The following is a 144,179-nucleotide window of genomic DNA, read 5'->3' as shown; positions in this document are numbered from 1 at the left end:
GAGGCTGTGCACTGAGGATTCTGGAAGTTTTGGAGTTTGGAAGTTATGCACGGAGCGGGGCGGCGGCGGGCAGCAGCAGCCAGCGGCGGGCAGCAGGAGCCAGCAGCGGTGGCCTGGGAGAGCTGCGCAAGGGCTTGGTACCCCCTAGGTCAGTGAATGGCGCTTTTCCCGGCTGGAGAGGGGATTTGCCGGGCGGCTGCTGAGGTCAGTGAATGGCGCTTTTCCCGGCTGGAGAGGGGATTTGCCGGGCGGCTGCTGAGGTCAGTGAATGGCGCTTTTCCTAGCTGGAGAGGGGATTTGCCGGGCGGCTGCTGCTGTGCCCGGCTCTTCGGGAGCCAGTTCACAAGAGAGCAGCCGCCCGTCAACTCTCCCCTCTGGCCGGACAGAACGCCACTCCCCAACCTAGCGGTATACCGAAGGCGGCAAGCAACGTGAGCGCTCCCCCCACCCCCGGCTCCTGTAACTTGGCGCTTTCGGGATAACGCTAGGTCAGTGAGCGCGGGACAGGTTGTATTTTCGGGGAAACACGGTACCTAAGCATTTTTTGCATCAGGCGAGCCCGGGATCCTTGCAAGGGGAATGGGACCACGTGTGCAGGCGGCTCCTCAGCGCACAGCCTCAGATTAGCAGAGCCGCGATCCCCTTCCCCTGCACACATGGTCCCATTCCCCTCCTTCCTGAGGCAAGATGAAGGGGACCGTGGCTGCGCTGATTGAGGCTGGAGCTGAGGAGCCTCCTGCACACGTCCCATTCCCCTTGCAAGGATCCTGGGCTCGCCCGATGTAAAAAATGGCGAGATCGGCACACTTGGGACTGCTGCTGAGATGTCCAGGGAGGCTAAAGCAAGCCGTGCGCCTCTCCCAGCCACTTTCACGGCTTCCTGTAGTAATTTTTTTTATATTTTCATGATGAGAGCGGTGAGGCTCTGCCTCCCCTGCCTCCCCTGACTGCACGTCACTGACTCAGACATAGTGTACAACATTTGAATATTTTACTCTTAAAAATCATTGTCTAGATATGTATATTTGCCTTGCTGCATAATGTATATGGAATTCATTCTAAGTTAAATTTTATTAGATTTTTGATGTGAATTTGTTAGATTTTCCATTATTGCATATTCTCCAAGTTTTAAGTTTCCAATCTTTCCCATGTCTTTTCCAAAGGAAATTTATTCTTGCTGCCATAAATAACTATCTTTGTAAACTGTGATTTTTTTTTTGTTATTGTTGTTGATGTCGCACTCGATTTATGCCTAGAAAGAAAAAATCATGGCTTCATTTCAAATTTGATTTCTAAAATTCTCTGAATAGTACGGTATATTTCTTTTCAAGAGTTTAGAGGTTTTTTTTTAATATGTCCACATATGTGGTAAAATGCTCCTTCTGTCTCATGGAATTTCCAACATCTATTACTATATTATTTGTCATCGTGCAATTATTGATGTAGTTAGGGCTCCATCTATAAAATACTTTTATCAGTTCTCTCTTAAGGGATAATTCTGCCCATTGTTGTGATCTGGCTGTTACTTGAATGTGCTGCATCCATTTTATCATGCAATTTTTTATTTGTTCTACCTTAATATTTTATCTCAACAAAAGTCTATATACAGGTGAAACTCAAAAATTAGAATATCGTGCAAAAGTTCATTTATTTCAATAATGCAACTTAAAAGGTGAAACTAATATATGAGATAGACTCGTTACATAAAAAGCAAGATAGTTCAAGCCATGATTTGTCGTAATTGTGATGATTATGGCGTACAGCTCATGAAAACCCCAAATCCACAATCTCAGAAAATTAGAATATTACATACAATCAATAAAACAAGGATTGTACATAGAACAATATCAGACCTCTGAAAAGTATAAGCATGCATATGTACTCAGTTCTTGGTTTGGGCCCCTTTTGCCACAATTACTGCCTCAATGTGGCGTGGCATGGAAGCTATCAGTCTGTGGCACTGCTGAGGAGTTATGGAAGACCAGGATGCTTCAATAGTGGCCTTCAGCTCTTCTGCATTGTTCGGTCTCATGTCTCTCATCTTTCTCTTGCCAATGCCCGATAGATTCTCTATGGGGTTCAGGTCAGGCGAGTTTGCTGGCCAATCAAGCACAGTAATCCCATGATCATTGAACCAGGTTTTGGTGCTTTTCGCAGTGTGGGCAGGTGCCAAGTCCTGCTGGAAAATGAAGTCAGCATCCCCATAAAACTCGTCTGTGGAAGGAAGCATGAAGTGCTCCAAAATCTCCTGGTAGACGGCTGTATTGACCCTGGACTTAATGAAGCACAGTGGACCAACACCAGCAGATGACATGGCTCCCCAAATCAACACAGACTGTGGAAACTTCACACTGGACTTCAAGTATCTTGCAGTGTGTGCCTCTCCATTCTTCTTCCATTCTCTGGGTCCTTGGTTTCCGAATGAGATGCAAAAGTTGCTCTCATCAGAAAAGAGGACTTTGGACCACTGAGCAACAGACCAGGTCTGTTTTTCTTTAGCCCAGGTAAGACACTTCTGACATTGTTGTTCAGAAGTGGCCTGACAAGAGGAATATGACATTTGAAGCCCATGTCCAGGATCCGTCTGTGTGTGGTGGCTCTTGATGCACTGACTCCACCCTCAGTCCACTCCTTGTGAAAGTCCCCGACACTTTTGAATGGCCTTTTTCTGACAATCCTCTCCAGGCTGTGGTCATCCCTGCTGCTTGTGCACCTTTTTATTCCACACTTTTCCCTTCCACATAACTTTCTATTAATGTGCTTTGATGCAGCACTTTGGGAACATCCAACTTCTTTTGCAATTACTTTTTGAGGCTTTCCCCCCTTATGGAGAGTGTCAATGATTGTTTTCTGCACAACTGTCAGGTCAGCAGTCTTTCCCATGTTTATGATTCCTGCTGAACCAGACTGAGAGGCCATTTAAAGCCCCAGGAACCCTTTGCAGGTATTATGGCTTAATTAGCTGATTAGCACTTTGAGCCTAGAGTTGGACACAACTGGATGGGAAAAACTTTACCTTTTTAGCAATGACATTGTTGAATTTATTATTTTTCACATAATGTTCCCTAATTTTATAAAGCTTCTCCTCTTTTACCTGGTACCGATAGGGATGTGTTTCATTCACTCTTTATCTCATTGGTATAGCCAAGGCCAGCAAATGGTGGTCAGGCACCATTGATTTGCCCATCTCCATTAAGGAAGAAAGATGCTATGCTTGCAAAGTTGGTAGACCATGGTTACCCTGATACTTTGGCACTCATTATGCCACAAGGTGCTTCCTTCATATTTTTCTAATGCCATCAACATCATACTTTTTCTGCCCTTTAGCAAACTCCAGTGGGAAAAGTCAATCTCTTATAATACCTACATTTCCTATCCCAAAAATTAGTTTGGTGACGCTTATAGAAAAGCCCCTGTGCTTATCTCTTCTGTTGGTGCTTATCTTTCCATTATTTGTCAGTTTCTTCACAAAGGAAAGGCTTTACAGACACTTGGTAGAAATGATCTTCCAAACAATAGCAGGATATAGTTTTTATCTTTTTAATCATTTCAATATTCTATAGGTCTCCCCAAACATAATACGTTTTTCCATTCACATAAAGATGAAACTGTCTATTTCTATCAAATAATTAACAAGGGATAGGCTTGTTCATCAAGTGATCAGAATGTACAAATTTGAATCCCTAATTGCTATACTAGTTTCTCTGAAATTTGTCTGTCTGTCCTTTAGTATAAACTACCAGCACTGTTACTTCCATTATGTTAAAACTTGAAAATAGTTTATAGATTTCCCAAGATAACTCACAAGAGCCCCAAAATGTCCAAATCTCAAATTTGGCTATTAGATAAACAGGGGACATTGTAAAATCTATGAGTGGTAGACGCAGAATGGCATTTCAAAGCAATGTCCACCCCATTGGTTTTTAAGGTAGATAGAATTGCGATGTAAATGGTTTTTTCCTGAATTTTTTTTAAAAAATTAATCTCATACATACATTCACAAATATACATTCTCATAGTTATTATTAACATTGTGTGTTATCCTTTAACATTTATAAAAAATCATTTCTGCATCTAAAGATTTAAATATGTAATTGGGATTGCTTTTTCTATCATCCCATACCCCTATCTTGTTTTACCACAACCCTGCTTTATCTTCCTTTTCTCCCTCCCTCCCTTCTCTACTTTCTTCTTTCCTCCTCTTCTTTCCCTTTTCTTCTTCCCCTTCCTACCCTCTCTCCTACTCTTACTTCCCCATATCTTCCTCTCCTTTCCCCTTAATTCCTTCCCTCTCCTTTACTCTCTTCTCCTCTCCTCCTCCTACCTTTCCTCTCTTCCTTTCCTCTTTCCATTGTTGTGATTAAATATTTTCCTCTTCCATCTGGCGTATTTTTGGGATGATGTTTCAGCAAACCCAGTTCTGTCTTTACATTTACATTCCCTCTTCCTCATTTTATTTTCTGTTCTATTAGTTACACGTATCTCATCCTTTGAACATATAACTGTATATTAATACTTTTCCATTTCCCCCTCTTTCCTCCTTGTTCATTTAATAGTGTGTTGTCTGAGTTTCTATTTCCCTCTTTTTTTTGTCTCTGTTCTTATTCATATTCTTTTACTAACCAATCATAAAATCTTTTCCCCAATTACTATGTAAATGGTGAACAGATACGTATTTCTCAAGGCTGAGAAGAGAATGGCTGATTTTCTGGTAACTAAAAAAAATGTTAGGAGAAAAAGGTATTACAATTAATACCTTGGAGAAGACATATAGGATTTGATCTCAATGTTCTCCAATAGGCTGCTCTGCCTAGGTACAGCTTATTAGCATCTCAGTCAAGCAATTTATCTATGTATAACCAAGTTACAATAGATCTATTTACATCTCCAGCTTGAAATTCTGATGTTTGCACTCTCCCATGCAGTTACATTTTGGGCACTGAGCAACTAGTCCTCCCTTACACCCATTTAGTCATGTCACCACAATTTACATTTATTTATTTTTACTGTAAATGTGCATTTAATTCCAGTTTCCAGCAAAAAAAAACACCCATTGCACAAAATGGATTCACTTATCAACCATTGCCAAAAAGGGTGTAAAATCATACACTGTCTCATGGTGGTCTGCTTAACAACCGTCATGACTTATGATCATAATTCCAGGTTCAATTATGGTTGCAAGTGGAGGCCTACCCGTAGGGCTCTGAAGTAAAGCAGCTTATCTATCAACTATATCAATGGTGGGTTTCAATTTTTTTTAGAACCTCTTATGTAGGTGTGGCCTGCTTTGTGGGAGTGGCTTGCCGGCCATGTGATTGGGTGGGCATGGCCAACTTGTAAAATGTGGTGAAACTCACTTAACAACGCTCTTGCTTAGCAACCAAAATGTTGGCTCAGAAATTCTGTCATTTGAAGCACGCAAGTCTTAAAGCTGTCAAGTTACAAGACCCTTGCACCCCTAACCCTTTAGAAAAAAAAAACCAGGGGTGTTCAAACATGACAGCTTTAAGACTTGTGGACTTCAACTCCCAGAATTCATCCTCTCGCTCTTCATCTTGATGATGTACAGACGGGCGGGGGGAGGGAGCTGGAACAGGTTCTAAACAACACTGTAGATTTGTGGAACCTCTTCTATAGAAGAGGTTAGAACTGGCAGGAACCCACCCCTGAACTATATCAACTGTTGTTTGTGAAGCTTCTGACATAGACAGGTTCCTGAAAATGTATCTAAGTTTCAGGAGAATAACTTTGATTGGTGCACTTAGAGTGATCTGAAAATGAGAATGTTGGCACCATCTTGTTCTTTGAACCATCTGTACTTACATTATGTGGATAGGATTAGCAGATGCATTACAAATTTTTCCTTCTTTACTATTACAGCTGTTTTCCTGTGCATAACACTTTTTGTCACAGCTTGATGGAAACAAAGAGTGCTGTAGTAACACCCGTGGCATTACACGTTCAAACCTGACTATTGATCAATATTTAACTTATCATCAAAAGCTCAAGGTCATACACTGAGAGAAACTAGTTTTCATTCCCTCTGTAAAATGAATGCATAAGACTTTTCTGTAACTGTAATGTACTTTTGCTCCTGCTGAAATAAGTCAATCTATTGTTGATCTCCCTCTAATCTGACACATATATTTCTCAGCAGTATTCAGAAAATAGCTGATTAAGTTTTGTATTTGCTTACTACATAATTAAAGTTGATTTTTCAACACTTCAGCTATTAAATTGTGTATATCCATAGTGTCAAGTATTCAGTCTTATCTCTTTGATAGTAGCATTTCTCCTCTAATCTCTGTAACTATTATTTTCTGCTACGAAAGTTGTTGTTTTTTTTCATTCAGTTTTTATGTTGATTTTTTTTCATGTTTTATCCACTGGGATATCTTCCATTATATGGGTTTTTTTTTTCTATAATCTTTCTTGACAATTCAGATTCTCCTGCTATTTCTGCCTTTCTTATCATTAAAAAAGTGATTATGTTTTTTTTCCCTACTAACGATGCATTCCAACAAACTTTCCAATTATTTATATATATATATATATATATATATATATATATATATATATATATATATATATATATATATATATATATATATATATATATATACATACATACATATACACATATACACATATACACATACATACACACACACACACACACACACACACACACACACACACACACACATACATACATATATATATATATATATATATAATGTAGCCATTTATTTCTCTGGTAATATACAGTATATCAGGGCTCCAGAATGGTAAGTCTGTTTTATTTTCAGCATTGTATGTTTAGTGCACTAGTGAAGCATGGCCGTTTTGCTTCTGTTCTCAATCTATAGAATCAGAGAATATGGCAGATGGTATATCCCACAGCATGGTATCATCACAGTTAGATTAATACTGGAAAGAGCTCACTTCAAATTTATACTCTCAGACCTGAAAACCACTGGGAGATTGATGCCCCAGAAAGTCAATTCTGCCCATTGTGCAACACACACACTGAGGGGGAGATTACAAAAGACTTTACAGGTAGTGCTCGCCTTACTTCTGTTGCTGAGTAAGATAGTTATTAAGTGAATTTTATCCCATTGTTTATGAACTTTCTTTCCACAGTTATTAGGAGAATCATTGCAGTTGTTAATAACATGATTGCAGAGTGAATCTGACTTCCCCATTGACTTTGCTTGTCAAAAAGGGATCACATGACCCTGGGATGCTGCAGTCGTCATAAATATGAGTTAGTGGCCAAGCATCTGAATTGTGATCATGTGACCATGGACATGTTGCAATGGTCCTGAGTGTGAAAAAATGGTCATAAGTCACTTTTTTCAGTGTCGTTGTGATTTCAAGTGGTCACTAAATGAACTGTTGTAAGTCAAGGACTACCTGTACTCTACAGGGATCATTCCAAGTGGGCCTGTCTAAAGGCCATTCCTTCAATAGTATAATTTCGATAGTTGCTTTTCCATAAGCCCACCTTAAGCCAACCCTCTTTACGTCATCCCATAACCTTTTCTATGTTTAACCAATATTTCATAGCTAACATCAGCATTATGTAGCAGCAATCAGCACATTTGTTCCTAATTTCAGTAAGAAGCAACATCCAGGGGGACCCTGTCTATCACCCTGCCCACCATGCAATGCTGCCACGTTGATGTTGCCTCTCTGATGTCGATTGAGCCTGTAGATGCATGTGGCTCTTCCACCCGGGCGCAACTGCCTCCTCTATGTAACTCTTCTACTCGGGTGCAACTGCCTACTCTGATGTAACTCTTTGCTCGGATGCGGCTAACCGGGAAAGAGGCTATAATGACACTGAGTGGGGGTGTGGCTGGAGGTGTGGGTCATGGTGATTGGTGATGCTGGGTGGGTGTCATCTGGGTGGAGTTGTTGGTGGAGCTGAGTGGGGTAATGGTGTATATATGGGTGATGGTGTTAACTTGGTTAGAACTGACTTGGATTTGATTACCTTTGTATCATTGTCATTTAGTGCTGGTTATCATGTAGTTTGTTAGATAGAGATAAAAGTTTTTCACCAAACAAACTGAATCTCTGTTTGCATGCAACGTGAATGCTGGACAATATGGTCATCAGCACATTGTTCCCAAGTTAACCATGACATGTATGGGGTTCTGGTATTTCACCTGAGCAAACATTCTTGATTATTCTGCTCAATAATCATTATCTATCTATCTATCTATCTATCTATCTATCTATCATCTATCTATCTATCTATCTATCTATCTATCTATCTATCTATCATCTATCTATCTATCTATCTATCTATCTATCTATCTATCTATCTATCTATCCACCCACCCACCCACCCACCCACCCACCCACTACCTACCTACCTACCTACCTACCTACCTATCTCTATCATATCTATCTCTATCTCTGTATTAAAAGGGGGCTCAGTGTTTATTAAAGATGCTGAGCTTGTCAGCTGGAGAGCTGGTAGCCCAGGTTTGAGACCGATATCCAGGCAACAGGGTGAGCTCCTGTTATTTGCCCACCCAACAGTTCAAAAGCAGGCAAATGTGAGTAGATTAATAGGTACCATTTCAGTGGGAAGATAACAGCTTTCCCTATGCCTTTGGTGTATAGCTATGCTGGCCACATGAACATGGAAAATTGTATTAGAACAATGCTGTCTCCCTTAGCCAAAAAATGGCTACCATGCCCTAGAGTCGGACGCAACTGAGAGGGTAACCTTTACTTACACACAGAGAGAGGGTGGAGGTTTAATAGAGAGTTTATGACAATAGATAAGATCTATCTTGGGACAAATGATAAATTGGTAAAGAAGATTTACAATTTTTTATTGGACTGTAAGATGGAAGAAGAGCAGGTTAAGGAAACAATGGTAGCATGGGCGATAAACTTCGGTTACAATATACAACTGGAAAAATGCAAAAATTATGGGAAAGAAATAGAAAAATAACATTGGCAATACCATATAAAGAAAATTTATCTAAAATGTTTTATAGGTGACATCTTCTGCCAGCGAGATTAGCAAAAATGTTTAGAAATTTATCACCAAAATGTTGGAAATGCGATCACAAATCAGGCACCATATGTGGTGGTGATGTAAAAAAACAAAAGAATATTGGCAGAAAATTCAAATGTGGTGATAGAGCTAACTGAAGAGGAAATAGAATTTAAACCAGAAATATTTGTTTTGGGAATTATGAACAACAAATATAACAAAGGGGTAAGCTATTTAACAATACATATTATAACAGCAGCAGAATACTACCAGATCTCGAATAAATTTTATTTATGGTTGGAATAGAAAAGAGACCCAAAATTAAAAATGACTAGGATTTACAGAATGGAAAATTAGAATTTGGTATGTGACTATAACAGAGTGAAAATGTATAAGACAAGATCAAAGTAAGATGGATGGAAGTAAGATGTCTCTGTATTTGTAAATACTGAATAGACCAAATGTAAATAAACAAGGTGGTTATGATACTTAACTTTATATTTTAGTATATATGGCAAAGATATTGCCAGGACGGTTACACTGTGTCCAATGTTTTATTGTATGTTTAATAAAAAAAACTTTTTTAAAAAAAAAGATAAAGGTTCCCTTTTCATAAATACCAAGTTCAGCTTGGAGACAAGTAGTGCGGCACATGTGGAGGGGGGAGAATGTGGGGTTGTGCGCGCATGCTCATGTGAGGATGCACTTTGCATTATGGGAGCCAGCACATGTGTGCTCTATTGCCCGTGCGCCCAAACATTTTTGGCACCCAACAACAAAAAGGTTAGCCATCACTGGACTAAGCTCTTTACTCCTTATGCACTAGCAACTGATTGCAAATAAATAATATCTGCAAAGAAGAAATGAGAGGTTTTAGGGGAAGGGGTCTTTTGACCTTTTCTTCGGCCCAGTTGCTATCACTCCATCAAGCCTACTAAACCAATTTTCCATGACTGGTAGAAATGGGGACAGTAAAAACCATTCTGACTCCTTTGAGCGAAAGGTATGATATAGAAATGTCTTACTTTATTTCAGTGGGGGACCAATACCCTGAGCTTCTAGAAGTGACAAGATCAGATCCATGAATACAAAAACCAGGAGTTGTCCTCTAAGTATTGGAAAACTTTGATCACGCTGGCTTAGGCTGCTATGAAATGTAGTAATACCTGCAGGGCTAGAGATTCCTCAGCCATGTAACATAAAGCCACTTCATGTGTCCATTTAGCCTAGGGAGAGCTCCTAACATTTCAAGATCACACTGCTGAAAATCAATCCCACCACATGCCACACAGATCCTTTTTGTTCAAAATTTGGAGAGGCAATGAGAGCGGAATGCCCTGGGAGGCTTTCATTTATCATCATTAAAGCAGTTCTCCAAGGCTGCTTAGACATCTTTTTCTTCCCATCTTTTTCATCCTTTAAAAATAAGAAGGGGCATAGAAGGCTTCTAAGAAAGTTACAAAGTTCTTACAAAGTTCTCCCATCCTGATAGTTAACCTCCCCAATGTTGAAAGAATGCCCCCAATGAGTCCTGAGTTTGTAATTTAGGTTGCTTGGGGGAGACCTTAAAAGTTTTAAGAAGAATTGGTGCACCTTTCTGGGAATCCAGCCAACTATTTATGTGCTCTTCTGAAAGATCAGGAAATGGAACTGTAGCTCCCAGTCCCCCAAACATTCGATCCAAATACAGCTGAAAGGGACCTTGGAGGTCTTCTAATCCAATTCCCTGCTCCAGAAGGAGAGACAGGTCAGGAGAGACCATTGCAGACAGGTGGCTGTTGAGTTTCTTCTTAAAAACCTCCAGCAATGAAACACCCACGGTTTCTGAAGGTGAGCTGTTCCATTGATTAATTGTTCTGAGTGTTTGAATTTATTTGGATTTGGATTTATTGGATTTATATGCCGCCCTTCTCCCAAAGGACTCAGGGTAGCATACAACATTAAAAAAAACACATATCACAAAAATTAAAAGGAAATTAGATAAGTATCCAAAAAAACCAAATCTAATTAATATAACAATAACATTGTTGGGCCTGCTGATAGTATACCTGGCTCCTCGCTATACACCAGCGGCCCTGCCTGAACTCCTCGAGCTGATCTCATCGGTGGCGGTTGAGACCCCCAAACTTTTAGTGATGGGGGATTTTAATCTGCCGTCGATGGGAGAAGCGTCTGAGGGGGTTCGGGAGTTCATGGCTTCCATGACAGCCATGGACCTGACCCAGTTAATTCAGGGCCCTACTCACGAGGGAGGCCACACGTTGGACCTTGTCTTTGTCTCTGGCCAGTGGACGAGTGATCTGGGAATAGGGGATCCAATTATTACTCCCCTGTCATGGTCAGATCACTCACTTCTCCGGCTTGACTTCCCCGGTGCTACACCCCGCTGCGGGGAGGCGGAACCGGAAGGTATTAGATGGTTCCACCCCAAGCGCCTGATAGAACCAGATAGGTTCCAGACGGAGCTTGGGCCACCTCCTGTGGACCTGACCCGCCCCCGAGTGGAGGACCTGGTAGACGCATGGAATAGTGCGACTACCGGGGCCCTAGACCGGGTGGCGCCTTTGCGGCCTCTCCTGCGGCGACGAACCACCCTGGCCCCTTGGTTCACCGAGGAGCTAAGGGTGATGAAACGCCACAAGAGACGCCTAGAGAGTCGTTGGAGATCCTCCCGTTCCGAATTTGACTGAGCACAGGCACAAGCCTATTTGAGGACGTACCTTGTGGCATTAAGAGCGGCCAAACGTCAATATTGTGCCGCTCTTATTGCGTCCGCAGATAACCGCCCTGCCGCCCTGTTTCGGGTGACTCGCTCTCTCTTGTTTGAGAGATCGCGGGAAGCCCCTTTACAGGGCAGAGCAGAGGAGTTTGGGAAAAATCTACAGGACAAAGTCGCTCAAATCCGGAAGGGATGGGCCCCTTTCAGTAGTCCAGCTGAGACGCCCGCGGCAAGTCTTGAGGGACCGCTTTGGGAGGAGTTTGACTCGGTTGCCATCGAGGATTTGGACAGGTTGCGTGGACGTCTGCGACCTACCACATGTTTATTGGACCCGTGTCCCTCCTGGCTTGTACTGGCATCCTGGGAGGTTACACGCGACTGGCTCCTGGGCCTAGTGAACGCTTCATTGGGCGAGGGGCTTCTACCGACCGCCTTGAAAGAGGCGGTGGTGAGGCCCCTGCTCAAGAAGCCTTCCCTGGACCCAATGGACCTAGTCAATTATCGTCCAGTCTCCAACCTTCCTTTTTTAGCGAAGGTTGTAGAGAGTGTGGTAGCACAACAGTTCCCACGTCACCTGGAGGAGAATGATTATCTAGACCCGCGCCAGTCCGGCTTCCGACCTGGGCACAGCACGGAGACGGCCTTGGTCGCATTGGTTGATGATCTCTGGAGGGCCAGAGATAGGGGCTGTTCCTCTATCCTGGTCCTATTAGATCTCTCGGCGGCGTTCGATATCATCGACCATGGTATCCTGTTGCACCGGCTAGAGGGGCTGGGAGTCAGGGGCACCGTTCTACGGTGGTTTGGCTCCTACCTCTCTGACCGGACGCAACGTGTGTTGGCAGGGGAGCAGAGATCGACCCGGAGGCCACTCACATGTGGGGTGCCTCAGGGGTCGGTGCTCTCGCCTCTCCTGTTCAACACTTACATGAAACCGCTGGGCGAGATCATCCGTGGTTTTGGGGTGGGATATCATCTGTATGCTGATGATACTCAGCTATACATTTCCACCCCGAACCACCCCAATGAGGCCGTCAAAATGATGTCCCGGTGTTTGGAGGCCGTACGGGTCTGGATGGATGACAACCGACTAAAACTCAACCCTTCCAAGACGGAGTGGTTGTGGCTTCCGGCCTCCCGGTTCAACCAGTTGCTTCCATCTCTGGCCATTGGGGGCGTGCAACTGGCCCCCATGGAACAGGTGCGCAATTTGGGCGTCCTCCTAGATGCCCGGCTGTCCATGGATGACCATGTAACAGCCGTGGCAAGGGGGGCGTTCCATCAGGTTCGCCTGATGCGCCAATTGCGCCCCTTATTGGACCGGGATGCCCTACGCACAGTCACCCATGCGCTAGTGACGTCTCGCCTGGACTACTGCAATGCTCTCTACATGGGGCTTCCCTTGAGATGCACTCGGAGACTGCAGTTGGTCCAGAACGCGGCCGCGCGGGTGATTATGGGGAGGACTAGATACTCCCCTGTAACACCTCTCCTGCGCGAGCTGCACTGGCTTCCTGTAGTCTTCCGAGTGCGTTTCAAGGTTTTGATTATGATCTTTAAAGCGCTTCATGGCACAGGACCTAGTTACATGCAGGATCGCATCCTGCCCCATACATCCCTACGACCAATCCGCTCACACAGAGAGGGACTTCTTCGGGTGCCGTCCGCCAAACAGTGTCGGGGGGCGACACCCAGGAGCAGAGCCTTCTCTGTGATGGGCCCAGCCCTATGGAATGACCTCCCCCATGACATCAGGACTACTTCCGATCTCCGCTCCTTCCGTGTACAGTTGAAGACCCACCTCTTTCAATTATCTGGCCTGGCTCAACCGTAAATTTTTCTTACTCCTCCTGACAGTTCTTTTAAATTTTTAAATTTAAATTGTGTTTTTACAATTGGGGTATTTTAATGGTGACTTTTAATTGTCCAATGTGATGTAATTTGTTACCTCCTCCGTGCATGTATGTCCTGTATATATGTATGTTTATGTGTTTGTATACATGTTTTATGTTTTATACACTCCATTGTACGCTGCCCCGAGTCCTGTCTGGAAAGGGAGTGGCTAATAAATTTAAATTTATTATTATTATTATTATTATTATTTTAAAAATTAGAAGTTTATCCTTAAGTCCAGGTTGCTTCTCTCCTTGGTTAGTTTCCACCCATTGTTTCTTGTCTTGCTTTCTAGTGCTTTGGAAAATAAGTTACTCCTAGTCCTTCTTTTCTCTAGACTACTCAGTTCCTGCAACCATTCTTCATATGTTTTAGTCACCAGGTCATCTTAGTTGCTCTTCTCTGCACTTTTTCCAAAGTCTCAACATCTTTTTAATAACATGGTGACTAAAATAGGATGCAGAATTGCCCACCTAGATATAGCTTAGTAGTGTTTATTTCAATGTAGATTCTCCCCAAGGTTTTAGGAAGCCATTGGTCTTAATTCTACCATTGGGAGATTCAGTATAAATGATTGCATCTATGTTTTTCTGTGGGCAAAAGGGCAAGCTAGATATTTATGAAAATCTCTTTACTTACTTTCTAAGAGCATTTTATCATACGAGTGGAAGCTATATTATTTTATGTGATAGGATTCATATCTTCATGACTGCAGCCCAACTAATGTAACAGTTTACATTAGTCTGGATCAATTATAAGCCAATGAATTAGAAGACCATGATTTTATTTATGTATTACATTTCAATAGCAGCCCATCTCAGTCCAATGGACTGTAACAATGAGTTGATAATAATGGTGATTATAAATTGTTGGTGAAACAGTTACTCAGCTGTTCACTTGAGAAAATATCAAGGGGGAGGAGGGCAGAGTCATAGGTAGGCTAGAAGCTGTATTGGCTAGCTGAGGAGAAGTAGCATTAAGCAAAGAGACACACAATTTGCATTTTAAATTGCTGGGGCAAACCTAAAATAAAATAAAATTCCTTCCAGAAGGGATAATAGTTTGTATTAAAGCTATTAGGCTAATCTGTAGCAAGAGTAGTGACCTTGTCTTATTCTTGTTATGCACAAGATAACTTTCCTTTTTATAATCCAGTTAAATCTTCATTTCATTTTACTTTTATTGTATGCACAGGATTTGGGGAACAAATAGCTGCAGAATCACAATGGCATGGAAAAACTATTCCTTCCAGTTTGTCATTCTGTTTTCTGGAGCAACAAGTCAAAGGTTTCAAAGATGCCTACAAAAGGGATATAGACAAATTCCACTAAAATTGTAAAGGAAAGTATGGATAGACTTCCAGACGCTTTATGATGCTACAATTCCCCAATTTGAAATGCTTTGCAAAGAATTAAAGCTATTGATTATATGCATTATCTTTTGTTCTTAAGAGGACATACTTTCAGTGCATCTTTCAGCTATGTATTATATTCTGGAAATACAACTGAAGCTAATTGGCAAATACCTATAGGATATGAGCAGGCTGAGCTAGAAGGTGGAATTAAACATCTCATTAGTTTAGACTCATGGTGTTGCCCACAAATCCAGCCTCCCCTTGATTTCTGTTGACCCTTATCTAGTGCCAATTAACTTTTACAATTAATTGACAAGATTCTTATGTATAATTAGCAGTAATAAACTCTTCCGTGTTTTGAACTCCGTGAATGCTCCTGGTAATTTACATCTGACAGTACCTGTGATTCTCAATTGGATTGATGCCAAATCAGTAATCAGAGGGTGACGAGCTTAAAGTCCAACAGACTTTCAAGATTCATCTTCAGAATTTCTTGTAGGATTTCCTACCAGGCCATAATATTATTTTCCTATCATTTATTAACTAGATTGATATTTTACATTTCTTCCATGAGCTCAAAGCAGCATATATAATGTACATTTATCTATTTTTTCCTGAACAACAATCCTATGGGGAAGGCTGAGAAAAAATGAATGGGCCAGAGTCACCTGGTTAGCTTCCACAGCAAACAGTGGACTTCCACCTAATTTTATTTTCCCAATGCAAGTCCAACATTATGACTGCAAGAGCTAATGCTCTTTACAAATTTCTGCTTGTTCAGAAAATCTATAAGGTTTGGCAACCAGTCAAATAGCTGAAGTTGGTTTGAAATGACTCGACCCTAGACTGGGGGAAAAAAGATCAGCTAAAATTGTTTTGTTTTGACCATTATGGAATGAATTTTCAGTGTGCTTGATTTTTATAAATATATATCTGAGATACATGAATTTTTTTTTTTAAAAAAACACATCCATATAACTTTGGTTTGCAACCTAACAAAGTACCATTTTCAGTGCTAGCCTATTATTAGAAGGGTTTGATGAAAATGCTACCACATTTCACAAAATATGGTAGCAGAAGCATAGTCACTTTCCTCAAAGTGTGGAGGACAGGGATTTTCCCAGTTCAAAAGGGATCTGTACACAGTCACATTTTTCCATTCCAATCCATTGGAAGTGATTGCTGTGCATTCAAGAGCCATGATGATGCAGTGGTTAGAATGCAGTATTGCAGGCTGGTTCTGTCAACTGCCAGAAGTCTGATTCTGACCAGTTCAGGGTTGAGTCAGCTTTCCATTCCTTCTGAGGTCAATAAAATGAGGACCCAGATTGTTGGGGGCAATATACTGACTCTATAAAACCGCTTAGAAAGGGCTGTAAAACACTATGAAGTGGTGTATAAGTCTAAGTGTTATTGCTTTGTGAAGACAATGTGCAGAACTAAGTCTTCCAGAAGAACCAGCTGCCCAGATGTCTTGCACAGCCCTAGATATTAGCCAGGTTGGCTAATTGTCTCCTTCAATTTCCTAAAATGCTGGCCCTATTTAAAAGGTTACTCTGGTTTGAATGAAGAACTGTAAGCTACCAAATGTGATATTTTTCCTTCTACCTTTTGTCGCTTGACATTTTACTTAAGAATGAAAACTTTTCCTTTGTTTCTTTGCTATTTGCTGCATTGCTATCCTCTCTAACCTTCAAAATGTGTCATAATTGAAAAATGGGCAACTAGATAAATCTATATAATGAATAAATAATTAAGGAAAGTTATTGGGACTGAAGCTTAGTAGAGTGTTTAGAGCCATGCGTTTCACTCCAGGGAAATGAAAACCGGCTCCAAATTTCTCTAATCAAGGCTAGGATCTGAGTTTTGATAGATTAAGGGAAGTCAAATTGTTGTACTTTTAATTTAAAATTTGAAATTTTAACAAAAGTTTCTAAGGAGTTTGTTTTTATGAATCCAGAATCCACTCATATCTTTCTCAGGGAATTGGATTAGAAGACCTCCAAGGTCCTTTCAACTCTATTATTCTGTTATTCTGTTATTATTATGTCTCATGCCTTAGTCTTTCCTCCATAACAACTTTGGCATGCCTCCAGAAGTTGGGAATGCTCCAACACTGGAAGTTTTTAAGAAGAGATTGAATAATCATTTCTCTGAAATGGTAAAGGATTTCCTGCCTAAGCAGGAGCTTGGACTAGAAGACCTCCAAGGTCCCTTCCAACTCTGTTTTTCTATTCTATTCTATTCTATTCTATTCTATTCTATTCTATTCTATTCTATTCATCAATGGACCATCTATCTCTCTTAAAAAGACCCTGTTACATCTTTTTCTTTTCTCTCAATCTGCTCTCCTTTTCTTGATTGTTTGTCTCACTCATTTTTCCAGATCATTTCCATTCCTCCTTCTCTCTCTCTCTCTCTCTCTCTCTCTCTCTCCTTCTCCCCCTGTCACTCCTTTCTTTCCTATTTTATAGACAGCTATGATATAACCTTGCATGGTTGATATATTAAACCAACCTTGTTTAGCTGCAAATGCAATTGCCTACATTTTCTTTGTAAAGTGTACAACCTGATGTGTTGAGGAAGAGTAGCAAAAGGCTGTCAGTATCTCTTCTTGACTTGTACATGTTGTTTCTCTTTCTTAAACAAAACTTGAAAGTATTTATTTTTAATCTACTGAAGCGTATAGTACAAACTCTATTCTGAGACATTGCTTACCTCTTTTGAGAATTGTCCAAAGGTAGACCAGCTCTAAATATAAAACCATCCTTTACTGTATGTCTTTCTGGAAAGAAAATAATTTGTCTATTTTATTACACCCCCTCTTTTTGTGGCAGCCACTAAGATATTGGAACACTGCTATCAGATTCTCAGAAGTGAAGCTGAAAAATAAGAAAAGCTGGAATTATTCCTGATCCAAAAGAGAAAAATTCCTAAATGAATATCAACCATGGGAGCAATGATTTATCCCAACATAATAGATCTGAACAGGATAGTGACTTACAAAGTGTTATTGGATGGGCAAGAGAAACTAAAATAAAATCAAGAGTTAAAATTGCAGGGAATTGAAATAAACTGGTGACCATACATACAGATTCAAACAAGATACAAAAAGGATTTAGAACAATACTGGTTCCAAAATGATCAACAAGAATTGGTAAAATTCTGACAGGGACGGAAGAAAAAATGATTACTAAAACGTATAACTGCCTTTTAAAATTCAAAATGGAGGAGGAAACTGTGAAGGAAACAATGGTAATTTGGGCTAAATTTTTTGGGTACAACATTGAATTGGAACATTGAGAAAAATTATGGGGGAAAATTTATAAATTGAGCATTTTAGCCACATACAAGGAGAATATCTACAAAATGTTTTATAGGTAGCATTTGCCCCTGGAGAAATTGGCCAAAATGTTCCGCAACAGACCCCCAAATTGCAACCATCAACAAGGGACCTTCTAAACACATGTGGTGGACATATCCCAAAGCTAAGGAGTACTAGATAAGAATCCAAAAATTGTTGGAGGAAATAACGGAACAATAAAATGATATGAAGCCAGACCTGTTCCTTCTGGGAATAATAAAAGGAGTGTGATGAAACAATAATTTTGAGATCAGATAACAGGAGAGATAAAAGCCTTATTGACTGATTCACATGAAAAAAAGAATTTTGAGCTTGAAAATTCTGACAACGTTCCACAGATTTTGAAACAGTGCTGGAAATAAACAGAGATGTGCAGGCTGAAGTGATTGGTCCACAGGGCCTGTTTCCTATAAATAATTTATGATTTTTAAATATTCCATGTAATATTGAGAAAGGTCTGTCAATAGCGGGGAAATTTATATGTGAGGGTTTTTTTTTTCACTGCAGCTACAATGCATACTGAGGTTAATCTACTTAATATAAGTTTCTGTTCCCATTCAGTAAAGAAATTGAGTGTTATTGAACTGACCCTTTTAGGATATAGGTTACAGGATCATATCTTGCATTTCATTGAGCAGATAAGATCATTAAAATGGAATGTAAAAGATATGGCACAAATGGAAACTTATAATGTGTTTTTCTGTGACATTATGTTAGGGTCCTGGTTCCTTTTTAAAAAGTTACAATAATAATACAGGTGAAACTCAAAAAATTAGAATATCGTGCAAAAGTTCATTTATTTCAGTAATGCAACTTAAAAAGTGAAACTAATATATGAGATAAGACTCATTGCATGCAAAGCAAGATAGTTCAAGCCGTGATTTGTCATAATTGTGATGATTATGGCGTACAGCTCATGAAAACCCCAAATCCACCATCTCATTAACTTTTGCACGATAAATGAACTTTGGCACAATATTCTAATTTTTCGAGTTTCACTTGTATATTTTTAGCCTTAAAGGCTACAGAGGATATTTTGAAGATGTGAGATGAAACATAACTTTGAACCTTATACTCATAACAAAGTTTTATTTTGGAATGATCATGGGCTAGCAGGGCGAATAATACATTAGATAAATTAATTGGCAATCAAATATTTAAATTGTTTAACGATTGCAAGAAGAATTTGGATTGCTTGAAACCGCAGAATGGAAATATGTTCAGTTTAATCATCTTGTGCTTTAGCAGTTTGATTCAGGCACACTAGCAGTACCTAAAACTCCTGAATTACTATCAGCGCTAAAATGCATTTTAGTTACTTCTTAACCTACAGTAAATCTTATAGCAATTAATATATATTTTAAAGATGGACATTATTTATGAGAACTTTATAATATATACAGTTTCAATAGTCCATACAGGTAGTCTTCAACTTACAACAATAATTGAGCACAATATTTATGTAGCAAAGCAAGGCAGTGGTTATGTGAGTTTTGCCCTATTTTACGACCATTTTGGCCACAATTGTTAAGCAAATCACTGCAGCTTTTAAGTTAACCAAGTAGCTGTTAAATGAATCTGGCTTCCCCTATTGACTTGCTTGTCGGAAGCCAGTTGGGAAGGTTACAAATGGTGATCACATGACCCTGGGACAATTATAAATACATGCCAGTTGCCAAGCTCCTGGGTTTTGATTGAATGCTGCACTTTTGTCAGTGTGAAAACTGGTCAAAAGATACTTTTTTCAGTACCATTGTAACTTCAAAATGAATGTTTAGTAACACTAAATGAATGGTTGTAAGTCAAGGACCACCTGATTAACAAATCAATAGTTAAATGCAGGGGTGAAATGCTATTGGTTTGGGCCAGTTTTCCCGAATTGATAGTAAAAAAAAAAATGCTACTGGTTCATCCAAACCAGTAGTAAAAAAAAAAATGCTACTGGTTCAAGTGAACCGGTAGTCAGCTGTGTGACAATCGGCTGTGCTGTGCGATTTATATTCGCTCGAAATTGGGCGACACAGCTGATCGTCGAAACTTTTAAAAAACTTTTTAAAGCATTTTTTTTACTACCTATTAGCCTGAACTGATATTAAAAAATGCATTTTTAAAAAAGTTCTGATAATCAGCTGTAAAACAATCAGCTGTGCCGCGCAATTTATATTCGCTAAAAAGCAGGAAATCCTGTTTTATAGCGAATGTAAACCACAAGGCAGCTACTTACCTTTGCAGACTCAGAAAATGCTTTTTAAGCACCTGTGATGTGCATGCCCACAAAGCAAATTGTTAGCAGACTGCAGAGCATTTCCCCCCTGGTTAAATGTTACTAGATATGTTACTGTTTTTTTAATTGGTTATGTGCCACCAAGCTGGAGTCACCTGTTAGCAACACATAGGTATGAGGGGCAGATCATAAGGATGATCTGCCCCCAACTTGGTCCTTCAGGTGTTCCAACAGTATATGCATCAACAATGTGATCAGGTCTATCTGCCATGTTCTTAATTGTCCTCTTCTTTTTTTCTTTCTTTCACCTTTCTTGGCATTATGAACTTCAAAAGAGCTAAGTCTTCATTTGATGTGTCCAAAATACAATCATTTCAGCTTGGCCATTTGTGCCTCAAGTGAGAATTCTGGGACTGATTTGTTCTATGTTCCATTCGACTACCCTTGGCAATCATAGGTGCCTTATCCAACAGCAAAGTTCAAATATGTCAACACTCTTTCCCTACTGCAGGGATGTCAAACTCACAGCATAGGGACCACATCTGGCCCACAGGGTGCTTAGATCTGGCCCACAGGGCTGCTCTGAAAACAGTGAAGGACTGGCTCTTGGTGCCTCTGCCAGTGAAAACGGAGCTTGGGAGGGACGTACGCCCCCTACACAAGTGACGTTGAGTGGGCCACACCCACCCTGGCCGTGCCTACTCCGACCCTCTGAGGTCAAACATAAACCTGATGCGGCCCTCAATGAAATCGAGTTTGACACCCTTGCCCTACTGCTTCTTCAAAGCCCAACTTTCCCCACAGTTTTGATCTGTGTAAGTGCAGACACGTCACAACTTTTGAATATCTTTTTCCAAAGCTTTCAATAGGTATCCTATTGGTTTGTGGCATACCTCTTGATTGCTGGCTCTTTGCCTGTTGATAATTGAGTCTAAAAGGCAGCTGCTAACCACAACTTCAATATCTTCATTATAAATTCTAAGGCTGGTAGTTGGTGTTGTCATTACTTTGGTCTTCTTTATATTTAATGACATTTTCCCTGTGCTCTTTGACTTTCATTACTAGAGCTTTCATATTATTTGCATTTTAAGCTATTAGAGTGGTGTCATCAGCATAACCCAAATGATTGATGCTTCTCCCTTCAGTTTTAAAACCATGCTCATGTTCTAAACTAATGTCCACCAATATGTATGCAAGATATAGGTTGAATTAATAAGGGAGAATACGTAGCCTTAACTCGTTACTTTGCTCCCCTAGAACCAGTCTGCTTTGCTATGGTGTATCCAGACTGTATTTAAAAGCCAAAGAATACCAAAGCAAAAGCAGTATAATAATAATAATAATAATAATAATAATAATAATAATAATAATAATAATAATAATAATAACAACAACAACAATAACAACAACAACAACAACAACAACTTTTATTTCTAGACCGCACCCTTTCCTAGGCAGGACTCGGGGCGGTGTACAGTCATGTTAAAACCATATACAAATACATAGACATGAACATAGACATAGACATAGACATAGACGTGGACGCAGACGGAGGAGGTAAAAAATATACTGTACAATTCTTAGTTAAAATACAAATATTAAAATTCCCTTAAAAATTCCCCAATAAAATGTTTGCCAGGAGGTGGAAGATGGAACTGTCAATCAGCTAAGCCAGCTAGTCGGAACAGGTGAGTCTTGAGCTTCTGTCGGAAGGAGCGGAGGTCATTGATAATTCTAATATCGGGAGGGAGGTCATTCCAGAGGGTTGGGCCCATCACAGAGAAGGCTCTACTCCTAGGCGTCACCCGCTGGCACTGCTTAGCGGATGGCACCTGGAGGAGTCCCTCCCTGTGAGAGCGGATAGGTCGTAGGGATGTATGAGGTGAGATTCGGTCCCGCAGGTAACTAGGTCCCATGCCATGGAGCGCTTTGAAGATAGTAACCAACACCTTGAAACGCACCCGAAAAACCACAGGCAGCCAGTGCAGCTCGCGCAGGAATGGTGTTATGTGGGAGTATCTTGATCCTCCCATGATAACCTGCGCGGCCGCATTCTGAACTAGCTGCAGTCTTCGGGTGCATCTCAAGGGGAGCCCCATGTAGAGAGCATTGCAGTAGTCCAGGCGAGACGTCACCAGCGCATGAGTGACTGTGCGTAGGGTGTCCCGATCCAATAGGGGGCGCAATTGACGCACCAGGCAAACCTGGTGGAACGCCCCCCTCGCCACGGCTGTCAGATGGTCATCCATCGACAGCCGGGTGTCAAGGAGGACCAGATTGCACGCCCGTTCCACGGGGGGCAATAATTCGCCCCCTATGGCCAGTGATGGCGTCAACTGGTTAAATCGGGGCGCCGGTAGCCACAGCCACTCAGTCTTGGAAGGGTTGAGTTTAAGTCTGTTGTCCCCCATCCAAGGCCCGCATGGCTTCCAAACACCGGGACAACATTTCGACGGCCTCGTTGGGGTGGTTTGGGGTGGAAATGTGCAGCTGTGTATCATCAGCGTACAGATGGTATCCAACCCCAAAACCACAGATGATCTCACCCAGCGGCTTCATGTATGTGTTGAACAGGAGGGGCGAGAGGACCGAACCCTGAGGCACCCCACAAGTGAGTGGCCTCAGGGTCGACCTCTGCTCCCCTGTATGAGGTTAACTGATGATAGAAAAGCCTTTTTATCAATCAAGGCAAACTATAAGTACTAAAAAAAATGGAAATCCCAGATCATCTCATTCTCCTCAGGAGAAACTTGTGTATAAGTCAGGAAACTATAGCCATAGTTCAGACAGAACATGATAAAATAGAGTGACTCCAAATTAGCAAAGGATAAGACCAGAGGTGGGTTTCACAGAATTTTACCAACGTTTTGCTGCACACCGAAAATGTCTTCTGTGCATATTCACTGGTAGTGATATATTATAAGGTTAGATATAAGGTTAGAAATATTTTCTGACCGTAACTTCGCAACCCAATTGTACATAATTTCAGTACACTCTTTCCATCTTAATTTGACCATGACCTTCTCTTTCACCTGGAGACATTTTGATAGACTTTCTTTGTTTTTCTGTGTTTATTTCTATCTTTCATGTCTTCAAAGATGCTGTTGAAATATTTGTTTATGTTTATTGGACACTTCAGATCCCCCCCCCTTCAAAAGGTAGACCAGCAATGTATTGTTTTGCCATTTTCCTAGTAATTTGTGATAGAAGGTTTCCTCTCCAGTTCCCAAATACTCCTTTGGTTAGTGACTGGAAGGGTGATGGATAGGATTTATTGCTTTGGATCTATTAAATGAAAAGCAAGGAAAAGGTTCAAAACCCAGGGAAAGAAAAAAAAAAGAAAGGTATCTCTCAAGTTTCAAATCAGCAGCCATATGTTTACAAAACAAATAAAACCATTCTACTATTACAGCTTCCATCATGATGATAGCTCTGAAAGACATATTTGAAAGCAAGAGGGCAGGCTTATTTTTTTAAGGAATTGTTAAAATATGTTGATTTAAGGCATGTTGGTGTTTTATATATACATTTAGTTTAAGCAGACTGAACTTAGGCTGGGAACAGCTTTAATAATAAGACTTGACATGCCCTAAGTTATCTGAATCAATGCAGAAAATCCTCCGCTGTTAGACAAATATCCCAGTTGTTCAAATTCATTTTTATCTACATAAAATACTGTCTAAGCCTGTCTCAACCTGTGCGTCGGGACCCTTTTGGGGGTCGAATGACCCTTTCACAGGGGTCGCCTAAGACCATCAGAAAACACATATTTTCGATGGTCTTAGGAACTGAGACACTAATGTTATGGTTGGGGGTTACCGCAACATGAGGAACTGTATTAAAGGGTCGCGGCATTGGGAAGGTTGAGAACCACTGGTCTAAGCCAGTGGTGGGCAACCTTTTTTTTCAACTGAGCCAAATCTCGCCAAAACCACGATTGAAATTTATTTTGAGAGCCGCATTTTTAAAACCGAAAATACATAGGATGGTACACTGTTTTTAGTTTCAATAAACTCTGGCATTTGAAGCACACAAGTCTTAAAGCTGTCAAGTTACAAGATCCTTGCATCCCTAACCCTTTAGGAAAAAAACCCCAAGGGGTCTTCAAACCTGACAGCTTGAAGACTTGTGGACTTCAACTCCCAGAATTCTGAGAATTGAAGTCCACCAGTCTTAAAACAGCCAACTTTGCAGACCTCTGTGTTAGCCCAAAGCCTGGCGCTGGGCGGGCCTTGCTCCCCCATTGGTGGAGCCCCAAGAAGAGAGGAGCAAGCACAGTAGTCACAAAATAAATGTGTCCTAATCCACAAATAATTCCACGCACTTTGCAGACTCCTTTGACAGAGCTCTATAGAATTATCCCAGATCTTTATTAGCACCAAAATTAATTACTACTTTCTTAAGACCACCTACTGAGTCCCGGAGCTGATAGCAGATAAGAGGAAGAATAATAGAAGAAACTAGAAGAAATCTGGTTTAGCCACAGAGCTTGATGGATCACAAGGATGCTTCTTCGTCCTTCTTGAGAGGTTCCCAAAGGAAAATAGAAATGAGCAAAGGCTATTAGCTATAAACCTGTCACGGTTGGGCTTATTTTTCCTCTCCTGATGGAGCTTCGGCTAACCTTCTCACCTCCAAACTGGCAAGCTGATACCAGGATCCCCAGCCTTGTCTCTGTTGGTAGGAAAGATGCAACTGACCGTCCCATTTGGATGGGTGTAACATAGGTCGGGGCAGCCCGGCTATAGTGATGGGTAGTGGGACTCGGCACATCTATAGCAAAGCTTTCATCTGCTCCAGTTCAGGGTACTTTCTCTCTCCTTCACCCACCTTGCAAGGTTGTGGTAAAGATGAAATGTGGTGGGAGCGGGAGGGCAACTGTGCACTCTAAGCTAAAATGTCTATGGAGAGTCAGTCATCCAGGTCAGAGATGGAGCTCTAAAGAAGCTTCTAGCACCAGAAGCAAAACGTCTTTTAAAAAATCCAGAAAGTCCAGTTGCCTCTTGAAAAAGCACCATGAGCTGGATGACTGAGAATCTCCATAGGCACCCGGTGTAAAGTTTGGAGAAGGAAAGGCAGCTTTGCCGCAGACTCCCAAGCCACATCTGCCTGCGGCTAAAACTTTCCCACGTGGAAAGGCGGGAAGCTGACGGAAGGCCGAAGCAGTCCCCTGCTTCCTCGGGGGGCAACTTACCATCCAGTCTAAAAACATCTCCGGGTAGCCATTGGGTTCTTCGGCCAAGAGTTCTTGGGAGCCGAGCGCCTCCTCGAGACTCCGGACCGACCTCAGGCTGCCCGAGAGAAGCAAGGCCAGTGCTAGCAAAAGGCGGGAAGCGTCCATGGTGGAGGCCCTGCTCCTCTCGCCTCTCTGCTCCCCACCCGACCTGCTTCCCCTTCTCCTGGCAGCGCCTTTATATCTCCTGCCATCCCAGATGCGGGGCGGGATTGATGATGGGGGTGGCAGCAGCCCATGCGGTGCGGGGCCCTGCGGCAGCTTCCCCGTGATGAGCGGAGTGGGACCGCGATGGTCCCTGACAAGAGGCGAGCACCGGTTGCCGTCTGGGGGCCGCTTGCGCATTTATTGCGAGGATAAATCCAGCAGAATGGCTCTTTTCGGCCCTGGTGGGACGCCTCAGCTAATTGCTTGTTTACCACGCTGTGTGGTTTGCGCCGGGGAAATCGAGGCCAGCAATTGGGAAGCTGATACACACACACACACACACACACACATCGTCTCCTGCAGCAGGCTTGGATTCCGTTTCTTTTTCTGCCTCCTCGCTTCTCGTCCCCGCCTGATTTCAGGATCCTCCCTAATCATTGTGGATCGAAAAGAAAAAAGGGAAAGGGGCGCTTGTTTTGAAGTGCCCGAGAGAAGGGAGGAGAGCGGGCGCCCGGCACACATAAGAGCCGCATTAAAATGTGTAAAGAGCCACATGTGGCTTGCGCTGGTGACGTCTCGCCTCGACTACTGCAATGCTCTCTACATGGGGCTTCCCTTGAGATGCACTCGGAGACTTCAGTTGGTCCAGAATGCGGCCGCGCGGGTGATTATGGGGAGTAGTAGGTACTCCCATGTAACACCTCTCCTGCGCGAGCTGCACTGGCTTCCTGTGGTCTACCGGGTGCGTTTCAAGGTTTTGATTATGATCTTCAAAGCGCTCCATGGCTCAGGACCTAGTTACCTGCGGGATCGTATCTTGCCCCATACATCCCTACGACCAATTCGCTCACACAGAGAGGGACTTCTCCAGGTGCCGTCCACCAGACAATGTCGGGGGGCGACGCCTAGGAGCAGAGCCTTCTCTGTGATGGGCCCAGCCCTGTGGAATGACCTCCCCCCTGATATCAGGACCACCTCTGACCTCCGCTCCTTCCGCGTAAAGCTTAAGACCCACCTCTTCCAAGTAGCTGGCCTGGCTCAACCATAGTTTTATCATATCGCTCCTGACGGGTTTTTTAATTGTGTATTTTGTATTGTATTTGAGGGATTTTAAATTGGAATTTTAATGCTATTTTATTCATTTGTTTACCTCCTCCTTGCACATGCATATTTATATGTTTATGTATTGTTATATTTGTATATTTTTATGTGTTTTAATTGTACGCCGCCCCAAGTCCTTCTGGAGAGGGTGCGGCTAATCAAATAAAATTTGATTTGATTTGATTTGATTTTGGTCTAAGCAATCTGATTCTGTCTAAGGAATCCATTGCTAAACATTGCTTTTTTTACCTGTAGCATTTGCTTTAATATATCAATAAGCAGCCATATATAGGTTTCAAAGGTTTGTACAATATTATTTGTTTTCACTACTCACTATTGGGAATTCCATTTTTTTTTTTTTGAATTTATTTTGAGTGGACCTATAATTGTAATTCAATAAACTGCCCTGCAGAACAGATTCTAATCTACCTTAAAAAGAACAGTCCAAAGCCTCTGTAAAAATAAGTTTGTTTGTATGTTTTCCTGAAGTGCCAAGCTTGGCAGGAGACAAAATAAGCATTGATGTGGTCCCATGGTATGGAATGCTTTGCTGCCTCTGATCACTGTGCTTCTGACATGTCATGATGACTATAACTGACTGTTAAACGTGGGAGACCATCTGGAACAGCCCTCATCTCTAGCTTCATTGAGTTCTACGCTGGCCTAATTATATTGGCAGACTTTTGGGTTTTGGGGGCAAGACTTGGAAGAATTATTATAGGCTTGTCTCTCTGGAGTATAGCTTTCCTACCATGGATTATTGGGTTATCACTAGTTGGCAAGATTGTTATCTTCCATGGACACCGTCAACTTTGATAGGCCTTGGCTGTGCCAGGTTTGTGGCATGCTGGAAATACTCTCTTAATTAATTTAGTTCATGAGATGATGTGCAATGAAGATAGGCAGGCCTCAGAATATGAGACTGGCACAGGAGAACTGACATTTATATGCTTAGGAACGGGAAATGTGTAGGTCAATGCCTGGCAAGCATTAGCCTATACCAGCAGTGTAACCCTCTGAAGTCTGCTACCGGTGAGTCTGCTACCAAGCGCGTGCTTTGCACAGGCATGGGCATTTCACCCATGGCCTATGCCCATTCGCTGAATGCTTTAAATCTGTCCCAATCAAGAGTTGACCCAAGAGTACATACTAAACTGATCAGTCTTGATCCCATTTCAGAATGCTGAAACCTATTGAATTCCTAGATTCATTGATAAGACCAGGACAAAGGTCTTCCAATCAATTAGCATAAGAGAGAGTAAAATTAAGGGCTCTGGTTGGCCACATTAAAGAAAATGAAAACAGTGGTGTCCTTAGTGGTCTCTAATCTTGGTTGTTTGCTTGCAGATGTTTCTTTGCTCAACTAAGTAACATCATCAATGCAAGTCATCACCATCATCATCATCATCATCATCATCATCATCATCATCATCATCATCATCATCATCATCATCTTGATGTTACCGAGTTGGATAATGAAACATCTGCAAGCAAACAAATAAACTCAGAGAACACTAAGGACTTCATTGTAAATCCTGGACTTCATATATTCTATTTGAAGTTGAGTGCTGAAAAAGTGAACAAACCTAAAGTAATGTTAGCTTGGTTACTTCAAAAGTGCTCAGTAGGCAGAGTGTTTAATGAGGTGATAAATCTCATTGGCTGACTGCTCTTGTCAATGACTGAGAGCCGGTCATGCTACTCTACCCCTCTCAGCATTCCCTGGATATGAGAGTGAAATTGCAATACAACACAGTATCTGTAACAGTCCTATGAGCAGCAGGGGGGGAAAAAACCACACAACCCACACTGAATCTATTAAGTGTTTCACAAGTCTGCAAAGAGCTTCATCATCACCTGCTTCAAATTGTGGCTTTGAACTTATTTTGATTCACAGAATTGCTTCCGTGGGATGTTTTGACTAATGTTTCTTCAAATTCAAGTATCTTTCTGAAGCTTTGCACAAGCCTTCGAATTTGTCTTGTTCCTGCTCCCTAATTTGTCTGATCCCACTGGTTTTCTTTTTTTCAAATGCAAACACTAGCATGCTACTCAAAAGAAAAAGAAATACAGTAGTTCCCAAAGCTGAACAACACTGCCTTAAGGTTATCTGGCTTTCATTTCTGTTCAATATTCCTAGGATGAAAGAAAATAGTTCATAGAATTCATAGAATAACAGATTTGGAAGTTCATCAAATCCAACTCCCTTCAGTCCAATTCCCAATTCAGACAAGTGCTGTCCAATCTCTTCTTGAAAGCTTCTGGTGATGAAACACCCACAACTTCTGAAGGCAAGCTGTTCCACTGGTTAATTGTTCTCACTGTTAGGAAATTTCCCCTTAGGCCTAGGTTGCTTCACTCCTTGATTAGTTTCCATCCATTTGTTCTTGTTTTGCCTTCTGGGGCCTCTTTTTTGTGACAGCTCCTCAAATATTAGAACACTGCTATCATGTCACCCCTAGTCCTTCTTGTCACTAGACTAGGCATATCCAATTCCTGCAACTGTTTTTCATATGTTTTAGTCTTCATATGTTTAGTCTTCATATATTTTAGTCTTCAAATTGTTCAAAGCTATTGTATCAATTTTCCATGGAGCATTTTCAATGAAAAAAGGCTTCCAATCTAGTATCCTCTTCTCCTTCGACTCATACAATATTATTCTGTATTTCTTTTCTATATGGATGTTATGAGCAAGAGCTTTGAGCTTAGCTGTGTTTCTGTGAAAGCTTTATTTGCATTTCATCCTATATGCCACACCTACTCAGCCCATCCTTATGGAGATTAATTTTCCATCTGCAATGTAGAATTCACAAATCCACCTTGCTAGATAGTAAGGTGAAGGTAAAGGTTCCCCTCGCACATATGTGCTAGTCGTTCCTGACTTTAGGGGGCAGTGCTCATCTCCGTTTCAAAGCTGTAGAGACAGCGCTGTCTGAAGATGTCTCCATGGTCATTTGGAGGGCATGAGTAAATGCCGAAGACGCATGGAACGCTGTTACCTTCCCACCAAAGGTGGCCCCTATTTTTCTATTTGCATTTTTTCATGCTTTTGAACTGCTAGGTTGGCAGAAGCTGGGAGTTACGCGGTGCTAGGGATTCAAACCACCAAACTTCTGACCTTTCTGATCAACAAGCTCAGTGTCTTAGTCACTGAGCCACCACATCCCTCTTGCTAGATAGTACTTAATATCTAATTTTCCACTTAAGTCCAAATATAGAATTCTATCCTTTTTTAAATTCACTTCTGTTACTTCTCACCATGCCAGATCGTTGAAACAGACTAAAAATGAAGTTGTTGGTGAAAGAGCTCTGACATTCGAGCGTATACTTGCTCTCTTTTGAAACTTACAAAAAGATTAGGCAGCAACTTTCTATGATAGGATCTATAAAAGGAAAGAATCAATCTGTTTTGTAATGAGAACATGTACTGACTTGATCAATAGCTCTATCTTGGCCACTTATCAACCATGCTGCATTTTGAACAATAAGGGGAAGGCAGATTCTCAGGAAATCATCATTCTACCAGAGAAAATGTGTTTTTTTTTTAAAAAAAATTGTCTGTGCTGTGTAGTGCAGAATTAAGTGCTCAGCTGAAAAACATTAAGCTGGAATTTTGGTGTTTATGATATCGGCTAAAACAGGGCTTAAGCCTTGCAATTATTATTACTATTTTAAGAGGAGAAAGAAAAGTCAGGGCAGTCTTTCATAAGCTTTGAAGGACAACTCTTCTAACTCTTATGTAAACTTTAATGGATGGTTTAAGGAGATCAGTCACTTCTGATCTGGGGGTGATGATTGTGGCTGTTCCAGAATGCAGTTCTTGTAAATGGAACAAGAGAATTGTGTAGCATAATAATTTAAATCTCATTTGAGCCATGAATTCATATGTGGCCTTAGGCAAATCATTATTCTCCCATCCTTGCATCAATTAGGAGATTTCTTTTCCACCTTTCTGTCCTGTAATGAATTCCAAGGCAATTAACAATATCAGTAATAACAAATTAAAGCTATTACAAGTTCAAACTGCAAATAGCATGTCGTACAATTAAATAAGGCGAAACATAAAAGGGAAAAGTGCCACAAAGATCTCCTTACTAGAAAAAAATGAAAAAAGACGAAGGCAGCATTCTTTTAGTATTGCTAAATTAAGTCAGTTGTAGGAAAGGCACTCGAACCGAACCCCCAAAATTCATCAACGGAGTTATTGATTGTCAAAGCACACATTCCTATTCTAAGAAAAGGTTTGGAAAGGTCCCAAATGGATTTTAATACAAATTAATAAAAACATCACCAAAAGTGTTATTTACGCAAAGAAACAGATTTTTTTTAAAAAAATAAATAGGTAAAACCCCATTCCAAATGATTGACAAAACCACACCAATTTACGTCATGGCTTCATCAATGCAGCCCAGTGCATCAAAAGGTTGCCCGTCCTGATTTAAAGCTTTTTGATTGATTCAATGAGATCAGGTGTATCCACAAAGGGGGGTAGGGCTAAAAAAAATCAAGATGGCGATCCAAACTGCGATCAAACTCCTGTTCCTTGTTTTTAGGTGAGTGAGATCAAGATTCTTCTGTACTTCCTTTGCCATGTAATCAAAGGTTCTTTGAATGTATCATATGCTTTCTTTACCATAGCCTTCCTGTTTCATATGTTACCAAATAGGTATGCCCTAATTTCTATTCTTTGGCAAACTATAGTCATCCCTGCACTATAGTTAGTATAGACAGTGATGGCGAACCTTTTCAGCACCGAGTGCCAAAAAGGGAGCGTGGGCTGCAAAATGAACTTCCAGTTTCCGGCATGCACATGACCATTGGCCAGCTAGTTTTCCGGTTACTGGCGCACAGGCAGTGCATCAATCAGCTGGCTGGCTTGCATGCTCCTGCCGGAAAACAGAAGGCCAGCTCTTCCAGTTTCTGGCACTTCTGCATGCACAAAGGCCAGCTGCTCATCGCACACACAGGCATGCCAGAAACCTGGAAGAGGAATGGTTGATGCTGCGTGTGCCAGGCAACATGGCTCCATGTGCCACTTTGTGCACATGTGCCATACATTCACGGTCACAGGTATACACTATAGATATCAGCTGAAACCTGGACAATGTTTGATAGATATTTACTTTCTAGGATTTTAATCCAATGGCATTCAAGAAGAGTACACCCTATCTTTGGAATGAAAACAGATATCACACTTCAATTGCCCTTTTTCTCCTTGCAAAAAAAAAAAATCGCAAGAGGTCTTACTGATGTTTCCTGGGGGAGATAGGCAAATTGTGTTCTTCATGATGGACAACTCTCTAGGTTTGTAATATCTACAGTCTTCACCCTCCTTGTTATCTGCCCCTTGAAAAGAAAAAGAGGAAAAAACATTATGAAATCATCTGAGAGCTCTCTGCTCCATTTTCTTTCTGGGAAAAAAAAATGCCAAGGACAACTACAATAAAACGAAACAAACCCCCACTCCCCACTCTCTGCTTTTCCCTCATGTCCATCTTGCTGGCATGAACCCTGCAGAGCACTGAATTCTTCAGTAGCTTCCATGTAAGAATTCGCTGCCCCAGACAGTAAAATTTCTGTGGAGGTTAGATAACCAACCTTTACCAAAGCTTATCTTTAGCACCAGAGGCCAACATTGTGCATGTTTAAGCAAAATTAAACCCATCAAAGTAATTATGGGAACATTATCAGGACATCAGTTAGGCAATCAAGCTCTGCAGTGCTTGCAAATTCTGTAATGTAATTGGAGCCTTCATCATTTATTCCAAGCAGCCATGCTACAGTCATTTTCCATATTAATTGGGTCTGATTTTCAGATGGAGGCGATGGAAACTGGCATGTGCCTATAAAATACCACAAAATATCACAGATGGTGTGAATTAGTATTTAGAATCTTAATCACAGATTTATATATATGGCTAGCTGATGAGAGCTAAATAGCTTGAAATAGATCTATACTAGTCTCCCTTTATTTATTTATCAGCACAAATACAACACAAATATAAAAAGGCAACATTAAAAATAAAAATATGGTTTTCTGCCTGGATGGTCCTCTGTAATGAGCAGAAGGACAGAAAGGGGAAGTAGTGAGCTCCCTCCCATATTTGGGCATACCAGGGGTTGTAACACAAATACAACACACACGTATATATGTATGTATGTGTGTATGTATGTATGTTTGTATGTATTATGTATGTATGTATTATGTATATATGTATGCATGTGTATAAGTGTGTGTGCATGCGTGTGTTCATTTCATTTTAAAAAGATAACTAACAGTGTGAGCCTCCATCATTACTTTCTTTCAAGCTGGCTGCCAGCTGCCATGGAAACGGTGGGAGAGGGAAGCACTGGGTATTGGGGGGGGGGGAGCATGCAGGAGGTGTAAATGAAATTTCTGAGAAGTGGTGAGGAGATCTGATCTCAGTGAGGCCAGTTTGGGCTATTTAAAATGTTCAAGGCCAAGCGTTGAAGGTACACCTGGACTGAGAATTTCTCAAACTGTACTTCTGGCTGATGATTGGTTGCCTAGCTACTGGGTGGGGTGGGGTAAGTGGGCTCTGGGGTTTGCTTCAGCTTGTTTCTTTGCACACATTTTCTTCAGATCTTGCCTGACCTTTGTTGCATTCAGTTCGTTCCTAGTAAAAGTACCTTTTCTCTAATCTATGGAGTCAAGTAGTTTTATTTCCCAAGGCTTCAGCAGAGGCAGCCCTGACAAACTGAAAATAACAAGCTGTAGGAGCATTTTAATCAATAATAGCTTTATGAAAGATTACCCATTCACGTTTTACAAAAGGATCACTCTATTGAACTCAATGAGACTCACTTCTGTAGAAGACACATGCAGTGATTTCTCTAAACCTCAGAAATAAGAAAGTGCTTTGTTATTGATTAGTACAATCCTGATTAGAATGGATTTTGACATCTTCTAGGTGCTAAACATCATTTGTTCAAGCTTCAATTTCTCCCCCTCTGTTTTTAGGATGGGCAAGGGCATTATTTTTAATGGTTGACTGGTGTAAGAGAGTTAAAAGTAATTGTTGGGCACTTCATTAGTTGTAGTATAAAAGCATCACTTGGGACATTCCAGTCGTGTTGAGAGATTTTTAGTCCTTCTCTAGCAGAAGTTATAAAAATATATTAACTGTGCTTAACTAGCTCATTTGTAGTAGTTTTTCCTAATCTCTATTATTCTTATTCTTTTTTTTATCATGCCTTTATTTTCTACCTCTGGAAAATATGTGTGAGGCTTTTAAAATGTTAGTAAAATTAAATCAAATTTGCTGAGAACATTTTTTTTTTTGCGGGAAATTGCAGGGATCAAATCTGCTTCTGGTCCCATTTCAGTTCTCCAGAAGACAAGTTGGCTTAGATCTGAATCAAAACCCCATTACATAAATCTTTGTTTTTGAATGTCTCTCCATTAGCTTAACGTGGAAAATGAACCAATGAAAAATAATAAACATCTACAACTTTACATTTAGAACTAGATGAAAAGTGCAGATACTAATTTCAGAGTCCATGAAGATTGATCATGGTTTGCTGTTCACAGAAACTGTTCTAGACATATCCTATTCTCTGTTGTGATGGTATGGATGAAGTTGGTAATAGTTTAGTTGGTCAATTGGAGAATAATTGAGACCAAGATGGTTATTTCTTATTTCTCCTTTTCCATCAAATTCCATCTCTGCTGATGTAATATTCTTCATACAGTGAAGAACATCCTTAAGTTGTGAAGGAGAACAACTATGTTTACTTAATTCTCTTTATTATCCATAGCATAAGCATCTGCAGAGTTGGGCAAGTGACAAAATATATTTCATCACAACATAATTTCCACCCATTGCGTATAGGTTGTCCTCATCTTACAACAGTTCATTTAGTTCTAAGTTACAAAGGCACTGGAAAAAGTGAGCTATGACCATTTTTCACACTTACGACTATTGCAGCATCCCTATAATCACGTGAGCAAAATTAAGACACTTAGGAACTGACTCATATTTAGGGCGGTTGCAGTGACCCGGGGTCATGTGATCCTCTTTTGAGAACACAGGATGAGCAAAGTCAATGGGAAAGCCAGATTCGTGTAACAACTGTGTTGATAAGTGAACCGTGATTCACTTAACAATGGTGACAAGAAAGGTCATAGAATGGGGCAAAATTCATTTAACAAATGTCTCAATTATCAACAGAAATTTTCCGCTTGCACATGTTAGCTGGATGGGAATAGAAAAGGGTGAAACTTTTAATGAACCTACACTAGATCACTCCTCATTTCAGCATCATTGTAGATAGGAAGGAATTCCTGGGATCCACAGGCCATAGTAATTCTGCACCAGCTTTACTACAGTAGTGTACCGGAGGAATAGTATATCTGTTTTGGTGAAGATGAAATGTGTACAGGAGGGCTTATCCCAAATCCACTTTTGTAGTTCAGTTGGTCAATTAGAGCAGAAGATAGCTTTGGTACTTACACAATTTCTCTTCTTTTTTTCATTAAAACGTCTGCACATAGATTATACCTTCTCTAGCTAGAAGGCAATAAGCTTTTTTTGGGGGGGGGGAATCAAATAACAATATAACGATGTTCCTTTTCCTATTTTCTAAGAGTGGAAAATATTGGATGACAGACTAAGTGGAAAGTAAACATAATACAGAGGGATTGCTATTTAACAGAATTGATTTTACCCTGTGGTTTTAAATTGCTATTTATAACCTAAGCTAATCAAATTCTACTTTTCTCTTTCAGATCATAATTGCATTCCCCTCCTCTTTGCTCATGTTTGTCTACTGGGAGTTGTATAAAATATGTCACTTTTGTTCCCTCGTCATGTTCCATGGGGAGGCTAGTGGTTCGTCTCTTTCAAAGGCAGTTCTCAGCTGTAGGAGATAGAAACAAGGTTTTTTCCCCAAAGGAGTCAATGACTGTTCTTCACTTCTGAGAAAACACTCTCTCTCTCTCTCTCTCTCTCTCTCTCTCTCTCTCTCTCTCTCTCTCTCTCTCTCTCTCTCTCTCTCTCTCTCTCTCTCTCTCTCTCTGTGTGTGTTTCTGTGTCTGTATGTCTGTGTCTGTCTTTGTGTCTGTCTGTGTGTGTGTGTGTGTTTATGAGTGTGTCTCTTTCTCTTTCTCACTGTGTGTGTGTGTGTGTGTCTGTCTGTCTCCCCCCCTCTTTCTCTGTCTGTCTGTCTCTGTGTGTCGATCTCTCTCCCTCCCTCTCTCCCTCCCTCTCTCCCTCCCTCTCTCCTTCTCTGTCTGTCTCTGTCCCTCTCTCCCTCCCTCTGCTCTGTATCAGTGGTGGGATTCAACCAGTTCACACCTATTCGGGAGAACTGGTTGTTAACTTTCTAAGCAGTTCGGAGAACCTGTTGTTGGAAGAAATCTCCTTTTAGTTTTTTCCCCACTTTACAGGGGTAATCCTGTAAGGAAGGCAGGAAGGAAACCTTCTGGTGTTGTTTCTAGCCTAATGTTTATTGCCCTGCTTAGAGAAACTGCCTCTCCAGTTAACCTTTATTATATTGTAGCAGTTAAAATGGAGCGCTCATTAACGTGAATGGCATTGAGCTTGCCACGCCCACCCAGTCACATGACCACTGAGCCATGCCTACCCAGCTGACAATTAGGGGAGAGAACTGGTTGTTAAATTATTTGACCACTACTCTGTATCTGCCTGCCTGCCTGCCTGCCTGCCTGCCTGCCTGCCTGCCTGCCTGCCTGCCTGCCTGCCTGTGTTTTAGAGATTTTGCCAAAAATCTCAATTTTCTCCAGCGGTTCTCCTTAAGTATTTTCAGGATGGGGAAGTTTCATTTCTTTTTCAAGCTACAAGGAAGTTGAGCTTGGGGCGAATGTACTATTTTTCATAGGACAATAATCTCTCTAGTGATCCTTCCACAAAGGATAATTGTAGAGATGTAACAGGAAGAAAAGAAGGGAGGGAGGGAGGGCTTTAGATTGCTTTTGCAAAAGTAAGTTATAAATATACAAGTCAGCTACAGATAAAAAGTGAAAATTGACAGGAATATTACTTTGATTCAGGAATACCATTTATCCCCCGGCGAAATCCCTCAGCAAATTGAAATATAAATATTCATTTCTTTATTTTATTCCTTCATTAGATTTACATGCCGGTTTACATAACATTCCAGATTTTCCCTAAAGTTCTGTAGGATAGAGTGGATTGAAAGCCTGGCCCAAAATCACTTGTGAACCTCCATGGCTGAAATCTCTCTTATCCTAGTCCAACACCTTGTTTAAATGGCTCATTTCCAGATGTGAAACTCTCACATTAATTCACTATATGAATTAAATTCATATAAATTACATTATTTTTGAGGCCAGTTTTGTATTTCCTCAGAGTACAGCAGGCATAGAAGCCTTAAATATAAATTTAATAATAGTAATAATAGTAAATATTATACTGTAAATAATAGTATAATCATCATCATCATCATCATAACAAGTCAAAAAGTCAACGCAAAAGGAATACATCAGGAGGGTCCCCAAAATATTAAAAGCAATGCTGAATGCTGGAAACATAATTAAAACTTATACCTGGGCAGTTCCAATGATACGCTACTCAGCTGGAATCATCAACTGGACTCTGGCTGAACTGGAAAACCTGGACCAGAAAACACGCAAACTTTTGAATATGTACGACACTTTACATCTACGAAGTGACAACCGCCAGGTTGCACCTGCCAAGAAAAATAGGGGGCAGGGGGCTATTGCAAATCCATCAAACTATAGAAGAAGAAAAATGAAGTTTGAGTGATTATGTAACCAAAGTACAGAAAAATTGCTGCAGGCTGTGAAAATGGAGAACAGCAAAAAAACAACAGAAACAAAGGCAGAATATAAGGAAAAACAGCTGGATGACAGATTAAATAGATGGAAAACCAAAGCTTTGCATGGACAGCACTTGAAAAACATTGAAGGAAAATGTGATGACAACTTGACATGGACATGGCTTAAGATGGGAACTATCAAGAAAGAAACAGAAGGTTTAATACTGGCTGCTCAAGAACAAGCACTACAAACTAATGCCACGAAAGCGAAGATACAAAAATCCACTGACAACACAAACTGCCGACTTTGCAATAACAAAGTCGAAACTGTTTCACGTTTAATATGTGAATGTAGCAAAATTGCACAAACTGATTACAAAGCTAGACATGACTGAATTGCTAAATTAATCCACTGGTCATTATGTAAAAAATATGATTTACCTATATCCAGAAAGTCATGGGAACATAAAGTGGAAAAAGTTATTGAAAATAAGAAGGTGAAGATCTTGTGGGACTTTCGAATACAAACGGATCGGCATTTGGAGCACAACATGCCAGATATCACGGTTGTAGGGGCTGAAGTGTACAGTTTATTGATATCGCTGTTCCTGGAGATATCATATGTTTTAAGAAGATACTTGTTTGATACCTAGGATGTATCAACTATTAGCACCAGTCAATGGTATTTGTGACACATCATTAAAGGTTCAATTGACTGAGTTTCATGTTTAATAAATAAAAGAAACAACAATAATAATAAAGCAGTAGAATGTGGCAAAAGAAAGCAAGGGGTTTAATTCAAAAAATCTTTGGAAAACCATTTGAGTAGTGTCAGCATTGAAAAAAAATCAACAACAGTCAATTGCAAAAGGCAGCTTTACATCTTGCAATAATATGTATAACACCATCAAACAATAAATTCTGCCTATTGCAGGTCCTTGGAAAGGACTCAATAAGCAAATGAAAAAAATCACAAAACTGTATCTCACTTATTTTGACCATGCCATATAGGGAAATTCACTGGAGAAAACAATTGTATTAGGAACAGTTACCAGTAAAAGTAAACCAGGCCATCAAAGAACAAGATGACTGGACTCCATCAAAGTTGATAGAAATCCGAGCATAAAAAAAACTCAAAGAAGATCGGAAAATGTGGAGAGACCTGGCCGATAGAATCGCCAAGAGTCGGACATGACTGAATAGATAACATCATCATCATCTTCTTCTTCAGCAAAGTCATCGTCATCACACCATCATCATCAAGTGAATAAAAATGCCAAATCCAGTCAAAACATCTGGATAACTGTGTGATTAGTGGTGGAGCCTTCCCTACAGGTTTGCAAATGTGAGCGTATGCGCCACCTTCTGCATATGTGCATCACCTAGTTTGCATGCACAGAAGGTCGCACATTACGTTGGGGCGAGTGGGTGGAGCTTCCCGCAGCTGCCGCTACCAGTTCACCCAAACCAGAGAGAACCAGCTGAATATTACCTCTGTGTGTGATCAATCATAATAATAAGCTGTAATCTCATGAATTAGCCACATTTCATTTTTTGTTTTCCCATAGCAACTCAAAATTTTTTGGACATTTTTCTATTTTTTAAGCAGAAATATTGTTCTTCTTTGCTTTTATTTGGTGACCTACAACATCATTTGAAATTGTAAGTAGTATCCATCTTTGGCAATAATTGTTGAAACCTTACTGAGAACTCAAACAAGATAGAACATCTACAAAGCCACATGTCTTACTCTTTCCCCTTTCAATCAAGTGTATCGAAATCAAATCTGAAGTGTCTCCTTGGCTTTTCCTGTAAAAACCAACAGGCAATATCCTCACCAATTTTTAAACAGCAGTGAACTTATTTGTTCACCTCCAGAATAATTTATAGCACAATGTTAGTTATCCATGAAAGGATGGAATTGTTCAGAGAGAGGCTGATCCATTCGACAGAATAACTCCCCCCTCCCAATTTCTTAATTTCCACTATTGACATTAACAATAAGAAAAAACCATTTGAGCTCAGCTATTACAGATCTCCCAATTTATGAGGGCAATAGAAAATAAATGAACAAAGCTTAAAATTGGAGTATTCCAGGCAAGGTATATAAGCCCTCTGCAAAATAATGTCAAGTTTTAACATACAAAGAACTGAAATAACTTTTCTATAATGGCTCTTCTAAACAGTTTCCAGATTGCTTTTTGAATTTGCAATTCTTACAATTATGGCCCCTAAAGAAGGTAGATAGGATTGTTGCCCTGTGATACTCAAGCCACTTTCCTAATGCAAGTACCTATTATAAGTGAATTTCTTCATCTTATAGATTAGTGCAATTGTTCGGTAATATCACCAAACAGCAGGAAGTAATAGCTATGGGCAAGATGACTAAATAGAAATGGTGAAACTCACATATTCTTCTTCTGACTTTATTTTTTCTTTCCCTAAACAGGGAGAAATGTCTTTTTGTGGGATCTTAAAAGGCTTAGATCTAGTGGTGGGATTCAAATAATTTAACAACTGGTTTTCAGCCCTAATGATTTATTCCAACAACTAGTTCACCAAACTGCTCAGAAAGTTAACAACCAGTTCTCCCAAAGTGGTACAAATTGGCTGAATCCCACCACTGCGTAGATCAGGGATCCCCAACCCCTGATCCGTGGGCTGACACCAGTCCATGGCATGCCATAAACTAGGCCACGCGAACAAGCAAAACCCCATCTCCGAGATGCAGGCAATATGTGAAACCAGATCCCTTCTGGTCCACGGAAAAACATCTCTCCACAGAACTGGCCCCTGAAGACCAAAAGGTTGGGGGCCACAGGCTTAGATAGTCTGGGCAGATAGTCTGCTCTGCCCCGCTATTATTTTCTGAGAGAATTTAAACAAAATATTTTTTTTAGTTTATTCTGGCTAGCATCTGACTTGTCCAAAATGTTAGCCACTAAATACCCAACTACAGTCCTGCTCAGATTCCAGATTGAATTCATTTGATTCTGGGTGGCGGAACAGGACAATACAGGAACTCTTCAATTTGCAACCTTTTGTTCAGCAACTCTTCAAAGTTACAACAGCATGGAAAAAAAGTGACGTGTCTGTTTTTCACCCTTATGACTGTTGCAGCATCCCCGTGATCACATCATCAAAATTCAGGTGCTTGGCAACTGGTTCATATTTATGACCGTTGCAGGCTCCCAGGGTCACGTGATTTCCCTTTTGTGACCTTCCTGCAAGCAAAGTCATTGGGAAAGCCAGCTTTACTTAGCAACCATGTTACTAACTTCAGAACTGCAGTGATTCACTTGACAAAGAAGGTCCGTAAATGGGCCAAGACTAATTTAACAGCTGTCTCGCTTAGCAATGGAAATTTTGGACTCAGTTGTGGTCATAAGTTAAGGACTACCTGTATTGTGTTGCAACCACTGAGCAGAACAAGACAGGGAGGTTTCAAAATCTAAGGGATGTAGAGGTATGGAAAAGTTTTGAATGAATTGTGTAATGCCTGAAACCACTCCCTGCCCTTTTCCTTCTTCACTTAACATTGCCTTCAACCTAGTTTCTGCCTCTTTTTCTCTCTATAATCATTAAGGATTATAGCAGCAATTGCAATAGCACTTAGACATATACCACTTCACAGTGCTTTTACAGCCCTCTCTAAGCGCTTTACAGACTCTGCATATTCCCCCAACAATCAGGGTCCTCATTTTACCCACCTCGGAAGGATGGAAGGCTGAGTCAACCTTGAGCTGGTCAAGATCGAACTGCCAAATTGCAGTCAGCAGAAGTAGCCTGCAGTACTACATTCTAACCACTGCACCACCAAGGCTGATTATGAAGGACAATGCCAGCAGGCTACCACAAGGAAATAACCTCACTCTACAATAATTGCATCCAATTCTGTACAGATAGTCTTTGACTTATGATCACAACTGAGCCCCAAATTTCCATTGCTAAGCAAGATGGCTGTTAAGTGAGTTTAGCCCCATTTTGCGACCTTTCTTGCCACAGTTTTAAGCAAATCTCTGCAGTTCTTAGTAACACTGTTGTTAAGTGAATCTTGCTTCCCCATTGACTTTGCTGGCCAGATGGTCTCAAATGGTGATCACATGACCCTGGGACAGTGCAACCGGCATCATGCTAGTGCCAAATGTCCAAATTTTGATTATGTGACCATGAAGGATGCTGCAATGGTCTCATGAAAAACTGTCATAAGTCACTTTTTTCAGTGCTGTTGTAACTTCAAACAGTCACTAAACCAATGGCTGTAAGTCAAGGACTAGCAGTATCTTCTATGTAGGAAACAGTATGTAGACATACATACATACATACATACATACATACATACATACATACATCTATTTGTGTTACAACCCCTGGTATGCCCAAATATGGGAGGGAGCTCACTACTCCCCCTTTCTGTCCTTCGGCTCATTACAGAAAACCATCCAGGCAGAAAACCATATTTTTATTTTTAATGTTGCCTTTTTATATTTGTGTTGTATTTGTACTGATAAATCTGATAAATCTAAATCTGAACTGATAAATTCAAATCCCAGTAAGGGTATGGCTAGCTGATGAGAGCTAATTAGCTCAAAATAGATCTATACTAGTCTCCCTTTGTTTATTTATCAGTACAAATACAACATATGTGTGTGTGTGTGTTGTATTTGTACTGATAAATAAATAAAGGGAGACTAGTATAGATCTATTTCGAGCTAATTAGCTCTCATCAGCTAGCCATACCCTTACTGGGATTTGAACCTGGGCTGTATTATATCTTAGGCAGGAGTCTTAGCCACTAAGCCACAGGCTCGCCTCCTTATCAGTTGAGCCAGGGAAATAGGTATGTATTTGTGTGTGTATATATATATATATATATATATATATATATATATATATATATATATATATATATATATATATTCCTGCAAACATGGTCCCAAAGCTGCATTTATGTAATAGCATAAAAATACAGTGAGAATGTTGAACATCTCATCAACATGAGACATAGGCTGATTGATATATGAATTGTGCATTGATACTATCCGTCCACTATAAATGGAATATTTCAGGGGGAGGAATGGTTCAAAAACTTAACTTGATTTACTCCTCAATATACCAATACTCCCAACATTTTTAAAAGAATTTTATGGATCTCTGTGTGTGATTCAGTAAACATTTTAAAGAAAATGCATAGGCAATGAACATTTCAAAAACAGGTAAAGAGAATAAACAATAAATAAACCAGGGAACTAAACATATATGGATTATAATTTTCCAGTGTATCTTTTATTAATTATGAATAATTAAATATAATATATAGATTTAAGAAACTGGAAATCAAAATTCTAAGCAAGGATAAATAGCAAAACTATGGACATCACTGCATGAATCATAAAAGGAAGTCGCAAACTGTAATACATTGAGTCAAAATGGAAAAATCTGTTCTGATTGAAATATCCAAGGAAACTGAAATACAGATGCCATACACTGAAATACCCAAATTTTAAATAAGGCACATATCCAAACATTGAAATGTAGTCTAGAAATGGTTTCTAGTTTAAATTAAATTCTGCATCTCATTTAATGAATGACGTTATTTCTGACATTGAAGCAAAGTGCCAGAATTGGACTAAACTGCTTCATTATACTATGAAATATTTTCCACCAATGTTAAGCTTCACAACGTTGCCTACCAGTCAAAGAATTTCCTAGAAAATCTACTTGTTTTTTTGAGGGGGGGGAATGGAACAGGGGAAAAAATAAACGGTGAAAGTCAGATGTGTCAAGGCCTTAGCCTTGAACAGGAAAGTAAAAAACAAAAACCTCACAATATTTTTTATGATGAAATACTGCCGTCTTTGTGGCAACCCCTAAGGGGTATTCTCAAAAGCTCCTGAAGACAGGACAAGAAGCAATGGATGCAAACTAATCAATAAAAAGCAACCTGGAACTAAGAAGAAATTTCCCGATAGCAAGAACAATAAATGAGTGGAGTGGCTTGCCTTCAGAAGCTGTAGATGCTCCATCATTGGGGGTTTTAAAGAAGAGATTGGAAAACCATTTGTCTGAAATGGTATAGGGTTTCCTGCTTGAGCAGGAGGAGGGGGGGTAGAAGACCTCCGAGGTCCCTTCCAACTCTGTTATTTTGTTATTCAGTCCATTGTTATACAAAAAACAGTGAAATGCCATCTATTGTGTTTAAGTAAGATTTTTGTGAAGTATGGCAGCACAGGGCCTGGAGGGTGGAATTTTGGACATGTAGAGAAGCAATTGCAGCCAAATTATTCAAGGAAGAGTAAAGAAATGCTATAGAGACCATTCCCGGACTGTTATGATTTTGCTTTTGCTTTTTTTAACCTTTGGTGTGATGCTGTAAGGCATAAATCTTATTAATGCTGTAAAGGTTAAAGAGAAAATCTCAAATCATCCTAAACTCTTGTCAAATTCTAAAAGATCCTTCTGCCCAGAACTTCCAATTAGATGATGAATCTTACTATGAAAAACACTATATGTAAAATGAATTTTAACCAGCCCAATTCAAAAACCTGGAAATTCAGAGCTGTTTATATAGAGCTGCGATGGTGCAGTGGTTAGAGTGTAGTACTGCAGGCTACTTCTGCTGATCATCGGCTGTGTTAGATCGGGTAATGAAAGGCACAAAAGGCTAACGATACAACAGCTCTTTATTGGTATAAGGACAGGCATCCACTGAATGCCTGGTCGGGCAGCTCCCTTTTTAAAGGGGAGCTGTCCAGCGCTCCAGCCAATCTGGAGCCTCTCTGTTCCCATACAAAAGAGAGGACCTGAGTGGAAGCTACTATTGTCTTGCTGCAACACCAGGGGGGGGGGGAGGGAGTATCTAACAGGCTGCCAGCAGTTTGGCAGATTAAATCTCACTAGGCTCAAGATTGGCTCAGCCTTCCATCCTTCTGAGGTGGGTAAAATGAGGACCCAGATTGTTGGGGGCAATAGGCTGACTCTATAAACCACTTAGAGAGGATTATAAAGCACTGTGAAGCAATATTTGTCTAAGGCTAAGTGATAAGACAGGAGGAAACACACGGCTCCTATAGCATAGATTACACATTTGAACCCTGCAATCAGGGGTGGGTTTCAGGTGGTACACATCGGTACAGCCCTACCAGTTGGTGAAATTTAGTGTGCCTTCCCCTACCTGATCTTCCGGAGGCCCTGTACTGGAAGTTCCCTCTCCTGGCCTGCCCTCACCCGTTTGCTCCCCCGCCCTCCCTCTCGCCACTCGCTTGCTCGCCCTGCCTGTCCACACCATGCTTGCCCCACCCACCCACTTCCTTTGCCTGCCCAGCCGAGGCTCCGAGGCTGCAGGCGGCCCTGGAGGTGGGGGCGAAATGCTGCCTGTCTGCTTGCCTGCCTCCTCCAGAAGCAACTGGTGGGCCCTGGGATAGTCAGCAGCCCACACACCACTGCCATGTGACCGCTCTGGAGGTGCAGCACCTGCCCAGAAGCGGCTGCAGCTGAAAACAAGTCATGAAGGAGAGGCCGTCTAGCAGAGTGTTCCGAGGTCAGAGGGTTGGCAGGGAGTTTACATGGGGCTCGAGGTGGCAGGGAGGTGGGACATCGAGGCCATCCTGGGCGCCTGCAATGGGATGTAGCAGTTGCTGGGCGGCTGCTCCTTTGTACCCTGTTGCCTGAAGCAGTTGGCTTTCTTCTGCCAACCCTTCCTCTCCAGGCATACAGGCAAGCCCTGGGTTGGTCAGAAGCCAACGTGCCACCGCCATGTTACTGCTCTGGGGGCGCAGCCAGGAAGGATTGCTAGGAGAATGCCAACTGAAGCTGGGAGTGTCCCCAGGTCAGTCGGGTGGCAGGGAGATTGCGCAGGGCTGGACTGGAGGCAGCAGGAAGACAGGGGTTGAGGCTACACCCCCGTACTGGTGAAAAAAAAAAGAATATCCCGCCATCCCGGAACTGCGCTGCAAGGTAAGGGAAGCAGGTCTTGGGAGAGACCTTCCTTCCCCCTTCAGAGAGCCCATGTGGGGAGAGAGGAGGTGGCCTGGTTTGAACATGGGCGGGTGGCAGTGCCTCCTTCACGCATTCAGGCAGTGAGGGTGCTTTCTCGCATGCCTTCTTTCTTTCTCCGCTTGCCTCCTTCACTCGTTTGGCCAGGTGCAGAAAGAAAGAAGGCATGTGATAGCCGAGGGCTAAGGAGCCTTCGTGTGTTCGGGCAGTGGGGGTGCTTTCTCGCATGCCTTCTTTCTTTCTCCACCTGGCCAAACGAGTGAAGGAGGCAGGCAGCAGGCAGCAGGCTCCTTCGGCCTTGGCTATCGAGCACCTTCTTTCTTTCTTTCTCTGCCTAACCTAACGAGTGAAGGGGACAGGCGGAGAAAGAAAGAAAGCATGCAAGAAAGCACCCCACTGCCAAAACGCGTGAAGGAGTCAGGCGGCAGGGTCCTTCGCCTTTGGCTATTGTGTGCCTTCTTTCTTTCTCCGCCTGCCCAAATGAGTGAAGGAGGCACTCACTAGCCACTAAACCTCCCGCTTGCCAGCATTCAAACCAGCCTGTTTCCTCTCTCCCGGCATGGGCTCTCTGGAGGGGGAGGGAAGGTCCCTTCCAAAACCTTGCTTGTCCTGGTGGTACCCTGGCAATAGCAACTGAGTGAGGGAAGGAGGAATTCTGGAAGTTGAAGTCCACAAGTCTTAAAGCTGTCAAGTTTGAGCACCCCTGGGGTTTTTTTCTAAGGAGTTAGGGGTGCAAGGGTCTTATAACTTGACAGCTTTAAGACTTGCATGCTTCAAATCCCAGAGTTTCTGAGCCAACATTTTGGTTGCTAAGCAAAAGCATTGTTAAGTGAGTTTCACCACATTTTACAAGTTGGCCACTCCCACCTGGTCACATGACTGCCAAGCCACTCCCACCTGGTCACATGACCACCATGCCACACCCACAAAACAGGCCACACATACAGAATAGGTTCTAAAAACTTTTGAAACCCATCACTGCCTGCAAGATTATTTGTGGTCATAGCACCCATTTTAAAATCCCTTTTTAAACTTTATTATTGGAATTTCCACATGGTATGCCTATTAAGGCTATTCTTATGGTTTTGACATTGGTTATTGCAAGATCAGTGTGAAAAGGAAGCATTCTGGTTAAGGTGGCCACATTACTGTTTAAAAATATGTGAACATTTGCCTAGCCATTGTGTGAGAAAATATCTGCTGCAAACTCCGTATAGGCGTCAGAAAGGGCATCCAGCCAATAAATGTTCAGGTCCACTCAGTCGCTCCAACTCCACCCGAAACAAGGGATTAAAGGATTGTAAAAAGAAAAATAAATGAATGTCACTTTGAGAAATGCGGTAGCAATGCAAGCATTCTTTAAAGCTCTTTACTCATACAGCCTCCGTCTGCACTCGGAGACTACCAGAAGCTTCAGCTGTTCAGAATGCATATTCTGGCTGTATATGCTACCTATACAGCCCAATGTAGCATAAGGTCTGGTACTTGAGGGACCACTGTCTCCATAGTATCCATATACACATCTCTCTCTCTCTGTCTGTCTGTCTCTCTGTCTGTCTGTCTGTCTGTCTGTCTGTCTGTCTGTCTATCCATCTATCTATCTATCTATCTATCTATCTATCTATCTATCTATCCACATACACACACACACACACACACACACACACACACACACACACACATCCAGGAGTGGCGAACAAGTTCGACAAAAAGAGCCAAAATTTTAAACTGTGAGAGTCAGAGAGCCACACCACGCAGTGACCTGCCAAAACAGACCCGGAAGCAATGTTCCCTCTAATTTTTTTTCGATGTGAGCAGAAAAGTATAGTGTTTGAGCGGCACATTTTCATGCCTGAGCACCCGAATTTTTTTCACAGATGTCACCTAAGACAACAACGAAATCAGTATTATTTGAAACTCAAAGTTATGTTTCTTCAAGGTACCCGCTTAATTCAAAGTGTTATATAATATCAGTATCACTTAACAACGCTCCTGCTTAGCAACCAAAATGTTGGCTCATAAACTCTGGCATTTGAAGCACGCAACTCTTAAAGCTGTCAAGTTACAAGACCCTTGCACCCCTAACCCTTTAGGGAAAAAAACCCCCAGGGGTCTTCAAACCTGACAGCTTTAACACTTGTGGACTTCAACTCCCAGAATTCCTCCTCCAGTCATGTTGCAGTGACGTCATCTGCGTGGATCTGCTCCATCTTTGCTTTCTTCATTGTGGGCAGGGCTTCTGCTGAAGATGCCGACGAGTACGAGTTGCCACCAGAATAACTGCTGCTACCTCCTCCTCCTCCAACAGCACCACCAGATTTGCTCCTGAGCTCAGCGCTGGGTAACCCGTGCCCGCTCCTCCTCCTCCGTGCCTTTGAGGAGCCATGAGGCTTTTCCCCCCCTGCTCCCCCCCCTCATGGCTCTTCAAAAGCACGGCGGAGGAGGAGGAGGGGGCAGGCAGGGGTAACCCAGCGCTGAGCTCAGGTGCTCCGAGCAGAGGGGAGGCGCCGCTGCCACGCGCGGAGATGCCGGCTGGAGCTTTGGCGGGTTTAACTCAGCCGCAGCGCCGGGCGGCAAATCCGGCAGTGCTGCCTGTTAGAGGAGGAGGAGGAGGAGGAGGCAGCAGTTCTTCCGGTGGCGGTGGGGGCTTTGGGGCTTCACAACTAGCCTCAGTCGCCCCGTGCTCCTCAAAGCAAGTCTGGGGAAGTCCTTTGCAGGCGGCCCGTTCTAGCTGCCTGCAAAGGACCTCCCCAGCTTCCGAAAGGGAGCGCGCGATCCGAGCCACAGTATACTAAATAATGATAAGAGGCAATTATTTATTTTGGCCGGGAGCCGCATGCGGCTCGCGAGCCGCGTGTTCGCCACCCCTGCACATATCTATATCTATCTCGTGCTTGGAACTGACTATATTCTTCAATAATTTAATAATTCTTAATAATTTTTAAGGCCTTGATTAAGACTTGAACTACTAAGTTTCTAGCAGTCTTAGACTGTGCATCTTTATTGAAGATCACCTACACACAATAATAATAGTAGTATGAAGAATATTACTGTATTATCTTTTCACGGCCTTCGTGGTTTTTTTTTACCAAGTGCCAATTTGTGGCATATTCCTTGACTTTCACTACTAGAACTTGCAGATCAAGATTACACACACACACACACACACACACACACACACACACACACTCTATATGTATGAATATATGTATGTATGTTTGAGTCAATGTAAATTCCTGGATTAATATTCTTGGCAAGATTTCAGAAGAGACATGCCATTGCCTGCTAGGCTAGGGCTTAGAGAAAGTGACTGGTCCAAGATCATACAGTTGTTTTAGTTGTGCCTAAAATGGAGTTAGAATTCATGGGTCTCTTGGTTCCTAGCTTTAACCACCATATCAAACTTATTCTTATATTCTGTGTAGTATACTGTCTATTCTGTCTCCATATCAATTTGTATATCTTTATCTACCAGCATCTATATGGTCTATAACTTAATACAAGGACAAAATACATTGTATAGTGCCTCCTATTAGTCAGTAGCTGATATAACCATTTGCAAATTGCTTCACTCAGTTTATTTAGCATAGTCTAAGAGGTTGCCTGAACTAGAGGCATCCAACAGGGAGTTTAAAAAATTGTAATTTCAGAAGTACAAAGGAATCTTTGACCCATTTGCACATAGGTCAGTTTCAGAGATAGGTACAAAAGAAGCAGCTTTATTGCGCTGCTATGACCATAAGCTTAACATTTTCACTCCCTCCTGTGGATGCTGCTGATGGGAATCTAAGCAGTTATGGACCATCAAGTAGGAAGGTCATGATAGAAAGGCTGATACTATCTTGGAAAGCCAAAACAAAATGAACCCAGTAGAAAGAGATGGGGGGAGGAGAGAGAGCAAGACGAAGAAAGGATTCTCATTCCCAAAATGGTACAGGTAGCCCTTAACCATTCATTTAGTGACTGTTTGAAGATATAAAGGCACAAAAGTGACTTATGACAATTTTTTCACACTTATGGCCATTTTAGCATCCCCATGGTCACATGATTAAAATTTGTATGCTTGGCAATGGGCACGTGATGATCTTTTGTGATTTTCTGACTAACAAAGTCAATAGGAAAGCCAGATTCACTTAACCATGTTAGTAACAACGGCAGTGATTCACGGGGGCAAGAAAAGTCAAAAAATGGGGCAAAATTCACGTAGCAACTGTCTTGCTTAGCAATTTGGGGCTCAGTTGTGGTCATAAGTGGAAGACAACCTGTCCTATGTTGCAATCTTGAATGCAATTGCCTTTGTTCAAAAACTTTGGAGAGGTATCCTGATAGCATTTCCAAAATTCTCAATGGGGACTAAATGGAATATGGAAGTTTCCTTATATTATTAGGGAATGTTTCCAACAGTAGAGGACTGAATTTACATTGCAATACTCCTTAATGGACACAGACAGAATTGTCTACCCAAACCATCAAGCCATCTTCCATCTTAGCTGGTAAATGTTTATGGTGTTCCAAAAAGGCTACCACCACCAGCTTTTGGAATGTTAGCATGTTCAATTTGTGTGTTCTAAAACAGTGGCCTCCAACATTTTGGGCACCAGGAACCTGTTCCAGGGAGACAGGTTTTTCCATGGACTGGAAGGGGTGTGGTTTTGCATGCTGCCAGCATTCCGTGAATGGGGCATCGCTTGTTTGCATGGCCCAGTTTCTGGCATGCTGTGGACCAGTGCTGCTCCATTGGGACCTCTGCTCTAGAACCTTTCCAATAGAAAGACTATCCTGATTCCACCTTAGTGGTAAAACAGAAAATTTGGAGGATGAAGGAAGACATGTGGTGGGAGTAGTGAGGAAGGGAAAAAAATGTCTTGTAGTAGGGGCATCATATGTATGCTTTCCTTAACAATGTCACTCATGTAAGAAAGAATATAGGTGTCCTCAACAATCAGGTTCTGCTTATCATCCACATTTCTATTATCTGGACATTGATAAGTGACACCAAAGACCCACACTGATGCTGAAATGCTAAATGCTAAAGACAAGCCAGTAAAATATAAATGAACAATGATAAAAAAGCTCACAATAAAAGCAGATATGCAAAGGTTTTCACCTAGATGAAAAGATAATAAATAATAATAATATAGGACATTGATGATGTAATCTAATCAAAATGCTTGTGTTCCCTCAAAATTCTGCAGGTTTTTGTTTTGGCATTCTGTAGAGATCTTCCACATTTTTGCAGTTGGTATTGCAGGTCTGCAAGGAGTTCTTCCCCTGAAACATTTTTCCCTGTCAGAAGTCCATAGATATTTTATCTAAGCAGAAACTTTCACTTGCATCTCAAGCTTTGATGTTACAATAGCATCTGGGAGAAGAAAGGCATGTACAAATCCATAGGTATCCATTGTTCTCTCATACATATATATAAGAGAGACAGAGAGAGACAGAGAGAAGATAGATATATAGATAGATAGATAGATAGATAGATAGATAGATAGATAGATAGATAGATAGATAGACAGACAGACAGACAGACAGACAGACAGACAGACAGACAGACAGACAGAAAGACAGACAGACAGAAAGACAGACAGACACAGGGTTGCTCTTTGGGGATTGGGAGAGCTTGGAATTATGTAATTATATTCTTGCCCATTTGTGTGAACTAATGATGCTTAATGAAGGTGGGAAGCACTTCGAGACTTCTACTGCTCAACAATAAGTCATCTTTTGGTCATCCTGCCTCAGGAAAAAAGTCTCTCCAATTTAAGGTGAATCAATCAGTTACTCTCCCACTTCCTCATGCTCATCTTCTTCCAGACAAATCCCAACTATTAAAAACAAAATAAATTTCAATGAAAAATCCTTGTCTAGCTGGGAGGATCCCATGAGCAAATCTTCTTCCCATCGTTGTGTCCTTCCAATTACCGAACAGTGCATTCTTATCACATCTAAAGATGCTAAGGGAGGGCAGATTGCATGAGAGATGGCAATGCATGAATGATGTCATTAGCTTATCTAATTGAAATAGGCCCAGAATAGGTGTATATCAATTCACCAAAGATTGTCGTTATGTTTTTTGTACACCATCACAATTAATGTGTGATGGAACTGCTGGAAGCTTTGATGCATACAGGATGCACTGTTCTGCCATACAATGGGCCCCGTTTTCACTTCCCATGGATCAGCCTGACTGCAAGAGCAGAATATCTGTGCAAACCATACAAGAGATACAAATTGGACCTTCCTCACGTGCCTCAGCATATATCATCCCTAGTTAAATTGTGCATCAATTAATTAGCACAGATTATATTCCATTAACTATCAGCATATGGCTTTGTTTTATTGTTCTTTGTGTGTAGAATGTTTGGGATGCAAGCATGAAACCAGTATGTTAGTAATTGTTTATTAATTAAGATGGGATGACTCCCAACTGTTTGTACAAATGTCATGGAAAAGTTCGTATGGCCTCATTTGTGCAGATGGTGAAAAATCCTCTCGGGAATCTTGCATTAACTGAAACCCTTCAGAGGATATTATCTGATTTGTTTTGGTTGATAAGGCATTGAAACTCAATAGCTTGTATAGATAGTCCTCCATTTCACATCCTGATGAGAAACTGCTTAGAGGCAAGACTGATCTCCAACACATTTATTCTTCCTCTCTCCCTTTCTCTTTTCCGTCTATTTTCGTGGACCACAAGTACTGTATGTCTTCTGGGCCAACAGTTGCATTTTTCATCAACATATGAAAAACATATGGGTCCCATATTTACTCTGTCTTTATTATTTTCATGTCAATGTACAGTGCATCATTATAATTTGAGACTATTTTAGGTTAGAATGGTAGCAATGGTAGCCAGCTACCAAGTGCATAAATATCACTTTTGTCATATAATTTGTTTGCCAATAGATCAATTTGCCTTGAGAATAAGGAGAGATTAGTGGAGGCAGAAAAGGCAGGGAGTGCATTTTGTTTATTTAGTAGCCTAATATGTTTGCACATGTCTTGAAGCAACTTCAGTAGAATCAATGGGAACGAGTCAATAACAATAATCAATGCTGCTGTAGCTACTGCACACATGAGTGGCGAACTTTTTATAGAGGATTGGGAAACTTTGTAGCAATTAAAGATTGGGTATTTCAGAGAACACACACCACACTCTTCCACTTCAAAGAAGTACATACTTCGTTTTTCATATCTGTTTGTTGGTGGCTCATCTAAGCAATTTTGATTGACCCCAGGAAACTAAGTGCAGTAAGATGTGATTAATGCATTCCAGGACAACATAGTTTTTCCAAAAGTTTTGCTTCTTGAAAATCTTTTAGTGATTATGATAGAAACATTCAAACTGAGCAATAATATAATTTCAGAATGACTGTATCATGTAGGAATATGAAATTAATTTTAATGACTATAATGAATTTAATTGGATAATGCTTCCAACACACTGCATGAATTCAACAGGGCTAAAAGTATTTTGCTGCTGATTTTCATTTGCATTTGATGTCCATTGCATCTTTCTGCGGTGTCCAACAAATAGCCAATCAGCTTTAATGATTCCAATTGCCCTGATACTGTTTTTCCATTAGGGCAATAATGTCCTGGTGAAATCTTTGTCCATCATTGACTGTCCCTAGGCTTTCAAGAAAGAAGTCCAAGGGTGAATGCAGACAATGAATCCTCAGTGACTTCATTGCACTTCATGGTCTTGTATGCTGTTAGAAGTTTATCAACCAGTTGAGTATAGTTTCTTAAAGACATCCTTGAATGCTTTCCAGGCAATTTTCTCTGGCCCCACTAACAGATTTTCAAACTGCTGTCATTGATGATGTATCTGATCTGTAGATCAATTAAAAATGCCTTTCTTAATCTTGGCATCAGTTATACTTGGAAACATTTGCCTCAAATAACAAAAACCTTCACCTTCCTTGTTCATTGCTTTAACTTTCCCCAGGGACATGCGGTCATTGGAGGCAGGGGAGGCAGAGCCTCCCCTCTCATCATGAAATAATAATATATAAAATAATAATATCCACGAGGGAGTTTCATATATATAAGAGGAAGAGGAGCTCAGGCGGGCGAAAGGAAGCGCTTTAGTCAGTGGGGTGTCGGGGGAGAGGAGAGAATGCTCAGGCATTCTCCCCTCCTCTCCCCCGACACCCCGCTGACTAAAGCGCTTCCTTTCGCCCGCCTGAGCTCTTCCGCGGGCAAAAGAAAATGCTTTAGTCAGTGGGGTGTCGGGGGAGAGGAGGAGAGATTCTATCCTCTCCCCTGACATCTCACTGACTAAAGCACTTTCTTTCGCCCACAGCACAGCTCAGGTGGGCGAAAGAAAGCGCTTTAGTCAGTGGGGTGTCTGGGGAGAGGAGGAGAGATTCTATCCTCTCCCCGACACCCCACTGACTAAAGCGCTTTCTTTCGCCCGTGGCACAGCTCAGGCAGGTGGATGCTCAGAGCCCCTGGAGCCCGTGCTCCCTCACAGCTCCTGTCGTCCCGTCTGGCAGGCGCCACCCGCCCGGGAAGCAGCTGAGCTGGGAAGTCCCAGCCGGCAGTTTGGCTTCCAGAGTGGGCGGTGCGGGCGCCGGTGGGCTCCTCTGGGCTCCCGCCTTCCCAAAGCGCGTCCCTGTTTTTGCGGAAAGCAAAAGAATGGAGAAGAAACGGGGAAGCTTCGGGTGGGAAATGAGGCCATGGAAGAGAGTTTTGCCCTTTGCTGGTGAACATGGATCGGTCTTGCGCCCATCCTGGAGAGATCCCACCCTGGGCTGGCTTTCAGAGACGTGAAAGGCTCTTTCCTCAGGCGGGCATCTTTTCCAATGAAATAGATCGAGACAGGAAGATCATTTTATTACATTTGAACGTTTTGACTAAAACAGATTCTCTCATTCAAGGAGGGAACCCAAAGACCATCTTTCCGTCCCTTTTGTCAAAGAAAATGCCATTGGACAGGGCAAAAATAACTCCTCCTTTGCCCTGGAAATCAGCTACATGGAATTAAACACTATAATCCAACTTCTCTCTCTATGTGTGTGTGTGTTTGTGTGTTTGAGAGGGGGGAGGGGGAGAGAGGGAGGAAGGAGGGGAAGGTAAAAGAAAAAGAAGGAAGAAAACTTATTTAAATAAGTTTAAAGCTGTTGCTTTAAATCGGAACTGAGCATGCCTGACTGTGGAATTCTGGGAGTTGAAGTCCACAAGTCTAAAAAAATTGCTGCCTCACTAGCCATAAACCTCACCCCACGTCACTGACTTTCCCCCCCAACCAGTCTGAGTTTTATGTGAAGCAAAGGCAAAAATATCTTTGTTGAGTCAATATGTGGTCCATGTGCCATGTTTTTCTGTCATGGGACCAAATTCTTTTGACATGACTATTTCTTTTTAAATAACGTGTCTCTCTTGCATTGCTGTCGTATTTGCATATGTAACAACAGTACTTGGTAAATCTGAACTGCATTCCAAGCAGCAGAGCCATTAGATTAGAGTCATTAGATCTCCTCAGGTATTCCAATTGTACTTCAATGTTTTTGTATGTTTCTTGCATGCGTAAAGCATATCAACAGATACTGAAGAATGTACATTGCCGTACATTGTGTAGAAACAGAAAAATCCTATAAAATGGTACATGATCAGTTAAATTGTAAGTTATTTTTGTGACTAGCAACCAAAAAAATCTATAAGATACACTTACAATTGTTCAGGAAGCAAAATTTGTTGTTGCCCATTGGGAGACAATCAGAAAATCCCAGAAATTTAGACTTGAAGGAGAAGTCCAAAATAGGCTAAATCTTCATCTGAGTAATCATTACAGATATGTATTTTATTTCCTTTACATTCAGATTTCATAAACTTTACTTTTTAAAAGAAAACGAGGTGAAATGAATGCAAAATATATCTCTTTGGGATTAAAAATATTATATGAATAGGTTTTGGTGGATATTGTTTTAATTAGCTTCTTAAGTGATAGATCCAGACTATCATTAAGTGTTGTACCTTATGATTTTTGACGAATGTATCTTGTCTTTTTATGTACACTGAGAGCATGTGCACCAAAGACAAATTCCTTGTGTGTCCAATCACACTTGACCAATAAAGTATTCTATTCTATTCTATTCTATTCTATTCTATTCTATTCTATTCTATTCTATTCTATTCTATTCTATTCTATTCTATTCTATTCTACTCTATTCTATTCTACTCTATTCTATTCTATTCTAGACTTTAAATGGAAATGAGCATCTCCTTCTTTTTTAATGTTTTATTGTATTATTATAATACACTAATTATTGACTGATTCTAAATTGTACCATGCCATAACATGTCTCTTGCATTTTTAAAAAATCCTTCTTTCTCATTCAACTCAGCTTAAAGGCAATTACTTTTGTTTGCTAAGGAGAAAAACAATTCCTAATATGTAATGTACAGGTCTTCCATTACTTAGTATTGAGATAATTATGCCTTGATTATCTCCAAGAATATATTAGGAAGGTTTTTTTCTTCTTCTTCTCAGACTGGGAAACAAGAGCAGCTGTGAAGACTGTAGAATATTGTGGATAATTAGGAAAAACAAATCCACATGCCATCTTCTGTTTAACAAAAATAAGATCAAACCACTAGCAAAGTGGCAGCCCCTTAGATATTGCAATGCTGTTATCATATCACCCTTAGTCCTTCTTTTCATTAAACTAGACATACCCAATTCCTGCAACCATTCTTCATTTGTTTTAGCCTTCAGGCTCCTGATCATCTTTGTTGCTCCCAATCCTATTGTAATGAATGAGAGATTCATTCCCAATTGTAATGAATTAGAGATTCCAATCTCTAATTCATTACAATTAGAGATCTGCACATGAACTTAATATTCCAACTCTTACTAGTTTCTAGTGCTCTTTGAAATCATTAAGTTCCAATTCTTGAAACAGAGCAGAGGAAAGCTAGGTATAAGATTCAGCAGTAAATGCCTGTGATGTTCCTTTATACAAGAGCCAAATAAGATGCAATACAATCTGCATGGTTTTGAACATGTAGATAGAAGTAAAAGAATAAGGGGGCTATGATTAATGTATAACATTATTGCAATTTTTATTGTTCTATATGCCTTCATATTGGATATTCAGTGATGGGATTCAGCCAGTTTGCACCTATTCGGGAGAACCAGTTGTTAACTTTCTAAGCAGTTCAGAGAACTGGTTATTGAAAGAAATCTCATTCTGTTTTTTTTTCCCCACTTTACAGGCTAATCCTGTAAGGAAGGCAGGAAGGAAACATTCTGGTGTTGATTCTAGCCTAATCTTTATTGCCCTGCTTACAGAAACTGCTTCTCCGGTTAACCCTTATTACATTGTAACAGCTAAGGCGAAGCGTGAGTGTCATTGAGTTGGCCATGCCCACCCAGTCACGTGACCACCGAGCCACGCCTACCCAGCTGGTCATTAGGGCAGAGAACTGGTTGTTAAATTATTTGAATCCCACCACTGGATATATTGCTCAAGCTTATATCACTGGTGGTGCCTGCATACTCCTGTTCTTTTTCTTTTGCCTGCTTAACATAAAGGCCAATGTATCTAGACATCTAGTCTTAAATTATTAGCTATCTTTATTGTACCCATACAACTATTCCCCTTTGTCATATATCTTTCCAGAGTTCTAATCTTTTATTCACGAATGACCTTTGATTTATGGAAACTGTGTGCTTCTATAAACTGCAACATTCTCAAAGATGTTGATAATGGATGAATGGAAGTGGTTGATAGATTAAAAACAGATTCCCACCTCGTCCAATCCTACTCCCACCCTCCTCCATCTTTTAATTTAGTTACAGTGTTTGGATCTTTACTGTATTATATTTATGGAATTTAGATTTTCTATGATTTTTTTAAATGGTAAGCCATCCAGAGTTACCCTAGTATATTGTATGGAATACTGCTACTCATGACCATGTATACCAAATTATAAAGACAAAAAAATATGGAACACTCCAGGAATCTAGGAAAAGAACATAGAAGCATTATATTCAATCAGAATAGAGCTGAAAGGGACCTTGGAGGTCTTCTAGTCCAACCCCCTGCTGAAGCAGAAGATCCTATACCATTTCAGACAAGTGGCTGTCCAGTCTCTTCTTAAAAACCTTCAGTGATGAAGCACCCACAACTTCGTTCCACTGGTTAATTGTTCTGACTGATAGAAAGTTTCTCCATAATTCCAGGTTGCTTCTCTCCTGGGTTAGTTTCCATCCATTGTTTCTTATCTTGTCTTCTGGTGCTTTTGGAAAATAAGTTGACCCCCTCTTCTTTATGACAACCCAGGGGTGGGTTCCTGCCAGTTCTAACCTCTTCTATAGAAGAGGTTCCACAAATCTACAGTGCTGCTTAGAACCAGTTCCAGCTCCCTTCCCCCGCCCGTCCAGACATTATCAAGATGAAGAGCGAGAGGAGGAATTCTGGGAGTTGAAGTCCACAAGTCTTAAAGCTGTCAAGTTTCAGCACCCTGGGGTGTTTTTTTTTTTCTAAAGGGTCCCAGCCCTGTGGAATGACCTCCCCCGTGACATCAGGATTACTTCCGATCTCCGCTCCTTCCGTGTACAGCTGAAGACCCACCTCTTTCAATTATCTGGCCTGGCTCAATCGTAATTATTCTTATTCCTCCTAACTGGTTTTAAATTGTATTTTAAACGTTAAATTTTAATTCTATATGGGGTTTTTATAATTGGGGTATCTTAATGCGGGTTTTTTAACTGTCTATATGATGTAAATTGTTTACCTCCTCCGAGTTCGAGTCCGTGTTTGTGTATCTGTATGTATGTTCTGTATGTACGCTTATGTGTTTTTATATATTTTCTGTGTTTTATATGCCCCATTGTACGCCGCCCCGAGTCCTACTTGGAAAGGGAGCGGCTAATAAATTCAAACTTATTATTATTATTATTACTGGTGCAAGGGTCTTGTAACTTGACAGCTTTAAGACTTGCACACTTCAATGCCAGAGTTCCTGAGCCAACATGACTGGAGGAGGAATTCTGGGAGTTGAAGTCCACAAGTCTTAAAGCGGTCAAGTTTGAACACCCCTGGGGTTTTTTTCTAAAGGGTTAGGGGTGCAAGGGTCTTGTAACTTGACAGCTTTAAGACTTGCATGTTTCAAATGCCAGAGTTTCTGAGCCAACATTTTGGTTGCTAACCAAGAGCGTTGTTAAGTGAGTTTCACCACATTTTACAAGTTGACCACACCCACCCAGACACATGATTGCCAAACCACTCCCACCCGGTCACATGGCCAGCAAGCCACTCCCACAAAGCAGGCCACACCTACAGAAGAGATTCTAAAAAAATTTGAAACCCACCACTGTGGCAGCTCCTCAAATACTGGAATACTGCTATCATGCCTCCCCCCTCCAGTCCTTCTTTTCTCTAGATTGCCCATACCCAATTCCTGTTTTTCATATATTTTCGTCTCCAGGCCTTTAATCATCTTAATTGCACTTCTTTGCATTTTTTCTCCAAAGTCTCGACATCTTTTTTGTAATGTGGTGACCCAAACTGGATCCAGTATTCCAAGTGTGGTCTTACTAAGCATCTATAAACAGTACTAATACGTTATAAATTAGTAAGACCACATATTCATGGATATGTTTTTGTGAGTGAATGTGCAAAGTAAGGATTTCAGCAAATGGTAGCCATATTTCACCATAATCACCCATAGATAATCTATTTGTCTGTCTGTCTGTCTGTCTGTCTGTCTGTCTGTGTTGCATTTTTGCTGATAAATAAATGAAGGGAGACTAGTATAGATCTGTTTCAAACTATTTAGCTCTCATCAGCTAGCCATACCCTTACTGGGATTTGAACTTGGACTATTTTTACATCTTACACAGTTATATTAACCTCTAAGCCACAAGCTCTCCTTCCTTATCAGCTGAGCTAGAGGGATGATTAAGTGTTTTGTCAAAGCATCTAGTATGCCCAAATATGGGAGGGCTTTTCTGCCTGAAGGCTCCTGGAGTGGAGCTGAAAGGCAAAAGGCCAAACTTGCTACACAGATGACTTAGTCTCTAGAAACAAATATTGTGGGGGTAAGATACCCCTAAGACCCCTCAGTGTGTGTGTGTTCTGTAAGATACAGATTGTTGTGCCTTAAGATTCTACTGTCCTGCATAAAATGGATTCTACTGCACAGTGCAGTGGAGTTGCCATGGTAATGGCTTCAAGGGTGCTCCCTCTGGTAAAGGAGAAAATCCAACATTAGAAATTACATTTGGCCCAGACATTTTCCCCCTATAAATAAATACCCGGACAACGCCAGGTTACCGACTAGTTTATGATAAATAATTTGTTAGTTCCTTGCTAATAGGTCAACTCAGTTACAGATCATCCTATAACTCTTGCAAATTTTCATCCTTCCAATATTGAAGATAAAGCTTATTAGTTATGAGAAGGACCCATGGAATCCATGTTCTTTGTCTGATGTCTATTCAGTAAGAATGTAACTACAAATACTATGAACATCTGTGAATATTATAGTTTGTCTCATAATTATGACATAACTTCTTTCTCAAAAGTCACAGTTTTAGGACACTGCGTAGACATTTATTTAAATAAACATTTAATATCTTTGTAATGCCAACATCATGACAATTTATTCAAACAGTTTTAGTGAGGTTTCTGGCATGCATCCCACCACCTTCATCATTTTATTGAAGCAATAATTTTGAGTGGTAAGGATTGCAACCATTTTCCTCCTTATTCTTCAGTTGCCTTCTCAGATTCTTGAGTATTTTATCTGCCTTAGAATTGGGCTCCTTTATATGTGAAAAATAAAGTGGGACGTTATTCTCTGATCAGCTACTTGACCTGTGTAAGGATATCTCATTTGCATGGTTGGTCCCAGTTGTGTCACTGTTCTCTGCTCAAGGAATATGAAAGCACAATTTTAGAGGAATGACCCGCGTGCAATTTAACCAGACCTTGAAAGAAACAAATAGAATGATCTTATTATTTATCTCCTTTAATATAGGGGAAAGCTTCAAAGCAGCTTGTCAATATTATTGGACTGAATAAGACCACCAGATAAGTTGCTGGAAAATTGTCCTGCCCTGCCTGGTGGTTTTGGCCTCTATGATATGTTTCATTTTGTTCACATTCAGACACAAGATGATGTGCAGTCATCCATCAAAGTCACCCAAGCAAAACAATCCTGAGGCTTATCTAATGAATGTAAACGATTGTCTCACTGAAAGAGCAGAGAAACCATATGTCATTGTCATTTTAGTGGCGGCAACTCAATCCATGTTTAATTTAATTAACTCTGGCAATTAACACAAAGTTGAAAATCATATACATTAAAAGAAAAAAAATCTAATGGACTAAGGAGTGTGCCAGCAATATAATGAGCAATACTGTTGGAAAGCATTTGATTAAGATGATTAAAATCAATGGCTATAGAATGAAAATGTAAATGAAGGACAAAGCTAGAGTCAAGCAGTAAAAGGCAATTAGAATAGTTGCCAATGATATCCATTAGCAGCATGATTCTGCTTCATATGGAACCAGATACAGGTAATCCTCAACTTACAACCATCCGTTTAAAGACTATTCATAGTTACAAGGCCTCTGAAAAAAGTGACATGTCCATTTTTCACACTTACAATCGTTGTAGCATCCCCATGGCCACTTGATCATTGAAAAAAAAAATTCTATAAATTTGCAGCATCTCCCACAACTGTTTGGTAAGCTTTTTCAGAATACAAGGTTTAATAATATTTCATTAAAAATAAAAAGTTGAAAAGGAAATTCATCTTTTAGAGTTTGTTTTATTTTGGTATAAATCATTTTCCAAAACTGTTGAGTTAAAAAAAAATCAACCTGGTGATTACATTTCCATCAATTTTTAGAGGATGATCTCTCTATGTTAGAAATCGGAAATAGAATTCTGATATCAGCAGTAAAATATCTTATGTCATTTGTAAGTATAATGTTTGGGGTAGATTTAATGCTTTTCTTCCATTGTTGCACATCATTCATGTCCTTTAGCCATTTAATCATACAATCTTTAACTTGTTCAGTTTATCAGTCGTATTTCACTGACAATTTGTAAACACCTCCCAGTAAATGCTCTGAACACTGTAATCTGTTTTGCAAATTCAATCAAATCTCTAAATATTCCCTTTTGTTTTTGCCAGTCTCCACATTACTTATCTGAAGATTTTGAAACTTGTCAAGTGCTTCTGGCCATTCTGAAGAAGTAGTCTCAAAATATTTTATCTTTGATGTACTGATAATCAAATCTTGCAGCCTAGATGATGTATTCTCTGTCCACTGAACACATTGCTTTGTGCTTTCCTTTTCATGAAAATAAAGATTTAGTAATGAGGGGAGAGGGAATAGGTCCTGACTTATTGTTTTCCTAGGCCCAATTAAAAAAGAAAAGGAATTCTGAATTTATAAAGCAAATTAGAAAAGTTTGGAAATCAAAGCTGAACAATGGTAGTACAATCAAAGTCATTCATACTTGGACTTTCTCTGTAATTCACTAATGTTGACTGGACACCAGTTGAACTAGAAGCTTTGGATTAGTCTAGTGAAGAGAAGGGCCAGGGGAGACATGATAGCAGTGATCCAATATTTGAGGGGCTGTCGTAGAAAGGAGGGGGCCAAGCTATTTTCCAAAGCACCCAAAGGCCAGACAAGGAACAATGGATGGAAACTCATCAAGGAGAAATTCAACCTAGAAATAAGGAGAATTTTTCTGACAATGAGAACAATCAACCAATGGAACAGCTGGCTTTCAGACGTTTGGGAGCTTCATCACTGGAAACTTTCAAGAAGAGTCTGGACAGCCGCCTGTCAGAAATTGTATAGGGTCTCCTGTTTGAGCAGTGGGTTGGACTAGATGACCTACAAGGTCCCTTCCAACTTATTCTGTAATTACAGGGCCGAAAATCTGTGGTAATATATCATGCATTAAATTGGAAAAAAAAGTATTATTTATTGTGACAAGAAATTGGGGTGGTCATGGTTTGTTGCAAGTGAAGCAGACAGTGGAGGATGAAATCAGAGGTTTAAACGATTACATAGAAACAAGCACAGAGAAGAAACCAATAAATGTCTTGAAGGAAAACATTTTGAATGGGATAGGCTCAAAGGTGACGTGCTAAGCGGAAGAGTTATCAAATTGGAAAGATAAATCTTGGCATGGTCAATCCCTGAAATAAATTAAAGGCAAAACTAACAACACTGGGCAATGGCTTCAAATCAGAGTGGATCTATTGAGAAGAAAACAGAAGGATTACTATTTGCAGCCAGCGGAATAATTCTGAGAGTTAAGTCCAGGCATATTGAAACTGCTGAGGCTGAGAAACACTGAGAAATAAAACTATGCATGTATTTTGGGGTCAAAGCAAAGATAAAGTAAAGAGGTATAATGGGTCTTTGTATACAGATTCTACCCTTGTCTATGGGAAGTGAAATACTATATTACCTTGACTTGCCCTGCCTGCCCTGCTTTGCATTTTTAGAAGACTTGGGGGGAAAATAGAATTGTCCTTTTCTAGATATTGTGCTTCCAATCTGAATCAGGTCAGCTTATGTCGATCTAGGACCGTAATGGCAAACCTATGGCACATGTACCAGAGGTGGCAGGCAGCTCTATGGGCCCATGAGCTGTCACCCCAGTTCAGTTTTGCTATGCATGCATGTGCACCTCCCACTGGACAACTGGTCTTTGGGTCTCTGCCAGGCATGCATGGGGGGTGAGGTGCATGCAGAAAGGCCAGTGGTGGGTTCCTATTGGTTCGGAACATTTCAGCTGAACTGGTAGTGGTACGCCGGCCTGGGTGGCCAGAACCGGCAGCAACCCAGGCCTGCCATGCCCCCAAACTGGTTCTCCAGTCGCCACTGCCATCTTGTTTTGGAGTTCTGCACATGCGCAGAACAATTTTAATTGAACTGTGCATGCATGCAGAGTGTGTATCCAGCACACACACATGAGGGAACCGGAGGTAAAGCTGGCCAGAACCCACCCCTGGGGGAAAGCACACACGCATACGGGGGGTGCAGGCGGGGGGGGGGTGCACAGGCATGTGAATGGACAGGGGGCATGCAGGGGGGCACATGCGCATTGCATTTTCGGGGCTCGCAAGAACGCTTTGGGCACTCGGTCCAGAAAAGATTAGCCATCACTGGTCTCGGGCAACTCACCATGGGCATCTTACCACAGCCCTTTCGCCTTCACCATCTTGCTGCAGCCAACTCACTGTAGGACTATTCACCACAGCCAACTTTCCACATGACAACTTGCCGTGAACAATTCCACGTGGGATAACTCAACACAATGAATGTTACCTGTCACTGTTTCTTCGACATTATTCCCATTGATTAAAACATTATGATTTTATGATTGATAAAAATGGAAATACTGTTGAAGAAATAGTGGCAGATAACAGGCTGTGGAGAATTGTTCCATTCTGGCTTATGTTAAGGAAAATAAGAGTAGAAGTAAGCCAGCAGAGTGTGCCACGTACACATTGCCTTATTTAGTCCTCTGTTCCTTATCATCTGCAGGTTGGATACAGACTCATATTTGCACTCATTTCTGAATTTAGCAGGATTTTTTTTAAAGCAATGCCTGCTTTTAATGAATAGGATTTTCTGTGACTTTTTTTTTTCCCCTATGGCGTGTATGTTTTGCAAACAGTTTCCCCTCATACATAAAATGTGTTTACACATTGGGCCCAAAAGTGTGAGTGCTTCGCGTCCCCAAGCTTTTGTTACGCCTTTACATTCTTCATGAGGTACAAATTAAATGACATGAAACTTCCATCTCTACCCAGCCTCATCTTTGACAGGAAATGATTTTTTTTTTAAAAAAAAGACCAATTCATGGTAAAGAACTAATAGGCCGTGATATAAAATTAACTGCAAGCTTTTATTCCCATAGTCCAGGATGAAATATGTCTATCTAGAATTTCAGCTGGATCATTTTCCCCCCACAGAGTGTGAATTAAACTATTAATTAAGCTAATCAGGCCTGCTGTTTGCTGCTGACAATGACCCTGTTTTAAATTGTGAGTTTCTTTCAGCTTGCTGACAAATTCTTGTTGAAAATTCCAATTAGTTCAAAATTAAACCCTCTTCCTGCTCTGCCTGGACAAAATATTCAGACAAGGATGTCCACAGAGGTTGGGTCAAAAAGTCAAGATGGCAATCATACAACTGAAACCCCACCATGTTTTTAACTTGTGTTGTACAGTCAACACAAGTAAAAGAAAATTGGGGGGGGGGGGGTTGTCAGGCTATTATATTGACCTTTTTTATGTTCCTGCAATAGATACCCTAGTATGTTGATATGTGCATTCTTGAAATGAATTCAAAAGTGATTTGGATATCACAGATAGGTAAGATTGGCTTCCCTCTTCCTTGAAGCAGTCTGACCTTGTTCAGTTTCCAAAGAATTTGACTCTTTAATGTGTGTGGAAACCTGAACAAAACTGGGCCACTTTAATCATGAATAGTAGAGATGTGCTGGACTTGCCTGAGAACTGAAGTGATTCGGAGTCACTTTTGAAGCATTCACCGTCTTAGTCTATACTTGTGATGGCAAACCTATGGCACGTGTGCCACAGGTGGCATGTGCAGCCTTCTCTACAGGCACACGAGCCATTGCCCTAGGTCAGTTCTACTGAGCATGCACGCGTGCCATCCAGCTGATTTTCAGCTGGCCCCACCCATGCCTCCCCTCCCCTCCCAAGGGTCTCCACATGGCCCATTTTGGATGCCAGGTAAACAAAGCACTCGCGTGGAGGCTCGTGGGGGGGCAAAAAACAGGCCTTTGGAGGACTGGGGGGAAGCCGTTTTCACCCTCCCAGAGGCTCCAGGAGAGCCTCTGGAGCCTGGGAAGGGCAAAATCAGGCTTACCGGAATTCCAGAAATGGACCGTTTCCCGGCTCCAGGGGCTTCAGGGGGGGCAGGTAGGTCAAAAATGGGGCATGGGGAGGTCGCGTGCACATGCATGGAGGGGAGGGGGAGTGCATGGGGTCATGCATGCATGCACAGCGGGCGGGGTAGCACAGGGCGGTCATGTGTGCATACGCAGGGGGCAGAGCAGCACAGAGGGGTCATGTGCGCGAGTGCAGAGGTGCATGGTGCGTGGGGGATTGAATTATGGGTGTGGGCATGCAGGCATGCGCTATCACGCATGTGCAAGTGCGCTTTCGACACCCATGATAAAAAATGCTAGCCATCATTGGTCTGTACTATTGATACCATTTACCTTTGTCTCCTCTTTCCTTCCAGCTTCTCATAGTAATACAATATTTTTTTTTTTGTGCTTGCCAAAAGCACAAAAACAGTACACCAGCTCCCATGAAAGCACTTGCTCTCCCAGAAGTATCAAACGGTCTTCATTTGTTCCCAAGTCTCTGGGGCTTCCCCTCCCCCCTCTTTCCACAGCCCTCTGCCAACTCTTTTCACACCATGAGAAAACATAAAATTATACTGCGAAAGTGAAACATTAGCTGTGCAGCATTACAGGCAGGGCTGGATTTTCCTATAGGCTAACTAGGCTTCAGCCTAGGGCCTCAAGATCAAGAGGGGCCTTTTATTTTTATTTATTATCCGTGTCACATTTTTATAAAGGTTAGTACCAATTACAACATGTTTCATTTAATATTTTGATATATATCACAGTAATGATGTATTTTATTATCTCTCATGTAATTTACAAACTTAAAAATGGGAGGTGAAAGGGCCCCATATGTGGAATAGCGTAGGGCCTCTTTTCATCTAAATCCGGCCCTGATTACAGGCCATCTCTGCTCCAAGGTAGGCCGTTTCTTCTAAATGCCAAAGCTGCTGGATTACAAACTGTGTCCCCCACACCTTCTATTGTCCCTTCTCTAGTTTAGCCAAAATTCAGAACTGTCCCTCCCGTTTTTCTCTCTGTGCCACATTCTGTTGCGTTTGTCGAATGGCTTTCTCATTCATTTGTAACTTCTGCATTATTTAAAAGGTATCTCTTGGCATGGTTTAGGAATTATATTACACCAGAGTATTCCTGCTGGGCAGCAGTATTGTACATGCAGGCTAGTCGCACACAGATAACTTGACATCCAGAATATTCCAGGAATAACAATATGGCCATAATAATCAAAAATGTGATATCTGTGGGAGAGTTTTTCAAAATTGCTTTTTATATTGCTTTGTTTGATTAGAATCAACTTCACATTTCCTGTCATGGATATTGATATGTATTAATGCATACACCAGAGTGAAAGAAAGAGAGAGATTTAAAAATCCAGAAATAGCACAGTGCCTCGCTTGATTACTATTAATGTAATCCACAAATAGTCTATCTTTCTTCCCTGGAGTTCAGTCCTTTTTCATTTTGTTCTTATAACAACCCTATGAGTTAAACTTAAATAAGATTCATTGGCTAAGTGGAGATGTGAGCCTGGATCTTCTTAACCCCCTAAAATACCCAAGTACTTTAAAAGTCACAGATGATAATAAAACACAGAGAATATGGAAGAACTTTCCATGATGAGTTAGCGTAGTTTAAAACTACATTTTTTTATCCATCCCGGAACTTTCCATGATGAGTTATTGTAGTTTAAAACTGAAATTTTTATTCAGTCCCTGAATTAAAAAAAAATATTATTCAGTCTTTTATTTGGCTCACACAAACCACGAAGCCATGATTGCTTTAATGTTTTTTACACAGCATTCAGCCACAAACAATGGTTCAGGTAAATGTCAATGGAGATACTCAGTCATCCTAATCATGGTTGCCACAAGCTGAAGAAAGCTTTTTGGGATGAGAAGCAAAACATCTTCGAAGAAAAACTAGAAAACCCAGTTGCCTCTTTAAAAAGCACCTTTGGGAATGGTTCAGATACATTAAGTCAATATAATAGATAAAGGTAAAGGTTCCCCTCACACATATGTGCTAGACGTTCCCGACTCTCCATTTCAAAGCCGAAGAGACAGTGCTGTCTGAAGACGTCTCCATGGTCATGTGGCCAGCATGACTAAACACTGGAGGCACATGGAACACCATTACCTTCCCACCAAAGGTGGTTCCTATTTTTCTACTTGCATTTTTACATGCTTTTGAATTGCTAGGTTGGCAGAAGCTGGGACAAGTAACGGGAGCTCACTCTGTTATGCGGCACTAGGGATTTGAACTACTGAACTGCCCACCTTTCTGATCAACAAGCTCAGCATCTTAGCCACTGAGCTACTGCATCCCACTTGGAATTATATAGAGCCCCATTTATAATGAGTTTAGGACCAAATCATGGATGGATGGTAAACAAATCTTCCTAGCCTTCAGGCAGTGTGGGTGGGCAGGCCTAATGACATAACCAGGTTTTGAAGGACTTCTGGAAAATCAACATTGATGGAGCCAGCTTCACTTCATTAGTGGGAAGAATGTTTTATAAGGTGAGTATGGCAGAGAAGGTTCCCTTCCTGGCCCACCAAATGCCATTCCCTATTAAAGCATGTCTCAAGAGGCACAGTAACTTAGTAGCTAAAAAGACACCAGAGAAAGTCAATACTCTGGCAGTTCAAGTCCTACCATCATGTGATGATGTGAGCTCCTATTACTTGCCTCAGCTGCTGCCAATTTAGCAGCTTAAAAAAAAAGATAAAGGAGTCCCTGTGGATTTTACTCTGCTAGTTATTGTCAACTACAGAGGGATGTTTCAAGATCATTGAGCTGCGCTGTCTGAAGACATTTCTGCGGTCATGTGGCCAGCAGGATGTCATGGAGCGCTGTTACCTTCCCACAGAAGTGGTACCTATTTGCATTCGTATGCTTTCTAGCTGCTAGGTAAGCAGGACCTGGGACGAAGGCAGGAGCTCACCCCATCAAGTGGTGCTCAGATCTCGAACTTGGGCTGCCGGCTTTCTAACCATCAAGCCAAGGATTTTAACCACTGAGCCACCATACCACCCTACAAACCTAGCATTTTGAAAGCATGTAAATGCAAGTAGATGAATAGATACCACATACAAGCATCTGGGAAGGTAACAGTATTCCATTATTCACCATAAAGCTCCAGCTTTGTGTTACAGCGTGATGTCATGCTAGCCACATAACCTGAGAAATGCCTTTGGACAGTACTGGTTCAATGACTTAAAGAAATGGAGATGAGCATCTAAAGTCAGCTAGGATTCCAGAGTAAAATCCTTAGTAAAACTCTTTACCTTTTCCTTTATACCATGCCTCTTCTGCCAGATCTGATGGGACAGTTAGATGTAATCAGAAAGATGTGCCTCGGATAGCCCAGCCTAAAACCATGAAAGGTTTAAAGGTCTAAAGAGCATCAAAATGAAAATTGGCAGCCTGTCTTTTTGGTTAAATACAGAGATCAGGTTATACCTAAATTGTACATAAACTCAATAACAATAGCAATAGCAGTTAGACTTATATACCACTTCACAGTGGTTTACAGCCCTCTCCAAGCGGTTTGGGGACACGGTAGCTCAGTGGCTAATACGCTGAGCTTGTCGATCAGAAGGCTGGCAGTTCAACGGTTTGAATCCCTAGCACCGTGTAATGGGGTGAGCTCCTGTTACTTGTCTCAACTTTTCCCAACCTAGCAGTTCGAAAGCAGGTAAAAAATGAAAGAAGAAAAATAGGGACCACTTTGGTGGGAAGGTAACAACACTCAGTGTGCCTTCGGCATTGAGTCATGCTGGCCATATGACCACGGAGACGTCTTCAGACAGTGCTGGCTCTTCAGCTTAGAAACAGAGATGAGCACTGCCCCCTAGAGTCAGGAACGACTAGCACACATGTGCGTGGGAACCTTTACCTTTTACTAAGCAGTTTACAGAGTCAGTATATTGCCCCCAACAATCTGGGTCCAACCAGCATGTTGATAAATTGCCTATATATCTCCTCCACGATATATGCCACATCTTTTTTCTTTCATTCTCTTCTTTCACTGTGCTAAAACAGGTGTACTTAGAATTTTGAAACCCATGAAAGTGGCCGCTCTTGCGTCTACATTTGATCTGGCATCTGGACCTTGTTTCTTAATCTGCAATTTCAGCAATAGCTCAAAACATATTTTTCTGGACTTGATCATACCGAGAAGAAATCTGGGAATAAGATGCAAATTACATTAATGAAAACACCACTGGGTAAGAATGACTTAACACCAACATTATTTAAAAAGCAATTATTTTAATGGTTTTCACCTCTTTGATAATCACATTCAGACACAGTTGTGCTAACTGAAGATTTTCGCAACTTAAAAAACAATAACGTTGCAAATCTTTTTAATTTGAAAAATGTAGCAAGATTATAGCAAGATATTTCAGTAAGGTTAGCATATCAAATTTCTTCCATCTAAAGATTCTGATGAAATAAAAAGTTGCAAGTGCAAATGAAATTTTCCTTGGGGTTACTCAATTTCACGGAAATATATCTACAAAGATGAGAGGGGGAGGCGGTCAACCCTTTTTCCAAAGCACCAAAAGGCAAGACAAGAAGCAATGGATGGAAACTAACCAAGGAGAGAATAGCTCATAGCATTAGTTCTAGCTCGTAATAGCTCATAGTAGCTAGAACTAAGGAGAAATTTCCGAATGGTGAGAGCAATGAACTAATGGAATAGCTTGTCTTCAGTAGTTGTGAGTGCTCCATCACCCACAAAAGAGACTGCATAACCATTTATCTGAAATGATAGAGTCTCCTGCTAGAGTTGGTCTAGATGACCTACAAGATGCCTTCCAACCAGGGGTGGGCTTCAAAAATGTTAGTGAGGGGTTCTCTGCCCAGTTGCTGGATGGGCGTGGCCATGGTTGGCATGGCTTAGTCAACCTCCTGCACCACAGTGCCCTCCCCAGACTCTGGAAGCTTTGCTTGAGCCTTCAGGAGGGTGAAAATGGACTCCCTAGGCTCCGGAGGCCCTTTCCAGCTTTCCTGAACCTCCGGTAGGCCCATTTTTCAACCTCCCTAAGCCTCCGTGCGCACCCTGCACTTACCTGCATCCAAAACAGGGTCACATGGGGACTCCTGGGAAGAGAGGGGCAGGGTGGGCAGGGTCAATCAGGAGTGGGATTTGGGGATCTCTGACCTGCACAGAATCTTAGTTAGAGGTTCTCCCGAACCCCTGCAAACCCCCAGCATCCCACCCCTGTGTTCCATCTCTATTATCATTATTCTATGTTCTATTCTATTAAGCTACTAGCTGTGTAAAAGAAATACCTCCATTTAATCAATGTTGGGACAAGATGCTTGTAGGCATTTGGGTTTCATACTTATTTACAAGTTGTCTGGCAGATTCCCTCCCTCCCACCCTTGCGGAATAAAACTTTTCAGAAATGATTGCTGAACCCATGCATTGGGGTGGAGATGGGGAGCTAGGGAAGAGAGGGAACGATTGAAACTGTTTACCCATTGGAGGCCAAGGGCTTTCCCTTCCTTATTGCAGGTGGATTCACATTATCTTAAACTTCTTCAATTAATAAATAATACTTTTGGAGATTTGAGATGTCAGTTGATTTGAAGGATAGATAAGGGAGCAAATAATATCATGTATTTCTCCTGGCTTGTTCTGGATGCCTCTAGATGGCACCAGATGCTTAAGCTGATTCTTAAAATCCTTGGAGTATACTGCAACTTTGAAGACTTTGAGCCTAGTAAATTCTCATTCCAACTGACCAGCTCTTTTTCTGTCCTGAGCCCTTTATAGCCAAATAAAGGAACACGGGGATGACCTTGGGGAAAGGATTAAGGGCAGATTTGCAGGGGAAAAAATACAAAATCCTAAAAAAGAGATGACTGAGAAGGAAACTCAAAATTGCCCCATCTTGATTTTGTTTTGTATAAGATGGGACATAGAAAAATCTTTCAGGCTTCTCTTATTCTGTAGAATAAATATAGAATCAAGGGCAAACCTGGAAACTCTACCATCTCTATTTCTGGATGGCTCTATGTCAGTGTTTTTCAAACTTGGCAACTTTAAGTCCTGTGGACTTCAACTCCCAGAATCCCCCAGCCAGCATAGCTGGCTGGGGAATTCTGGGAGTTGAAGTCCACAGGACTTAAAGTCGCCATGTTTGAGAAACACTGCTCTATGTGAAGATCTGGCATCACTCAAGAGATTATTATTTTTCCAGATCTCACTTATTTTCTTGCAGTTTTTCTTGTAATTTTATTACACACTTTGTCCTCAAGAGTTTTCAGATTGTGAGTTATGTGGCTACAATATACTAATTGAAATTACTGTTTGGCTTTTTAACTGTCAGTCTCTAGCTACTAAGCTCCTTTCAAAATCTAAGCGTGGGAAACTCTCCTCTTCCTCCCCCCTCCTCCTTTGTCCTCTAAATGTTTGTTCCCCATCCCCCATCACTATGTCAATGTAAAAAAAAAATCCAGGTGATTTGTCATCTCTGTGTGGTAACAGCTAGTCTGTTTGAGTAATTTGGAGATTTGGTGGTCATTGGAGAAGTGCAGCTCCACCTGTGATACTTCTTTGATTTGTTCTTATCTTTGTGCTTAAATATGCTGCTTTCCTTTGTGGCATCAATATTATGTTTCCTATTTACATATAAGAATGCATTAGCTCCATTAGGTAGACCAGACCAGGAAATCTGTTGCCCAGGTAGACTAAAATTACTTGTATTAAGATGGACTAAAATTGCTTTTACTGAGATAGGGTATAGTTACAGAATCTTACAAGTCTCATTCTACTGTTTCTCCTTCATCTCCTCCTCCTCCTCCTCCTCCTCCTCCTCCTCCTCCTCCTCCTCCTCCTCCTCCTCCTCCTCCTCCTCCCAGTTTAGTGAATTGCAGAGAGATATCTCTGAACTGATCCTGAATATTATTTTGTTCTGGACTTTAAAAATGATGCCACTCTTTATGCCTAGGTAATGGTTCCTGCATACAGTATCTCCATCAAAGTCATCTTCCTTACTCTTAAGGAAAGTGTATTCAGGCAGTTGCTTCCAACAAATTGCTTTTGTTTTTGAGCTTAAACAAGTGATGATGACTCAATGACATGCCACAATGTTTTGAGTGGCACACCAGCATTCACCAACACTTGACAGCAACTGTTCTCAAAAACACACCCCATTCTTGCATGATTTTCAGAGGCTGCAGAAGCTGTGTAAAATGGTGTGTTTTCTCATACACCCTCCAATCCCTCCAAAGGTCACTTAAGGGGATCATGCTGTCATGTTGCCTGGACTCTCTGAAAATGAGTTTGTTTAACACATATAATATATTTCATTTTTATCATTTAAAAAAATATATTTCTTCATATAAGACATGGGTGTCCAACTTGAGTGTGTCACATGATATATCATGATGTATCATGATGTTTTTTGCCTTTGTGGAGCTGGGGTGGGCGGGGCCTGAATGTGACACATCTGGCCCGTAGGCCGCCAGTTTGACAGGCCTGAAAGACATAGCACTACACATGTTGGCTGATGGTTGTTCCATTCTTGAAATTGTATCCATAGAGAATCCTTGTGATTATCTGGCTGAAGAGATTCAGATCTATGCAGATGAGTAGCTGGGACAGTCTATCACTTTGGTATATGTGGCATTTCTGTGAGCTGTCTTGAGTTGACTTCCATTGTTGTCTACCACAGTTCCATTGATTTTCTTGATGAAGATACTTAGTGTCCTGTTGACTTTGTATAGCACCAGGCATTCACCGATCCATGTGCGTATCATTGAGTCATACGTTTTCTATAGTTAATCCAGTCTGTGGTCAGATTGCATTGAGTCTTGGATGACTGATCTATATATAAACAACTGGTATTTTGAGCCTCTAGTATTGTTCCCAATGTCCTTCTGAGCTGTTCCATGTACTGGCCCTTATAGTCCTGTAGCTTGGCCACTGTCTCTGTCTGTGGCTCTGTGTCCCTGTCTCTCTATCACTCTGTGTATCTCTGTCTGCCTACCTGTTTGTCTGTCTGTCTGTCTGTCAGTCTCTATCTCTGTCTGTCTGTCTGTCTGTCTGTCTATCTATCTATCTATCTATCTATCTATCTATCTATCTATCTATCATCTATCTATCTATCTATCATCTATCTATCATCTATCTATCATCTATCTATCTATCTATCTATCTATCTATCTATCTATCTATCTATCTATCTATCTATCTATCCAGCTATCTATCCATCTATCTATCCATCTATCTATCCATCCATCTATCTATCCATCTATCTATCTATCTATCTATCTATCTATCTATCTATCTATCTATCTATCTATCTATCTATCTATCTATCTGTCCACACCCAGAAACATATATATGTGTATATGTATATGTTTCTGGGTGTGAATAGATAGATGATAGATGAATGAATAATGAATAATATATTAAATATATATTTAAATTAAATAGGAAGGTAAAAACTAATATAGAATAAGAAAAAGAAAAAAAGAAATTAAGGAGAAAGCTAGAAGTGTAAGAGAGAGGGGAAAATATAAAAGAAAAAAAGATACAAAGAAGTAACTTCCAAACTTCTTTACAGAAGATATAAATTATAAAAATTGATAAATTATAAATTCACCTCTCACTCTATGATTACAATCTTCTTCCTACAATCTATCCTGTGTAATCATCAAAACTATAAATCATAAATTCATTTTTTTCAAAATGCAAAAAGTCCATAAGAGATTTCTAGTCGCTAATAAATGTGTGTTTGAAAGGCTCTCTGAAGGCAAGAGACTTGCATGTATGTATGTGTTTTGTCACAAAATTGACTAATAGACTAATGAAGTAAGAAGATAAAACTGTAACAGTACTTTGTTCACTCTTTAAAAACAGTTCAATTCCTCCGTTTCTGAATAGCTACAAAGAATATATGAACTTTGTTTTCCTGGGCAAATCTAAAGCTGGTATGGTAGCTATCATGGATTTGGTCATAGATTGTTACATTTTCCAATGTAATAGAAGACAAACTATAATCTTTCCTGTTTTTTTCTGCATAGAATCTATGGCCTGTATACTTTTCCATTTGTTCCATGGTGCGTATCATTACAATAAATGTGAGAAAACTACACAGCGTGACTAGGGAAGTAAGAGATGCTAGGAAATGCCATTTATCTCAAGAAATATAAAATTATGCATTTGGTTTCTAAACTCAAAGATAGACTGTATTAACTGAGGAAAAGAGATCTAGTGAACATTGTAAAAAATCACGAGTTACACACTCGTGTACACACTTATGCATACACACTTATGCATCAATGTGAGAAGATAAAGAGATGTGATGAGTTGCATGGTACAACTTAAGTAGGTTTTCTTTAATGTGCCTATAATACCCCTGTTTTCCCAAAAATAAGACCTCCCTGGATAATAAACCCAATTGAACTTTTAAGCACATGTGCTAAAATAAGCCCTCCCCGAAAATATTGCAACACAGCAGCAGCCATGAGGTGATCACACTCAATGCTTCCTATACCTTACAAATAATAAGACCTCCCCAAAAATAAGGCCAAGTGCTTATTTCGGGGGGTCAAAAGAAAATAAGATCCTGTCTTATTTTCAGGGAAACATTGTATGTTTGTTTTTACACTGAATTTGTTGAAATATGAAGTAACAGTAACCCTGACAGCTGGAAAGCCTTATGCTAAATTCAGGCAGGTTAACTCAACAGTCATTTTAAATGACATATATTTGGGGGGAAATATAAGAAAGTGTTCTTTGGATTTTTCTGTAACCTAATGCAATCATCAGGACAGATTATCTCGTATAATAACTAGTTGAAACTACTCAGAGGACACTAACAGTAAAATCAATGATTAAACTATTAATTTCTTTCAGTCTTCAAGAACATCTTCCTGTTCCTTCAATGGATTATTATGATTTGAGTATTCTCCTCTCCCTATATCCCAATATCAAGCTTTCCTTTTTCATATTTGCATTTGTAGGAGATGACCAAGATGAGCCTGAGGGGGGGGGCCAACATATAATCAGTCTTGAGTTCCTTCGCCCCAAAATTTAAATCTAGCCCACCTTGAATTCCATTGATGCTTATCTTCTGCCAATTTGCTTTGACTGTTAGCAGTTCAGATTCTTGTAGAGAGCTTTAGCAAACAATAAACCTATATTCATTTGAACTGCCTGGATCCTGAATTCCTGCACTTCACAACATTTTGTGTAAACAGTATTCCAAATTCTGGACCATCAGCACCAGATTTTCATACAACTGGATCACAGTTGGAATGTAGCATCATTAATCTCATCTGATCTGGTCCCAGCAAATGAATTCTATACCAAACTACCCCACTCTATCTCATGATCTGGATTTTGGATAATCTGTGTTTTGGATAATCTGATGATGATTCATATTTAATCTGATAACGCATCTTTAATTTTAACTAAGTTTTATTCATTTTGTTTTGGTTTTATTCTCTTCAGTTTTTTTAGTATCTAATCTAATTTATTTTAACATTGTTAAATCCTATATTATAGCTGTTTCTGTGCTACGTTTTCCTTGGAGCGTTTCTATGGAACAATGAATATATTTTAAAAATACATTTGTAGTATAGTTCTTAAGAAGATTACAATCCTATTTTTTCCAGTTTTCTCTTTTATCTGTATGGGTGTAATCTCAAAATGAAGGCCAAGTGAAAGCAAATCTTTTCAACAACCTATGCCACTACATTACAGTATCTATCTTTGACTTATTTTTGGCAGCTTGATTGAAAGGATCCTGACCGATGGTGTATGTAAGAGAGGGTAAATGGAGTCTGTTTTTATCAGCCACACACTTTCTGTGCTAAGGAACTGATGCAGAAAACCACCTTGCCAATGGATAAACTGAATACAAACTGTTAAGGACTGCTCTTTATATAGCAGTATGTTTTTTTTAAAGGTAAGAGTTTGAGAATGAGGATTTTTAAAAAATCAGAGTTTCTGATACATGCATTCTGATTTGGCTAGAAAAAAATGGGATAAAATAAAATCAATTTTCAGACCAATTTCTTGATGTCTTTTCTTGCCATTCTCCTGCTTCATCATGTGATATGTTGAAGCAATGGGAAAATGCTATAATTACATTTGCCTATCTAATTAGAAAAGGTGGGAGATGGTAAGTATTGCCATACATTTTTATTTCATGAATTTATATCACTTCTTTCTGTAGGAGGTCAAGCCAGCATATTTATACTCATGCCTCCCCACAACCACCCAATGATGAGTTGAGTTGTTAAAGAGTGATATGATAGCAATGTTCCAATATCTAAGCATTTGTCACAAAGAAGAGGGCTCAACCTATTCTCCAAAGCATTTGAAGGCAGGACAAGAAGCAATGGATGGAACCTAATCAAGGAGAGAAATAGCTTAGAAATAAGTAGAAATTTCCTGATAGTAAGAATAATTAATTAGTGGAATGACTTGCCTCCAGAAGTTGTGGGAGCTCCAACACTGGAGGATTTTAAGAAGAGATTGGGCAAACACTTGTCTGAAATGATGTAGGGAGCAGGAGTTGGACTAGAAGACCTCCAAGGTCTCTTCCAACTCTTTTATTCTTTGTTTTTTTACTGACTTACTCAATCTCACCTAATAAGCTTCCATAATTGAGGAAAGACTCCCATATTCAGGAATTCTGAAAATTTAAGCAGGAGTAAAGATAATCCTTGCCTATTCATTCAGGCCCATTAAAGTTTGTTTCTGATTCTCTGTAATCTTCAGTAAATTCTGCTTATGTAAATATTAATCCAAGCTTTCTGAGAAATGTCTTGTCCTTTACATAAAGTAGAATAATACTGGTGATTGTGGTAGATATGAAGATCTCCTCTTACTGATAATTTGTGCAGTAGGTTGGATTGAAAGATGAAAGTCCTACATACCACAAATACTTGGATCCCTACCCCTAGAACTCCTGGTCACAGTCCAACATCATCACCATTACACCACAATGAATATCAAACTTTCCAAAACTGGCTTTTCCCTAATATATATTTCATTGGTTTAGCCATTCCATCTGTGAATTCCTAGACTCACACTTCTAATACATTCTCTAGATGCAAAAAGCTACTCCATGCATAAAACATGTTCTTTCCAACATTTATGCTATTGGTACCTAGTCTTGATATTCCACCCAGCATGAGAATTAATCTTTAATATGACAGTAGAGTTTACTCTCTTTGATCTTGGAAGGTGTTCACTGATAGTTAAATACATGTAAATACAGTATCTATTTTGTATTCCTTCAGGGCAAGGCTTGACTCATTGGATAAACAATGCCTATGAGGTTCATAAACTTCAGTCCATATGGAACGTTGTAAATTAATACATTCTAAGCCATATGAGATTTCATGACAATGTCAACTTTTCATGTCACAAGCAAAAGCTTTTGGTTTATAATTCTTCTTGAACAAACGTACAAGCTATAAACCCTTTTTGCCAATGATGAGAAGGGAGACTCTAATTATGAACTGTGCAACTGTGCCTACTGAACAAACATACAGTGCACAAGTTGAGTCTCATCAGTTACAACTGATACTTCTATTAGTTAGAAATGTAACAAAGCTATATTGGGCACGATGCCCAATTTTCCATTAAAACCAACTCAGTTTAATTGATCATATAAATAAGTCACAAGATGGCCACCCCAGCAATGCATGGGTGCTTTTTTTTTTCCAGGCAAAAGCCCACACATAGCCTTTCAACACTGTTGTTAGAAGTTGTCCCTAAGCCCCTGGAATAATCCTTTCTCTGGAATTGTCAGCCTTATGACCAATGATGAAATGAGCTAAAACTACTTTGTTATATAGCTACATTAACAGAACCTGGGAAACCTGAAAGTTGTACTCTTCTTGTCTCCTTTACAGTACAAGAAACTAGGGAGGGTATCTTCTGAATCTCTTGGCTCAGCCACATTTCTTTTGTAGGTACAACTGTTTTTTATCTGAAAGTTCCCTTGGTTGCATCTCTTTGTTTTGCCTCCCAAGTTACTCTTAGAAGACTAACTAAGATGATTAAAGGCCTGAAGACTAAAACATACCAAGAACAGTTGCAGGAACTGGGTATGTCTATTCCAGAGAAAAGAAGGACTAGGGATAACATGATAGCATATTTCAATATTTAATGGGCTGCCACAAAGAGCGGGTCAACCTATTTTCCAAAGCATCAGAGGGCAAGACAAGAAACAACGGATGGAGACTAATCAAGAGGAGAAGCAACCTGAAAATAATGAGAAACTTCCTAACACTGATAATAATTAACCAGTGGAAGAGCTTGCCTTGGGAAAGTGTAAGTGCTTCATCACCACAGGTTTTTAAGAAGAGACTGGACAGCCACTTGTCTGGAATGATATAGGAATTCCTTCTTGAGCAAGGGATTTGACTAGAAGACCTCCAAGGTCCCCTCCAGCTCTATTCTGATTGATTGAAAATATATATATCCTAACACACACACACATGTGCATGCACATGTGTGTGTGTGTTTGTACGTTTATGCATATATGTATGCATACATAAAATGAATAAGAGGGCAAATGTAGAATTATTGTGGTAGAATAATTTCCTGCCTGCATGGTTATCTCCTATGACAACCTACTTGATAATGAAAGATCCAGTAAAAGGGCAACATCAGGCAACTACAGGCCAATTCCCTGCTTATCTAATAACTTCCAAATTGCTAAGTGGTGTGATAGTTGACACAGTTCAACAGCACCTAGTTGAAAACAAGCTCTTTCTACCAGAGCAGAAAGGAAATTATCCAAACAAGGAAGAAAAGATCAGGTCCTAATTCCAAATGATTTTGGAATTCAATCCCCAAACATCTGTAGCATCACCTGAACACCATTGGCATTGACAAAAATCACCATCAGTCAACTGCAAAAAGCAGCTTTGCTCAGAATAGCTTACATCCTGTGACAATACCTTTAACACCATCAAACAACATCTGTCTATCCCAGATTCTTGGGAAGAATTCAATAGGTGGATAAAAATGTCAAACCCAGGCTAAATATCTAGCTGCTTCATCAGTATCCATAACAATAACAATATCATCAACTTCAGATAGTCCCATCAATGCAGGTAGGTCAATATTGAACATTATGGAGAACCCTGTTCTAAGCTATTCAGGGGACGTGCCACCTTGGAAGCAAGAAGCTGCCCAGCCTAAGTCTCTTTCATGCAGCTTTGACTCCTGGTAACTTCAAGGACTCATCCCTGCAATTTTTTAGGGAACAGTCTAGAAGTGGTTTGCCACTACTTTTCTCTGGAAAGTTTTTGAATTGCCAGTCTAATATGGTATAATCCCCATCTAAGTACATATGGGGTCTGCTGCTGATTAGTTTCTGAGCCTAGATAAGTGCTGCACATTGTCAAGCCTGCCTTTTTTTTATAATTGTTAAAGGAGGAGATGATTCTTTAAGCTATACTGTACCCAAACTATTTTGGCTTCAAAAAATAACAGCCATGTGAATGTTTTCAATAAATACATTACTGCTACGAACTTCAGAAAGCAAGCAATTCACTACTGTCTCCGAAGTGCAGCAGATCACTGGGAAAAAAAGAGTTGGAATTGGGAGAAAATTTTATATCATGTCCCATCTTTATACGCAAAATGGAACACAATTGTATGCCCCCAAAAAACATTTGTTCCTTTTCAAATCCTGCTTGGTAATTTGCAGATATTTCTTTCTTTCTTTTTAAAAGTGGGTCTAAGAAGGAAAATTATGTGGGAACCATCTACCAATTATTGTGCAATGTGGGGGCATTCACAAAATGCCAAACCTATGAGATTACTTGGAAGCCAAGTGAGATACTTTTTCAATAAAAACTTAAGAAACAGTGGAATGTGATAACCAGGGTTTCTAGACCTTAGTGACTTGAAGATATGTCCACAGGTGGCTGGTAAGGCCTATACAGGCATGAAATGTTCTGCCACATGTTGGGCAGATGTGTGGGCACTATTGTTGCAGCATTTGCAGCTCTGGCTTTGCGGAGTGCTTGTTTCTCTTGTGCTATGGTTGTTCTTCTGTCCTCAGATGTCTGGCAGCCTTGGTGGATCAGCGTGTGCCATGTCGATCGATTTATGTCAGGGTTTCCCAGGAGGTGGTATCAATATCCAGGGACTTGAAGGAGGCTTTCAACGTATCTTTGTATCACTTCCTTTGTCCCCGGTGCGGGCGCTTTCCTTGCGACAGATCACCATAGAGGAGCTGTTTGGGGATATGATGGTCTGGCATCCTTGCCACATGGCAAGTAAGTAAGTAAGTAAGTAAGTAAGTAAGTAAGTAAGTAAGTAGCTTAATTTGAAGGAAAACAAAGGAATCATTTGACTGGAATAAGAATCTGATTTCAGATTGAAAGCTATTTTAACATAATAGTAAACTGAAATCCTCTGGTTGTAAACTGTTTTAGTCATGAGTTCACTAGTTGAATCAAGCTTTACTTTGAGTGATTAAAATACAGAGATACATTGTAGCCAGGGAGATTTGTGAAGGGAGGATCAAAGACAGTCAAGGTGGCATTCATAAGAATACCCAACAGAAGCAACACTCCTTTTAAAATATTTTTTTTTAAAAGGAATCAGTCTTTGAGAGCTTGATAATGGTCTCTATCTTGACTTTTTTGATACTCGTATTTATGCTGCTTATAGGGGACTCTGAACAATGGATATGCTCCATTGATTCTCAGCTGAAATTCTGATTTATGAAACCTTTATCTTTACACTGAATGATTTTGGTCTTCTATTCCATGCTGATTTTAGATTTTCTTTCCTTTTATGGTTGGAATAAATGGACAGGGCACATTCTTGTTAATTGACCAAGTCTGCTCCATTCAATTATCTTTAAATAATATTTAAAACCTAGGTTTTAACAAAATAATTTAAAAAAAAGAAAGACAATTCTAGGAAAGTGCTGAATATGGACCATAGGATAATAATGCTTTCATCTTAAACTTTCATTTGTTCAAAATGTAATTAGCCTGGTGTTTGTTGCAAAGGAGGGGACTCATTTTCCAATTGAGTAAATAAAATATATTCTACAATTAGTTGCAACATTCCACAAAGAATCGTCTTTAATTAAATTCTGAATGGTATCCTAGAGTCAGTATGCATGGAGTTGGGGATTAAACGAATCCCTCAGTTAATTTATTTGAACGTAATCAATGAATACAAAGATAGACATGGTAAAAACCATGTCTGTCATGTAGCATTTGTAATTACTAGTATTCACCAAATTGTTGCTTTACTAATGGGTTAAAAGGATCTGTTATTTACTCTTTCAATACTAAACTCATTATGTTTGAAAGTCCGCTGCACAAAACATGAACACTGGAACATCTAAATTATTATTAATGGCTGGCCAGTTCAGAGACTCAGGATGACAGAAATCTCTTTTCCTTAAAATCAGGATTTCTGTCTGCCTTATTCTCTCTTTAAAAAAAAAGGCATAAGGGACTGGAGTGTGTGTTTGGGGGGGAGGGGGCTGAAAGTAGGGGGAGGGTCATTTCGAATTTCTTGTTGTTTTTAAACTGCATTTAGAACATCTGACATAAAAATGCAACTTTCCATATTTTAGGTGGAAATGTGATTCAGAGTAAATGTAACAACTTAGAAGAAATTTCCTGACAGTTAGAACAATTAATCAGTGGAACAATTTGCCTCCAGACATTGTGAATGCTGCAACACTGGACGTTTTTAAGAAGATGTTGGGCAACCATTTGTCTGAAGTGGTGTAGGGTTTCCTGCCTGAGCATGGAGTTGGATTAGAAGACCTCCAAGGTCCCTTCCCTTCTGTTATTCTATTCTATTCTATTCTATTCTAACACCATCTGCACGCCATTAAATAAGATATTCTCCATTAAATCAATTTTTTTCTTGCTACGAGGCAAGCCTGGGAAAAATGCATTTCCTTTAAACTGGTGCCAACTGCAGCTGTGTAAACACTCTGGCATGCCCCAAATCACCTTTTCCCCCTAGAACCCATTTCATGGCTCAGTCCAAACATATCCCATTGCCCTGTTATCCAATCATGATATGGTCTAGTGCATGGGTATCAAACTCAAAGACTGAGGGCTGGATTCGGCCACGGGATTCTTAGATCAGGGGGGCTGCCCTGGAAATAGTGAAGGACTGGTGCGTGGCGCCTCTGCCAGTGAAAACAGAGGGCAGCACACGGCCTCCCGAGCTTTGTTTTCACTGGCAGAGAGTTGCAGGAGGCTGTTGCATCCGAAAATGGAGCTTGGGAGCCCATTTTCTCTAGCAGAGCGCTAAGGCCACCACAGGCTTCCCTGATATGAGTGACGTTGAGCTGGCCATGCCCACCCCAGCCACACCCACTCCCCCACCCCAAGGTCCAACACATCCCTGATGCGGCCCTCAATGAAATCGAGTTTGACAACCCTGGTCTAGTGACTGAATGGGAAGTTAAGACTTATGACAGTGGGGACCGGAATTTTGGTTGCTCAGTGATGCAGTTATTAAGCAAGTCATCATGTCACTGGACCTGATCATGTAACCCTTCAATACAATGGTTATTAAGTAAATTGCATGGTTAAGTGAATAACCTGGTCACTAAGTGAATCCAGCTTCCTCAATTGGCTTTGAAGATTGCAGACCTGGGAAGATTGCAAATCATGACCCTAGACACGTAAGATGCTACAACCATTGTAAACACAAACTGATTGCCAAGCATTCAAATTGTGTTCACATGACCACAGGGATGGTGTACTGGTCATAATTCCAAGGACGGGTTGTAAGTCATTTTTTTCTGAGCTCCTTGTGAATTTAAACTATCATTAAATGAACTACCTGTAGTTTTCAAATGAAGAGACGATGGGAGGGGGCATGGAAAACTGTATCATCTTTCTTTATTAATGTAGAATCTTTTATTAACATAGAATCATGCAATAGTGCTCTATTGTCCTTCTCATCTTTCCTATTACCTACTGCTATTGGTATTTTATGACTATCACTTTGTTGGTTATGATTCATGATTGTATTTTATGACTGATGACTTATCAATTTGTTGCTTGTATATATATATTGAGAGCTTATGCACTAGAAATAAATTCCTTGTGTGTCCAATCACACTTGCCCAATGAAGAACATTCTATTCTATTTTATTTCAATCTTCTGCTCCTGATGACTTTGTGGGACATTTCCATGCAGTTTACCCATTGCATTTCACAAAAAGTTTGCTTTCATCTTCTTCCAGGATTTTTTCAACCTCCCAGTCTAATTTACAGCCCTAAATGTTTCTGGTGGTCTCCCATCCAAATACTATCCAGGCCCAATGTTGCTTAGCTTTTTTCGATTGGCCAAGTCTTCAATGGTGCAACTATGTTGTGTGGCCTTCTGACTTGATTGCCACTGATGAGAGATCACCAAGTATAATTTGGCTGAGTTGTAATCCAAGAATGCAATTTCTGGTGAAAGTAAGCTAGGACAATTTTGGAACATTTGCATGAATTTTGCAGCTGCTCCAAAGTAATCTCATATGGTTTATGTCTGAAAATTATTCCTCCCAAATTGAACAGAACATTTAGAGCACTGTGAAAAATGGGACCAATACTCCTTAATGCCTCTCAGGGTCTGAGGTTTAGATGTTGGGTGCCTTCCTATTTCTCCTAAAATGTAGCTTTTAAAGCAAAGCTCAAAGGAGATTTGACATGGAACTTTAAACCAAGATTGACATAATTATGGTTTCTTGACCAAGACAAAGCCAGAATAATTATCATTTAATTTAAGGTGCAAAGCAGACATCACTCTTATGCTTTGAAGTGTGATCAGAGGAAAAGGCCATTTTGTTTTTTCAGTGTGTAATGACTTAATGTAAGGAAAAGTCTCATTATTTTGACATCTGCCTGCTTAGGTCAGAAGCAACAGGGTTGATTAGATTTTTTTTTATAATGGACTGAAAGCCCAGAGACATCCTTATATGCTTTTACTATAGTTATTATACAGTATTACTATATTACACAGTTTCATGATTGTATCCGATGCTTGAGTGCTCAGTGCCAGCCAAATGGAGCATGATTTTCATTTGTGCCTGTATAAAACCTATAATTAATATCTCTGTGTGTGTGTGTGTGTGTGTGTGTGTGTGTATTTATTTGTGCACACTTGCATCCAAGAGGGCATTTTGTAATATTAAACATCCATCTTCTATTAATTAAATCTTGGCATGAATAAAATCTAGTCACTAGTCTGTATTCACATTAAAAACAGGTTGGGAATAAGATAAGGACATTACCGCAATAGCAGACATAATGACAATAATTATTCTTATGCTCATCCTGAAAATATGTCCCTGTAATTAAAAAAAAATGAAAGCCAGAGTTGTTGTTTTTTTTAACCTATGCTTATGTTCTCGTGATTAGTGATCTGGATGTAAAACCAGGCTTACAATATACACCTGTGTTAAAATATTCATGACTGGGAGCAACATGGGAACAAGGTCAGCCAATGAATAGGCATAGCAACTAAGTCAGCCAGTGGGAGCTTAAACAGACCTGAGTCTGTGCAAAGAATTGAAACAGAAACTTACGAAGAAAGCAGTCTGCTGCTCTGAGAAAAAAAAAAAAAAACTAGCAGTCTGTCTGGGCTTTTCTGCTGGAATGAAGCTAACCTCTTGTGTTTATCTGTAACTCTCATGCCTTATGTTTACTTGGAAGAACCAGCTGTTGGTATTGTCCATTTATTCATGTATTCTTATGTATATAAAGAAGAATGAATCCAGCTGAATTGGTTATCTGCATGTGCTTCTGGATTTGATTTATGCAACGAACTCTAACAACCTGTATATGCCTACTGCCTGATCATATAGATATTACCCTGCCATTACTATAGTAATAGCAATTACATTTAGTTTTATATATCACTTCATAATGTGTTACAGCTCTCTTTAAGTGGTTTCCAATGGCAGCATATTGCCCCCAACAACCTGGATCCTCATATTACCAACCATGGAAGAATGGAAGGCTGAGTCAACCTTGAGTCTGTGTGAATTGAAATCCTGGCAGTGAGCAGTGAGTTAGCCTGCAACACGGCATTCTAATCACAGCCCTACCACTATGGCAATATTTAAAATTTATTATTTTTGTGCGTAAATTCTTTACATCTATTTGTAGCTTACTCTAATGTACAGTTCCCTTCTATCAGTCTTTTCCCTGATTTATGTAATTAGTAACATGTATTTCAAGGGAATCTTTTCTTATTGTAAATTTCACTAATGTTGTTCTTTGCTAAATACATAAATTTCCCTGTTGTATGATTTTTAATATGGATTTTCCACCACATAAACTTTCTCTCCCTCTCCCCTTTAAATATAGCTACTGCTACGGGCATGTAACTTTTGGAAATATGCATTCTTTCTTCAATGCACTGTTTGATGGGAAAAGAGAGATGCTAAAGAGACAGATTCAGCACAAGGATTCTTGCTAGGGTGAAATTGATAGGCATTTGATTATGTACATCTTCTCCCAAGCAAATATGTTTTTCATTTCTTTAATTGAAAGACAGTTTAGTGAGGTGTGGGATTTCACATTTAAATCACTTTTCTACATATATTATTTTTAACTTTTTTATTTCTATCTCTGCAGTGGCAATCCATAGACATACAGTATATCCCCAACCAGCTTCTTACTTCTATATTGGTCTTTCTTCCATCTTTCCTTCATATACAAACACAAAAGAAAGCCACAGGCATTTTATGTTTTTAATCAGATGAAGAAACAAATGAGAAGCAGCAGAGAGGATGGCGGAATCGGGACATGAAATGCAACATTGACAAGTTGAATTTCACTGAAACTTCATGTTCTCATTCTGGTTTGGCTTTAAGTAGCTGATCATGCAATACAGCCAATGATATTTGAGGATGTAAGAAGGCAGAAAACAACAATATAAAAAAGATTCAAAGAATAGCTTTTTTCTAAAACTCATGAGCTATGGAGGGAGGGAGGAAAAGAGAAAGAGGGGGAGAGAGAAAAAGCAAAAGAAAGAAGGAAAGAAGGGGAGGAAAAAACAATGAAACAATGATTGTAGGATGATTATTACAATTGATGACAATTAGATCACCCTGGTTCAGAGACTCCTTATTCGAAATGAAGTAACACTCAAAAGGTAAAAAGGGACGTAGTGGCTCAGTGGTTAAAATGCTGAGCATGTCAATAAGAAAGGTCGGCAGTTCGGCGGTTTGAATCCCTAGCGCCACATAACAGAGTAAGCTCCCGTTATTTGTCCCAGCTTCTGCCAACCTAGCAGTTCGAAAGCATGTAAAAATGCAAGTAGAAAAATAGGAATCACCTTTGATGGGAAGGTAACAATGTTTTGTGTGCCTTCAGTGTTTAGTCATGCTGGCCACATGACCACGGAGACGTATTCGGACCATGCTGCCTCTTCGGCTTTGAAACAGAAATGAGCACTGCCCCCTAGAGTCTAGCCCATATATGCAAGGGGAACCTTTACCTTTAACACTCAAAAATCCATGAACACTCTGGCAAATGCAAAAGATACTTTTCTAATAAAATATGTTTAATTTCATATGCATATGCAAACACACATAAACACGTATGGTTGAAATGCAATACTGCTCTTATCATGCCAAGTCCCTGCTGAAAGCTACAACAGCCCAAATTTGTGATAGTGTAGTTGCATCGGTTTCCTCAGCATCAGCATCTGCAGGAGGAGAACTATGTTGTACTGTGCACAACATAGAATATTAGATGTGGCAGAAATAAATAGAATATGATACACTTTTCAGCTCTATTTCTCTAGCAACCTCTCATGGTTCATAATGAATTATATTCTCATTTGAGACATTCTCTCTCTCTTTCTCTAACTCCCTCCCTCTCTCCTTATACATGCTGTCATTGTAGTACTATATTTATGCTGTAAGATACAAAAACACCCAATTTTCTCTCCTTTACTCCATGCTTCTTTACCAGGAGAAATAAAATTGTGCAGGTGATTAAGATAGGAACTGGATTGTGAGTGATAGTGTCCAAATATAATGAATGGTTCTCCCATTAGTAACTATTGAATGCTTTCAGGAGTACAATAGTTCTTTTCCTATCTCTTTTGTTATATGACAAACACTAGTATCTTTATGAGGATTGCTTGTTTCATTCCTAGCCTTTGTGTTGCTAGAGCTTTGAAAATAATTGCATTGCTATTATTCCGAAGAAATAGGTAGGAGGTCTTCTATACATAGATGCAGAAAGAGAGCTCAATGAAGTAGTAAAGGAGAGGCCAGGGATCCTGAAAAAATGGCTACAAAGAGCACGGCTCCAGAAGCTCAACTTCTGAAGTAGACCAAACTTACATATATTATGTATATCTGAAAGTGCACACTGAAACAGCCCAATGAAATTTCTATCACTCAATCAGAATAGAGTTGGACGGGACCTTGGGGGTCTTCTAGTCCAACCTTGTGCTCAAGCAGTAAACCCTATACCATTTGAGACAAGTGGCTATCCAGTCTCTTAAAAACCTCCAGTGATGAAGCTTCTGAAGGCAAGCTGTTCCACTGGTTAATTGCCCTCAATGTTAGGAAGTTTCTTCTTAATTCCAGGTTGCTTCTCTCCTTGATTAGTTTCATCCCACAATGAACGCATTGAATTTTTCAATGCTTTCGATGGGAGCTTACTGCACAGGGTAAGCTTACACACAGAATTGCAGGATTAGGCCCCATTCCCAACCAATTCGCTCTGAAATGAGGTTAGGCAAATGCATTTTCTCATTTATCAAACTGCAGCTTTCAGCACCATGATTAGAATTTGGCTATCTGACAACTTCTGTGATTGTTTTGACCCACATCATACCTCTTTGGCCATATAGTTTGGGAATTCTGAGAGTCCAATACATTTGGGGTGCATCAGGTGTGAAAGATGGAAGGTAAGATTAAGAGCCCGTATTCCACCTCACATGAGAACTTGTTTGTCTAGAGTGAGGCTACCTTCTTCAGTGAGAAAAATATAGGCCATGATAATAACCATTTGAACTCTTCATAATTCTCTGCAATCTGATGATTTTTGCTGGCAAAAACATAGTATTCTGGCTGCACTGATGTGTTTTTTTAACCATTTTGGGGAATTGATTTGAGCTAAGTAGCTCCTGCTTTTCAAAATGACTGACATTGGATTCACCCATAAAACTTGTTTTCAAGACAATCTCTTATATACAATATGAACACAATGAATAGTTGCGGGAGAAAGGAATGTAGGAAGTTGGCCCTTGAAGCTTACTACAACTGAAAATAGTTATGAAAAAAGGTGACAGTTATGACCATTGCAGCATGCTCCTGGTCAGGTGATTTTCATTCAGACGCTTGGCAATCAACTTGTATTTATGACGGTTGCAGCGTCCCAGGGTAATTTGATCCCTTTTTGTGACCTTCTGACAAGCAAAGTCAAGGGGGGGGGGAGATTCACTTAACAAGTACGTTACTAATTTAACAATTACAGCGATTCATTTAAGAAATGTGCCAAATGGGACAAAACTCACTTAACAAATTTCTCACTTAGCAACATAAATTCTGGACTCAACTGGAGTTGTAAATCGAGGATTATCTGTATTTTTAAGAGAGATCTATTTGGAGTCCTGCTCAAAAAATAAATCATTATTAAATAAGTCAGAATTAGAAATACTTTTTTTATTTTATTTTCAATCTGATGGCCTTTCCTTCTATGATGAAGAAGACTCTTGATATCAAAGATGGAAAAGGAAAAATAATGTTAGGAATAAAAATGAATGCAAAGAAGAAGGGAGCAAATGACATTTCTCTCTCTTTTTTTTAACCTTTTATCAGAGCCAAACTTCCTTTGCTGGGGCTTCCAGTTTCTTCATATTTACTCAGTGAGATGAATAATAATTTGATAATTTGAATGACAAATAAATTGCAGTCCATGAGGTAATGAAATAAGTGTCAGGGATGAGAATATATAAAGGCTTAGTTTCTCTGTTGGCTGAGGATAACAAGACACAATATCACTTATTTACTGCTTCACAGTGCATTACAGCGCTCTCTAAGAAGTTTACAGAGTCAGCATATTGTCTCCAAAAATCTAGGCCCTCATTTTACTGACCTCAGAATGACAGGACGTTGAGTCAACCCAGAGCTGGTCAGGATTGAACTACTGGCAGTGGGCAGAATTGGTTTGCAATTCTGCATTCTAACCACCGCACCACCATGGTTCTTCAAACTGAAGCACCCCAAGGAGGCGTATGTTTCCAAGTAAGTGAATAAAACCGATTTGACTTTGATCCAAAGCAAGGATCAATGTTAGTGCAACAAGTGCAGTAAGAAACAAATGCAACCAGATGCATCATCATGGTACTATTGTTGGAGTTGTTGGAGTTGGGATCAGATTTTCCTTCTAGCTCAAGTTTATTATGGAGCAGCCAGGAAGTTAGGATCGGAGTTAGGGTGGTATATCGTCAAAGTATTGTTAATTTCTTTTTGCAGGAATTATTTATATTTGGCTTCAGCTCAACTTTGTGATACGCTGAAAGGTATTTAATCATCTTCTTTATCCAGGAGCAGCCCACCAGAGTCTTCAATAAGAAATTAGATTAAGTTTAGGCAGGGATAGGATTATATCAGTTCGGATCACTTCTGGTGAACCGGTAGCTCTGACTATCAGCTGGGAGCAAACTGATTCACTCCAACTTTCAGCTGGACCCGCCCGTCCGCCCGCCCCTGCGCTGTGCTCACCTATATTTCTGAGTGGATTGCAATGCCTTAGCTGTTTTCCTCCTGCAGAAGGTGATTTCTCTGTGAACTGTGCACACACATGCAGTGCACGCAGTGAGTGCAAACCGAACCAGTTGTTAAACTGGTAGGATCACACCCATGGATTTAGGACATTCTATGTTCATAATATGCTCTTCACTTCCAAGTTTCTCCAAGTTTCTTCCAAGCAACTGCACTTGGCTTCTTCGAAACAGGTGTGGGAATCACTCGCACAAACAGAAAAAAACTAAGGGGAGGGTGTTGGGCTACTATGTGTCAGATAATCTCACAAAGCTGCTTTTGTAGACTCCTCTTTCTGGCTCCCTAGAGATTCCATCATAGATTTACGATCCCATTCTGAACACTTGAGAAAATTCGGAGCTGTGAATGTTAACATAATCCAATTAAGTTGTGTGTTTCTCATTAAGAAGTGGCAGGACTGCATTTTAATTCATATTATTTAATTTGATTTTCATTTGTATTCTTTCATGTTTTAAACGACCTCATTGGAGCTGCCTACTTTATGTTTTTATTTCACATTTTATTCTATATATTTTCATTCAAATTGTGTTTTGTAGTGTGTTTCTTGTAAAGCACCCAGGAAGGTCTGATTACTGGGTGGTTTGAACATTTTAATAAATGCATTTCTGAAAATATTTAAGGAGCTAAATTTTCCAGAGGGCTTTCAGAGAGCAATGGATTGTTTTTGTTACTTGGACATTATTTATTATTATTATATGTTAATTCATTACTGCATTTCAATATATTGTATGTTTTTTTATTGTACAGGGGATGTAAGTGTTGAAGATTTGGCAGCATACACATTTAACAAATAATTATAAGTAGTAGAAATATAGTGAACTCAGAACGTGACCTAAAGATCTCACTTTATCTTCAGCTTGCTGCATTTTAAATACCGTATTTTTCGGAGTATAAGAGGCACCCTTTTCCCTCAAAAAGAGGCTGAAAATCTGGGTGCATCTTATACAATGAATACAGCATTTTTTGCCTTCTGAAACCCCGCCCCTTCACCAAAATGGCCGTGCATAGCCTTTAAGAGCCTTGCAGAGTGCTCCTGGGGGCTGGGAAGGCAGCTCCCAGGAGCACTCTATAAACGCTATGCATGCCCCTTTTTTTGACAAAAACATGTCTGTTTTTTGCAAAAAATCGGGCCTTTTTGCTCGTTTTTTGGGGTCCCCACCCCCTAGGAGCACTCTACAAGCCTCCTGAAAGTTATTTATGCCCTTTTTTGGAAAAAAATGGGCAGTTTTTTGAGGTCTGCAGAGTGCAAAAACTTTTTTTTTTAAATTTGCCTCTTTAAAACCTTGGTGCATCTTATACTTCGGTGCATCTTATACTCTGAAAAATATGGTATGTAGAATTTAAGACTATAGGACTGAGTGAGAAACTGCTACATTTTACATGAAGCACTTTCTGACTTGACACCAACAAACATTCCTGGAAAACATCTTTCTTCTGCCTCCATCGTGTTCCCTTTCCCCAGCTCATAAATAAGACACCTTTAAATATGAGCGAAAAAGTAGTATATTAACCCCTTATCCTAACACTGTTTAAGGGCAATTCCAAGAAGTGTAAAAGCTCTATGTCATCCATTGCCTTGGAGTGAAGTGAAATGATTGGTGATGAGTGGGACAAACAGGATGGAGAGCCCCAAGAAGGACTGCAAATTTTATGCTTGTATACGTTTCTGCTGAGTTGAGGATTAATGGAGAACACTTCAGCTCAGCAGTATGAAGGCAGTTGCCTCCCTAGAATTTGGAGTTGGAGTTGATGAGATTCTAAAAACAAGAAGATGGAGAAATTTAAGAACAGCAAGCTGCAATAAGCATGGTGGAAACAAATGCAGAAATATGGAAATGTACGGAGAGATGTGATAAATGATAGTGTCAAACCCTGAGGCGAACCTGGCTGAGGCCATCTTTACGGCTTCAGGATTGTCACAAGATGGGAGGGGGGAGGAATAAATAGCTGGAGTTTCGTAGTCAAAAGATAAAGTTTCCTATGGGAACCAAGGACGTTTCAACACTGGAAAGAGGAGGAGTAAAGTAACCAAGTAACCGACCAGCACCACTATTGGACAATATGACTGATGTGTTGGGGGGGAAGGGGGGAACTTTCATATTTTAATTAGGTGAAAACTACGAGAACCTTCAGAGTCAGTTTTTACCAGCTGTGCCAATATGATGTATCCAATAAATTGTGCTTTGAGGAATCTACCTGCCTCGGAGTTTGCTTTTTCTTTTTGTTTTTTTATTATGGTTTACATATACAATACTAATGCATGATCAGTGTGGGACTTGGGTGTAATAAATCCTGATACAAATAAAACTAGTAAAATTAATCCTAGTGATTACATCCAACCAATTTATATATTTCTACTAATAATTATATTGAGTTATAGTCTATATTTGATTATTCAAGTATATACTAATATCCCCCTTTCTCTTGATCCTATCTCTATCCTAACTTTTAATTATGTCACCCTTTTATTAAAAGATGTTTTTATATCCTACCTAACTTCTAATCATGCCACCATTCTAAGAAAAAGGGAAAGAAAGAGAAGAGAAAAGCAAATCAGAACAACAACAAAAAAGAGAAATTCTTTCCCTTCTATCCATTGTCTTTTGCCTGCTTCAGACTTTGGTTGCTATGCTTTTTTTTTTTTTTTACTTGCCTCCCATATTCCTCTCTTGGATCTTTATCTCTGTCTGCATCTATTTCTTGGCTATTCAATCTAAATATTTCTCCCATCTCTATCCTCTTCCACTGCCTAGCTTCCAAAATATCTGCCCAAACCCCTTTGAAAGTATCTTCCTGTAAGTCCAATTTTCTTTTCAACTCTCTTAAGTTATTTTCCCCCTGGTTTAATGCATTCATCACTTATTTTTATTATTATTATCTCCTCCTTACCTTCTTCTTTTGTTTGCTGGTTCTTCAGTTCAAACTTTTCCTCCATTTCTTGTATTAGCTCCTCCCTTTTACTGAGCATCTTGATCTTTATTCATCATCCCTTGTATAGTATTTTTCATTTCCCCCCATAATCTCCTTAAATCCTTTCTCCATGATATCCTTTGTGCTTTGGAAAGTCAACACCATCTCCTTCAAAGTTCCACTCATTTCTTCCTTGTTAAGCATCTTATGTTGTTTTTAAAAATCCAACTTTTGTCCAGTAGTCCAAGAACCATTTATTCAGACCAAAAGTAGTCCTTCAAGAAGTACACTAATCAGTTCTTTATATCCCATAGGTAATTAATGCATTCTATTTAAATAGTCCCAGGAATTATCAGGTGCCTCTTTACGTCCCCTTTACAGATGCAATCTTCTAACATAACATTCAGGGATCACTTTAATTAAATAACTTCCTTGTTCTCATATTTGTGTCTCCAGTAGTCATGGGGTAGCTAGATATAATGCATTAAATATGTTCACAATCCTTCATATAAGGATTCCCAGACTTGGATATTTTTGTTTCATCAGCAGGTGGCACTCTCAATTTAAATTTCAGTTTGGCACTAATCAATCCTATTTTAGTCTTTCAGTTGTAATTTTAATAATAGTTGAATTGTAAAAAACAGAATAAGTTTTTTAAGCAAATAATTCCACTATTTTAAAATGCCTTCCCATTACAACATCATTCCAGTTTAAAAGTCCAATTTTCTGTATTTTTAAAGATTTATTGTTTTTATCACTTTAAGTCTTTTCCTTCTGGTCTGGTATTTTTCTCAGTATGCTTAATCTCGGCTTTAACAAATAAGTCTGAGCAAATAATTCTGTTAATCCTTGGGGTTAGATTTTAAGTGAGAATGAATCCTCTCCCCCAGTTCCAGTCATTGTTCACCTACTTCGCTCCAGCACCGGTCTTAGTTGTTCCTCGGTTGTCCCAGCTTCGTGGCAGCCATCTTTAAGCTGTCTCTTCTCCTCACTATGGCTGAGAGGGAAAAAGAACCCTAGGTCAGACAGGAGAGCTGCAACTCTCCGTGACCTCAGAGGGCACCCCTCTTTGCTTCACCGCCTCTACAGGGCAGCTTTTACTCCTTTTGGAGGCCACCAATGGGGAGAACTTGGCACGGGAATGCGGAGCCCCGCTCCTCATATCTGATCTTGCTGTGACGTCAACCAGAAGTCCTCAGAATTCTGCTTTTAATGGGTGCATTACTTGGAACATTGACAGATAGTATATTTCCTTTTCTTAGTCTTCTCCCATGCTCTAATTTTTTTTACCTTTTTATTTTTTTCCCTTGAAGGAAATAGCATGATTAGTACATATGTATGTACTTAGCAGAAGTGGGAAGGATTTTTGCCCCCTGGTTGTATTCAGCAGTCCAGGTAGTATAGTCCTTCCAAAAAGATAGAGCAATGATAAGAAAGTGGCTGGAGGGGCAGATAAATTTAATTTACTCTGAAATGAAACCAATGGCATCAAAATGAAAACATAAGAAATAGTTATAGATAATTTAATATGTCCTATTTATTAATAACTTACCTCAAGGGTTACATGGAAGATTGCAATTTGGTGTTCACATTTGGTGAGGTGTGTATGAAATCATCCCCAATTTGGTGTCACATCCCCTCCTCACCACCCCGGCTGCCAGTCCACAAAGCTGGAAAAATTGGGAACCACTGTTTTAGAGCTCAAGGTCTTTTGAGAAGTTATTTTGTTGTGCTTGATGCTACTGGTTTAAGCAGGGGGACATGACCTTCTGGGATTCTTTGTTTATCTCACTTGCAACTGGGCAAGCATTTCTAATACAGACCTCAACGTACAACCACAGTTGAGCCCAAAACTTCTGCTGCTAAGCAAGATGGTTGCTAAGTGAGTTTTGTTCCATTTTACAACCTTTCTTGCCACCATTGTTAAATGAAACACTGCAGTTGTTAAGTTAGTAACCTGGTTGTTAAATGAATCCAGCTTCCTGTTTGACTTTGCTCGTCAAAAAGTTGCAAAAGTTGATCACATGATCCCGAGACACTATAACCATCATAAATATGAGTCAGTTGCCCAGCATCTGAATTTTAATCACGTGATCATGGGTGGTGCTGCAATGGTTGTAAGTGTAAAAAAAATGATCATAAATTATTTTTTTCAGTGAAATTGTAACTGTGAATGCTTGCTAAACAAACTGTTGTAAGTCAGACTAACTGTATTGGTAGTCCTTGATTTACAACATATACTGGCTGGCAATATGACCATGGATGTAGTGGGCTAGAAATCTGGTCTAAGGGATGACAAAATTAAGGTAGGTGGAAGGGGAAAAAATATTTGGCCATTGAAATGATCAGTTGAGAACTCTACTAGTGCAAGAACCTGAAAGTCACAAGTATCAGAGCTGTTTGTAATTAACAGAGATAAGTAACATGACTGGGAGAACCATTTTGAAAAAGAAAATTGAAATATCATCATTGTTCAATGTTTTTGTACGGTTATTGTTTAATGCAATCATTTCATGTGCAAGGTGAACTTTTCAAAAACATCTTGCGAATGAACAGACTTTCCTGGTTTTAGTGCTGCAATCTGTGCATAAAAACAATTATAACCTTTTCTTTTTATTCATCATTCATTATCAGTTCAGCACAAGGCTAACATTTGTCCAATATTTACTAGAAAGGACAATGGATGGCCATTTTGTTTTTCTTTCAACCTTCCTGAATACAATTCAGAATTGTAATGATATCTCTCTCACAATTGTTCCTCAGATATTTAGCTCAAAACCCAGCTTTGCCCAAGGCAAATTAAAATATTGGAGGAAGGATCTGGCGATACCAATTTCCCCTCTGAGACAGTCCAAGTAAGATACACCTAGGTTTGTAGGTTACCTACGTTCATCAATCAATGTTGTGTAAATATTAATGTTTTGGATCTCGTATGGATATTATTGTGAGCAGAAAACAAAGGGATGGGATGCTTTCCATCTGCCTTAAGCCCTTGAAGAAAAGATATAAGAAACACGTTAATTAATTCCAAATTACCCAAGCTCATGAATATTTGTTACTTACAAGTAAATTGTTTATAATATAGATGATACACTGCAGTTTCAATGAAATATAATCATCCTTTATCAAAACAGTTGTGAAATTTTTTTTATATGCATATATACGTATGTGTGGGAAGCTGTCATATATTTATTTCCTGTTGTTCTATTTATTTTGTTGTTCTGTTTAATTAATATATTTTTTTAATGCAGGAGGATTCCAACAGAGTTCAGGAAAAGGAGAAAAGGTTTCTGCAATTTCTCAGGTCATTAAATTGCAAGTATACATTTCAGACGAATCATTGCAAGACCCTGTACAAGCCACGGACTGAGAGAAAGAATGAATTGGAGGTCCCTGACATAGTGAATATATTATGGTAATCTATAATTACTATAGATTACTAGTACAATATATAGAACAATAATACTATAGATTTGATTACAGGAACAAGATTACTGTAAGAAAAATGTGGTAAAATGTGGGGTTTGGTATCATAGACACATGGGCCTCTAATGACAGTGATAGCTCTAGTGTTCTATTAAAACAATTGAGAGACTACTACAAAGCCTAAATCCATGATGGTGAACCTATGGCACGCGCGCCCCAGGTGGCACGCAGATACCTCTCTGCGGGCACACAAGACCAGCTCAGCTAAACCTGCACATGTGTGCACGCCTCCCGCTGGCCAGCTAATTTTTGAGCCTCTTCCATGCATGCGTTGGGACAGGGCACATGTTGGAGACACGCATGTATGTGTGTGGGGCAAGGTGGCGTGTGGGGGGTGCAGTGCCCCTCCTCCACACCTCATTTTTGGTGCCTGGAGGCTTCAGTGAGGCCTGCTAGGCCCAAAATGGGGCATTGGGGGTGGCACGCATGCACAGAGGGCAGGGGGCACGTGGGATGTCATGCACGCATGTATAAGGGGTGGGGCAAGCAGGGAATGTTGCGTGCACATTGCATTATGAGTGTCTGCACGCATGCTTTCGGCACAATGACAAAAAGGTTAATCATCACTGGTCTATTTGAAAATATTTTAATATGGAAAAGGAAGGAAGGAAGGAAGGAAGGAAGGAAGGAAGGAAGGAAGGAAGGAAGGAAGGAAGGAAGGAAGGAAGGAAGGAAGGAAGGAAGGAAGGAAGGAGTAACGTGGAATACATATTTCAGCGTTAGAAATATGGAAGAATGCTGTCATTTTAACTATGGGATACTATTGTTTAATATAATAAATTAATTAGTCTATAAAGCCTCTGGATAATGTTCTTCTTAAATATTCTTCAGGATAGTTATGTTCATTTGCCCTCATGATGACTGTCTAGACTAGCTTTTTTATACAAATTTTCTTTTTTAATACGATCCATCTTGTGGTAAGACTTCAGTTTTGTTTTGTTTTGCTGTGAAGCAGATACTACTAAAATGTAAACACCAAAGCAATGCACCAGACCGTTCTCAGAGGGAGAAATTAGAAACATGGCAACTGATTTGGAATTTAAAATGGCATCACTGATTGATGAGAGACCTGAGCTATGCTCCTGGAAATCTAATCAGTTAAACATGCAACAATGAAAACATCTGCCCTGCAGTACAGGCAGGGATAGGATTCACTTACCTTCCCATCGGTTTGCAAATGTGAGCGCACGCTCCTCATCTGTGCATGTGCGCCACCTTCTGTGCAGGTGCAGTGCTTGCGAATTATGTTGGGGCAGGTGGGCAGAGCCTCCCACAGCCGCTGCTACCAGAGAGAACCGGCTGAATACCACCTCAGGTAGTCCTTGACTTACCACCACAATTGAGCCCAAAATTTCTGTCGTTAAGTGAGACATTTGTTAAGTTGAGATTTGCTCCGCTTTACTCTTTTCCTGCCACAGTTGAATCTAGAGGTGGATTCCGGGCGGTACAGCCCGGTACGGCTGTACCAGTGGTAGTCAGGAGCAGCAGCCACAGTACCGGTACATACTGGCCCACCCGCTTTCCTTACCTGTTTTTGAAGCAACTGGGCCAATTGTGCAAGCGCGCACAGTATGCGGTGCCCGCACGACCTCCGCCAAGAAGCGGGGTGTCACAGGGTGGTGACATGGGCATGCGTGGGTAGCACACATGCCCAGCCCTGTGCACAGAGTACCGGTTGCAACGGCAGCCGGAACCCACCACTGGTTGAGTCACTGCAGTTATTAAGTTAGTAACACCATTGTTAAGTGAATCTGGCTTCCCATTAGCATTTGCTTTTCAGAAGGTCGGAAAAGGTAATCACATGATTCTGGGACCCAGCAATGGTCATAAATATGAACCATTCGCCAAGCATCTGAATTTTGATCACAAGATCGTGGGGTTACTGCAAAGGTCGTAACTATGAAAAAATGGTCATAAGTCACCTTGTTCAGTGTCATTGCAAGTTCAAATGGTCACTAAGTGAACTGTTGTAAGTCGAGGACTACCTGTATTACACAAAAAATACAGCTTAACTAGAACTTCTGCATTAAACATGAAAGAACATTGCAAATAAAATAAAAGTTGAGCCTAGGATACATACAGGGAAAGGCCTCTTTTTTTTTTCTTTTCTTAGCATGATCATGGAATATTTAGCCACTGTCAGCATGGGTGGGATGAGCCAATCCCAGTGGTATAAAATGGTCCCTCAAGCAGCGTGAACTCATGCCATGAAGGGCTTTAAAGGTGATTATTAACATCTTGAATTACTGTTCTGACAGAGGCTTCCCAAGAGCATGAAGCAAACTCTTGGTCCCGACAAAAAAAACCCTTTATTAATTTACTGTGAATTCTGCTCATTCGCAGCCAGCAAAGTCTTTCGAGGGAGGATTTACAGTCACTGCAAACTCCAGTCCCCGTTCGCTCCTCTTTTATTTCCTCTGGGAGGGGCCATTCATCATCCACTTGTGGCCTTACTCCCAAGTGGACCCTTCATCTGGCAACTCTGCACATGCGCACACTGGGAACAGCTCCACCTGTTCGTCTGCCTCACTGATGTCTGACTCTGAAGGCAGCTGATAACTGGCATACAGCCCTGGGCCCCTCTCTACCTCTGACACAGAGCCCTCATCAGAGCCTTCCCCAGACTCCAGGACTGGCCCATGTTCCTCCTCCTCAACCTCCTCACTGTCTGAATCTGCTGCCATCTCCACTGACTGCTGGTGGGCCACAGCAATTGTACCTGGAAGCAAACTGGCTGCCAATGCAGCTTTTGGAAGCCTGGTGTTTCATGGGCCATTCTTTGGGCCCCCAAGAACTGCCGGCACCAGTTTTAGCTTCTGAATGCTATGCAAGGGTAGCCCATGTAGGTTACAATAGTCCACGATGATGATTTCTGATAATTTATCCATTAACATTCCCTTTGGAAGAACATCTCAGATCCTATTTCCCAGAAGAACGTGTTGCTTTGTTTAAAAAACGATACATGTTAGACATTTTAACAAAACACAAGAAACAAAATGAGCTAAGAAAGCTTTCCCTTTCGTCCATTTGTAGGAATAAAATTAAGTTACAGAGAAATGGCTCTGAAGGTGTAGAACAGAATTTCTGAAGGCATTTCACTCTGCACTTGGGAAAGTAAACTGGAGAACAGGTTACATCTCATAAATCATTTGTGCCAGCACGTACAACCAAAATTCTTGAATAAGCTTGAACTACTAAGATAGGTAATGAAAGGAAAACTGCCAAGTCCACCTTGGTATGTCAGTTCCCATTTTTTTATTGGAAATAAAATGAAAGTGATTCGTCATTGCCACCTTTGGGGAATTTCTTTTCCCCACTTCAGCCTTTTCTTATCTTCCTAGATTAACTGCCTTGTTAGCATCTCTTGAGGCATTTAAAAAATAATAATAATTGGCCCAATGGGGATCTTTAAAAACTGATGTATCTTAGAAAAAGTCTATTCCTGGCTACGCTGAATCAATATCAAGCTTCTAAATTTCAACTCTTCTTGAAATAGCAGCCAGGTGTTCCCAGTCTTATAAAAGTTAATATACAGGTAGTCCTCGGCTTACATCATTTTGTTTAGTGACTGTTTGAAGTTACATTGGCACTGAAAAAAATGACTTATGACTGTTTTTCACACTTACAACTGTTGTGGCATCCCTGTGTCCATATGATCAAAATTTGGATGCTGGGCAACTGGTTCATATTAATGATGATTGCAGTGTTTGGATCATGTAGTCATCTTTTGTGACCTTCTGGCCAGCAAAGTTAATGAGGAAGCCAGATTCACTTTACAGATGGGCTGGTAGCTTAACAACTGTGGCAAGAAAGGTTTTGGTTTGGTTTGGTTTGGTTTATTTGGATTTATATGCCGCCCTTCTCCAAAAGGACTCAGGGCAGCGAGGTCACATAAAATGAGGTCATATAAAAGGTCATATAAAATGAGACAAAATTCACTTAACAACTGTCTCGCTTAGCAATGGAAATGGGCTCAGTTGTCATCATAAGTCGAGGACTAAAGGTAAAGGTTTCCCTTGTCCAGTCATATTTGACTCTAGGGGGCAATGCTCATCACTGTTTCTTAGCTGAAGGAATCAGCATTGTCCAAAAGCACTTGAGTGGTCATGTGGCCAGCATGGGTATATACCAAGGTCACAGAACACTGTTACCTTCCCACCAAAGTGGTACCTGTTCTGACCTAGGCTTCCCAAGAGCATGAAGCAAACTCCTTGTCCAAAAACCCTTTTTAATTAATTTACTGTGAATTCTGCTCATTCACATCCAGCAAAGTCAAGGGACGATTTACAGTCACAGACCTTATCTGGCTTGGAGAGCTGACAGGCCAATATCTGCAGAACATGGCAAGGAGTTTCAGAGTCACAAACCAATTAAGCAATCTAATTATCTCCTGCAAACTCCACTCCCCTTTCGCTCCTCTTTTATTTTCTCTGGGAGAGGCCATTCATCATCCACCTGTGGCCTTACTCCCAAGTCAACCCCTGTTCTTTAGCTATTCCCTTCGGTTGGCTACTCTGTGCATGTGCAAACTGGGAACAGGGTCTAGCTGTTTGTCTGTCCTACTGATGTCTGACTCTGAAGGCAGCTGACAACTGGCATACAGCTCTGGGCCCCTCTGGGCCTCCAACACAGAGCCCTTCCTGAGACTCCAGGACTGGACCATGTTCCTCTCCAACCTCCTCATTGTCCGAATCAGCTGCCAGCTCTGCTGGCTACTGGAGGGCCACAACACTACCTATTAACCTACTTGCATTTGAATGCTTTCAAATTCCTGGGCAGGAGCTAGGGCAGGTAACGGGAGTTCACCCTATTGTGTGGTGCTCGGGTCTCGAACCTGGATTATCAACTTTCAGTCAGCCAACCCAGCCCCTTAACTGCCAAGCTATTGTGCCCCTCTGAAATTGAGAATTACCTGTACAGTATTAGGGAATTAGATTTCAGAAAAATATACCAATAGATCAACAGAGCATGATTTAACTTCCTCCATCTGTCAAATATTCTAGGATCCATGACACTCACGTATAAGTTTTGACTTTTCTACTGGGCTTGAAAAAGGCTTATAAAAAAGCAGCTGCTCAACCTGCTTAATCAAGAAATGCTGAAAAGACCCATTTCCCTAGGATAGGTGGCTTTCTCTCTAGTTATGCAAGGCCAGTAGATTTTTTTTTTCTAGGCCAGTGGTGGGCAACCTTTTTTTTCAACTGAGCCAAATCTCGCCAAAACCACGATTGAAATTTATTTTGAGAGCCGCATTTTTAAAACCGAAAATACATAGGATGGTACACTGTTTTTAGTTTCAATTAAGTTTTTATTGAGAATATTCTGCATGCAAGTATCCACATAGGTCGGGAGGATACAAATAACACAACTAATAAAACAAAAACTTTAGAACGATATTATTTATCGATAACATTAAATTCCGTAAAATTTGCCTTACAATGTAGAGAAAATTACATCCTGACAATGACTGACAAAGTCACAACCACTAATGTGAACATTGGCCTTGCATTTCCTTGGATAGTTTGAGTAAGTCAGGTTTGTATGTTATTGTTTATAATTTCATCTCTCTCTCCCACTTTCTTTTTTTCTTTTTTTTTTCTCTCTCTCTCTGGCTCTTTGTCTCTCTCTCCCTCCCTCCCTCTCTGTCTCCCTCTGTCATTTTCTCTGGGTGTCTATCTGTCTGTCTGTCTGTCTGTATCTCTGTCTCTCTCTCCTCCTTCCCCCATCTCTGTCACTCTGTGTGTGTCTGTCTGTCTGTCTGTCTGTCTGTCTCTCACTCACTCTGTGTGTGTGTGTGTGTGTCTGTCTCTCCCTCTGTCTCTCTCTCCTCCCTTCCTCTCTCTCTGTCACTCTGTGTATGTGGATGTGTCTGTCTCTCACTCATTCACTTAATCACTCACTCTGTGTGTGTGTCTCTCTCTGTCTGTCTATCTTTCTCTCCCTCCCCCTCTCTCTGTGTGTGTGTGTGTGTGTGTCTGTCAGTCTCTCTCTCTGATTCCCTCCCTCACTCCCTCTCTCTGTTCCTCTCTGTCTGTCTGTCTCATTCACACACACACACACACACACACTGTGGTCACCTTGTTGAGTGTTCCAATCACATTTGAAACACTCAACAACTGGCCTGCATTTATGGTATTTTGCAGCTGCGCACAGAAAATTACAGCCTGGGAGACTCCAGGCTGTAATTTTCCGAGCTGTGCGCACGCGCCTGTTTTCCACGGCGTGGAGCAGCGGCGAGATTCTGCGTGGCGAGCGATGATTCCAGGGGCCATCCGGGAAGATGAGGAACGCGAGGGGAGACCCTGCCCCCCCACTGATGGCCCCCGGAATCATCGCTCGCCGCGCAGAATCTCGCCGCTGCTCCACGCCGTGGAAAACAGGCGCGCACGTACAGCTTGGCAAATTACAGCCTGGGAGACTTGTCACTCGGCTTTTGCAGAAGCTTCCCTCCGAAGCCCAAGAGGAGGGAGGGGAGCGGGCGCCCGGCACACTGAAGAGCCGCATTAAAATGTGCAAAGATCCGCATTTGGCTCGCGAGCCGCGGCTTGCCGACCACTGTTCTAGGCAAGTCGGACAAGAAAGAGTTCAAGAAAAAAAGGCGATTGTTTGGCTCCAATATCAAGGCTGTATCTAGAATAAAGGGAAGATGTGCCTTAAGCATCCTACAATATGGTCTTGGAAATTGAGCGAACACCAAGACAGCCATAAAGCTGAGGTGAAACCCCCAAGCAGGCTGTCTGGTCATAAGAGGGGGGAAGTGCTCTGCTAATGTGAAAGCAGTTTAAGTGTTCATTCTTAGAAGCATTAGGGGAAAAAAACCTCTAAGGGTTTGGAATGACAGTTAGGTTCATAATTCCATCTAGAGCTCTGAAAGAAGAAGTGAGGGGAATGTTTTTTTAAAAAAAAAACTATTTGATATAGCTGGTTTTTTAAAAATGAACTAAACTCAAGGAAAAATAAAAGAACCTCAGTTGAAAAGGATCCATTTAATAATAAAAGGCTCCATTCCTACTTATTCAATCTTGATCACGGGTGTCAAACTTGATCACATCCACATGAGGTATTTTGATGTAGTGCAACATTTTTTTGCCTTTGTGGAGCTGGGGTGGGCGTGGCCTGTGCATGGCACATCCGGCCAACGGGACACCAATTTGACCCCCTGATCTAGATCAATATTTTCAAACTTGGCAACTTTAATTCCCAGAATTCCTCAGCCATGCTGCTTAAAAAAGAAACATGATTTACATCTTAAAAGAAAGAGATTTTCCCTTTGCCTCATTTATAGAATAAAAATACTTTAGAAAAATAGGGGCCAGGGGGGTACACAACCTGAATTCATTCTTTGATTAACTTAATTAGTAATTTTATACTACTCAATTATAATTATTAAATTATAATAATTCTATCCTTTTTAAAATTCTTTTTTCATTAATTCAATTTCCCCCCTCTGCATTTAGTTTAGTCACAGTGATGAATGTGGTCTAATACTGACATGTTATTATTTTTAATATCCTCTTTATTTGTAATATATTAGGCAATGTAAAACTTTAACAAAAACCTTACCTAAAAAGTTGCTTACTACTATATTATTTTATGTATAATGCCAATATGGATGTAATTGACTTTTTATTCAAAGGGTTTATTTTAGATTTTAGCATTACTTTTAGTGCTCTTTTTAGACCTTCTCAAGCTGATCAAAAACCACATAAGTATTTGAGCATTTGAGCAAGACTGATGTGTGCTAAAGTTGTAAAAAAAAAAAAGAATAATACATTCACTGATAATACTTCATTGATTAAAGTGATACAAAGTGGAAAAATCCAGTGATTAAAGATTAGATTGGAATCATGAAGGCCTAGATACAAACCCAGTTCAGCCAAAGAAGCCAATAAGTTACTTTGGCCCAGACACTGTCACTGAAGCCAACCTACCACAAACAGTGATTTGGTACTTCTCTCCATGATTAGTTTCCATCCATTGCTTCTTGTCAAGCTCCTGAAGGCAGGACAAGAAGCAAGGGATGGAAAATAATCAAGGAGAGAATCAACCTAGAACTAAGTACTACACTTGATCTTAGCCAAAAGACCAAGAAGCGAACTAAGGAGAAATTTCCTGACATAACAATTAATCAGTGGAACAACTTGCCTTGAGAAGCTGTGAATGCTCCAACACTGGAAGATTTTAAGAAGAGATTGGACAACCATTTGTCTGAAATGGTATAAGGCAGGGGTGTCAAACTCACGTCGTCATGGCATCATCACGTGACGTATCACAACTTTTCACCCCTTTGCTAAACCGGACATGGGCATGGCCAGCACATGACACATTCAGCCCACAACGCATGAGTTTGATACCCCTGCTATATTTCCTAAGCCAGTAGTAGTCAACCTTTTTCTACCTACCGCCCACTAATGGATCTTTCTTGATGGAAAAATTTCCTTACTGCCCACCAGTTTTTGCGCAAGTGCGGAATATTTTTTAGAAAGGAGGGTGTTTAAAAAAAAAAGAAATGTACATACATTTATCTTTTTATTTCTACTTTATGCATATTTATAATGTTTTTAACTTTATAAAGTTTAATTAGAAAACAATAAAGTAAATTGAAATTAGCTTTACTAGTGATTAATGAGATCTTTGAGAGTGATGCTGCGAGACTAAATATTTGATATCTGGTTCGATTTTCGTAAGGAACAAACGAAGGTCTCCTCTTTCAGTGCTTTTCCTTTTTATCTCCTTTTTTTAAATCTTCCTTAGGGCTATGTACAAAAGTAAGGCTGAGCTAGTTAGCCCACTTATTATTATTAGCCAACAACAATTCTCTCCTGCCTTTTCTTTCTCCTATTTTGCAACTGCTCTGCTCCGTTTCTGCCTGTCCCTGCTATCAGTTTCTACTCCTCCCCTTCCTCTTCCCACGTGTTTGCTTGTGCATGTGCTTGCGCTCGCCTGCCCACTCGCACAAAAGGAGGCTTTAACCTCCGAAATCCCTAACGCACGCATTCTCGCGTGCGTTAGTTCAAAAGGAGGTTTCAACCTCCGAAATCCCCACCGCCCACCTGGAATCCCAAAACGCCCACTAGTGCGCGGTAGGGACCAGGTTGACGACCCATGTCCTAAGCAGTGGGACAGCAGGGGTTTTACTGAGCAGCGAGTTGGACTACAGACCTCCAAGATCCCTTCAACTCTGATATTCAGTAATTCTGAAGAACTACAGTATGTTCTGGTGAGAGAAATAGGAAGTCCATACTTTCCCCAATAAGCCATTGTTAAACCTTAATGATCTCCTGTAAGCTCACCCACAGTCTTATTTATACACGATTCACCATTTCCCATGGAGCTATCAATGTGTCACTTCCCCTGGATGAAGAGAAGTAGGCTGATTCTATAAAGGGGTGATTTAGTTGAAACCTCAGTAAAAATAAGGTGTTCTTCCAAGATTTACAACAACACTACGATTATTCTGACAGAATTCTGTCCTGTTAATCGGTCTTGTACTACAAATGAATACACCAATTTTCCTATCATGGTTTGAGATTTCCCTTATGGTTAATTAGCTCCCTTTCTGCATTATTGGGTGCAGAATTTACAGAAGTTGCCTAAAGACTAGAGGTGGTATTAAGCTGGTTTGGATCTGTTGACCTGAACTGATAGCGGAAATCACAGGTGCACACCTGCTCTGGCTCTATGCTGTCCTATATAGGCACATTTTTTAAAAAAATATTTATTTTATTTTATTTTTAATTTTCAAAACAAACACAACACATCCTTCTTTACATACTGTAGAAAGTGCATCAGTTGGTTACAAAAAGGCTTTCGTGCATCTCTTCCACAGTCAACAAACAATTCATATTAACTCAAGTATTTCAGATATTTATACATGTTACCATCACCATACCTCCATTTTCATTTGACTATAATTGTTTAAACGTCCTTCATCATAAAATATACCAAGATTTAATACATAACCACATACTGGCATTTCATTTACTATTTCTAAAATCCTCCAATAACACTGAATCCTTATGTCCTATTCTAGCTAAACATCCATAATATTTAATAACAAAGTTTTCTAATCCTTCTTTCCAAATCACTGTTTACAATTTACATCCCATTTCCTTATGTTGTACCCATACCTATATATACGTTGTTATCATTATCCCTCCTTTATTTAACTATATCCTGTATCATAACAGTTTCCCCTAATAATCAAGACTTAACTGTATCTAACTTAGTTCTTTTTAATTACTCTTTATATATAATCCAAAAGGATTTCTAATCTTCCTTTCATGGGTACCTTTCAATATTCATATCCCATTATTACTTATCATAACACTACACATTGTATACATTATTATCATTATCAATTATTTATTTAACTATATCTTTTGTCACTAAATTTCACTAAGATTAACTAGTTTTAAATTATACTCTTCCATCTATCAACCAGTATCTTTCCAGTAGCAAAACAGTCTCATATCTTCTGCCATTTGTGGTACCAGTCCACTAATCATCTCCTTAATCAACTTTGTATGGACTCCTCTTAGCAACTCCTTGCTTATAAAATCTCTCATGTAATTTCGATGTCCTTCTTCTGTTTCCTTAATCAGTTTATCTTTGATTGTCAGTAGTGTTATCAATGATATTGCTAATAATATTTCTCTCTTTAAATCCATAAATTCTTTTGTTTTTTCTTCTTCTCTATCTTGCCATCTGGGGTAGATTTCCCCTCCATTTAATTCCTCTTTCAGTATTCCACTCTTTCCATTTTCAGAGACAAACCAATCACCATAAATATCAGCAATTTTAATTTCTTTATATTCATTTTCCTCTTCGATTTTTAGGATTTTAACCGCCACTTTTTCCATTTGATAAACATCTTCATGTCAGCGTTCCAAATACCATGCAAAAGTAAATCAGAGTCCAGAACAGAATCATCCTTAAAGTTCCAATTTAATAATACAGGCATGTTGGCATTATGCTATGAAATTTCAACTCTAATGTACATCCTGTGGGTTCACCCAGTTGAAAGTTCATATCTATCCCCACACCCCATAATTCATCACATGTTCCAATCATCATCTTCCATGCTGGCATCTACACCCCTCTGCTTCCGGTCAGGTGTTGAGGTGCAGAGACAAAAGATGACCTTGAGCTTCTAGGAAGAATCAAAACAATACATTCCACAATCCTACTCCTTTCTATTCCCCCTCCCAACTACTACACTAATGAAACACATAGGAAATTATAAGAAAGTGTGGCAGGCCAAAGATTCTTAAAGGAACCTCTGCAGGCCTGACACTTCAACTTCTTCATCATATTTTGCTGTTAGATGCACTAAGTCTTCCAACTTCTTCTCTGTCCTCTCATGTGTGTTTGATAATTTCTGTATTTCTGAGAATATCTTTTGCAGACTTAAAACTTCTTTCATCTGTTGAAATTGTGCCATTATCTCCACTGCTGCTCTAGCTTAGAAGGTTTTAACAAGATTAAGCATAGATTCACAATAACGTTTTATTTTCACCTTTCTCTGGTTAAAAGATATACTTCGAAGGGACATCTGTATGTTTTTCTTCTTATCACTCTCTATAAACAAGAAGTGAGACCTTGAAGTGCCAAGCCAGGATAATCAGTGAGAAAAGTAGAAGTGTTTCATTTCCAATACACAAACCTCCAGCCTCCGAGTAGCAGTGATATTGTTGCAATCTCTGAGGGACGGTTTAGGTCCGTTTGGATCACCCAGCGGCAAAAGTATCGACTGCGATCTCAGACCATTGAGATTGCACATCGTCTCGTCGCGACATTGGTTCCTCCTCTCCTATATAGGCATGTTTTTGAGGTCGGGTGCAGGCATAGAAGGCCCATGTGTGAGCAAAGCGCATGTGCGGAAGGGGTGCGGAAGGGCAGGGCACGTGCACAGCAAACCGGTGGTAACATAATGTGAAACCCACCACTGCTAAAGACATAAAGATCGATTTATTTGTATTCTTTATTTATACTTTTTAAAAAGGCCTGATTCTTCCTAACATTAACAAAACACAGTTCATATTTATTGCTATCCCCTTGATGTGAACGCTACAAAAAGGGAGCTATAAGTTATAAAGATCTAATGACCAGCAAATTTTGGAGAAGCATTTTCAGGATCATTGACTGGCAATCATCTTCTGATTTAACTATCAACTACTAGTAATAGCTGTACCATCAGAGAACATGGTATATTAAGAATGTAGTCTATTGTGCCACTCAAATGAATTAATAAGGTAATGCTTCCAAATTGAACTAGACTCTGAGTGACTACATGGACAAATCCTTGTAGTTTTTTGGAACTTTTATTTGGGATTTTTAAAAGTTTTCCTAATCTATTCCATAACCTTGAGATGTTCGGATGGTCTCACATCAAAGTACCAGGCATACCTAATTCTGCTTAGGACCTTCTACAGATCATATCCTTACATGATCTTTCATACTTGGGAAAGACTGATCAATCATTGCAAAGCATTTGTAGCACATTAAATTGTCATTGTTGCAGTTTTGATTCGAATAATTGAAAGCCATGATTTATGTGAATTTTTTAGTCCAATATATATCCACGGCCTACAGCAAACCGAACCTCAACAAAATTCAGCAAAAGTCCTTATCCTGTGACCATATTAGATTCAAAGGCAGCATTTTTGCTATGATAAAATTATGAGAGTGGTAAAGGATCTCAATAATCAGGGAACTCTGGAAAAAGACACCCTAAAATACGTACTTTAGTAACATTCCAAAAAGGGCTGGCACTTGATTATAAGATCTTTAGGGTTGGTTCCTACACCAATGTGTCAACATGTGGTCCATGTTCCTTCAGAATTCAATTACCAGCTATATCAGTTTTTTTAAAAGAAAAATAAAAGCTTTGCCTTTTCAATGTAAGTGAAAAAAAAGTGTTTAAAAGCACTTTTTAAAATCACAGGTAACCCCAATCCCCCTTTCCAGCAAAAATAGCTTCTTGGTTCAGCAGCATCTCCTGAGAGTTACTGACAGTGAGAGAGAAATAATACTCCTGAAACTATTGATTCTGTAACAGGGAATAATAGAGTAGGAAAAGACTATCTAGGCCAATGTTTCTCAATCTCATCAACTCTGGGGAATTCTGGGAATTGAAGTCCTCACATCTTAAAACTGCCGAGGTTGGGAAACACTAGGTTACGCAATCACTGCTTAAGGTGGGCATCGTCCATAAAAGGCCTCTCCAGGCCCTGTTTGGCATCCGATGAAGGCCAGCTCACCATTCCCTCAATAATTGAATTCCAGTATTAAACTGCTGCATGAGGGATTTTTTTTCTCCTGATGCAGTTACTTTGTAGCCAATTAATCAAGGATGCCACCCATTACATTTACATTGATTTGAATATTTTTAAAATAAAGATTAAAATTAAAAAGGGGTGTTGTGGGGGGGGATCTGACTTTTGGAGGCTGTACAGAGAGCATTTATGAGGGTCTGAAGATTATCTTACAACAGGGGTGTCCAAACTTGGGAACTTTAAGACTTGTGGACCCCCAGCATGGCCGGCTGGGGAATTCTGGGAGTTGAAGTCCACAAGTCTTAAAGTTCCCAAGTTTGGACACCCCTGTCTTACAACAATCTCTATATATTTGGAGTTTGGCTCTTATCAAGCACATTGGTATGATTAGTGGCAAGGCACTGTGGTATCTGTCAGGGTTCCAAAAACACATTTTTTTTCTTTTTAGCTTCCTGACTGCTTCTATAATCCAAAATATATAGGAGAACCTTTCTTTTTAAAGGAATGATGTGTTCCCTATATATACTGAATGAGCAGCAAACTGGGGTGATTGGTAACCTTCTGAGCAATTATTTTAAGTTACAGTAAGATTAGCAATGGGATGGATGGCTTCACAACTTCTCTAAAAGTGAACAAAGCACCCCTCACTTCTAACAGTTTTACAGAAATGCTTAGAATACAGAGGGGTGGGGCAAAGAACAGGTATATTGTTAAACTGAAGGAAGCAAGTGTTTTGTGGGCAAGATTGTATTTAGCTTTTGTTGAAAATGGGACATCTTAAAACAGTCGTAGGCAAGACAATCCTAATTTAATTACAGGTGAAACTCGAAAAATTAGAATATGTGCAAAAGTTCATTTATTTCAGTAATGTGACTTAAAAGGTGAAACGAATATATGAGATAGTCTCATTACATGCAAAGCAAGATAGTTCAAGCCGTGATTTGTCATAATTGTGGTGATTATGGCTTGCAGCCCATGAAAACCCCACATCCACAATCTCAGAAAATTAGAATATTGTGAAAAGGTGCAAAATTCTAGGCTCAAAGTGCCCCACTTTAATCAGCTAATTAAGCCATAACACCTGCAAAGGGTTTCTGAGCCTTTAAATGGTCTCTCAGTCTGGTTCAGTAGGAATCACAATCATGGGAAAGACTGCTGACCTGACAGTTGTGCAGAAAACCATCATTGATACCCTCCATAAGGAGGGAAAGCCTCAAAAGGTAATTGCAAAAGAAGTTGGATGTTCCCAAAGTGCTGCATCAAAGCACATTAATAGAAAGTTATGTGGAAGGGAAAGGTGTGGAAGAAAAAGGTGCACAAGCAGCAGGGATGACCGCAGCCTGGAGAGGAAAAGGCCATTCAAAAGTGTCGGGGACTTTCACAAGGAGTGGACTGAGGGTGGAGTCAGTGCATCAAGAGTCACCACACACAGATGGATCCTGGACATGGGCTTCAACTATCGTATTCCTCTTGTCAAGCCGCTCCTGAACAACAAACAACATCAGAAGTGTCTTACCTAGGCTAAAAAAAAACAGACCTGGTCTGTTGCTCAGAGGTCCAAAGTCCTCTTTTCAGATGAGAGCAACTTTTGCATCTCATTTGGAAACCAAGGACCCAGAGTATGGAGGAAGAATGGAGAGGCACACACTGCAAGATGCTTGAAGTCCAGTGTGAAGTTTCCACAGATTGTGATGATTTGGGGAGCTATGTCATCTGCTGGTGTTGGTCCACTGTGCCTCATTAAGTCCAGGGTCAATGCAGCTGTCTACCAGGAAATTTTGGAGCACTTCATGCTTCCTTCCGCAGATGAGCTTTATGGGGATGCTGACTTCATTTTCCAACTGAACCTGGCACCTGCCCACACTGCCAAAAGCACCAAAACCTGGTTCAATGACCGTGGGATTACTGTGCTTAGTTGGCCAGCAAACTCGCCTGACCTGAACCCCATAGAGAATCTATGGGGCATTGCCAAGAGAAAAATGAGACAGGAGACCGAACAATGCAGAAGAGCTGAAGGCCGCTATTGAAGCATCCTGGTCTTCCATAACACCTCAGCAGTGCCACAGGCTGATAGCTTCCATGCCATGCCACATTGAGGCAGTAATTGCTGCAAAAGGGGCCCAAACCAAGTACTGAGTACATATGCATGCTTATACTTTTCAGAGGTCCGATATTCTTCTATGTACAAGCCTTGTTTTATTGATTGCATGTAATATTCTAATTTTGTGAGATAGTGGATTTGGGGTTTTCTTGAGCTGTAAGCCATAACCATCACAATTATGACAAATCACGGTTTGAATTATCTTGCTTTGCATGTAATGAGTCTATCTCATATATTAGTTTCACCTTTTAAGTTGCATTACTGAAATAAATGAACTTTTGCACGATATTCTAATTTTTCGAGTTTCATCTGTAAATGTAGATTTAAAATTATCTTTATTAAATGTAGTTCATATTAGTCTGTCTGCGGGTGATTACCTTTGGGGATAGTGAGAGAACTACGTATTTTCTCTGTTATCAGCCATGTTCATTGTCTTCCTGAACAAACAGATAATTGTGATAGCCTAAGAGTAGCCGTGGCTTTTTGCATTGCAGCTAGCTTGAGTTCAAGATTGGTTCAACAATTCATACTTTGATGTCTGATAGAGCTTTTTGTCAGAAACTCACTGAAAGGACTGCATATAATAAAGGCAGAGGCTCAGCTTAATAAATGAAAAGGTCATAGTCTCTCTCTCTCTCTCTCTCTCTCTCTCTCTCTCTCTCTCTCTCTCTCTCTCTCTCTCTCTCTCTCTCTCTCTCTCTCTCTCTGTAATGGACATTGCTCATTTGAAGAATTAACACCAAAAAACCCCAATGTTCAGTATCTGAATGATGCTAGTGTTCTCTCTCTCTCTCTTTTGCTCTCTCTCATTGTATTTAACTAAAAACCAACCACAAACATTCAGGCAATGGGAAGTCCCTCAAGGGGAAACAGAAGTCTGATATGTATTGGGATAAAGGAGGCTCTCCATATATATCGGAAGTCATAATCTACAATGGTAACACAACTTTAGTTTTAGGGATAAGTTGAAAATAATTATAATAATGATCATGGTGATGATGATAATGATGATGATGACAAGAGATGGGGGAGAGTATATACAAATTCAGGGGGATCTTGGTACGAATAATTATGTGGATATGTATTTGCAGCAGCTCTCTGCAAAGTGCATGATTTGATTTTACCTGGCAGGAGCATCCTCAGGGGATTAATAGTGTGAAAATGGTTGGGGTATGACTGAAGGATGAAAGCTCCATCCCTTTTTAATGTGCATAACATGCATTAGATGCACTTTGAGAAGGGCGGGAAATTGATTGCTCTGGTTGCACCTGTCATCTTGAATCTGTTCTCCCCACCCCCACCCCAATACTCTTGTTATTTGACTTTTAAAGAGATTATTATCATGCCTGTTGGTAGTCCTGTTCCTCTTCTCCTCCTCCTGAATTTCATTATAACATATGGATGGATGGATGGATGGATGGATGGATAGATAGATAGATAGATAGATGATAGATAGATAGATGATAGATAGATAGATAGATGATAGATAGATAGATAGATAGATAGATAGATAGATAGATAGATAGATAGATAGATAGATAGATAGATAGATAGATAGATAGATAGATAGATGATAGATAGGCCTGATAAATCAAGGAGGTGGACATAAGATGGGAAGGAACTTACAGCCAATCCCCTTTTGGCAATTCTTAATCCTTCCCTCAAAGGAAGATCTCACATATTTCCAGTGTTGACTTGTGTAGCAAAACCTTGGTCAGACTTGGTCAGACATTGCATGATTTCTTCTAAGTTTATTTTGAAAATACATAAATATATTTGAAAGGCTTGTGACTACCCTCTCTCCCCCCCCCACTTATTAGCTTAGACCAGAAGTTGGTTTCAAATTGCGACACCACCGGTTGACTCATGCTCGCATGCGCAGAAGCGTCTGGGCAGGTGGGCGGAGCCTCCTACCACCGCCACTACCGGTTTGGCCAATCCAGGCTGAACTGGTAGCAACCCACCTCTAACTTAGACAAATGATGGCAAACAAGTGCCCAAACCAGAATGTGTATGCATGCGTGCACCAGAGGTCTGAAACCCCCAAAACTAGCTTGCTGGCATGCACACACCTGGTTTTGGCCATTTTGGGGGGCATTTTTGGCTGTTTTGGGGCCATTTTCAGGCCATTTTCCAGCACTCCAGTGCCCGCAAAGACCAGCTGGCCAGTGCTCATGTGCACAGTGGAAACCAGAAGAGCAGCTGGTGATGGCATGCGTGCCCACACAGAAGCCTCTGCATGCCACCTCTGGTACGCATGCCATAGGTTTGCCATCCCGGGCTTAGACCTTCTATCTAGAGGTTATCTACACCTCTATCAACCTGCTCTTCCTGGTAGAAAGGGGCACTCTATTCTGCCTCTTATGTATGCGGAGGATTGGTTAATTTTTGAACAATTAAAATTTTATTTAAGAACAATAGTACTTGAACAGAGGAACCTGAACAAAAGGCCTTGTGAGTGCTTAATTAGATAAACAAGGCTTACTAAATTACTTTTATCAGAAGGAGTAAGGATTTTTAAAAAATAGCTGTGACCATGTGATTGAAACTCTTCCCCTTTTACATGTAACACAAATAACAAAGGAGGAAGGTTCGGTCATACAGTTACATCTGTCCTGACTTTTTTTATTCATCCTTGTGGATACTCCTGATCCTGATAATTGGCTAGTCATTTCCTTTCCTTCCTTAATCTTCGTTGCCCTTCTCTTTTAACCCCATTTCCAAGATCTCTTAGCTTTCAACCTTTCATTGGCATTTCTCTGTAGGAAGTTAAAACCCACCCCTCTCCTAGAAAAGTGAAACATCCTGGGAAATATTGAAAAGGCAGAATATTATATTTCCCTGGGTAAGAAATAAATGGAGAAACATGTTTTTAGGCAGGAAACAGACTCACTCTTAATAGCCCCCACCTTTGTCAATGGGCCATTAAAAGGCCTGAGCCAGTTTATTCTACATAACAAAGAACTCCCCCTTCAGTTTCAGGGTGATGGGATTAAGGCATGATAATATTAGCCCTTTACCCATCTCACCACAGGGCACCTAGGAAGAAGCAATGCTCAACCAAACTTGGACTCAAAATACAGCCTAAAGAGTTGCCCCTGCATGGCCCCATGGGAGTCTGACAACCAATCAGAATACAAGCTCAAGTTCAAAGCCCAGAGAGGGCATAAACCTTTCAGCATCTCTGCCCTTTTTCTTCTTCACCCAACATCTTGAAGCATGTGATCACCTTTTCTGTTTAGGAACTCAAGCCATGTGATCCTGTTCACCATTAAACCATCTTTCCAAGCAGCCTTCATGTTTTCAGTGTCTTTTTCCCCACTTGGAGCTGAACCCACAAGAACATTTGTTCCAACACCTCACAGCAACTAGCAACGAATGCACCATAAGAGGTAATGAACACTCTGGAGTGAGATGGTGGCCTCTAAACCTGACATATGTATAAATAAAAATAAGCCATTAATTTTTTCTGTTTCCTGTAGCTTGGCTTATATACCTTGATTTTCAATTACCTGCAGTTTAGTGTTCCTACCTGTAAATTAAAGGATTTAAAGCAGTTTTACTTAAAAACAGCCAGCTTCCTAAAATGCAGTTTGAAATTAATTTCTCTGAGTAGTAGTTATAATTAAAGCCAACTATTGTTTAATTAATACAACCATTCTTTGTTCATTCTTAGAGACAGTTACTATATAGTTTTTCTTTTTTTAAAAAAAAATCTCAGTTATTGCCTTGATACATTTTATAACAATCCTGCTGAAAACATCTAAACAGCCATGGTTAACAATGTAGATATTAGATTGCTTAGATTTGCTTAGATTTGTATTAATGTTTGTATTAGATGTGAATGGCTAGTCTAATATTTTGCCAGATAATCTGTGAAAATTGGAATTTTTTAAAAGATCTAAAACCATATTCATCAGAGAAAGATGCATTGCTATTCCAGACCAAATAAGCCAGTTCTTGCATACTGCTAATTCAAATTATTGAGTATCTTTATTTGTTATTAATTATGGACTTAGAAAAATAAATTATAAATGTGGAAGCAAATGCATTATGCATAGTTAAAAATAATATACCTTCCCATTGAATATGTACTTGTAATCTGGAATAGTTGCTGTCTAATGTGTGAACCAGCCACACACTACAATGTATGAGTGTAAAATCTGACTTGAAACACTTATTAAGATTTATGAAAACCTTAATTGCTGTTTGCATGTTTCGGTGAATTTCTTCCTTCCACTGAATTCCTTCAACAAATGCCTTGAAAATGCTTCTTTCTTTCTCTTGTACTTTAAAAGGCAAGAATTGTTGGTGGTGAAAATTGTTTAATTTGATAAGTGCCTCCCTGCTGTATTGCCAACTACCCACAACATTATGGAAGCAACCAGTCCATAAATAAAGCCACCTAAAGTAGACCGGATATAGTTTGGTTTAGCTAAGATTTGTCACTGGGTTCTATTAGTGGGTTCCACGCCCTATCCTGTAGAACAGTGTTTCTCAACCTCATCATCTTTAAGATATGTGGACTTCAACTCAAAGAAATCCTCAGCCAGCATGAGAAATTAGAGTAGCTACCTTTGTCTCTATTTCTTTCTTAGCTAAGGAAAGGAGGAAAGCAACATGGAGAAGGTAAATGGGAGATACCATTGGGAAAATTCTCTCAGCAGAAATGGGACTTTCTTGAACCTTATTCTAAAAGTGGAAATGAATCAGAAAAGATGATTTCTGGACTGACCGTACATGGATTGCCTATTTGTAGAGACTTAGACTTGAAGCAAGTCAAGTAATCTCTGCCAGCCCTACTTTCAATTGTCTTTGGAATTCCAATCAATAAAATGTCTTGGCTTCCGAGTGTCAAATTTTGTGAGTCACTGTTGAAGATGTTCCTTACTGTAGTCTAAACTTTGTTAAAGGCACTGCTGAATACTCTGTAGAAAAGCAGATATTTCCAGACAGGTTTCTCTGTGTTTTTCATTATCTTGCTCCAAAGCTTTTGGCCCAGGCAAATGTTGAACAGAATAAAATACAATTGCTATGAAAGAGACTGGGAGAACGATATGGTTCATTAAGACTCCTGTTGCTATTCAAATGATTAGAACCGTGTCCTTGGAAACAGATGATGTATTATTGGAGCAACTTCTTTACAAGGGAAACAATGTTATGAAAAACTACTGGTGCAAAATAAAAATGTACAAGAATCCAAGCAAACTATAAAGTGCTAGAGAAAGGTGCAAGGCATGGAATGCAAAAATGCAAATGCTAATATCTAACAGCCGCCCCAATGCTGTAGCAAACTTAAGCTTAAGCATTATGTTATAGAGCAGGGTGTCAAATTTGCGGCCCATGGACTGGAGGCATCACATGCTGGCCACCGCCACCCCGTTTTAGCGGAGGGGTAAAAAAGGTCACAATATGTCACGTGAAGACAACATAATGATGTGGGTTTGACACCCCTGTTACTCAGTTAAAACAGCTTTAGATGTGATAAAAACTAGCATTACTAGAACCTAAATTAGTAAAAATATTGATATGAAAGGACACTCCACTGGTCTACCAGTCAATATTTAAAAGAAATATTATTTCTGTGAAAGAAAAGCTCAATAAAATAACTTTCCAAGTAAAACGTTTGTAGATGATAACTACAATATTAACAATAGATGCTGGTAGTGTAATGATGCAAATTAAATGATTAAATTAAACCAAACTCAACAATGTGCTAGTTCTGAAATTAAAGTTAGCAATCATCCTAGTTAAAGCCAAAGTTCAGGAACATTTATGAGACAATAACGAAATTGAATAAGGAAAATCTGCATAAACAAAGGAAAGTCTATGGAGGAATTTTGCACAGTTTACAACCAAATTCAGTTTTATATTAAATCCACAACTTTCTGGTCCACTTCTCCTTTATTTTTCTTTTAGAAATGCAGTCTTTAAAGATCTGAGCCACAGAAGAAAAAAGGCTGGGAGTTTCCTAATAAAATGTCTTCTAATACTTTAAAGAAACAAAAACTCTAAAAGTATTTGCTATAATCTCAGTAGTAACTTCCCTTCCAAATAATTGGTAATTTCAGGCAATTCTGTCCTTTTTGTTGAGATCAAGGTAGAGGAGAAAATTAGACTTTTTACACCCTTCTCTGAGGCTACTATAGAGGTAATCTGAAGCACAATTTATCCACGAGGAACTAATTTCTGTATGAAGAGCAATTAATAAGCCACCAGGTTTAGCTTCGTCAAAAAGAGGCAGAAAAAGTGAGAGGAATTTCTCTACCTCAATCTAATAAAGTTCCTTGAAAACTTCTTTAAAACACAGTTCTGAGTCTCATCTGTCCCTAATGTAAGGGTTAGGTGGAAAGATTCCTCTTGACTGTATAATTCTAGTCTACAGTTACATGGCATCCAAATTTTACACTATCATCCACATGTTAGCATCCTTTGTTCTGTATATAATGTATATAATGTAAGGATATTATAAATGGAAACTAAAATTCTTCAATATCAAGACAAGCACTATGGCTAAACTTTCGCTATCTGTATGAATTTTATCAATCCAAGATATATTTGGGTGATACTGTACAACCATCCAAAATTCAAGACTTAGATCCAGAATTCTTTGAGGTACTAGTAAACCCAAGGAATAACTCACTGCGGACACCAGTAAAATGGGTAACTTAATGAGACGAGCTAAACCTAAACAGGAAAGAGCCTCTTTGTTTGCAAATGCAAATGCTTGCATTTCTTCACCTCAGACACAAGTCTTTGAAATCTCTGGATTCTTATTTAGGATATTATAGTGGTAAGTAAGTAAATAAATCTTTGTTATGGTGAAAGACCAGCAAAACACATTAGTTTTTTCAATATGTTAAAAAGTACTGACATTAAGATATAATTAAAAAGTATTGACATTAAAAGTGGAAAATAACATACCTGTTCTCAGATTGTTCAGGTCACTCCCTGGTTTACCTGGCTGCAACACTGTTAAGTATAGGAGTAAATACAATGATCCAAAGATTGTTAGAGATATGTCCAGATAACTGGTACAAGATGACAACTATAATTCTGTAGCCAATTTTTTTTCTTATGGACATTGCAGCAGCACAGAACTTTGCCACTGCATATGTGGTAACCGGGTTAGTGTCCTGGAGGAGAAAGCCTAGATAAAAATTGTCTGCCCTCCCTGGCAATCTCTCTAATAAGGGGAGAATATGTGCAGACCTACAAGCTCTGTATACTCGCAGTGTAATAGAACATGTGAATTATCTTCCACTTCTCCTTTACCACATATACAAACACGCTCTGCTATAGGTGTTCTCTTATACCTGCCCTGGAAGAGTGCTGAAGGAAGAATGTTAAATCTGGCTCTGAAGAAAGCTATTCTTTGTTTTGGGAAGATCAAGTCATTTACAATAGATATCTTGCTGATTCCCACACACCCTGTTTGATTCTGTCCCTACTGTTTAGTTCTTCTTGGAACTCCATGTCCTTCATTCTATTAATTACTACTTGCTTTGCTTGATCAAAGCCTAGGGAGATTAAGAATACTGGTGAGAGCCCATAAGAGCCCAGTTTGTGATCAATTGCCTGTTTCCAGGGGGAGGGGAAATTGTCAGTCAACACTAGTGGGGACAGTCCCTCTGGAAAGAAATGCATTTTAAGCCAATGAATGATCATCATCTTCCAGGCTCTTACCTGAATTTGAGGCATGCCTGTCTCAATTCTTAACTGGGCATTTGGAGTTCCATTGGGTGCAGCTAAGGTGGCTCGCAGAAATTTGGTTTGTATGGTTTCTAGCAAGTCTTTCTTTGCAAGGATTCCTGTTTGTGCCCCCTATAGAATTTGTGCCAATGTTTTGGCCTCAAAAAGTTTTAAGGCAGCAGGTACTAACTGACCTCCACCTGTATAAAAGAAATGTTTAATTGCATTTGAGGACCTATTGGCTACTTTCAATGTGCAATCTAGGTGTGCCTTCCATGTCCCTTGCGAGTGGAAAACCACCCCAAGGTATCTAAATGTTCTAACCTGTTCCAAACTGTGTCCTTCTATTTTCCAGGAGTATTGGCTTGGTCTTTTAGCAAAAACTAAAATTTTTGATTTATCAAAGTTAAGGACCAGCTTGTTTTGCCTGCACTAGCCGAGTGTTGCCCTAATTGCTCTCTTCAGTCCTACGGGGGTTTGTGAAATGATAGCGGCATCATCAGCCTATAAGAGAATTGGCAGTTTGCGTTGTGCTAGGTTAGGAGGATGGAAATCAGGGTTCTGTAAGAGATCAATCAGGGGATTAACATAGAAGTTAAAGAGGGAGGGGGACAGGATGCAACCCTGCTGTACCCCTTTTTGTACCCTTACTGAGCCGGTTAAACTCCCTTGGGGATTGCACCTCACTTTCAAGGTGAAATTGGCATACAATTTTTGTATGAGGAAGAGGAAGTGTTTATCGATAGTGGTGCATTTTAATTTCTCCCAGAGGGTGATCCTGGATATTGAATCAAAGGCCTGCTTAAAATCAAGGAAGGCCACAAAAAGAGGATATATATATATATATATATATATATATATATATATATATATGTATGTATGTATGTATGTATGTATGTATGTATGTATGTATGTATGTATGTATGTATGTATGTATGTATGTATTTTTGTACTAAATGGTGGAGTACCAAGAAATGATCCACCATAGATTTTCCTTCTCTAAAACCAGCTTGTTCGTCTTTGATTATCCCCCCTGAGATTAGCCAATCTTGAAGTTTATAATTTCGGTGTTTGGCATACAGTTTACTAATAACGCTAATGGGTCTATAATTGCCTGGGTCATTTCTATTACCTTTTTTATAAATTGGTATGATAATTGCTACTCCCCAATCTCTAGGCATATGGCCTGTTTTATCTATAAATGTAAACAGTGATGCTAAAAGTGGAGCCCACCAACTGGCGTTCTTTTTGATTATTTCTGGCAGGACATTATCAGCCCCGGGTGCCTTATTAGCCTTTAGGGCTTCGATCAACCGGGATATCTCTTCTGGTGTAACAGGGAGCCAGTAAGAAGTTTGGTCCAAACTAGCTTGGCTCTCCTTGGTTACATAGTGAGGATCTGTATAAAACTCCCTAAAATACTCTTCCCAGGCATGAATCGGAACCTGATTTGTTGGGGGTAGGGGAGGTTTTCCCAATCCTCTGGTGATGTACCAAAAAAGGGATGTATTTTTTGTCCCGACTGCCGTAATTAGTTATGCCAAGACTACTTCAGAGCCACACTTTTCTTTTCTTTTAGAAGGTTCTTATATTGTGCTTTCAGCTGCTTTAAGTAGTAAGTGTGATCCTCAAAGGGGGCACTTTTACTTTTCTTGTATTCCATATTATATATCCTTTTTAGTTGCACGCAATCTCTATGGAACCATTTTTTTGTTCTTTGAAACCAGCCTTTTGGAATGAGCTAGTGATCTGTTACTGAGAACCAAATTCAAATTTAAAATTAAGGATTCAAAACCCTCTAGGTAAGATCCTCCGCACTTATTTCTTGGTAGAGATGTACGTAGCTCTATGGTTTCAGGGGCTAACATCCATTTGGTAACTTCCTTAGCGTTTTTCTCATTCCATTTAATTTTTACCTGGATATTTTGAGTCTCTAACCTGGGTAGGTAGGCTGTGCCCTTAGAAATTTCTGGTGCAATGTGAGAGTAAGGAGTATTGTATTATGATCGCTTTCCAGTCGCGAGTCTACCTCCATCTTCTGTAAGAACTTCAGGAGGTCGATATTATCGTGGAATCTTTTTAAAATATGAATGATCTCACAATCCAGGAAGGCAAGCAGAGCCTCATTCGTTCATTGATTCGTTCATAAATTTATGAGGCTGCCCAGCTTTTATTTATATATTTTAGAATGTACCATATTTGTTAATAAGCTGTTTTTATTAGATAAATGTTTGTGCTTTCAGGGACACATTCAGGGCATGTTTGTGGGTGCTTTCAAAAAATGGCTCCCTGTTAATAAAGTCTTGCAGGTCACAAATATATTTTCTCAAAAATCAAAGTAGGAAAGAAAGCTTGTCCTACTCTCAGTTTTTCTTTGCTTTTCTGGAAAAGTAGATGCCCCTGGGGACCAACCATTCAAATGCAGCCATTCACTAGTTTTATTTTCTAAGAATGCCTATAAAGCCCAGGTACACTTAGTGCTGCAGTAGCTTCCCATTACTCTACTACTATTGCTGTTGCATTTGCAATTAGAGAATCTAGAAAGAAATTTAGATGATCCTAGGGATATCAGTAGGTTCTAGATTAGTTGCTTCTGACTATTTGTTGACTGGATAGAACACCATCTTCAACATGAATAGCATCATCATAGTGAGAGTATTCATTTGCCAGATGACTGTATAGGTAGTCTTCAACTTACGGCCACAACTGAGCCCAACAATTTTGTTGCTAAGTGAGACAGTTGTTCAACGTGTTTTTGCCCCATTTTACGATCTTTCTTGCCACAGTGAATAAATGAATCACTGCAATTGTTAAGTCAGTGTCACAGGTGTTAAGTGTTAAGTTGTTAAGAAGGCCGCAGAAAGTTTATGACTGCAATAGTCATAAATATGAAGCAGTTGCCAAGCCCCTGAATTTTTATCAAATGACCATCGGGATCAGTTGGTGGATTCCTCTCCCCATCACTACCAGTATGCTGCTCACGGGGCCACACGGCTTGTTCGTGCATGTGCTGCGCACACATTCACACTCCACCACCCCTGCAACACCCAGCTGCTTGTCACAGCTCACGCAGGGGCCGCACACTGTGCGCACATGTACAATTGGCCAGTTGCTTTAAAAACAGGTATGGAACGCGGACGGGCGGGTGGGTGGGCCAAACAAGCCACCATACCAGTACACTTCAGCTGCTCCCGGGAACTATCGGTACAGCCGTACCTGGTAGAACCCACCACTGATCGGGATGCTGCAATGGTTGTAAGTGTGGAAAAATGTTTCTAAGGTTTTTTTTTTAGTGCCATTGTAACTTCATACAATCACTAAACAAATTGCTTAAGTCAAGGACTACCTGAACAATCAAAGAGATAACAGCAGTCAGTTGAATAATGTACAGCTAGAAGAGAAAGAAAAACATACAGTCCAATCTGCAGAGCAGTGGCTCTGCGGATCAAAGTAAGGTCAGATCTGTAGCAGCAAGGCTCATATTTATGATGAACTGCTAAACCTTTCAGGCAAAAACCTGGCTACTGCAATAGGGAAAGCTGGCTTGTCTGAGATTTGAAGGCTCTGGGAAATGAATGATAAAATCTAAATCAGTCCTGGGAATACTGAGGTGTTACACTGTGAAATTGCTTTTCTAAAGCCATCAGTGGAACTCTCCTATTGGCTGGCCTTTTTTCTTCTTCTTTAAATATAGCTTTCACAAATCATAGACTTTTCTCATCTCTGTCTCTCTTTTACCTTAATTCATTATATAGTCTTCTGAGTAGACACATACACACTCGGCATTTCAAAGCCAATTGGAAATACTGAAGCCAGCTCCAAGGCCACGTCTGGATGGAAATTTAGAAAAAATCCAGTTAGAAATATTAAAAGGCTTGATATAGCCAGAATTGGTGAGAACTGCTCTGTAAAATGATAGAACAAATTCTGTGGGATTCTGAAAAAAAAAAGTGAAGCCCAATTTCAGCAAATGGATTGAGCAACAGTTTATTTATTTTTTATTTATTATTCATATTTATAGACCGCCCCCTCTCCCGAAAGGGACTCGGGGCGGTGTACAGTCACTAAAATACGTTATAAAATACATACAAAACAGTTAAATAATTAAATACGTAGGTGGAGGAGGTTGCAAGACTGTACATAGAATAATAAATATTAAATATAGTATATAGTGTATTAAAAACTTTTTAAAACCCCAAACCCAATTAAAATGAATAAATCCCCGGGAGGTACACTTGAATGAACATTTAAAGCAAAGCAATTCAGTTCTTAAAGCATTGAAAGAATGGAGATCCAACTTGTAGAATTTAACTGGCATTTTAAGAGAAAGAGACATCTCACACATTTTTTTTCCTTCCCCCCTCCCCTTTTACTTTTCAGATATACTCCACTGAATTGTGACAATCTCATTTGGTGATTGCCAAAATCAAATACATTTGCCCAAGTATCTGAGTTTCAAAATGTTCATCACATCTATTAACATTCCTATTTGAGGGCAAACAGGCTCCACATTTCAGGTATTGCATCTTCAGAAAAGTAAGACTCCTTACTACCAGCCACCCAAGCCACAGCCTGACAACAGCCTCTAAAATTCTTGTGGAATGGTTTAGCAGGAGAAATCTGTCATCAATATAGCAGTATACATGTTGCAAGAGGAGCCAAAGGGGAGGACTCAGATGGGTGAGAATTCTTGAGCAAGACTTTTATAAAATTAGCATGAAGTGTTCCAAAAATTGGTCAGGGGCAAAAGTCACACAATGGTGATCAATAGAGATGACAATCTTGTCTATCCTAAAATGCTCTGTCAGACTGGAATGATAGGGCCCTATTTGCTACTGTCTCACTTTGTCTATGTGAAAAAGATCCTTCCTTCCTTCCTGTTTATTTAAATATATGATTACCCAATTTATCCAGATCCCCATTTGAAGTACACAAAGTAGTATTTGCTAGAGCTCTATATTAGCATTCACCTGATAATCCTAACTAGAGTTTAGCAGATGGAGATGAGATTAAAAGCAGGAATCAAGCTTATTATTATTATTATTATTATTATTATTATTATTATTATTATTATTATTATTATTATTATTATTATTATTATTATTATTTATTCACATTTCTAAACCACCCCCTCTCCCAAAAAGGGACTCGGGGCGGTGTACAGTCCACAATAAATCACAGATAAAATACAAATATAAATAGAGCTATAAATATATGTATGTATGTGGAGGAGGTTAAAATTAAGAGTCCTGTACAGAAGAATAAATATGAGGCTAAAAGCCCTAAAAACAATTAAAACTAAAACATTACCCTTAAAATAACCAGATGAGAATATACTACCAGGAGTTCATAGATGTAACATTTATAATCATGCCAGGCCAGCTAGTCGGAACAGGTGAGTCTTCAATTTTTGACGGAAGGAGCGGAAGTCCGAGGTGGTTCTAATGTCGGGGGGGAGGTCATTCCAGAGGGTTGGGCCCATCACAGAGAAGGCTCTACTCCTCGGCGCCGCCCGCTGGCATTGCCTAGTGGACGGCACTTGGAGAAGGCCCTCTCTGTGAGAGCGGATTGGCTGCAGGGATGTATGTGGGAGGATGCGATCCCGCAAGTAACTAGGTCCTGAGCCATGGAGCGCTTTAAAGATAGTAATCAGAACCTTGAAACGCACCCGAAAAACCACAGGTAGCCAGTGCAGCTCGCGCAGGAGCGGTGTTACGTGGGAGTATCTAGACCTCCCCATGATAACCCGCGCGGCCGCGTTCTGGACTAGCTGCAGTCTCCGGACGTGTCCCAAGGGAAGCCCCATGTAGAGAGCATTACAGTAATCTAGGCGAGATGTCACCAGCGCATGAGTGACTGTGCGTAGGGCATCCCGGTCCAGTAGGGGGCGCAATTGGCGCACCAGGCGAACCTGGTGGAACGCCCCCCTTGCCACGGCTGCCACATGGTCATCCATTGACAGCCGGGCATCTAGGAGGACGCCCAAATTGCGCGCCCGTTCCACAGGGGGCAGTAGCTCGTCCCCTATGGCCAGCGATGGAGTCAGCTGGCTGAACCGAGGTGCCGGAAGCCACAGCCACTCAGTCTTGGAGGGGTTGAGTTTGAGTCTGTTGTCCCACATCCAGACCCCGACGGCTTCCAGACACCGGGACATCACTGCGACAGCCTCGTTGGGGTGGTTTGGGGTTGAAATGTACAGCTGCGTATCATCAGCATACAGATGATATTCAACCCCAAAACCACGGATGATCTCGCCCAGCGGCTTCACGTATGCATTGAACAGAAGGGGCGAGAGAACCGACCCCTGCGGCACCCCACAAGAGAGTGGCCTCGGGGTCGATCTCTGCCCCCCTGTCAACACATATTGCATCCGGCCGGAGAGGTAAGAGTTGAACCACCGTAACACGGTGCCTCTGACTCCCATCCCCTCCAGCCGGCGCAGAAGGATACCATGGTCGATGGTATCAAAAGCCGCTGAGAGATCTAATAGGACCAGGATAGAGGAACAACCTCTATCTCTGGCCCTCCAGAGATCATCAACCAACGCGACCAAGGCTGTCTCAGTGCTGTGCCCGGGTCGGAAGCCGGACTGGCGTGGGTCTAGATAATCAGATTCATCAAGGTGACGCGGAAACTGCTGCGCCACCACATTCTTTCCCTTTCGGGAGAGGGGGCGGTCTATAAATATGAATAATAAAATAATAATAAAATAAATAATAATTCTCAACAACCTTCGCCAAAAAAGGGAGGTTGGAGACTGGACGATAATTAGCTAGCTCCATTTGGTCGAGTGAAGGCCTCTTGAGTAAGGGCCTTACCACCGCCTCTTTCAAGACGGTAGGTAAGGATCCCTCACCCAACGAGGCGTTCACCAGGCCCAGAAGCCAGCCTCGTGTCACCTCCCAGGATGCCAGTACCAGCCAGGAGGGACACGGGTCCAATGAACATGTGGTGGGTCGCAGCCTTCCACGCAACCTGTCTAAATCCTCGGGGGCAACAGAGTCAAACTCCTCCCAGAGTGGACTCACAAGACTCACTGTTGACGGCCCATCCAGACCACTGGAGGAGGCCCATCCGCTCCGGATCTGAGCGACTTTGTTCTGCAGATATTCTCCAAACTCCTCTGCTCTACCCTGTAAGGGTGCCCCCCGCGTCTCTTGCACCAAGAGGGAGCGGGTGACCCTAAACAGGGCGGCAGGGCGGTTATCTGCAGACGCAATAAGAGCGGCACAATGTCTACGTTTGGCCGCTCTCAATGCCACGAGGTAAGTCCGTAAATAGGCTCTTACCTGTGTTCGGTCAGACTCGGAGCGTGAGGACCTCCACCTGCTCTCTAGACGTCTCCTCTGGCGCTTCATCACCCTCAGCTCCTTGGTATACCAAGGAGCCCGGGTGGGTCGCTGCCGTAGGAGAGGTCGCAAAGGCGCAACCCGGTCCAAGGCCCCAGCCGTCGCCCTATTCCAGGCGGCCACTAGGTCCTCCGACCGAGCGCGGGTCAGGCCTACAGGTAGCGGCCCAAGCTCCGACTGGAACCTAACTGGTTCCATCAGATGCTTGGGGCGGTACCAGCTTGGACAAACTGGTTCTGCCTCCTCGCGGTGGGGGGTAGCGCCAGGGAAGTCTAGCTGGAGACAGGAGTGTTCTGACCATGACAGGGGAGTAATGTCTAAGTCCCCTATTCCCAGATCACTCGTCCACTGCTCAGATACAAAAACAAGGTCCAGTGTGTGGCCACCTTCATGTGTGGGTCCCTGAATTAGTTGGGTCAGGCCCATGGCTGTTATGGAAGCCATGAACTCCCGAGCTACCTCGGATGCTGCTCCCGTCGACGGCAGGTTGAAATCCCCCATAACCAAAAGTTTGGGGATCTCCACCGCCGTCTCCGAGATCAGCTCGAGGAGCTCGGGCAGGGCTGCTGACGTATAGCGAGGAGCCAAGTATACAATCAGCAGACCCCACTGCCTCCCTGGGCCCCATTTCACACCAAGTGACTCACACCCGGGTATCTGAGAAACAGTGAACTCCCTCGGCTCTAGACCATCCCGTATAACCACCGCAACCCCTCCACCCTTACCCAGGGCCCGGGGCTGATGAAATGCATGGAAACCTGCTGGGCACATTTCCACGAGGGGCAAACCACCCTCGTTTAATTTAAATTTAATTTAATTTAATGCTTCTAGACCGCCCCCTCTCCCGAAAGGGACTCGGGGCGGTGTACAGTTCATACAAAATATATCAGATACAATAAAATTAAGTATGTACAGTTGACAGTGGACATGGAGGAGGTTAAAATGCCATTAAAAGAACTGTACAAAGCAGATTAAAATAAGTTCAAACCCCTAAAAACAAATACAGTGAATTAAAAAACCCCTAAAATAACCAGATATAGTGCGTTTGCCAGGAGGGACAGTTGAATTATGCCAGGCCTGCTAATCGGAACAGGTGAGTCTTCAGTTTTTGCCGGAAGGAGCGGAGGTCAGAAGTGGTTCTAATGTCGGGGGGGAGGTCATTCCAGAGGGTTGGGCCCATCACAGAGAAGGCCCTACTCCTCGGTGTCGCCCGCCGGCATTGTCCAGTGGATGGCACCAGGAGAAGTCCCTCCCTGTGTGAGCGTATTGGCCGCAGGGATGTATGTGGGAGGATGCGATCCCGCAAGTAACTAGGTCCCGTGCCATGGAGCGCTTTAAAGATGGTAATCAGCACCTTGAAACGCACCCGGAAAACCACAGGTAGCCAATGCAGCTCGCGCAGGAGAGGTGTTATGTGGGAGTACCTCGTACTCCCCATCACAGCCCGCGCAGCTGCATTCTGAACTAACTGCAGTCTCCGGGCGCGTCCCAAGGGCAGCCCCATGTAGAGAGCGTTGCAGTAATCCAGGCGGGACGTCACCAGCGCATGAGTGACCGTGCGTAGGGCATCCCGGTCCAGTAGGGGGCGCAATTGGCGCACCAGGCGAACCTGGTGGAACGCCCCCCTTGCCACGGCCGCCACATGGTCATCCATTGACAGCCGGGCATCAAGGAGGACGCCCAAATTGCGCGCCCGTTCCACAGGGGGCAATTGCTCGCCCCCTATGGCCAGCGATGGAATCAGCTGGCTGAATCGAGGTGCCGGTAGCCACAGCCACTCAGTCTTGGAGGGGTTGAGTTTAAGTCTGTTGTCCCCCATCCAGACCCCGACGGCCTCCAAACACCGGGACATTACTTCGACAGCCTCGTTGGGGTGGTTTGGAGTTGAAATATACAGCTGAGTATCATCAGCGTAGAGGTGATACTCAACCCCAAAACCACGGATGATCTCACCCAGCGGCTTTACATATGTGTTGAACAGGAGAGGCGAGAGGACCGACCCCTGTGGCACCCCACAAGTGAGTGGCCTCGGGGTCGACCTCTGTCCCCCTGTCAACACACATTGCCTCCGGTCGGAGAGGTAGGAGCCGAACCACCGCAAAACGGTACCTCCGACTCCCATCCCCTCCAACCGGCGCAATAGGATACCATGGTCGATGGTATCAAAAGCCGTCGAGAGGTCTAATAGGACCAGGATAGAGGAACAACCTCTATCTCTGGCCCTCCAGAGATCATCAACCAACGCGACCAAGGCTGTCTCTGTGCTGTGCCCAGGTCGGAAGCCGGACTGGCGTGAGTCTAGATACTCGGATTCGTCAAGGTGTCGTGGAAACTGCTGGGCCACCACATTCTCAACAACCTTCGCTAGAAACGGAAGGTTGGAGACTGGGCGATAGTTAGCTAGCTCCATTGGGTCGAGTGAGGGCCTCTTAAGTAAGGGCCTCACCACCGCCTCTTTCAAGGCGGTTGGTAAGGATCCCTCACCCAATGAGGCATTCACCAGGCCCAGAAGCCAGCCTCGTGTCACCTCCCAAGATGCCAGTACCAACCAGGAGGGACACGGGTCCATTAAACATGTGGTGGGTCGCAGCCGTCCACGCAACCTATCTAAATCCTCGGGGGCAACAGAATCAAACTCCTCCCAGGATGGTCTCACAAGACTCGCTGTTGGCGGCTCGTCTGGTCCACTGAGTGGGGCCCATCCGCTCCGGATCTGAGCGACTTTGTCCTGCAGATATTCCCCAAATTCCTCTGCTCTGCCCTGTAAAGGTGCCCCCTGCGTCCCCTGTGACAAGAGGGAGCGGGTCACCCTAAACAGGGCAGCAGGGCGGTTATCCGCGGACGCAATAAGGGTGGCACAATATCTACGTTTGGCCGCCCTTAATGCCACCAGGTAGGTCCGCAAGTAGGATCTTACCTGTGTTCGATCAGATTCGGAGCGTGAGGACCTCCACCTGCTCTCTAGACGTCTCCTGTGACGCTTCATCACCCTCAGCTCCTCGGTATACCAAGGAGCCCGGGTGGGTCGCTGCCGCAGGAGAGGTCGCAAAGGCGCAATCCGGTCCAAGGCCCCAGCCGCCGCCCTATTCCAGGCAGCCGCTAGGTCCTCCGACCAAGCGCGGGTCAGGGCTACAGGTAATGGCCCAAGCTCCGTCTGGAACCTATCCGGCTCCATCAGGCGCTTGGGGCGGTACCAGCGTGGACCGTCTGGTCCCGCCTCCTCGCGGTGGGGGGTAGCGCCAGGGAAGTCAAGCCGGAGACATGAGTGATCTGACCATGACAGGGGTGTAACAGTAAAATCCCCTCTACCCAGATCACTCGTCCACTGCTCAGATACAAAGACAAGGTCCAATGTGTGGCCTCCTTCGTGTGTGGGGCCCTGAATTAACTGGGTCAGGCCCATGGCTGTCATGGAAGCCATGAACTCCCGAGCTACCTCAGATGCTGCTCCCGTCGACGGCAGGTTGAAATCCCCCATGACCATGAGCCTGGGGATCTCAACCGCCGTCTCCGAGATCAGCTCGAGGAGCTCGGGCAGGGCTGCTGATGTATAGCGAGGAGCCAAGTATACAATCAGCAAACCCAACTGCCTCCGTGGGCCCCATTTCACACCAAGGGACTCACACCCGGATATCTGAGGAACAGTGAACTCCCTCGGCTCTAGACCTTCCCGTATAACTACCGCCACCCCACCACCCTTACCCAGGGCCCGAGGCTGATGGAATGCACGGAAACCTGGTGGGCACATTTCCACGAGGGGTAAACCACCCTCGTGGCCCAACTAGGTTTCCGTTATCCCTGCAAGGTCTAGCTCCCCCTCAGAGATCAACTCATTAATGAGGGGGGCCTTGTTGGTTACGGACCTTGCATTGCAAAGCATCAGCCGTAGGCCCAGGCTCTGTAGTTCCTGGCCACCTAGGTTGCGGGGGTTGGTGCAGACGACTGGGCATAGCCAACAACCACGGTCTCCCAACCGACCTTGTGATCTTCTCTTGTCCTCGCATCCCCCCCTCCCCGCGACCGTTGTAATCAAACAACCCTCTATTGGAATCTCTTGTTCCCTCTCCCCCCCCGCTCCGCTCACTTCCTTCCCGGACTCACCTGTCCGTCCAGCACTGGCACTGGCGCCTCTCCCGGCCTGGTTATCACACCCCCCCTCCCTGGAACCCCTTAATAACAATAAAAAACTTCTGGATAAAAAGCCCCTTAGCCTCCGTTTCTTCCACCTCTCGGGGTTCACAAACCCGTCATCAAGGCAGGCCCTTGAGAGAGCCAAGGGCCATACCTGCGAGAGCGGGGCCTCCCGCAGGCGGAGCAGGTCTAGCCTTGAGTAAATTGATAAAGTATTAAAACCCAATTGGGTAAGGGTGCAGATGGTAAAAATTAATAGTTAATAGCCGGAGGCTGAGATGTTACTGGGGAGCTGGAGGGGAAAATGTTCCAAATATTTCCGGGACGTGAAGGTGAAGCAGGTGGAGATATCATAAAATGAGGTGACAGTCCAAGGTGGATTGAAAATAGATGTAGTACAGATGTGGGTTCCTTAGTAAATGAGGGGTGGCCTTCTAAGCCCAGCTGTTCTTGGTCTTAGTCTGGGCAGTCAGTTAGGCTCATCCATGGCCCTAACACGGGTCTTCAGTGACCTCTAAGGTTCCAGGTCATCCCCAACCATTATTTAGGTCTTCTTCTTTCTACTGGTTCCCCAACATCCTCACCTTGACCCCCCCCATCCGGCGTCTCAGTTCTCAGTTCTCAGTTCTCTTAACATTTGCAGCAATTTGGGAAAAGCTTCCAAAATTATCAGGATTCTCAAGACACCAGAGCAAGTTCCTAGGAGCATGGGAGCAGCCAGGATATGGCCAGCTGTTATGGGGGAGTCCCTAGGAGTCCCTGGCTGCGGTTCTTTCCACACACCCAATACCGCAGCCATCTCCCAGTGCCGCTCCCTGCTGCCTCCCCATTCTGCTCACCACTCGATGTCCTCTGGTGTCTTTTAGCGTTGTAGGGCGGCTCCAGAACTTCCATTGTCTCCCCATCCTCTCTGGTGCCGCTGGCTTGCCTTTCCTGGTGCTGTCTTGCCTTTTCCCCTTTCCTCTTTCAAATTTCGCGCCGCGCTTCCGCCGCCGCTGCCGCCGCGCTGCCGCCGCCGCCGCCATTGCCTCACAGCTTCCTTTCTTGGCTGCTCAGCTCCGCTCCGCTCTTGTTTGCCTCCAAGCTTCTCCGACCACCCCTGGTGGACTAAAATAAGCCCCAAACATGCCAGGGTGGTCGGGCTATCCAAGTCTCAGCTCCCCGATGCCATGGGGGCTGGCGGCAACCTCCTACCCCTATCGGGCGCTCCACGGTGAGCTAGGAGCTCAAACAGGCGACCGCCATCGCCGGAAGCTCCTCCTCCTCCTCCTCGTGACCCAACCAGGTCTCTGTTATTCCTGCAAGGTCCAGCTCCCCCTCAGAGATCAACTCATTAATGAGGGGTGCCTTTTTGGTCACGGACCTTGCATTGCAAAGCATCAGCCGCAGGCCCTGTCTATGTAGATCCCGAGATGTCACTGTTTCCTATTATGCACCTTCCCAAATACGTTTTTCCTGTCTAAAGGAAAGGGAGAATGCAATACAAGAAGAATAGCTTTCTTTTACTCAGAAAAACACCATCAATATATATTTTTCCTTACATGATTCATGTAATTGTTCCTACTTTTGTTTCATTCCAATTATATCTTTTTTTTTTCAAAAAACTTTGTCCCCATTTTCTCCTCCATTTCCTCCTCCTCCTCTTCCTCTTCCTCCTTCTCCTCATTCCACTTTCCTCTAAAGTGCTATAGATGTTCTAAATGGGGTCTCATCCAGTGGCAGGATTCAAATTTTTTTACTCAGGTTCTGTGGGTGTGGCTTGGTGGGCGTGACATGGGCTGGTGGGTGTGGCAGGGAAAGGATACTATAAAATCTCCATTCCTTCCCCACTCCAGGGGAAGGTTACTGCAAAATCCCCATTTCCTCCTGATCATCTGGGACTGGGAAGGCAGAGAATAGATGGGGGTGGGGCCAGTCACAGTGGGTATTTACCAGTTATCCAAACTACTCAAAATTTCCACTACCAGTTCTCCAGAACTAGTCAGAACCTGCTGAATACCACCCTCTGGTCTCATCTGTAAGACAGTGTAGGATCCAGGAGGAGAACATTTTCTGCTATGGTGCGGTAATATCTGTGGCTATTCTTCCCCCAGAAATTAAACTTGCCCTGATTCCTTTTTCCAAGGAACTGAAAACCTGGCTTTTCCGCCAAGCCTAGATTGAACCTTATAGGATTGCTGTGCCCATGTCATGACTTGTTTGAGTATTTGTGAGTCTTCTAACTTTTCTGTTATTTTTGTTTTAATTCTGGTTGCTTTTTGATGTTTTCATTCTGTTTTCACTGTAAGCCACCCAAAGTTATACATATGAAATAGGTGGCTTATACATTTATTAAATATATCACAGCTCCTCACAATTGAGACCTAACTGGCTATTGCTTTTCTTGGTGCAGGGCAACTATGATGGTTCTGCCATAATATCAGTTAGTTATAAACTAATAAAACTATATAAGATATCAGAATCAACTCATGCCAGAAGTACAAACAGTGGTATGGCCTAGTATTAAATGACGCCTTTCCATTCGAACGTTTGCTCATTTTTAATTCAATTATACAAATGAGAATACAAATATACAAATGATATACAAAAAGATCTGCTTTATTTTCAGATACTATCATATTTTAATTTTCATTATAATTGTGTATTTCAGAAACTAGAAGTAGCACAGGCCCCTCTGGATCTTTGAGAGGCTGGGTGATGAGGTCATTATTAGATCCTCTATTCTATTCTTCTTTCTGTGTACTCAGTTAGTTAGTCCCCGGCAGTTCATTAAGTGCCCATTCAAAGGTTCAATGGCGATTTAAAATGATTTATGACCGTTTTTCACAGTTACGACCTCTGTAGTATCCCCACTTGCAATAATCACTTTTTGCAATCTGCTGACAATCAAAGTCAATGGGGAAGCCAGGTTCACTTAGCAACCAGGTTAGTAATTTATCAACTGCAGTGATTCACTTAGCAACTGTGGCACAAAAAAAAGGTCTTAAAATAGTGCAAAACTCTCTTAACAAATGTCTCACTTAAGAACAGAAATTTTGGGTTCAATTGTGGTCATAAGTCAAGGACTGATAGCAATTCCAAGTGAGGTGCCAGAGATCACAGTTATTGCCCTCTTCAGCTATGTCTCCCCACTTATTCCAATAGATTGGATATAGCTACAAATGGAACTTGACCAATATATTCAGTGTAAGACAGACAGGGGTGAACTGCTGGGGGGGGGGTGAACTGCTGGGGGGGATGGTCACACAGGTTTGGGTGATCCTTTAGTGAAGATTCGGAACCCAGGGGAAGCAGTTTTTGCCTTCCCGGAGGCTCAAGGAAAGCCTCTGGGCGAAAAACACTACGGTGCAAGAGGCTGACTAGGCCACGCTCACCATGGCCATGCCCACCCAGCAACGGGGCAGTGGACCTGTTGCTGCAATTTTTGAAGCCCACCCCTCAAGACAGAGGCTGAATGTCAAAACACAAATCCATTCTCTCCTGGCAAGATCTATTTAACAAAATGCAAAATGAGGCTCAGTCAAGTTAGCTGGCCACAAAAACCCAGCCCATGCTAGCCCTTCTTTGTTTAAAGGACTAAAACATTCTTTGAAATAAAGACGATTCTGATGGCCAATATTTCTTTTTACAAAGTGCCAAACTTTTTTTAAAAAAAAGCATTTGAATAGTTTATATATATATCAAAGTAAATAACAGCAGAGAACTTGGAAAGAACTAAGACAATATCTGTTTATTATTGTGGGTAACTTTGAGAAAATGAAAGCATGTCATATACTACATAAACCAAGTAGGTAGGCAAAATGGGAGGCAGATATTCACACCTGAAGTGTGCAGGAAACTTCATAGCCTGGTTCAAAGAGCTCCAGCAACTGAGTCTGATTCTTATGCTGGGCATTGAGAAGAAGGGTGTGCTGCTTTTCATACAAAACTTATTTTTTTATATAGACTTGATGGACGAGTGGATTGATCTTTTTTCTAATCTGTATTAGTTTAATCTCCTTATTTTTCACAACTTGAAAGCAATAGAGAAATCTATAAGTCTTAGGTTATCATTTTTACTGGCAGACATTGGCCAATGGAATGCTTCTAAAATACATTCATCTGTGCACTTTGATCAGTTTAATGTACATAATTTTGTTTGTTCTTTCTTGGTTGACTAGTGCACTGTAGCTTTCAAAAGTTCATCCACTGAACAATAAATGCATTCTGAGCCTCATGTTAGACTGCATGAATTTGCCGATTCCCTTATATAAATAAAATGATCTAATGAAATGCTGCACCGTAACAGCTGTGAATGTACATTTTATAGTAATTTAGCCACTTTGAAGGTTTTTTTTCCCCCTGATAAAGTTCAGATTGATGGTTGACTGGTTGTTCAAATAACCTATTCTGTTTGTTTGTTCAATCAACCAAATGTAACACACAAAAGTTTGAATATTCTATTTAGTTCTAATGTATTACTCCTCGGGCATTGTTCCAATTTAAAGAGAGCATAATTTCCTTCTCTGTGTTTCAGTTTACTCAAGATGATTTATTATAAGTTGTTTATACTGTTTGTGTCACTAATGAACACAAAAGCTATCTCTTGATCCACACAGTTGGGAAGTAAAGTCTTTATTGATATATTAGCCAATCAAAGCCAAATTTCCTGAAACTCTTCAACTGGCTGTTAATCATCCAATTATCCAGTAACATACAGGGTGAAAACCAGCATGTTAGTATTCTGCTATAGCTGATCACTTAGCGTTTGCATTCCAATTCTAAGTATAGTAAATATCTCCTTGTTGAAGGTTCATTTATTCATATCAATTTAAAATACCTAAGCAGTTAGTCTGGACACATCTTTAATTTCATATCATATTAAAAAATGACCTTGGAATAAAGTCAGATTCTGCAGATAATGACAATTTTCACTGAACTTGTGAGTAAGGCATGTACAGATTATACCAAAGGTTTTGTTCTTTAAGGGGATCCAGACCCAGTTTCCAATTGTGCGCTAAGAAATCAATGAGATAGACACTGTTGAAAACATGCCATCTACTCATTTTGGACACCTGACAAGTGGGGGCCTGAATGTGAGATAAAATACAGCTACTAAAGGAGAAGGAGGGCAAGTTAGTAATTTTATATGCTTCATTGAACATTCTCAATTGTTAGAAATTAATTCCTTCAATTCTGGGGAGTGGAAGAAAAGCGTGAATGGATTATAAAACAACGTATCTAGGATTCACTCTGCTCCAGTTTGATCATTGTGGATCTTAGGCTTATAAGTATTTGGTATATGCTCTGGGAGTTTTTATGGCAATGGGCTTTACAAAGACCCTGATATAATTAATACGATGGCGGGGTGGGGGTGAGGCTTCACTATTGCCTCAAGCATGAGCAATTTGTTTCTCTGTGTATAAAATAAGGAAAGTGTTAGATCTGGAGGCCATCTTTTCTTTTTGATCTTCAGGGCTGCCACACTTAGTGCTGTGGGAAACTGGGACGGGGACAGGTTGCATGGAGTTGGTAGCAGTATTTAGCCATAACAACATTCTTTTCTCTCAGAGCCAAGCACCTGGAGTGGCGTGAGTGGGAGGCATCTCCCATTGGGACGGTGGATTGATTGGACCATGTGATGGACATGTGGATGCAGAGGAAGGGATTTCGACTTTCCTTTGGGTGGGGAAAATCTGGGAGCTTTCGGATTTGGATTTTACCAGATGTGCCAATATGACATCTTTAATAAATGGAACTTTGTGGAACTGCCTGCCCCAGAGTCTTCTTTGGTTGGGGGTATTACTTGGAACCATGACAGAAAGATAGCTGTGGATTTTTTTAAATACAGATTTGCCTAGCTAAATTTCCTCCTGAATTCCTTGATATATCTGTGTCTAGAACTGGCAAAATACTTGGTGCCTCCCAAATATTTTATATTATAAATATCATGAGCAAGTTGACAGATTGTTGAGAACATTTGCCTGTCCCAGGTCAAGAAGAACAGTCAGCACTGCAATATTAAAAGATTTAACGCTACTTGAACTAAATTATTTGATACTTGCAATGAATATGAGAACCGTGTGAGTACCTAAAAATATAGTTTTAGCCATGGCCAACAATGATCTCTATTATGGACCTCCCTTTTGGGTAATGGTTAAGAATATTGTTGCTTCAAGTGGAGGTTGAAGCAATGTTCTATGATAGGGATGTCAAACTGGCAGCCCATGGGCCAGATGTGTTACACACAGGCCACGCCAACCCCAGCTCTGTGAAGAGGAAAAACATCACAAAACATCATGTGATGGCAATGTGACACCACAAGTTTGATATCTGTGTTCTGTAATAAAAGGGAATTATATAAATTCTCTTGATATCCCTGTAAAGTCAAAGAGAGTCAACCTCAGTACATCAAAACCACACAATGGTATTAATTGGAGTAACACACCTAACAATCCTTAAGGATTCCTGCTTAATTCTAACATAGGAGACTAATCCAACAATCCAATTGTTGATTGATTACGAGAAACAAATTGATCTTTCAAAAAAATAAATGTGGGATCTAAATAACTAAGGACACAAATAATTTGTTCCTGAATAAATCCACAGGAGCAGGTTTCTGGTCTTATAAAGAATCTGTCATCCTGGGCGCAGTAAGGTTGCATCTTTTAAATTTTTTAGAAGACTAAAGATGAAAAATGAAATCAATTTACCGAAATTGTAACCCACAAGATGCAACACTTTTGGAAAATCCATCCTTCTTATGGAGGAATGAAACCTAATGGAAGATTCTATTCTAGACTATTATAGCCCTTTTTACGGTATATATGTAAATAAAGTTTTGTCCCAATATGGTGATGATCGAAAATTCAGTGCAGAATAAAATTAAAATTGAGAACACAAATGAGAGTAACAGTGGGGAAATTATGTACATCTTTTCTTCTTCTATTACAGAATGTATGGCAGTTGGTTCCAAGGACTCTTGAAAAGTGAAGAAAATATGAATGGTTTGGTGAAACCCTTCAGTAATTAGAGAAAAGAGCTTAAAACCTTGAACAGAAGCTTTGAATAAGGAGGATGTATTCATGCTACATTTGTATTGTACTATAGTACATTAGTCTTTTAGGTCAACATTTAAGGTAATTAAAAACACATTTTGCTTTAAGAACTCCCACCCAGCCCAGTCCATAGTCCAAATACATGGATTGTAATTCTCATCTATTTTGAGTCCCAAAACGAAATCAATTCTCAATCTCAGAATAAAAATGAATGAAATGAATGCAGTTAAAGTGGATACTAACAACTTTATACAGTAAACAGCCAATGAAACTCATTGACCAAAACTTGAGCTTCTGAGATAAAGCTGTTGCCATGGCTCTTTGGCAGAAGATCAATGGCTTCAAGGCTAGAATCCATGCTATGATGTATAGGATTTGCTTTACAGTACTATACTGTATAGTTAAAGAACAATATAAATTTGTTTTCCTCTAGAAATTCCTATGGTACAAGCATGTTTTTCATCCTTCTATCTGTCTAAAGTTTAATTACATTTAACAATATTGAATGCTGCTTTTTTTAAAAAAAATATTCTACAATTTTCCTTCCTTTTCTGTAATGTATAGCATTTAGAAGAAAAAAACCCATCCAAGTTTACTACAAACTGCCGTATACTGTCTTCTGTATAAGCCTTATGTAAAAGGAAAAAGCTGAGCTAGTTGCTGCCTCACCATGGATGACTCTGCTTAACTGTTTAAAAAAAGCCTCTAAAAAGTGCCCTCTACTAGGAGGCAGGAGAACTGCATGCCTCCTCTAGTCTGACTTTAGGCGTTTTATGATCACTCGAGCAGAGTTAAGCAAGGGTTAAAAGTCTAAAAATTCCTGACGTAGTTGAGGCAGCAGTTCTCCTGCCTCATACTAGAGGGCGCTCATTTGGGCGGGGCATCTTCAGAGGACCAGAGGCAAGAGCAGAGTTGAAGTCCTCTGTGAAGCAGCTGGAAAACGTATGTGTGGGTCGGAGGGAGGGGGAGGATTTCAAACTTCATCCTCCTGTAGTTGCGCGGGGCTTTGGGCAAAGGCTGGAGGGAAGGACCCTGGCTCGTTTGTGCTCTCCCTCCCCAAGTGTAGTTTGATTGTAGGCAGAGCCACGTTGCAGGACTGGGGGAAGTGTGCGTGCTACAGCATGGCTCTTTGCCTGGCTTCCTGCCTCCTCCTGTGGTCTCCTCGCTGGTGCTTTCCCTCCCCAAGTGTAGTGACTTCGTCCCCAGGCCCCCATCCATTTCTCTCTCTCTCTCTCACACACACACACAGCTGGATAAAACTATATAAAAATCCAGCCCAGCTTCACTGATTACAAGTTTGAAAAGGCAAGGTGGCTCCACCTGCAATCAAACTACACTTGGGGAGGGAGAGCACAAGTGAACACTGAGGAGACCACAGGAGGAGGCAGGAAGCCAGACAAAGAGCCATGCTGTAGCACACACACTTTTCCCCAGCCTCTTTCTTTTGGAAGGCTGGGATCGTCTCCCCTCTGGCTTCTCTGCCTCTCCTCTTACCCCAGCCTGCCAGCAGGAGGTGAGTGGGTGGCCTTTATTGCATTCCAGGCATTTTCCACCCAGACAGCAGGCTGCATTTGCAATGGTGGAGGTGTTTGGGGAAGGCAGCAGGGGAATGGGGGGGACGGCAGAGGAGCTGCTTTCAAGCCACTGGAAAAGATATCCAATCCAACTTTTGTGTGTGTGTGTGTGTGTTTGAGAGTGAGTGAGAGAGGGAAGGGGTAGGAGAGATAGTCCAATCCAACTTCTGTGTGTGTGTGTGTGTGTTTGAGAGAGGGGGAGGAAGGGAGAGAGGGAGGAAGGAGGGAAAGGGAGAAGAAAAAGAAAGAAGGAGCAAAGGAGAAAAACAAATGCTGTTGCTTTAAATCAGAACTGAGCATGCCTAGCTGTGGAATTCTGGGAGTTGAAGTCTACAAGTCTAAAAATATTTGAAACCCACCACTGTGTCAGTGCCTCACCAGCCATAAACCTCACCGCACATCACTGGTATAAGGTAAGCATTTTGTTTACTGTTGTCTTAATCTTAGTGCTATTGTCAATCTAAGAGATTAATGTTATTTTTACTGTACTTTGTTTTATTTTTATTCTATTTATTTTAATTTCTTTTCCAATACTTTGGAAATACTGTAGTACTTCCGCATCCTATGTGCAGAATAAGGTTGAGAATCTTCAACTGCCTTCTTTACCTTCTCTCTTGAACTGCTAGAGTCTCATTTGCTTTTTCTGTATTTACCACAGCAGCAAGGGACCAAATCTGTATTTTTCATGTGTTGCATTTGTATTTATTTGTTTTGCATTTATTTATTTATTTACCCCAAATACAGTAGTCAATTCCCCCCCAAAGATTCTGTAGGAAAAGAGTAACCTTACAGTATATATACAGTATGGCTACATTTACCATGCAATCTTATTTTGCATTACATGCAGTATTATTGCCTAGGGCACAATAATAAATACTTATATTAAGAACTGTTATTATGAATGTACATTATGTCAGTGAGCTATTGTTCTTCTTGTTATTAAAATGTTGTATAATGTTAAAAATGTTCAGTTCATCGAAAGATAACCGAAATTGCTTGAAATATAAATGGTTTAAGGGGGGGGGGAAAGCATTTAAGGAAGGAAAGCGTTTAAGGGGAAAGTAAAGACGGTTTATGGGACAAAGTGTTCTGGACTGTTCAAAACATTTTTCTCATACCAAAGAGAGGGAAAACGTTCCTCAGAAGGATCCCAGTTATAAGAGAATGTTTTATTAAGCTTATGTAAAAACAAACAATAACAGTCTAGGAAAAATGCAACTATTATACATTCTGTAAAAATGCAGTACTTGGTGTAAACCAAGTTATATACTCTATAACAGTGATGGAAATGTCACGCACATGCATGTGTGCTTGTTGGGGCCACACTCCAGAAAAGCCGAACTTCCAGCTTCTAGTGCGCATGCGTGCCCGATGATCAGCTGGCTGGCATGCATGCGTAGGTCGGTTTTGGCACTGCCACAAAGGGATCGTGCTTCAGAAAAGCTGAACTTCTGCCCAAGAACCAGCTGGTCCATGTTCATGTGCACACCACTTTTTAGCATTGCCATACACGCAAAGGAGAGCTGATCATCACATGTGCAGGCACGCCAGAAACCCAGAAGACAAACAGGTAAGGCCATGTGTGCCGCAAGGTGTGGATTCATGTGCCACTTTGGACATGCGTGCCATAGGTTCACCATCATGGCTCTATAAGGATTATAAACAATTACAATAGTTTCATTAACATGCACTCACATCACTCTTGCAAAAGTTCATGAAAATGCAGTGCCATGAATCCAAAAAATTGGGAACCTTTGCATTAGAATGCAGTACATACATACAGTTTAAACTGGAAATTAACAGATCACAGATCCAGGTAGATTCATGATTGACTTACCAGCCTAGCTTGGTAAAGAGGATTCTCTTCTGTAGCATTGTAATCAGAGCTGCCAATAAAAAGCAATAGTGCACACACACACACACACACACACACACACACACACACACACACGTATATATGCTGGTCTTATTGTATTCAGGTCTTTTCCAGTCTAAGATTGAGACAATTTTGGCAAAGTTTCGGTGAGGTCCCACTCGGCATCTTCAGGCTGGTGTTTTCGGCTTGGTGTTTGTGCGAGTAAGGCGTGGTCGGAGCTGTCGTCTTTCTATGAATCTTGGTGTGTGTGTGGAGTGCTGGCTTTGTTGCTGTAAGTGGGTTGATTGGCTGTTTAGTTGCATCCTGATTGGTAGATGGAGTTGATGTTTGTAGATTGGTCGGCTGTTTCGTATCATCCTGTGTGGCTGAGGTGCTGGCTGTGTGTCCGTTGTTCTTTTGTGTTATAACGACCTGGGTGGTGGGTGGGGTTCATTTGTTGACTAGGGCTGGTTTCCAGGTGTCTGGTAGGTGGGAGGTATTGTCACTTTTATTCATGTTGTGGGGGTGTTTCTCTATTTCGATGGTTTCCATATTTTTTCTCTTGTTGAAGTGTTCTGTTTTAGAGATTAGTTTGGTTCCTTCAAAATAAATTTCTATATATATACATACACATGCACACACTGTAGCACTTTACTGTATTGAATCTGAGATAGTTTTTTAGACAATCTTTTGCTGATGAAATACACTTTCCCTGTGAAGAAGAATGACACCTCTGAACCAGAGGAAAATTTCTTCTGTTAACTTGTGTACAGGTATGGTAAGGTACAAGACATACTAGTTTTAGAGATAGGGTATCGTTTGTCAGTCCTCATGTCTCTCCTAGCTGTGTCACCGTTATTAAAGTTAGATGATAATGCAAACTTTATTTTTTTTAAAAAAAAAAAAAGTCTAGCCAGTCTTGACTCCTAATGACTACATTTTACCTTCCCCAAACCCCGTCCCCTTTGCAAAACTGGCCATGCATAGCCTTTAGAAAGCTTCCAGAGTGCTCCTGGGTGCTGAGGAGGGCAAAAATGACTGAAAAATGGGCCATTTTGCGCTCATTTTTACTCTGGCAGCCCCTAGGAGCACTCTATAAGCCTTCTAAAGGCTATGCATGCCCCCCCTTTTTTTGACAAAAAACAGGCTCATTTTGGCAAAAAAAATGGGCCGTTTGGGGAGGTCTGCAGAGTGCAAAAACTTTTTTTTTTAAAAAAATGCCTCTTCAAAATCTTGGTGCACCTTATACTCCGGTGCGTCTTATACTCCAAAAATACGGTAAATGTTTTCATGCTGAATCAACAGCAGCATGACCACTTAAATATGAACCTGTGCTGCAAAGTGCAAATAATTTTCCTTGGCCTGTCTGGCTATACCGCAAAACAAGAATTCACAGCCTGAGGCCTTGGACAATGTGCAGTCTTTTTTCAGCACTGTTGTAACTTCGAACAGTCACTAAATGAACTGATCTAAGCCAAGGACTACCTGTAACCATCCCAAATTAGCAACAAATCTTACTTTTCCTGAGCTGGATTCAGCAGATGTTTAATCCAGACCAGAAGCCCTCAAGAAATCCCCAGTATCTTCATTCATCTCATTCCTGGACATCCCTGTTCATTTACTTTTTCATGTGATTTTTTTCAGTGAGCATACTTTGATCTTCTTGAACTGAATTTATAACTGGAAGATCAACGTGACAGATTTATTTGAGTAATACCATACAAAAATAACTGACATTTGTGAAGATAAAGATGAAGAGTATTCTGGGAAGCTGATAAAACATCCCAGAAGAAGACCATGAAAAGTCACTTCCATAGCTTTCAAAGAAAACTGCACAGGTATATTCACATACTCACTAGGAGACAACCTCCACTTGAAGGCATATTTTTATTTTTGACAGCTTTGTTAGGTCTCCAGTACTTTATCACAGTTAGGTTGCCGTCTTTGCAAAGCAAAGCAAAACAAGAACAAAACAGAGAAAAACATCTTTAATAAAAAGACTGGCCGAATCAAATGTCAAAAGTATACTATGTTTCTAAAATTCATTGTTACCAAATCTTAAACAAGGAACCAATTGATCCTGGGCCATACAGATTCATACTATCCCACCTGGCACCACTTTTCATGCAAAATCAATTCAAAGAAAAGTTCTATACAAAGGTTTTCATAAAAATGCATAATAACTTATTACAAGAGAATGTGATATATCCAAAATACTTCATACAGAGATTGATATCAGAATT

The sequence above is a fragment of the Natrix helvetica genome, assembly GCF_964273705.1.
Source record: "Natrix helvetica genome assembly, chromosome: 2".
NCBI classification, from domain to species: Eukaryota; Metazoa; Chordata; class Lepidosauria; order Squamata; family Natricidae; genus Natrix; species Natrix helvetica.
Note: the sequence above shows the minus strand (reverse complement) of the source record.